The 144,179-nt window shown below is 41.1% G+C and overlaps 1 protein-coding gene and 1 non-coding gene across 2 annotated transcripts; both read right to left on the reverse strand.

The window, feature by feature from the left end:
* Positions 1-14,592: 14,592 nt before the first annotated feature.
* MTX2 (metaxin 2) lies at positions 14,593-99,583 on the reverse strand. The gene is made up of 10 exons (XM_075529519.1): positions 99,403-99,583; positions 59,858-59,905; positions 58,824-58,870; positions 37,623-37,695; positions 33,760-33,836; positions 31,557-31,649; positions 31,009-31,047; positions 30,497-30,622; positions 29,411-29,487; positions 14,593-15,048 (listed from the first exon to the last, which is right to left on the reverse strand). Exons 1-10 carry the CDS (start codon positions 99,440-99,442, stop codon positions 14,874-14,876), a joined length of 795 nt encoding a protein of 264 aa, XP_075385634.1. The 5' UTR covers positions 99,443-99,583; the 3' UTR covers positions 14,593-14,873.
* Positions 99,584-115,893: 16,310 nt separating this feature from the next.
* On the reverse strand, positions 115,894-116,024 carry LOC142425195 (small nucleolar RNA SNORA36 family). Its single transcript, XR_012779552.1, has one exon. It is a non-coding gene; the product is annotated as a small nucleolar RNA SNORA36 family (small nucleolar RNA).
* Between the last annotated feature and the right edge of the window lie 28,155 nt (positions 116,025-144,179).

Here is a 144,179-nt window from a genome sequence, read left to right on the forward strand (position 1 = left end):
ACCTTCCTCCAATCCTGATGCCGCATTCTTCGCCATGTCGTCCAGCTTCTCTGATCGCTTTCCTCGGCACACAGATGGAGTGCGGATGGAGAGAGGATTCAACCCTAAGCCACGTCTTCATAAATCCTGCTTGGAGATGGTTTGAGAAAAGGAATGAAGGAAGGAGTGTTGAAGCGAGTAATAACCCAGTAAGTAAAGTATGCGGTGAGGCCCCAGCAGAAGGAAGGAAAGAAGAGGAACGCATTTGCATCACTAGGAAACACAAGCCAAAGTAGAGCAAGAGGTAGAAAGAGGAGACCGCATTCTGGAGAGAATAGTTAGCAAAAAAAAAAGAGAGAGGGTATTGAGGATCCCGAGAACTTATGAAACCAGGAAAAAGACAATGGAAATGAAGATGAGGGGATGAATTCTAGAGATGACTTATTAAGAACAATGGACACTACTTGATAGACATGAGGGAGAAAAATTAGCCAAAGAGTATTTTATTCAATAAATATTTGCCAAGCATTTGTGCCTGACAATCTCAAAAACCTGGCAGCCTAACTGGGTGAGGGGGGGGATATGTAATGAAAAACTATAATATATACAAATGTTCTAGATTTAGCGTACAGCTGCTTGGGACCGTTGAAGGAGCAACTGGTATTAAGTGGGATGGGGAGAATACTGAAGAAACACCAGGCTTCAAAGGACGTGTCGAACCCAAGGTATTGATGGGACACTTCTTTAAATATGTTCAATGGGAGCTTAGACCTCTGTGGCTCTTACGCATCAGCACAAAAGTGATGAGTCTCAAAATAAGGAAGATGGGGTTGGGGTGGGGGGCGGGGAGGAATGCCATTGTCAGGCATTTTTATATTTGGGCCTTAGAAATATAGTATCTGACTTTAAAAGTGTTTTTCATCAAGTTTAATTATTTATTTAGATCTTTCCTGAATGCTAAATAAAGAATAATTCAATTGAATGCTTCTCTACAGACTTTCAGAAATCATCTAAACATAATGTCGAATTCCCTGACGCACCATTAATTCCATCATGTAAGGCAAACGAAAACAACTTACCTGCAAATGTTTACCTCACTTCATTTGTCAGTATAGATAGAAAATAACACGACGACAATGGCTCCTACCTGAATGAAACAAAAATGCTATTTAAGAAAATGCAAATGCTGGGCTCTCATTGACAAGAGCCGCTTGAAAGAGCAGACGGACCCTGCTGGGGCTGTGAGCTGGAGTTCATGGAGGAGGAAGACTGGGAAAGGAGGGAGGATGGCTGCACAACTCACAAAAGGCAAGCCGTGTACACCAAGCACTGTACACGTACAAACTGTCGGGTTGGAGTTTGTTTTGCTGTGTGTCATTTCAACCAAAACAATAAGATAAAATGCATTTTAAAAAGAGCAGAGGAAAATGCAAATGCATCTTTATTTTAAGGGCCGCGTAATGAAAGAAGGCAGATGCAGTTCTGCTGTTGTAAAGGAACGGAAGTCACTTCTCCAAATAAAAACAAATCATATTTCTCTTTAGAAATGTTTGTACTCCATTCGGAATGCCCTGTGAGAGAATTTATTGCTTTCCTGGGGACTCTGGAGCATTGAGGAATTGTCTCTAAAGTTCATTTATCAATTGGTCCAAATGCATGTAATGGAGCAATGACTCAGAGGCATCTGCAACACTTGCTATGTATGACTAACCCATAAAACTATTTCCGACATCAACTGGCATCAAGGACTCAATAAGTAAAGCATGTCATGTGGCATTAAGTTCACACAATAGAATGAGGGACAGCCTCGTCTGCTAGTTAATCACCAGTTATAGTTATTTGCTTGGGTTCAGAAAGAAATCCAATGTAAATACCAGACATAACATTTGAAAGTTGGCGACAAGTTATTTCCGAGTATTTGCATGTGATCCCATTAAATTGATCAGGAAATATATTTTAAGGTACACACTTAAAATCCCTAGGCTAGACCATTTGACATGTTCTAGAGGTCTGGTCATAAGAAACCTTCTCACAAATAAGCTCACCAACTGGAAAAATGAACTCAAATGGGGAAAATAGTCGAGAGGGAAAGTTTTATTTCCCTACCACCTCATAAAGCTATGGCATGGAAGGCTGCCTTGAGAGCCCATCCTGTGGGTTGCACGTTTGTGTTTTTACCGAGGCAATGCACATCAGGCAGGACATGGCTAAACATAATCCCACTGGATTTGTGCTGCAGTGGTTCTCCAAAGAACAAGCCGGTGACATCACAGCCCTGCGAACGCGTAGCCGGTGATATAAAATGGCAGTGGCCCGGTTCATATCTTAAACTGACAGACTGATGGTGATTATTGCAAGGACAATGCCCTGCATATGTCAAATGATTTGCAAATAATTTATGTCACCTTCCCCTCCATTATTGTTTTTGCAGAGGACATAAACTGTGTCACCCATATTAAACGGTCTGCAAAAAGCGCCGAGCTCAGCGCTCTCCTCTCGGAGACTGCGGGGCCATCTGCACCCAGACAAACATGCATCTGGCCGTCATTTGTCCAACATCTTACACAGTGTGAAGGTTTTTTACTTGAAATGCCAACCTGTGTGGCAGATGATGTATGTGTTTCCTCAGTCCTGTGATTACCAGGCCCGCGCCGCTGTGCAGCGCTCTCGCCTCATCAGCTCCACTGGCTGCACTCCACGGAGGGTGAAGCATTGGCAGCGAGATGGCTTCTGACACGCAGGGAGGCAGAGGCGTCTGGGGTGAATATTTGACTCCACATTTTGTCCCCAATCAGGGTCAAAGGCTGACCCCCCAGAAATTAGTGTGGGTAGAGATTTAGGACTCAAAAACAGCAATTTGAAAACCGGAATGAATCGATTTTGATAAAGGGTAGGGCGAAGGGCACCACTGCTGTCCCCTGCTTCGCTGCTATGCCAGATGCCTTAGAAAGGGCCTGGGCGGCGTTGCTTTGCAAGAGTGTCGTGTGAGGCATAGTTGTCATCTCCAGTTGTGAACAGAAAAGGTTACACCTGCAACTAGCAGGTGTCATATGTTTCAGACTTGCCATCCCCAAACCAACCCAACTCCCTGCCAGGACCCACAGAAACCCTACGGGACAGAGAACTGTCCCCTGGGGGGTTCCAAGCCTGTGAATCTGTACAGGAACAGAAGGCCCCGTTCTTCTGCCAAGGGCTGGCTGGTGAGTTTGAATTGCTTACCTTGCAACTGACCAACATGTAACCTACTAAAGCATCATGGCTCCTTAATTTGCCATTCCTAAAAAAATTGCCATTCCTACAGACTAGAGGTAAGGGTTCCCGGTGGCACGGTGGATTAAATAGTGGGCTGCTAACCACATGGTGGGCAGTTCAAGCCCATCAGCTGCTCCTTGGGAAAAACTGGAAACTTTCTGCTCCTGAAAAGATTTGCAGCTTCAGAGACCCTGTGTGGTCGGCATTGCCTCAGTGGGAGTGAGTTTGGTTTTAATTTGGCTATAGACTAAAAGCTGGGAGTATTATCAGCCCTGAACAATGGCATAAGGTGGGTGTGTACAGGTTTGCTTCAAGTTTGGGGAATATTATGTAGTAAATAGAATGAATACATATGCCGGAGCTTCAAAAGACTCTTGAAAGAATGGAATTGAAAAATAGCTTTGCATAGCCTTTTTGAAGCCCCTCCGTGTGTCTGTATCCCATTGTTAGTTGTGGCTGAGTTGACTCCACTGCATGGCAGCCCGGCCCCCATGCGCAGAGGGAAACTGCTTCACGGGGTTTCAAGGCATCCGACTTTTTTTTTTTTTGTGGTGGGAGGGTCGGGGTGGGGGGGCGGGGGAGGGTCACCAGATCCATCTTCCCAGGCAGTTCTGGTGAGCTGCAACGGTCACCCTTTCAGTGAACAGTGAAGGACTCAACTGTCTGCAGCGGCCGTGGGTCACATACACACGTGTGCATGCACGCACACAAAAGCGAGATTCTGAAACCTAATTGTCTGAACTCTGGAGATAGCAATTCTTTCTCCATTTTTTGCTAAAATAAGATCTTTCCAGAACCCAGACATTTGATTCCAGGCGAAGTGGAAGGTCTTTCTCTTAATCAGATGCTGTTTTTATCGGGGTGGGCGGGGGGAGGGGCGGAGAGAAGGAGCAAGCGGGGAGCATAAGTAAGACGTTTAAAGATGGTCCCAGCGGAGTATGCTTAGACATCAAATAGCTTTTCCAAAACCACACATTTTAACAAGTTAAGTGTAAATTCATCAGAAACATATGGCTTTATTTTCCTATAAAGTTCACATGGACATAAAATATCTCTCCATCTCTTTTTTTTTAATGAGGGGTGGATGAGTGGGGGGTTTAAAAGAAGAAAAGTGATATGTAGTTCTTGCTCAATTACCATGTTTGGATATTTTAAAAACATTCAAACATGGACTTTTAAAAAGTGCCTATTTTAATAAAGGGGAATAATTCCTCCAAATTCATTTACCCAGCAAGCATCTGTGTTCTTTCCAAAATGAAAATGTATGCTGTTTAGCACTACTTACCCTTTGGGGGTAAACTAAATTGAAGCCAGTAAGACCATCTTAGTTGTGCACAATATGACATGATTTCCAGAAACTGAACACTCCAAATTGAAAATAACAGGCAGTTAACAGAATTTCCATCAATATTTGCCACTTCTGATTACCTGTAATTCTTTCCATTAATGACAAGAGGGAAGAACATGGAAACATACATATGTTATTAATAACATTGTGGAAAGCCAGCAAGGATGGATTTTGTGAATTTATATTTGGGGAGTTCTTCAGATGTGGCCAACAGCCTCATAGGAGCTTATTCTGACAAGTTTAATTTACATATTTTAACATGGTCATTGCCATCACTCATGGCAGAGTGAAGTTCCACCATGTTTATTCCCCCAGTGGCTTTGTCCATGCCCAGTGGCTTTGTCCTCCTTAGCCAGAAGGGCACTACTGACATGGGTTTTGAAGATATTTTCTGTCAAGGACAATTTTCTATGAGCATTGTGACAATTAACTGCCTCCTGGATACATCTAGTTGGATGTCTACCTGCGTGTGGCCAAAACTGGTCCCCAAACTGTCAGCCTTACCTCAACTGACTTTTCAGTCAGCTCTGCCTATGCTGCTGCCAGGGTCAGAATTTTGACTCGACTTCTTCACTCATCATACCCAATTAGCTACAAGCCCCGTTAGCTTTTTCTCCCCAAATTGTCTTGGATCTGCTCTCCTAGTATGTTTTTTTTTTTTAAGTGACCGTCCTAATGACCTTACAACTGAATCAACGAAATGTCCTTCATGCTTGTTTCATAAGCTTGCAGCTGACCATTGGAAAGCATTCTGCATAAAAGCCACCTGATTCTTGACACCTTCTGCCCACTGAAAACACCTGGCACTTCCACTCGAATGGTTTCTACACACTCGGACTGAACTTTTCCTGCGTCTTGGTTTCAGCCACCCATACAGACAACATTCTTATTGAAAGTAGAAGCTTTGACTTTGTAGCCCCTGCAGAATCTAACAAAGGCAACATAAAAGATTCTCAATAAATATTTGCTTAGTTAAATTTATCTTGTTGAGTTTTTATCTTTGGAATTTCTATACCTTATAAGCGGAGAATCCTATCTGGGTAGCCTAACTACTTCCCATTACATGTTTAACACTTGATTTGCTCTAGTTTAAAATTTTCTGTCTTCATTTTTGATATCACATATATCATGAATACTCTTCAAGGAATAAGCATAGATAAAGTAATATTTGAAGGACCATATGAGAAATTTTCTGTTTGACTAATTCCTCTAAGAAAACTACTTGAAGTGGTCTTTCACAGAGCAGAAATGTATAACTAATCAATCGTAATTATTAAAGACAGTGAAGCTTTGACAACACATCAAAGGAAAGGGTACGAGTCCATCCTTTTATTCCCAAGTTTAAGAATCATCTTAAGAACATTTCTAACACAGCTTCAATATGATAAAGTGCAGCATGTCAATTTACCATTTCAGGATAATTCGTTTCTATTGCTTGAAAATGTAGGTGACACACTTTTCTAAGGCTTTCTGTACTTACTGAAGTGCATCTTCTAGCAAGCCACCATCCTAATCGTGGCTTATCTGGATTGATGCAATCCTTACTACACTTTCAAAGTTCTAGCACCAATTGTATGTCTGGAATAATGATCATTTCTCCTCTACCTTCCTGAATATATGATACATATTGATAATGCCAGTGTAATACCCTTGTTTACAAATTCTCTCACCTGTGTCATTTCTCGGCCTATTTCTTGGAATGATTTTTCTCATTATGAATTGTTGTTTTGTTTTTTCATCTTTGCACATCTGATACTTTTTTACTGGATACCAGACATTGTCGATGTCAAATTATTGGATGCTTGGGATGGATGTGTCCCTAAAATGTTTCAGGGCTTCATTCTGGGATAGTTATTTCATTTTATCTTCCCTAGGCTTGCTGTTAAAATCCCTGATGGCATAATGGCTATGTGTTGGGCTGCTAACCACAAAGTCAGTGGTTCAAAACCACCAGCAGCTCCGTGGGAGAAAGATGAGGCTTTCTACCACCATTGAGAATTATAGTCGAGGATAATGGCCCTGCATGGAGCTGCTAAGGTACAGAGAGGACTGTAGAGCCGAAAACAGCTTGAGACATGATGTCCCCTCGCTCAGCATACTGCGACAAAGGACAATAGAGGACATATAGTAAGGAGTGAGTCTAGTCTGACCATTCCCACAATGGGGTAAACCAAGAAGGGAACATACAGGTCAGCAACGAGAGAAAAGCCAAGGAACCAAGCCTTTGAGAAGCCCCAAAATAGACTTCAGGCTAGGAGGGGCAGTTTCCAGAACCCCCCAGGACCAGTGGACAGACCTGGAATTATATATGCTTTTTCAGGTTGTTTTGTTTTTACTAACTTTTCTTTTTGTTTGTTTGTTTTCTTTTTATTCAACCTTTTGCTTCATTTTTGCTTTGTCTCTGTTATTGTTGTTTTGGCTAACAATATGAGAAAGGCATGGGAAGCAAGCCCCAGGAGAAAGCAACAGGGGCAGTTCTAGAGGGGCTTGGGGGGAGCAGGAGATGGAGGGAAGAAGCGGTGAGCAAACAACGCCATAGACAGGGGAACAACTAGGGAATTAAAAGCAAGAACGAGGAGGACTAGAGATCCTGGTGGTGCCGGAGCAACAGCAAGCTAGCTGAGAGGAATAACTGAGGCAGAAGAAGGGCAAGTGCGATGGTGGGGCAGGAGGAAGGTAAAAGAAAATGGAGGAAAGATTTAGAAAGCAAAGCTATGATAGAGGTGTAAGCATAGGTGTGCACTTATGTAAATATATTAATTCATAAAAATAGAGGTATTAGCCTATGTACATATATTTATATGGCACTACATTGAGGAAATGGACAGACTTTGGGCCTCTAATCAAGCCCTCCCTCAATGCAAGAACACTTTGTTCTAACAACCTAGCATTCTGTGATGCTCACCTTCCCAACATGATCGCTGGAGACAAAATAGGTGCTTAAGCAAAAGTGTTAAAGAAAGCTGATGGTTCCCACCTATCAAAAGATATAGCATCTGGGGTCTTAAAGGCTTGAAGTTAAACAAGAGGCCATCTACCAGAGAAGCAACAAGCCTACATGGAAGAAACACACCAGCCTGTGTGATCATGAAATATCGACAGAATCGGGTAACAGGCACCAGAAACCCAAAACAAAATATACAAAACTATATTGTTGAGAAGGGGGTTCAGAGCAGAGACACAAGACCCATCTGTAGACAATAGGGCATCTCCTCACAGAAGGGTCACAAGGAAGGGATGAGTCAATCGGCGCAGTATAGCTCCGATGAAACACACACAATAATCCTCCGGTTCTTTGAGGATTCCTCAACCCCCACTAGCATGACCCCAGTCCTGCCATGCACTGCGGGCTAGACCAGAGTATTTACACAGTTACAGATAAGAGCTCACTACACGACACGAGGAGCTGATACTAAGGGCTCAAGTAGAAAGAAAATGTTTTGAAAATGATGATGGCGACAAATGTACAAATGTGCTTGACATAATACATGTATGTATACATTGTGATAAGAGCTCTATGAGCCCCCCCAATAAAATGTTTGTTTTTTTTTTTAAAAGGGCTCAGGACACATGGAATCCAGGTCAGCTAAACCCCTCAGGAGAAGAAATGGGAGTAGCGATACAAGGATGGTAGGGGGAAGGTGGGGTGGGGGGCAAAGGAGGAGCTGATAGCAATGATCAACACATAATTCCCCACCCACACCCTGGGAATGAAACATGGATGAAGGGAGACAGCAGTCAGTGTAAGATATAAAAACAATAATTTATAATTCATCAAGGGGTCATGAGGATGAGAGCTGCAGGAGGGAGAGAAAAAGAGGAGCTGACACCAAGGGCTCAAATAGAAAGTAAATATGTAGAAAATGATGATGGCAACATACGTACCAATGTGCTTGATACAATTGATATATGGAATGTTATAAGAGCTGTAAGAGTTCCCAATAAAGTGATTTTTTAAAAAGAATTTTAGTCTTAGAAACCAACAGGGGCAGTTCTACTCTGTCCCGTAGGGTCACTGTGGGTCAGAGCTGACTTAATAGCAATGAGTTTGGAGGGTTTGTTTGTTTGGGTTTGGATTTTAAGCTTGCTATTAAGCTTCCTTAGGCAGGTCCAAACAGCCTTTAGTCAAGCCATATGTGGCTCTCTTGGTACACACACGTGGTTCTGAAGTAAAAACAAAAATAAAACTATCAGTTCCATTTACAGGACATTATGTAAACAGTGGTGATTGCACTTGTTTGTAAAAAATATATTTATGGCTCTCGAATAATTTTTAAATTTTGAGGCACAGGACTGGCTCTTCCATCTCAAAAGTTTGCCAACCCCTGGTCTGGACCGGCGTTCCCCAAAGTGGGTGATACTGCCCCCAGGGGAGCACTGGATAGCCCCCACCCAGGGGGGCTGCAGCACAGATTCTTTCCCTTTATCCGGGATTATGGGCTGTGGTTCAAATGCTTTTAATTGCCAGGGAGCACTGATGAGTGGTTTCCTCTCTGAAACGGAGGCAGTAGGCCAAATGCATTTGAGAACCGGTGGTCTGGATGTAAATTGGGCACCACAGAGTGTCCCTGGATGGAGCAAAGGGCTTAGTGTTCATCCGTTTACTGAATGCTTGGCAATTCCCACTTGCCCAGAAGCATTCAAGAGTCATGGCTATCAGCTTTTGAACCGAGAGTCCTGATGACACAGTGTGTTAACCACAAGGTCAATAGTTTGAAACCACCAGTGGCTATGTCGGAGAAAGACTTTATACTCCCATAGAGTTTTACAGACTCTGAAACCCAGAGGGGCAGTCCCACCCTGGCCTATAGGGTCACTATATGCCAGGATTGACTGAACATTCACAGCTTTGAAACCCCTATGAAGCAGTTGTGCTCTGAAACACGTGGGCCCACCATGAGTTGTAACTGATGAGAGCTGGTTGTTTTTTCCTTTTTACAATTCGGCCCTACCATCAAGATAACACCCTTCTGAGAAATCCACTTGTCCCAAATATATCCAGAGGTTTTTGCAGGATCTGGAGGGGCATAAACCAGCTCCAGTTTCTCAGGAGCTCCCAAAATTCACCTGCGATTTTTACTCCTTTTCCAAGCCCCCTCGTTCTCTTCATATGCATGTGTTGATCAATACTCGGTTGAAAGCTTGCAGAACTGTCTCCACCAGCTCTATAAATTCTAGCCACCTTGCCTGTCTCTGATCAGGAATTCTTGGCTCCTCAGTCCAGGGGGACCACTGGCTGTTTGGGGCAGCGCCTCTCTTGCCTTGCTGCAGGCTGCAATGGCTCCCTGAGCAGCAGCTGGGGTACTGGACACACTCACTCACTTTGTCTGTCCTCTGCAGGGATCACTGTCCTGAGCCGGCCGCTGTCCCTGTTTCTCGTATTTTGTCTAGATTTTTTGGTGCTTAAGACAAGAAGATAAATCTGATTCCTATTGTGCCCGTTATGACTGAAAACAGAAGTTCCTAGATAACATTACAAAAGGTAAAAACCGCTACAGCAATCAGAACGAAACGAGCTTTTCTTGTTGGAATGGTCAGACTACACGAACAACAGAAATTAAAGTTTCTAAAATAAAACCTTAAGCAATGGTATTCAGTTCAAAGTAGGGAAAGTAAACCCAGGGACTCTTACTACACTTTATAAATTCTTTATACACAAAAAATGAGGCAGTAATTCAGTATTTTAAAGTCAATTTTCTTACTTATCTATCAAATCACTTTCATTTCTGAAGGCCACAAATACACTGTTTCAATTGTCAGAAATATTTTCTGATGTGACATTAAATTATAAATACTTTGTCCATGTTTGTCCGTGGCCAACAAACAAGAAAGAGTAACTGCATCCCAAATCTGTTGACCATCTATAATGAGAGGAAGGAAGGTGGACATAGGGGGAGAAAGACATGAAAGAAACAGAAAAATTGGCCTGAGCAAGCTGGCACGTTTTCGTTCTTCGTTTTTTAAAACATGCCTCACTTTGTATTGGTAAGACCAGATAATGAGTCGCACTTTTTCTCTGTAACAATTCATTAATCAGAGAAATGATCCTTGCTAGTGTGTAGATGTTTTACTTAATTTGGTACCTCTGCCTGCTGCCCCACTAGTGCCAAAATTACTACTTCTCACCCAGCAAGTGATAAATAACAACTTCAGCTGTGAATACTGCAAATCTTCCAACCTGACTAATATAGAAAACTTGAGCGCTACGGAACAAGCGGGTGATAATTGGCGTGGGAACTGCCGGGGCAGCCCCGCTCAGCCTACGCGGGAAGAGACCCCCAGCAAATGAAGCGTTTGCTAGCACTCCGGCTGATCCCCGGAGCCTTCATTAAACCCATCTCTGCGCCACCCGCCACTTGATGCCCGGGCTACCCGTTCTCCCTCCCCACACGAAGTTTTAAGTTATCACCAAACAAAAAGAAACCACGAACTCATTTTGCATACATTTAAATAGGGTAATAAATGAGGAACACAGAATTTTTTTTTACTGTGAATTTTAATGAACATGGAGAAGAATTTTTTATTGTGCTCATGGGGATCCTGTACATGGGCCGAGAGACAGCCATTTGACCAGAATAAAGGACGGATTCATGGTGTAAAACTCAAGAAAGCTGTGCATGGGGGTTGCATCCTTTCACTTTATTCAATCTAGCTTCTGATGAAATGATCTGAGAACTGTGCTTGGGGAATCTTTATTAACGATCTCTGAGATACAGATGGCACAAGCTTGACTGGTGAAGGCAGGACTCGAAGCACTTGCTGGTGGAAGTCAAAGACTAGAGCCTTCACTATGGCGTACAACTCAATGTAAAGAGAATCCAAATTCTCACAACTGGGCCCCCAAAAGACATCATGATAAATGGAGAAAGATTGAAACTGTCAATAATTTCATCTTGTTTGGATCTACAATCAATGTTCATGGAAGCAGCTGTCAATAAATCAAATGATGTATTACATTGGGCAGATATGCTTTATAAATTCCCTACTATCAAGTTGATTCTGACTCATAATAACCCAGTAGAACAAGACAGAATTGCCCCTGTGAGGTTTTTTTCCCCCATTATTTTATTAGGGGCTCATACAACTCTTATCACATTTGTACATTCATTGCCCTCATCATTCGCAAAACATTTGCTCTCTAGTTACGCCCCTAGCATCAGGTCCTCCCTCATTTTTTCCTTCCCTCCCCACTCCCTCCTCCCTCATGAGCCCTTGAGGAACACAGAATTCTTACCCAAGTTTTCTACCTTGTAATATTGGTCACATGGCCAACCACTTGCCACGGAGTGGATTCTGGCTCACAGGGACGCTCCGGGGCAGAGTAGAACTCAAATCTCTGCATTAAGGAAGCCTGGTGCCCTTTCCTCCCCGGAAAGCAGCTGGTGAGTTCTGACCACTGCCCACAGCAGCCAAACACCAAGGTTTGCAGATTCTCGTGCCTTTTTTATACAAGAGACTGTCCTGTCCAGCTTTTACTCCATTATTCCCTTAATGTCAAATACATGGTCTCTTCCTTGTACATCTGGCTTCTGAATCAAGTGCGTGATCTCCGGCTCAATGGAAAGATACTAAATAAGAACAATAGGAAAAAATACAATACGGGACTAAATCGATCCAAAGATCATCAGGATCCGTTTGGGTTGTGTTCGGGAAGCAGAAGGCACGATCACAGATGCGCAAGTTGCATCTGACCTTTACCGGTGGTCTCGCGCCTGAGAGCCCAGCGGTGGGCGGCGTTTCTTCAGTTCCCTGGAAGCCACTGAATATCCCTCTGTTTTACATCATGTCAGTGAACCTGCTCATTATAGCAAGAGCCGTTTTACAGGAATTTCACTGGGAAAGATTAGCCCATCCACCCTTCAGTCCTGAGCTTTCCCTTGCGGACCTCTTTTTGCTCCTAAAACTCAAAACATGGCAAAGGAACATGCTCTGAGTCCCTGGGGGATGCCAACATGACCATGGTATCAATCCAAGAGCACAGAGTTCTTTAGGGAAGTGTTAAAGATAGAAACATCACCCAGATGGGAGATAAGTCGAGAAACAATACCTTCATATTTTGCTAGTTCTCTTCAACAACATAGGTGCCAACGACTTTGTAGAACTTTTTTGACTCACCCTCCTGAGTGTGGATGTGAACGACTAACTCGTACTACCAGGTAGCTGACCCAGACACAGAATGCAAACATGGACTGGCAACAAAGTTCTGCGAGAACGCCGAATACATGGGAGCAGCATCGCTGGCTTTTCAGTGATCCTTTTCCAGTTCCTGGGACTGGACTTCTGGAACCCAATAGAAAGGGAATTCAAATCACTCTGCTGAGTGTCAAGGTCCCCATTGTCAAATGAAGGCTCGCTGTTTCGATAGGGATGCAGCTCAACACGGGAGAAACGAGCAGGCCCCCGAGTAATGCATGGACAGCTACCGTCTAGTTGATGTTGCCACGTGGCAGACCCGTGTGCAGAGCGGAGAGGGCAGGCCAGTCTCCTAAAGTGTCTGTGGGTAGGACCAAACTGCCACCCTGTCGGCTAATGGGGGAGGGCTCAGTGTCTGTGCCCCCGGGGACTCGTCCACAGATGGTCTTGAAACTCAAACCCAAACTCACTGCCATTGAGTGGATGCGGACTCCTGGTGACCCTATAGGACAGGCTGGAACTGCCCCCAGGGGCACCGAGACCCTGACTCTTTTCAGAAGTAGAAAGCCATGACTTCTTCCCTCATGGCCTCTGGTGGTTTCCAAACACTGACTACTTAACAGCCCAACTTGTAACCACTGTACTACCTTATAGATGGAGGTGCAAACGTACAAGCAAATGGAGCTTGTACAATAAAGTGAATGCGACGGTAACAATCATTATGCACAAAACAAATGTACAAAAATATGTAAATTAACCTATCACCAAAAAAGACCATTTAAAAAAACAGGCACCAGGGATCTCATTTTCATAATAATGATCCAAACCCGCTGCCACCCAGTTGCTTCAGACCCATTCCAGCAACCCCATAGGGCAGGGCAGAACTGCAGCATAGGTAGGGTTGCCACGGTTGTCAGTCTTCACGGAAGCACGCTGTCTCATCTTGCTCCCATGGGGTAGGTGGAGGTCTCAAACCACCAACCCTCTCATTAACCAAATGCTTCAGCCTTTGTTCTAACAGGGTGCCTCACGTGGTGTGGCCCAGTAGGAGATTTGTTCAGAAAACCCAGATCACTCCAAAGTACCCAAAATGTACATGGGATTTAGACTTTAGAAGAATCTAACATATGGTCAGAAAAGAAAGAAAACAACAGAATCGAACATCCTTTATATAGTAAAACCCCCAAAAACCCTTTGAAAAAATTTTAAAGACCAGAAGGAGTGGGTGAAAGTCAAGTGACACCCAACTGCCTGGATCTGAATTCTGACGCTGGGCAAATGTAAGTGATGGTCACTTCTGTGCCTCCACTTCCTCATCTATAAACTAGAAAGGCCAGGCTTCCTGGTGTCCTGATAAGAACTAAATGAGCTATAAAGTTTTGGTATGTAAAAGTACTAACACTCTAGATACTTCTGAAGATTTCTACATCTTACCAGTCAATAGTACCCCTGGTTTTATAAGGTGTAACAATATTTTCGAAAAAATATATAATCAGTAATGATTATGCAGAAATTCTCAATAGTATTTCTGTGAAAACGATACTCCCCGCCCTACCACAAAAAGATTTAAATGCCATTAAAATGTGCTCATCTCAAAAAAATAAGATCTCTGAGTATGTCGCTTAACTGTAAGTTATAGCTGCTCTGATTAAAGTCTTAAACTAATTACATTTCTATATGAAGAATGCTTTCAATATTAACAACCATAAACATTCCCATTCTCTCCGTGCAAACTGGTTAAGAACATTTCCCCCATCATCAGGGCCACAATGTACCCAGCAAACTACTCTTGGAGCACGCAGCACAAATCACCTCCTTTGGAAAGACAGGACACCAGTGAGGGGTTTTCAAAAGAAAAGAAAGTAACTGTAACATCCATATGTTTATTTAAGCTTTATTATATTTTGCATATTCATACATGTTTCCCAGTAGTCAAACAGTTCACACTATCAGGAACAACAAATCAATTGGAATAATTCATAATTACTTTAATGTGCACAGAAAGAATAGAAAGGATGCATTATTCTATTTGTCGTAAGGTTTCCAAAGTAAGCAGTATTCTTAGTTTTAAAGCTCTAATAGAATCATCTATCATAACATTCAAGTAATACATATTTCAAAAGTTCAGTTTTTAAAAAATAACTAAATTAACAAAGTAACTCTAAGATAACCTGACAGATATGCCACCTCTCCCGTGATCTTCAAAGTAATGCTGCTCAATTCTTCTACAGAAAGCAAGGAGGTTGTTATAGTTTTTCACCTTCTCAGAAAGTTCGTCATTAGTAGTAAGAATGGTATACAAATGCCCAAATACCAGGGCATCGAGTTCAGTTGGCCTAAAAGAAAAGGAGAAATGACAGTGTCGTGAACGGCATTTAACTTTTACGATAGAAAGTATAACATATCCTTAAAAAAACATGCATTCATTGATAAGAGAAAAGTCACAGAAGACTATCATCCTGACTCCACAGAATTTTAGAATTTCTATAAATGAAAGGGAAAAAACATTTTAAACAATGATTTGCTAGTTTTGTGGCTTACTTTTTAAAACAGTTTATTATTCTGAGATGGATCGAAACTAAATTAGTTGTATGATTACCAATTAAATGGGTTAAAATCACACAGATGCAATAATATTCATTCATTCATTCATTCATTTACATAGGCCTCCAAGGTGCCAGGAACTATGCTAGACGCTAGAGTCGGAAAAACAAGAAGGAAACTGTAAGGCGCGGACACAAACATAAACTCCCACAATGTAATTTAGTAAGTGTTGTAACACACGCCGAGCATGCCGCCAAGGCACTGGGGACTTCGCTGTGGTGCAAGGAGAAACAACTGATGGCCTGGATACCCAACGAACCACACATGAGCCAGCTCTACTCCCACCCAACGAACCACAACACGAGCCAGCTCTGCTCCCACCCAACGAACCACAACACGAGCCAGCTCTGCTCCCACCCAACGAACCACACGAGCCAGCTCTGCTCCCACCCAACGAACCACAACACGAGCCAGCTCTGCTCCCACCCAACGAACCACAACACGAGCCAGCTCTACTCCCACCCAACGAACCACAACACGAGCCAGCTCTGCTCCCACCCAACGAACCACAACACGAGCCAGCTCTGCTCCCACCCAAAGAACCACACGAGCCAGCTCTGCTCCCACCCAACGAACCACAACACGAGCCAGCTCTGCTCCCACCCAACGAACCACAACACGAGCCAGCTCTGCTCCCACCCAACGAACCACAACACGAGCCAGCTCTGCTCCCACCCAACGAACCACAACACGAGCCAGCTCTGCTCCCACCCAACGAACCACAACACGAGCCAGCTCTGCTCCCACCACTTCTACAGCTGAAAACACAACCAAACAGACAACAACGATGACATTTTTGTCTTTGTTCCTGTTTTCTATTATTAATGAAAAACAAATTTTATCTACCTTATTATTAATGGAGCATTACCAATCAACATTACAATAAAATAATTAGTAGTAGATTCCGAAAATGAGAACATAACACCCTAACCATGAACTAGTCATTGTTGTTAAGTCCTGTAGGGAGAATATTCTTGGGAAATATGCTAAACCTCACCCAAATGTGAAAATATGTTGAGATACCTGGGTCTGACAAAGAAAGTTACTAGATTGGAGTCAGTCAGATGAACTTTTGAATCCTAACTCTGACTGTTACTATTGGACTACTAACTGCTACTAGGTTTGTATTCTTGAACACTGTATACGAATGAACTCCTGTAGTCGCATGACTTTAAACCACTAGCTCCCAAGTCGTTACCTCCAGTCTCACAATCTCTCCTGAGCTCCAGACTTCTCCATTCCAATGTCTACAGCAGTGGCTCTCAACCTTCCTACTGCTGCGACCCTTTCATACGCCTCCTCATGTTGTGGTGGCCACCAACCATACAATTATTTTTATTACTTCATAACTGCAATTTTGCTACTGTTATGAATCATAATATAAATATCTGATATACAGGATATATTTTCATTGTTACAAATGGAAAATTAAAGCATAGTGATTAATCACAAAATAATATGTAATTAATATGGTGAAATATTTATTTCTAATGACAAATAAATGGAACAATCTTCATGCCGGGTAACAATCTTCATGCCGGGTACTTGGGCGTATCTGCATGTGGTCGGACCCGCCTGGAGATGGTGTCTCAGTTCCTAAGACCATTGGAAATATGTGTTTTTTGATGGTCTTAGGCGACCCCTATAAAAGGGTCTTTCAACCCAAAGGGGTCATGACTCACAGGTTGAGAACCGCTGGTCTACAAGCTATCTTCTCTCGAAGGCTGAATGCCGCTCAATCTGCTTGTCCCCTAGCTTTCCGAAAAAAGAGGCACCACTATCTCCCCAGCTGTTCAAACCAGGGATCTAGGAGTTACCCTAGAGTCCTCTCTTTCTCTTATGGTTTTGTATCCTATTAGGAAGTCCATTGAGACACTACTTCCCATAACATGCCCTGTAAGCCATTACTTCCCACTATCATCTCTGAGTTTAACATCAAGAACCGTTTCATCAGGGTTGCATCCCCTCACCATATGCTGAGCAAATACTCGGGGAATCTGAGTTTCATGAAGAAGAATTGGGTATCAGGATTGGAGGAAGGCTTACTAGCAACCTGCCATGTGTAGATGACACAATCTAGCTTGCTGAAAAGGGAGGAAGACTTGAAGCACTTGCTGAGGAAGATCAAGGGTTGTAGCCTTCAGTGTCAGTTATAACTCTATGTAAAACCAAACTCAGGGGGTCATTTCTCATAGCGATCCTATAGGACAGGGCAGGACTGCCGTTGGGGTTTCGCAAACTGCAACTCTTTATAGGAGTAAAAAGCCTCACACAGCAGATCTTGTGTTTAGCAGCTCAATGCATAACCACTACGCCACCAGAGCTCCCTTGGCTCAATGTGAACAAAAGCAAAAGCCTCCCAACTAGACCAATCAGGAGCATCAATCATGATAAACGGAGAAGAGATTAAAGTTGTCAAGGATTTTGTTTTGGTTGGATCCAGTCAAGAGATGGAACAATGTGTTGCACTGGGCAAATCTGCTACCCAAGATCTCTTTCAAGTATTGAAAAGCAAAGACGTTAGTTTGATGACTAAGGTGCACCTGACCCAAGCCAGCCAAGCCTTGGCATTGTCAGTCACCTCATATGCATGTGAAAGTTGGGCACCGAGTAAGGAAGAACTAACTGATGCAACTGATTATTGTGCTGACAAAGACAATCTAAAGAACCATGGACTGCCAAACAAACCAACAGATCTGTCTCGGAAGAAGTACAGTCAGAGTGTTTCTCAGAGGCCAGGATGGCAAGACTTCATCTCACCTACTTTGGACATGTCAGGAGAGACCAATCCCTGGAGAAGGGCATCATGCTTGCTCAAGAAGAGGGGCAGAAATTAGAGGAAGGCCCTCAACAAGATGGCCTGGCCCAGCGGCTGCAACAACGGGCTCAAACATAACAAGTGTGAGGATGGCACAGGTGTTGCTTCCTTCTCTTGAAGCGACGAGCCACAGAGGGCAGCTGTGAGCCAGAGCCAACCGGAGGACACCTGACAGCTTCACCATCCCTCCGATGAACTACTGAAGCAACCTCCTAATACAGGTCGCTCTGTGGATCCACCTTATTAATTTTACTGATGTTATCAGATCCTACTCCAAGTTTAAAACATTCCAATGGATTCCCATTGTACCTTGATCAAAGGGCAAAAGTCCTCACCATAACAATACAAAGTCCAAACGGCCTGGTCCCTGTCTACCTCCTTCACTCCTCCTTTCAATAAACACCTAAATTGACTGTTTCTTTCATATCAATATAAGAAGGACAAGCTGATCTTTGGGCCTTAGACAACCAGTCTTCCTTATGCCCCAAAATACATTTCCTCTGAACTTTATAGTGCTGTCTACTTCCTATTTTTCAGAAAACCAAATCAAACTAATTGCCTTTGAGTCGACTCCGACTCTCTCAAAATCAGGTTTGAAGCACACCCTAAAGAAGTCACCAGTGAGCACCCACACGTAAGCAGCCACACACTCACTCACTGTCTCGAGAGTCTAGTTCTCCACATGGAACTAAACATGATCTTTTTGCTTATTGCCTGTCTCCTAATAGAATGAAAATTTTACAAGTGAAAGGACCTTATTTGTTTCCTGTTGTGTCCCCAATATTTGGAATAAAGTCCAGCACAATATTATTAAGTCCTCAATAAATGTATTGAGTAAATGAATAAGAAGGTGATATACTTTTCACACCATCTTTTGGGTCATTGGGTCACTGTATTTCCCTCACTGTATTTCAAACTCTTTTTGAACAAACATTGTATTTATCTTCATACACTTGGTTCTAAGAAAATATCCGAGGAACCTAGTGTGCATTTGCTGAATGAATGAGATAGAAAGCACATCCTCACTAACGATGCACAGGATATTTTGTGATTCCCTGTAACATTTTCCTGAGAGATTTGTGACGTACTCGTCAAACTCAACGTGGTCATGTTAAAAGAGTAGCCAACTACATAGTTCACAGGAGCTTATGTGCCTTTGAACTAAAGAGCACCATGTTATCACAGATGGAAAATTAACAAATGGATCCCTGAAGAGCATCAAGGATGTCAAAGATGGACAGACACAGATTTACTTTGTGAGAAGCACTATAAAGCCTAACTCTTCTATAACCCTAAACTTATTTCTTAAAATGTACCTCTTACCTCACTAAGTTAGGATATCTTTTCCTAATAATCTCTGTTTAGGACAACTATCCTTTGCTTCTTGAACCAGATCCTAAAAAGGTGACCATATTCCCTGGTACAGTACAGATGGATACTCTTTATTAAGAAGGGAAGGTTGTGACTAAATTCACATACGTATATTGCTCAAATTAGAATGGTTGAAAAGTATGCCTGCACTGGCCAAAAAGTTATTTGCCACCATTTCTCTTGTTGTCCAAACATTCATGACAATAGCAAAAATCTATCAGCTATTTTGTGCTTTAACAGTGTATGTCAGACAGTGTGAACGCTGAGATGCGAGGCAAGGGTAATGCTGACTGTAGGGGTTAAGGTTGTGGGTCACTTTGGACTGGCCATGATTTTCAGTGGTTCAGTAGTATGGAATGATGCAATACGGTGGTTACAGAATGGCATAGCCATCTTCCATTTCTGTGATTTCATGTGGTCACTCTACATTTTCACTACCTCTGGCCTCTGGGACCTGACTATATTGCTAAGTGAAGAGTGGGCATACACAGTCACAAAACTGGAAAGTATTGAATAACGTATAGGAATGAGCGTACAAAACTTTCAGTGGTATTACGTAAGGCTAGCAGTTTTGTGGCAAGCTCCTCTTAAAGCATCTAATGGAAAATAAAATACATTAAATCAAGCAATATACACGTGTATACATGTATGCACACAGATGTGTGTGTGTATCATACACATGACATCTATAACTCAATGCCATCAAGTCAATTCTGACCCACAGTGACCCCTTACCACTGAGTTGTTTATTCCCCTCGTTATTGGGGTAAAATTAATAAAGTGTTGCCGTCTTAAACACTTTAGGAGTATAATTCTGTGATATTCATGCATAAAACCTTTAGTTAGTATTTTTCATGCAAAGGGGCTTCAGAAAATTTGTAGAGAAATTTCATTATCTTTTGTCTCATTTCCACAAACTCTTTGAAGCCCCTTGTTTGATCCTTACACATTTCAGCCATTGCTTCTATCTATAAATTGTGACACGAAGTACCAAGGTTATCACATTTCAACTACTATGTTAATTGATTCTGATATATAAATAACAGTTTTCCATAATTCTTTCATTGTGAAACACATACTTTGTATGGTCACGTATCTGTGAACCTTGGTGAAAACTCATACCTATGAGGGGGTACCCCCAAAAAAACCAATGCTCACTTGTTTTTATGATGTGAGGGGGATAGCGCATTTGGAGTTTGTCCTACCAGGTCAGACTGTTAAGCAAGCTTTCTATTTAGAGGTTCTGAAAAGATGGCATAATAGTGTGTGACAAAAAGGCCTGATTTGTGGCAGATGGGGGATTGGATTTGCCACCATGACAAAGCACCTACTCATGCAGCCATCTCAGTGCACAAGTTTTTTACCAAAAACACCATGCTTCTCTTGCCCCACACACCTTACTCACCTGACCTAACTCCATGCGACTTCTTTTTATTCCCGCAAATGAAGAGGGACATGAAAGAGCAGTAAAGAAAAAAAACGAAAGAGGTGCCGTCAACCATTCAAATAAGTTTGAAAAGTGTTTCCAAGAATGGAATCATAGATTTGGCAAATGTATTAAGTGTAATGGAGATTACTTTGAAGTGCATAAGGTTGTTTTGTAAAAAAAATTTAAATAGATAGCTTTGAAAAAAACCTGGACTTTAAAGGGTGCACCCCCTCGTATAAACAAAATATCGATTTACTTATGGAAAGTAAATTATACCAAATAAAGCCTGACTTGAAATTAAATAGACAAGCAACAACCGTGGAAATTCTCACCTAATATCTTCAACAGAAAGTCGAAAAACGTTATACTTCAACTAAATTGTTTAATTAAGCCAAGATCACTAAATAACTGTTTCTAATTACTTTTTTATACCATCTGAAAATAAAATATCACTTTCTACTCTCTCGTTTATTAAGTAGTCTGTAGATCACACTTTTTATTTACATAGCAACTCTCCTAAGAAGTCTATGATCTTTCATACATACTGTCTGATTTATCTTTAGAATTTTTATTAGAAAAATATTCCAGGGTGACATACAAGTAAATTTAAGCCCCAAAGAAACGTGCTGCTATCTCATCTAGCATTATTATTCTTCCCACCTACCCACCATTCTTTCACTTGAATAAGCCAAACAAACACTGTATGAAGTAGGAGTGCACGCCTAACCTTCCCATGTAAAACCTTTCTGGCACTCTCTTTTGGGGGCTCTTTTTCCATTATAAACAAATCTTTCTTTCTCTCTGATACCTTTCATATTAACAGTCTAGTTTCAAAAACATTAATTTTGTCTCACTGTTCCCAAATTTTTCTTTGTCAACACCCTATTAAATTGTCATACTATTAGATATGAAGGGACTGCAAAAAGATCTTGGAAAAAATGGAACTGAAGTACGATGGTTTTTTTCCATGAACTTTATGAAGCCCCTCGTATAATCTACATTTCCTTCCCTTCTGCACCAATCACCATTCTTTAGAGCAGTCATCAGGTTAGTAAATCAAGCCCCTTGCTTATTTCCTCTTATTTTCTGAGCCTGTGATTTCTTAATCAAATAAACTTTAGTAAAATCCTATTCCTCCCTGAAATTTCCATCTTAAGAGCCTCAGATTATTTTTCTATTTTCAAATCCTTAATATGCTCTCCCATCAGCATACAAGTCTAAATCTTAAAATCTTACATAACGGTTATGAACAGTATTTGTTAGCTCAAATCTAACTCCTCTAATTTTTCATTCAATTTAACCAATATTATGCCTCCTGTCAAGTTTCTCTCTTTTTTATTCTCCTTCATTAAACTTGTATAAAAAGATCACTTGCAGAGAAATTTAGTTTTATCATTCCACACTCACTGTATGAGAGAGAATGACGGTCCTAGGGCAGCAGTTCTCAACCTGGGGGTCGCGACCCCTTCCGGGGATGAACGACCCTTTCACAGGAGTCGCCCAATTCATAACACTAGTGAAATTAGTGATGAAGTAGCAATGAAAATAATTTTATGGTTGGGGTCACCACCGCATGAGGAACTGTATGAAAGGGTCGCAGCATGAGGAAGGTTGAGAACCACCGCCCAAGGGCCTGGGTAGGTATCCGAGCGAGCAGACCAGCAATACTCTCTGCTGTAATATTATGAAGGTTAAAAAGCCACCGTGTTACCTTTCTTTTTCCTTCTCACAGTGCGCCTTCTTTGTCTTCCTGTCCCAGTTTACATTACTGCTTCAAGATTTTCCCCTTAACTACCCTTTACACCTATTGAAGTCATTTGGTTTTTGTTTTGTTTTATTAAATCATTTTATTGGTTTTATTGGTACAACTTTATCATAATCCATACATACATCCATTGTGTCAAGCACATTTGTACATCTGTTGCCATCACCATTCTCAAAACATTTGCTTTCCACTTGAGTCATCCATATCAGCTCCTCATTTTCCCCTCCCTCCCTGCACCCCCCAGTCATTTGGTTTTTTAATATGACCTTCTCAACATGCTCAAAAGGTAAGCTAAAAAAAATTTTTTTAAGTCACTGCCATCAAGTTGATTCTGACTCACAGCAACGTTAGAGAACCGCTCAGTGCCTAGGGTCTCTCAGGCTATCAGTAATGATGGGGGGGAGGGGCAATACCCTCATCTTTCTCGGAAGGAGCAGCTGGCAGACGTGGACTGCTGACCTTGAGATTAGCAGTGCAATATGTTACCAGGCCATAGAGGATACGCAGGAAACTCATCTGCCCGAGTTCAGTATAAGTTAGAACCAAGATTAGAATTCAGAACCCTGACTTGGAAGCCTCCTGCCATACAAAAGGGCAAATCTAAAAGTATTGCTACACAATCACAGAACCCTTTCTTTTTTTTAATAAATCATTTTATTAGGGCTCATACAACTCTTATCACAATCCATACATACATCAATTGAGTAAAGCACCCTTATACATTCGTTGCCCTCGTCGTTCTCAAAATTCGCCTTCCACTTGGGTTACTGGAATCAGCTCATTTTCCTTTTTTCCCCTCCCCCTCCCTCCCTGCTCCCCCCTCCCCCAAGAAACCTTTCTTAAGAAAAAGTATTACTATGTGAGGCTCTGACTTCTCAGCATACCCGCGATCTAGGGCTATGCACTTCTGAAGGTGGCGTTTCCATGTGTCTCATCCTCCCCTAGAGGACTCTACACTCCCGCTTCAATTACACATGAAAATAGTAGTTTGGTGTTCTATTTCAATGGTGAGTTAGGGAACAAAAAAAGAATGAACAAGCACATTCTTGTGAGAGAAACAAAGAGTATTTGGCACAACCTTCCTGGGCTTTTTCTTACCAATGCTATTTCCAATTTTTAAAAAATCCTTCTCATAGTAAGTCTCCGTGATCATCCTGCGCCCTTGAGAATCTATCAAGATTACAACAGTCAGCATGGCCTGCGGCACCAGCCTCTGTCTTGAATTTAATAGGCCCGGCCATCCCCTCGCAATCATTTTGATGAGACTTTTTGTGAACACACTTAACAAGCATACGACAATGTATTACTGAGAAAACTTGTCTGCAGCCACCACTGTCTCACACACACAAGGTTAAGCATGTTTTGTTTGGGATAAACTTGTGTGCGCATCAGGGGAATCCTAATAGCAATGCTTTTTGACTTACCCTCATACCTTTACTTGAATAAGTTCTCCATTCATTAAGTGAATGCTGTCTCACAAAGTAATGACCCCACTATAGATAACAAGCAGTTGGAGTCAATTCAATGGCAGTGGTTTTATAAATAAAATAAGAAAAACTTGCCACACAGCAAAGTGACCATACAAGTTATTTTTGCTTAAATGTAGTGTAGTTACTTTTTAATATTAACTAAGTAAATAGGCAAAGTTAAAATTAAAGATTAAATCTATGCCATTCTTCCACCATAATCACTTCTTAGAGTAAAATGTGTTAATGCCTCATGTAAGATAAAATTACTTCAAAACCTACATCTCACTATAGTTTCTCAAACACCTTTGGTTCTGCACGGGTTCTAAATTTTGATTGACAAATTTGAATACAATAGTTCACTTATGAAGGAAGAAATTAACTTGATAGTGCCACTGAATTCGAAGCCAAAACCCTTAGCCTCCTTGGGTTTTAACAAAGAGAACAACAAGTTAGATCCAGTCTCCAGCCCTCCCTTGAGGGCAGCATGCATAACAAAGCCAACTTTTAAACAGAATGATGCACTTCAAACAGTAAGACACCCCTCACCCCCTCTGCTGAGCTTTTCAACTCCAAATAAGCCAGTCTAAGAAAGAAAAAAAACTGCATGGCACTACCATTTAGGTACATTCTTTGTGATTGAAACTGAACAAGTAGAAGGAATCTGAATGGCAAACCTCACTAGAAGCCTGGGGGAAGCGGTTTTACCTAGCAGAATTTCAGGAATCCTGTAACTTCTCTAACTCAGGGATCAAGAGACCCCAAATTTTAGTTGAATATCAGTTATATATATCCCATAAGTTATATACTTACCCATTACTTCTAAGTAATATTATTTAAATATTTCTAAGCTATCATAAGGCATTTTAAACCAAATTATTAAGTTCCTACTAAAAGATGCTTCTTAAGATATCAAAGTTAAAATAATATCCAGTAAACCTCTTAAAAATTATCAGCAAATCAAACTGTAAAAAACATTTTATTTAAAAAGCTGAGAAAAGCTTAGGATTTATTAATAAATAAACCACTAAAATTAAAATGCTAAATTAAGCTCATCTTAAACTGGATCACAGGGTAGCTGATTCTGATACACAAAAATTGTAAGCACACCAGCCTATGTGACCACAAGGTGTCAAAGGGATCAGGTATCAGGCATCAAAGAACAAAAAAACCATATAATTGTAAATGAGGGGGAGTGCAGAGTGGAGACTCAAAGCCCATCTGTGGCAACTGGACACCCCTTACAGAAGGGTTGCAGGGAAGAGACGAGCCAGTCAGGGTGCAGGGTAGCAATGATGAAACATAACTTTCTTCTAGTTCTTAAATGTTTTCTCACCTGACTATCATGATCCCAATTCTACCTAACAAATCTGTCTAGACCAGAGCATGTACACGGATACTGATAGCAATTGGAAACACAGGGAATCCAAGACAGATGACCCCTTCACGACCAGTGGTGGGATTGGTGATGCCTGGAGGGTAGAGGAAAGGTGGGGTACAAAGGAGGAACCGATCACAAGAATCTACATATAGCCACCTCCCTAGGGAATGGACAACAGAAAAGTGGGTGAAGGGAGACGTCGGCCAGTGTAAGACATGACAAAATAATAATTTATGAATTATGAAGGGTTCACAAGGGAGGGAGGAGGGGGGAGGAGGAGGAAAAATGAGGACCTGATATGAATGACTCAAGTGGAAAGCAAATGTTTTGAGAATGATGATGGCAACAGATGTACAAATGTGCTTGACACAATGGATAGATGTATGGATTGTGATAAGAATTGTACGAGCCCCCAATAAAATGATTTAAATTTTAAGAAATGTTTGTAAAGGAGGAAAATCCACTTTTACCTACATTAGATATTCTCTTCTGGTTTAAAGAATTGTCTGAATAAAACACAAGTTTCTCAGTTTATACACACACACATACACATACACCCTCTATACTCATTTCCATGTTTTAAAAATTCTTTATTAGGCTGTAAGAGATAAGTGAGTAACATGAGTTCACTGAGGTAAGCATAAAATAAAAAATGGAAAAGGGGCACATGGAAAAAGGTACTGTATACAACATTCCTGGAGTGAGGTCTGGGTACTATGGCAGAGACCAAACCAAATCCACGGATACATATGGTAGCCACCTAAAAAGGAGGGAGGTAAAAGGAAAAGAAATGGGTAGCGGGGGAACAGGGCACTAACCCACACAAGGGAAGGATATTGTTTATATTTCCACAGGGAAAGAGGGACCAGACTTCAACCTGGTGCTCCAAGATGTGAATGCAACATACCTGCATGAAGCAGGGAACCAGTAGAGAAGTCAGAGGGGCCGGCCCCCCATCCCAACTACTTGGACAGCCACCTCTCCCCCCAGAAGAATTTACCTCAGAGGACAGCACTGAAGTTACAGCTCAGGGAGAGGGACATGGTTGATCAGAGCACACAGGAGCAAATGAAGGGGGAGGAAGAGAGAGTGGAGCACAACCTGACCCACCAAGCCCTGAGGACGATATCCCCGCTCAGAGCAGCCAATCCACAGAGAAGACCATACAACCGGCCTACTACGAGAGAACGACATCCCTCAGTGACCCATAGTCCTAAGGGAACAACACTGAAGACACAGTGTGGGAATTGTGCCCAATCTGACCCCACCACACCGAGGCAAAACACTAAGGGTGTGTAATAGAACACCAAGGGGAGCAGAGCAAGGAAGTCCTGAGGGAGTACCAAAATTAAGACTTTGGGGTCAGGGTGTGGCACCCCAACAGACTCCACTGGAAAACACTCCTAAAGACCAACAAACAGACCTTGAACTATTTACAGGCTTTTCTTTGTGTTATTAGTTTTTTCATTTTTGTCGTTGCTTTGTTTTCTTCTGTTGCTTTGTTTTGCTCTGTCTTGTTTTGGTGCATATTATTATCTCTGCAGGTCTACTAGATAAGGTGGGCTGGATGAACAAGTGACCTAAAATCAGTGGCGAGGATGGTGTAAGAGGCCTGGTAGGGCTTGATCAAGGGCAATGTAACCGAGAAGAATTACTGAAACCCAAATGAAGGCTGAGCATGATAGTGGGACAAGAGGAAAGTAAAAGGAAATAAAGGAAAGAACTAGGAGGCAAAGGGCATTTATAGAGGTCTAAATACAGACATGTACATTTGTGAATATATTTATATATGATGATGGAGAAATAGATCTATGTGCAGATATTTATAGGTTTAGTATTAAGGTAGCAGATGGATATTGAACCTCTACTCAAGTACTCCCTCAATGTAAAAACACTTTGTTCTATTAAACTAGCATTCCATGATGCTTACCTTCCCAACATAATTGCTGAAGACAAATGTGTGCACAAGCAAATGTGGTGAAGAAAGGTGATGATACCTGGCTATCAAAAGATATAAAGACTTGAAGGTAAATAAACAGCTATCTAGCTCACAAGCAACAAAGCCCACATGGAAGAAGTACACCAGCCTGGGTGATCACGAGCTGTCAAAGGGATGAGGTATCAGGCATCAAAGAACAAAAAATCATATCGTTGTAAATGAAGGAGAGTGTGCAGTGGGGACGTAAAGGCAACTGGGCATCCCCTTACAGAAGGGTCGCGGGGAGGAGACGAGTCAGTCAGGGTGTAGTGTAGCAATGATGAAGCATACAACTTTCCTCTAGTTCTTAAATGCTTCCCCACCCCCCAAAAAAAATCATGACCCCAGTTCTACTTTACAAGTCTGGCTAGACCAGAGCATGCACACTGGTACAGATAGGAACTGGAAACACAGGCAATCCAGAACAGATGAACCCTCCAGGACCAATGATGAGAGTGGCGATACCAGGAGGGTGGAGGGAAGGTGGAGTAGAAAGGGGGAACTGATTATAAGGATCTACATATAACCCCCCTCCCTGGGGAAGGGACAACAGAAAAGTGGGTGAAGGGAAACATTGGACAGTGTAAGACATGGCAAAATAATAATAATTTATAAATTATCAAGGGTTCATGGGGGGTTGGTGAAGAGGAAGGTGAAAAAATGAGGAGCTAATACCAGGGGCTCAAGTAGAAAGCAAATGTTTTGAGAATGACGAGGGAAACAAATGGACGAATGTGCTTGACACAATGGATGGATGGATGGATGGTGATGAGTTGTACGAGCCCCCACTAAAAGACTTTTTAAAAGGATAAGGGGAAAGAAGGGGAGCACTGGACGTCCTAGAGCTAGAGAAAGTCAATGTGAACGACAGTGCCTGTGAGACAGAGAGAAGCAGACAGACTCTGGGTAATTGTGGAGGCAGAACCAACAAAACTGGACCTATTGCTGAGTTTTGTTGGCTCAGCCTTCATTAATCTTAAAAGTCGGTACCCTGTGTGACCCCTATGGCCTGGCACATAGTAGGAGCTTGGTAAATATTTATTGGATTAAACTGACCTGAATTGAATTAAGTAAAGTAGATTAGGTCAAATGAAAACAAATCAAATTAAATTGTATTGAACTATGATGTTATATTGCTGGTATTACAATGAATGAGATAAAATAAAACATTTATGAATTATTGAATGCATAATCAATGACCTGCTCTGTAAATCTTCAACCAATTCCCAATAAAAAACTTTAAAAGACAACAAAGAAATGAAACTTTAAATTACAAAAAGGTAAGTCAGTTCATAATTGAGCATGTTCACGTAGCAATGTTTATTATTTCATTTTATTAACTTTTTTTAGCCACTAAGCATTACTCTATCTGAGCACCTATGGTTAAACCAGTAGGTTCTTTATGCTTTAATAGTACTGTACAAGTCAGCATCTGGCTAATATTTCATAGTTCCATACACAGTCCCCCAAGTTACCTTTATTTGTATTTTGTCATATTATAAATGACTGATATACACTATCTACCCTTGGCAAGACAGTGGCAAGATTAACTTCTTATAACACATTAATAGACTACAACTATATAAGTAATCATTTTTATACAAGGAACAGGAAGAAACTTTGGGCTCCTAGAGACTCCCACTGTGCCTGTTTGATTACTACAAGCATACATTTCAAATAACTAAATCTTTTCATAAATATTTATTCAATAATTATAACTGAGCTTTATTTATTATCTGTTACACTTATTAGACCACATTAAAATTAATGTTAGAACCTGTTCACTTGGCTGTTCATTAATGGTCTCTTTGAGGGGAAAAAAGTAATCCTCCAGCATGAGAAAAACATCTGGAAGCTCAAGACATAAAGAGAGAGAAATTTCTTACTGCTTATTGAAGAAATACGGTTGTGTCCCCAGTCTCTGAGAAAGGGCCTGGCAGCATTGGTCTACATCTTCTAAGACCTAACATAGTCGGCAGACCACAAAGGGAAATATTTAAATGAGCAAAACAGTAAAGCATGTCTAAAACTTCATGTACAGCACATTTTATAAAACAAACATTAGTTTCCTATAATACAGTCGCAGACTAGAGGCTATGTATATAAGTAATAATTTTTATACATGAAACAGGAAGAAAAATTGAGAGCAAATTTCCTTTAAATGCAAATACATTCAAGTTATTAGATATATAAAGGTTATCATTGAGATAGCGTTTCCCTCAAAGCCCTACTCCTTGTAAAAAATGCTATCTTAACGCATCCCTTCAAATGCCTCTGCATCTATAAAAGAATGACACTGCTGCCCACCATGAGTAAAAGCATCACAAGTAGTGATGGATTTTATTGACTCCATCCCTATTCATTTGCCCAGTCCCCCTCGTGGCCAATGGCACACATCAGTGAGATGGCTGACTAGGACTAGCAAACAAGAGACATTAATTAGCTTAATGATGCTCAAACTCACAGTCTTGACAAGATACGCTTTGTTTTTTACATTTTGCTACTTTGGTAAATTTAGGACCAGAGGAAAATATATATTTTTGTTTTGTTTTAAGCCCTGCCGCTACTGATCTTTAAGATGACCATAAGAAGCACACAATATACAAGTTACACCGCAGCAGGCATACCATTACCTCATTTAAAGAAAGCATTCTAAGATGCATCTAGGGAATCTTGTCCAAATTGCTAACAGTGGCAAATTCTATATGGTCAAATTTCACACAGATGTTATATCCTTTTTACACTTTTCTGCCACAGATATACATGTATATATATTTTTCACTTTAAGCATGTGTTTTTATTACTTTAAACATGTGTGATTTTTATAAAATAAATTATACAATAACTACTTCATGTATGCAAATGTTCACCAAACATTTTGCTGATTTTAGATTATGTAGGGATTTATTTAAAGGCGTATCAACACAAGGATACTTCTGTGGAGAGTTTTGTCAACTCTAATTGGAACTGACCTGGTCCAGAGTCTTGTTACCCCAGCCGATGGCCTTCATCTTACGTTTGATTTCCCACTGTTTCTGATAGGCCAACACACGATTCAGAGGCCAAGGGTATGGAGATCCATACCTAGCGTAAGTAATCTAAAGTAAAAAGGTTTTGTTAAGAGCATGGTTCTTCTTAAAAACGAAGAGGCAGTTTACAATAAAATTCTGATGGAAATATATTTCAGAGAACACATTTAGAACAAACTGGAAAAAAATACATAGCTTGCAGTCTAAAAAATTAAAATTTTAAACCATTCGCTTTAAAAATATATAAACTTTTATGTACTTTGCAACCAGTTCTATCAAACAATGACACATAGCTTCCCTAAACTGTATGTGCAAGCAGAATTAAAGTAAGTGAAAAACTGTATCACTAATGGTATAAACCACAATGTTTCATTTATGAGCAGGGACTTGAGATTCTGAGCAAAAGTGTTTTCTCATTAAATTTTAATTAAGATAAATGCTGCGGAAGCACTCACCTCCGTGCCTGTAGCCTCGTCGCACCACTGAAGATACAGCTAGGGACAAAAGAGTAGTCACGGAACTTTGCAATACCAAGGAGAAAACAGATTTTTAAGTTATTTCCTGCACCGCTTAATTTTTATCAGCCAACTTTATAAAAGTGACGTGTGTTTGGTGATGTGTTTGTGGTTGTTTCTTCCCCTTAGCTAATAGTACTATAGGAAATCATTAAATTTAATCCTGATTCTTTATAAAAATAGTATTTGTTATTCATGTAGTAGACTTCTAAATATCACTAAGGTATTTTATAAATGACATTTAAGTAAACAGCACAATGCTGAATAAAATAGTGAGTGGGCAAGAACCACTCAGTGTAACAAATGGAAAACTTAGAACAGAAGATGTGGGAGCTTGAATACTGGACCAAATAATGTCAGAAAGCACATTAACCCTACAGTTAATTGATTATTTTCAATTTCTCAATAACTCTAAAATAATACATTTTTAAAGTATACTCCATGGGGGCTGGGAGACTACTCTTAAGCCCTGTTATCATCTGTCATACCTCTGCAGTCAACAGCATATTGTTGACTAATTCCATGTAGGCTTTCATCTCTGCTTTTTGGACTTCGTCCAGCCCATCACTAAGCGAATGGCCCTGGAGGGAATTTTAAAAAATTTAAGGGTGTCAGATAAAATACAAAAATCTTTCAGCTATCTTACTACCAAGTAATATGGCATCAATGTTTCTACTAGAAACGTGCAATGGGTTAATTTCAAAAACAATTCCTAAAACAAAATTATTTTTATGAAAGCATATTTATTATTACTACTAGTATTTATTTTTAATTTTCAAAAGACAAAGTTACATTAAAATCATTACATGAAAGAAAGGTCAGTAAGCTTTTTTAAGAGACTAACACCCTAGTAACAATGTCAAGAAAGTATGGAGCTGCTAACCTCAAGGTCATGGTTCAAAACTACCACCCGCTCCACGACAAAATGACGCGGCTATTTGCTCCTGTACAGATTTATAGCCTCAGAAATCCTCTATAAGGTCACTACTAGTCAGAATAAATTTGATGATAACCTTATTTGTAATTTTTTAATGCGAAAATATGGACATGTATTGCTTATAAAGAGGCCAATTTTTAAAATAGAGTAAGAGGTACAGGGAAGCTTTTGGAATCAATTAAACATCAATTAACAACGGTATAGTATAATAAGTGGTAGATGAACAAAACACATATCCTTTAGTTCAACCTGGTACCCTGATAAAAGTTGTTTAAAGTGCACACATTATAACATTGTAATATCACCCAATATCACTCTTTGGAATTTATCCTAAAAGAGATAATCACACAAATGTACAAATATTTATGTGTAAGAATATTTATCGGGAACTGATTACAAGGATCTACATGTGACCTCCTCCCTGGGGGATGGACAACAGAAAAGGGGTGAAGGGAGATGTCGGACAGGGAAAGATATGACAAAATAATAATTTATAAATTATCAAGGGCTCATGAGGGAGGGGGGAGCAGGAAGGGAGGGGGTAAAATTAGGAGCTGATGCCAGGGACTTACATGGAGAGCAAATGTTTTGAGAATGATGAGGGTAACTAATGTACAAATGTGCTTTACACAATTGATGTATGTAGGGATTGCGATAAGAGTTGTATGAGTCCCTAATAAAATTTTTTTAAAGAATATTTATCTTAGTACCCCTTATAACAGTAACAACAACAAAAATGACAACAACCTAAATGTCCATCAATGAGAGTTTGACAAGTAAATTATAACACATCGATATGACAAACTGCTATAGAACAATTTTAAAGGTTGATGGATAGCTATCGCTATTAATGTAGGAAAATGTCCAAGTATATAAGTTCCTAGAGGAAAATACCATTATCTTTTCACTCCATTTTCCACAAACTTTTGAAGCCCCCACATATTGATGATTTTAAAAGGCAGGCTGAGAATTAATATATGAGTCTAACTCATAGCAACACTGTAGGATGGAGCAGGAACACCGCACAGAGTTCACAAGGCTATAAATCTCCATGGCTGACTGCCTCATCTTTTGTCCATGGAATGGCTGGTGGGTTTGAACCATGAACCTTTTGATTAGCAGTCCAACAACACAGAACCGAGAGTATCACCAGGGCTCCTTAATAGTATATCTATATTTTCTAGATATGCATATAGAAGGTTCTGAGATGACAGTTCCCAAAGTTTTAATGGCAGTTGCCCTTAAAAAACTATTAAACTCTAAAAGGAATAAATGAAAGGTAGAATAATTTAAATGGACAGACTGGCACATTCAACTTTTAAATATACCCTATATCCCTTTCTCGAGTCGGTCTAGTGTTTGAAAATTTCCCAATGGATTGCAATATACTCCTATCCCAATGAGAGCAGCTGATATAATGGGAAAATAATCGATTTTGAAATTTTTAAAATAATTAATCTGACATTTTATAACATTCTAACAGTTTTCAATTACAACAAAAAATTCTCTTAAGCATAAGCTGAAAACATATCTACCATTTTGGAAAGATCAAGCTATCTCTTGCTGCCATTTACTTACACTATAGGGGGAGAGGGGTAGACAACTTATGTTTTAGAATTATTTCTCTAGTAGTTTATATTGGCATTTTATAAAAGTAGGTTGAAATCAATGTAAGTGCTAAGACATACTAAAGAATGATGAATGGTTTATTTAAGAGTCACTGTAATCAAATCCATTTAGTATTTTTTTATTACCTTGGCTTTAACAAATTGAACTATTGGGCCAAGTTCTGACACTACTTGATTTCCCACATGAATAAAAGGCACTTTACCTGTTGAGGGGAAAAAAATGCATGAAAACACTTAGTAAATTAAATTCTGTGCTAATAAAAGAAAATTAACATAAAACTGGGATACATTTTATTAATACAAATATTTCATTATGGTAAACTTTTTGAAAATTATAGTCAAATGTTGGTATGGTCTACAAATTTTAAAATACTAGTTACTATTTGTAAGTTTAATAACAATTCTCGATTTGTTCAAAGAATAAATTAAAATTTTAAAACACAATCAGAATAATTTCTTGAGTTCTTCACCTGGATATACCTAACAGATCCAATAGTCCCATTTCAGAGGTAACACTAGAAAATCACTATACAGTAATAAACACTAATTATCCCAATTACTAAACTAAGGCAGTAATTCATGACCAAAGATACTTGTCAAAGAAATGTAACTGGGTTTTCTCATCAGAGTATAGTGAATAAATCTGTTTGGAACTCCATGTAAGGACCTTCTCTTTTTCTGTCTTCCAATGCTAAAGGTCTCATTTCCATTAGGGTCACGATGTTAAGCATATACTGGGACATTAATACACTTCTTTGGCTCAAAAAAATCATGAATTAAGAGAATTAGAAATTCTTTAAGGCTAATGCTAGTTTCTGTGTTAGTTACACAAAGTAGGGCCTCAACACACATGGGAACAAGAAATATACAACGCACAAAGAACCAGTGACTTCTCCAAAGAAATGCCATGTTTTAAACAGGAGCACCTCGCTTTAATCCATACTACTCGTTGATGAGATTATCAGAGATGACGTGAACAAAATGGGCTCCACAAAGCAAGACGGACCATCCCAAGTCAGCAGACGAAACCTGCTGTCAGACCTGGTTCATATCAAGTTCACAGGAACGGCTGGCTTCGTCTTGTTCCTTTTTCAACAGATTCACTCCTCTCTGACTCGTCAGCCTGAGGTTAAGGGATGAGGTGCAGAGCACCAACAAAAGCGTCCTGGGCTTCCAAGGGATAGCAAGCATTACAAAGGGATGGCTGGGCCTTTGACAACAAGTCAGTAGATGTGCTTCAAAGGCACGTCCATGTTACCAAAGTAAGAGCATTGGGTTCTGTGGTCCTTCTTCTACCCCTACAAATCTTCTAACTGCTAATAATAATGTAAGTAGTATAGACTCTGAGATAAAACTATCTAAGAATGAGAGTGCTTCATGAATGAGCCAGCCCCAAGGATATTTGGAGATGTGACTTTTCTAGACTATTTCTCGTTTTCAAACTACAGGAGTTTTCCAAAAATTCATGGGAACACCTGAATGAAAGGAGAATAGACTTTCCCATGACCTCTCTGACACCCCCTGTAGAGAGCCACTATGAATCCGCATCGGCTGGATGGCAGGCACTCAGGTTTGGGCTTTTGGTCATTTGGTGTGCTCCAAAGAAGTATCTGCTTCCTTCCCTTTCTTAAAAATATACTGAGTATTACAGATCCTAAAGCAGAGACGTCATCTGAGCGGTCACTGTGAGCCATAGTTGACTTGATGAAAGCAAGCTTGAGGTTATTTTGGAATGCATCTCTAAATATAAAGAGATATGGAAATGAAGGCAATACATTAGAAGAAAATAATAGTGTTTTCTATCATGAACCTGACTCTAAATGAAGCTAATGTTGTATCGTTATTATTGTTAAAAATCAGGCAAGAGTCCAGTGAGACGTTTAATCTCTGGCACTAATAAAAGTTCACTCTCCCTTATCATAAAAGAAAACTGAGGAAACGCGTCACAGTTTTTCATTTTAGGCAAAATGATCATTCTAAAAATGATCTTTCTACAGAAAGCAAGAACATGTTGCCAAGCAACTCTAAATCCAAAGAAGGGGTCTTGGATGTCAGCTAATCCTTGCTCCTCCTATTACAGATGGACTCATTAAGACTTAGCCAAAACAAAACGGGGGGAAATCCCAAGGAAATAGCTAATATGTGACAAAACCACAAAATGTCAGGGTGAAAATGCCCTTAGTTTTAGCCAAGAGGGCTTTTGACTATTCCATGCTATTTTCTGCTTTAATAATCTATCAACTATACAAATAAGCAAAATTATGATGAAAGGATGTGGTAATTTCAGAATGAAAATAATTTAGATAAGGTACTAGAACAGCGGTTCTCAACCTGTAGGTCGTGTCCCCTTTGGGGATCGACCAACCCTTTCACAAGGGTCGCCTGATTTATAACAGTAGCAAAGTTACAGTTATGAAGTAGCAACGAAAATAATGTTATGGTTGGGGGGGTCACCACCACATGAGGAACTGTACTATAGGGTCGCAGCATTAGGAAGGTTGAGAACTGTACCAGAACATGCCTTTTCAGCTACAGTATATACTCAAGTATAAGTCGATCCGAGTATCAGCCAAGGTACCTAAGTTTACCACAGAAACTGCATTAAAAATGTGCTGAAAAACGTGGCTTATACACGAGTATATACGGTACATACAGGGAACTCCTATGACTGTACATATATGTCTCTGCAATATTTATATTTGTTTTTCATGAAGTCTAAAAAAAGAGCAGTGCAGTATAGTCATTTTAGGAAACAGATTTTAACTTTAGTATTAGCTACTGGACTTTGTATATGTACATACATAAACACATTACCATATGACTATACAGAGAAAAAAGATGGACAGGAAGCAATAGAATGCATATGACCACAATTCAGGAAAAGTTATAGAAATGTAGGTAAACACTGATTCACTCTGTAACTAACCTACAAAAATGTATGCATACATCGAGTCACTATGTGACTGATCTACAAAAAGCTAAAATATTGCTAATCTAGGAATTCTTTTATGGAAATGGTTGTTCACATATATATGCCATTATCTTTTTATTCTATTTTTCCACAAACTTTTTGAAGCCCCCCTCACAGATGTAGTCATATAGAAGTTTCCGTGTGTGGAGGGGGCATATTTCACAGACATTAAAAATGTTTACCTACAAAGAACAGATAGCTCCCAAAGAAGTAAAGTAACACTTCCTACCAAATGATTATATTCAAGTTACTCATAAAGAAATGGGTCTATGTGTTACTACTGCTCTATCAAAGCCATAATAATAATTCATTTCCATGATATGTAATATTTATTAAACATCTTTGGGGCACATTTTTATGCTAAAAATTATTTTAATCATATTCATTGTGAATAGTACTTTAATCTGCTAACACATAACACTGAAGAAAAGTTAACACTAACTATTAAAAATAGCAGATAAGCTAAAACTTTTAAAAGAATTATCTTAAAATCTATTAAAATAGAGCATTAGGGAAAAAGATAGGAACAAAACTTGCAGTTGTGATTTTAACTCAGGTCTATACAAGCTAATTTAATTATTCTATAACCTCTGAAGTAATTTACAGAAATGTGATGAATACTGAGTAATGTGATTAATAAGTGGGATAATATTAAAATAAATGTATCTTCATATATTATAATATACAATATAACAGAATAACTCATTAATATTAAATTTTATTTCTAAAGAGGAAACAGTCATATAACAAAGACTGGGGAAATCAGAGTTCACAGCTTTTCTTAATATTTACTATTTTAAAAATTGCTATAATATCTCAAAAACTATCTCTGGCTACAGAGTTGAAAGGATTAGACACAACCAGCCCCAAAATATCAAGTCTGCAATTGATATTTCATAAAACGAAAGGAAAATTCTTCAAAGGGTTAAAAAAAAGGGCATTTTTAATATGATAGTCTAAAATGGGCTGTCACGAAATTTATAAATGCAGAATTATAACAAAGGAAAATATCACTTACCAGAGGGAGACATGTACTCTGCATTTGACCTACAAACCACTTTGATAGGCAGGTTACACATTTGCAAAAAGGCCTGTGAACAAGAGGATTACAGTAAATCCCATGAAAGCACCGGTACAGTTCAACACAACTTTTCCTTTTTCTACACTGAAGCGTTAATACAGTACAGCACCCAGTAATCCACTGGTACAGTAACACTCATAAAGGTAAGCCAACCTAAAGGAAGGATTGGTTTTCTAAACACAAAATGCCATGTCAGTACTAAAACTTAGTATGACTTAGACACAGGTAGATTATTAAAATGTAAAGCATTTATTTACCTTTAAGAAAGAAAATGCACATTATCCACACTTCTCTTTCCTATATTAGTTGGTAAAAACTAATTACTGTATTAGGTAGGCACACTCTATGCTGCTTTCGGTGTCTGACAGATAACTGAATCCACATTTTAAAAGCTATTGTTTAATCCCACCACTCTTTCCAGGATCTTTTTTTCCCCTCTCTTGTTAAGGAAAAAACTCTCAAAACATTATTCTGCTACCTGAATGTTCTTGCCAATCTAATAATTACTCAAAATTCTAAACTGACACTTCTATGCTAATCCAGTTTTATTATTTTTACAGTGAGCATTTTAGATGCAACTTAAATATCCAACAATAAGAGAATAGGTAAAATCATGTGATAAATCCAAACCATAGAATGTTAAATAGTTGGTTGTTTTATTTTGTTTTTTTAATTATGCTTTTGAGGAAATTTTTATGAAAATGAAAAATATCCACATTATAATATAAATCATACTAATTCATTTGTAAACATTTCTAAGATACCAATGAACTCTGTGCCTAACCCATAAACCTTCTGCCTAGTCCTTTCTTCTATTTTTCATATGCTCAAAGTTTACTCACCTCATTCTTTCTGCCAGTACCACTTGGCTAAATCTTTTGCTAGGCTCACAAGATTTACACATCTTCTTTCTACAAACATATTCAACTGAGGAGGTTCTAGGCTACAGTGGCTTTAAATGTGTACAAATTAGAACACAACACTTCTACCTATTTTGAAAGTGAGAAATCTATTACAAGTGTCAAGTATAAATTAAGATAAATTAATGTATTAACAAGAATATTACTTATCCTATTCTAAGACCATTAAAATATTAAGATCATATTGTAAGATAAGCCTACTGTGACCCACTAGACCCATGACTTGCCATGCGAGGCTAAGTAGAATCATTTCCTCAGTTCTGGATTGGAAATCAATTGTGACGATAAAGGTTAAATTCTAAGAGTATTAAGCAGCGATAGATATCTTGTACAAAGAACCCCATTTACCCAAAAATCTGTGAATTCTCTTCATCAAACTTGTCTTCCCCAAACTCTAGTCTATCAGAAATGCTTTCCTGTAAGATAAACTGCACATGATTCCGATCCCTCTGGATCCTCAAACTGCTCTGTAAATGTTGGTACATGTAACTGATCGACCCAAGTGCATGTAACCACTTAGAATGTCAAAGATTTGCTTACGATTTTTTTTTTCAAACTTGTTCCCCTTCCAATCTTCCTCATTCCCAAGGCCGCACCCAGGATAAGAGTAGAGTACTTTTAACTGTCCCGGGCTGGACCAACAATACTACCTAAGAGTGTATTGTGACAGGGATTTCATTATCCAGCCCTTACCCCTTATTCTCTTTCTTTACAGCGGTGGAACCTATAAGCTATGGCTGAGCACATGACTGCCCAAAGTTAAAAACTTCATTTTGGGTTATGACCAAGGTCAAAATTCTGGTTAATTCACTCAAAATTCCGGACAACTCCTGGAAAGCTTCTTGCATAGGGTGTTACAAGCCTCTCTTTTCTCCTGCCGAGCAGAATGTGGGAAGGCCGACAGCTGCAGGCCTCCAACTGAACCGTCCAGTAGCAAGTCGGTACTCTCAATGGGAGAGCTCGAGAAGAAAGCAGCCCAGGTCCCTGATGATGACGGAGTCACCAAACCCAGATGTCCACACAGCAAAGCGTTTGCAATCTTCCTCATTTGAAATGCACCATTCAGTGACACTAATCACATCCGCCACATTGTGACACTGCCATCACCATCACATGTTTACACCTTCTCCTGAAAGAAACTCAGTTTCCCTTCAACAAGAGCTCCCTCCCACTCCATCATGCCTCTCCCCCATGGCCCTAGTGCCACTATTAAGTACCTGCCTATTGTACGCATTTCAAAGAACGCACAGTTATTTCTGACTCCGCAATCCTGTGAATTTCTGAGACTGCACTCTCCACAGGAGTAGAAAGCCTAAACTTTCTCCCTTGAGACGACGGATGGTTTAGAACTGCTGATCAAGTAGTCAGCTGCTGAACTTGTTATCCACTATGCCACCGTACTCCCTGTTATACCTACAAGGAGACCATTTAATAGGGCTCATTCAAATTTATGCACTCACCAATAAAGCCAATTGAAGAATTCTGAAACTTTTCAATCAAAAATTGGTCTAATGTGTAATCAAGATGCATTGTAGTTACTGGTGACTAGAATGAAATTTGGAAATACAGGGGAAAGACTATATAATACCACCTGATGGAATTCTGCAAGACCAACAGTTATTCCGTGCAAATACCTATCTCAACAACAAAATCAATGACTATATGCATGTGGACCTCATCAGATGGAATACACAGAAATCAAAACAAGACCACATGCTGACTACTGTTAATAAATTATGTCAAATTGAAGCAGAATAAATTAAAAACAAATCCACAAGAGCCAAAATACAATTGTATAACCACCTGAATTTAAGGCCACCTTAAAAACAGATTTGATGCACTGAACACTGATAACCAGAGACCAGAGGAGTTGTGAAATTTCATCAAGAATTACATGAAGAAAGCAAAAGGTTACTAAAAGGACAGGGGGAAAAAGGGAAAGACTAAAGTGAATATCAAAAGAGACTTGAAATTTGTTCTTCAATACAGAGTAGCTAAAGCAAATGCAACTGGACAGAAACTCTAAAGATAGCTCAAGAAGGTGAAGTAAAGTTTTATAATGAAATGTGCGAAGACCTGAAGGTAGATAAACAAAGGGAAGGACAATGCTAAGCATACCTCAAGGTGAAATAACTGAAGAAAACTTCAAGCATTCGAACCTAGAGCGGCGATATTGAAGGATTCTATGGTTTAAATACTGAATGATGCAGGAAGCACCAAAAAAAGATGAAGGGAGACTGAGCAAATCAAGAGGATCAGATCTTTGGGACCATTTAAAGGACACCAGCAAACTTCCCAGGCCACCAAAACTCTGCATATCTGGAAAGCCACCAAGTATTGGAAAGATGCCACTGTGCAGAAGCAGGGTGTGCCCTTCCAACATTACAACATCGTGGTTGCTATTTCAGAATTGAAAATAATATGTTTTACAGCCAAACTAAACTCACTGCCATCGAGTCGATTCCAACTCATAGCGACTCTACAAAACAGAGTAGAGCTGTCTGTCCCTATGAGTTTCCAAGACTGTTCACTGTTTACCGGAGCAGAAAGTCTCATCTTTCTCCCCAGGGCAGTTGATGTTTTCAAACTACTGACCTTGTGACTGACTAGCAGACCAACCAGTAACCACTCCACCACAGGCATAAAGACTAACCTAGGAGTCCGGGTGGTGCAGTCGCTAGTGTTGGGGTGCTCAGCGCAAGGTCAGCAGTTGAAAACCACCAGCCACTCAGCGAGAGAAAAAAGCAGCTCCCCTAAAAAGTAATGACAGTCTCGGAACCCCCAACCCCGCCGGGCCGGTTCTCCCATTCTTATGGTAGCCGTGAGTTAGAATTGATTCAAAGGAAGTGAGTTTGGTTATCATATATATTATGATCTATAACTGAGATAGCAACCATATTGTTATCATTATATAAAAAAAAACAAAGAAAACCATTGTCTCATCCTAATAATGACTCAGACCTCACCTAATTCCTGTTCCTCATGCAGACAATTCATTCCAAACTAATTTAAATGGCTGACAACACAACATAATTTTAATTAAAAACTTAGCAAATTCTGTCAGAATAATATTCTATATAACTATTGCCAATGTGGTAATCAGTAGCTAACACTAATAAAAGTTAAATAAAGTTTTAAATTCAGTCACACTAGCCATATTCCAAGTCCTCCACAGCTGCGTGTGACTCGTGGCTACTGCATGTAGCAGCACTGATAGAGAACGGCTCCATTGGTAAGAGTGTTCTAGTGGACAGTGTGGGTCTCTAACAGTGTTAATCACTACTTATCTTTGCAAGCAAGACAGTCATCATCCAGCTTAGGGAAACTACTAAAAAGTACCTGTAAAATCGTACCGTAGTCACACAATACCCTAAAAGTGATCAATCAAGTTTACACAATGGTGAAGCATTATATACTCCATAGTATCTCCAGTTCAGAGAGAATGTTGGGTTTATTCACTTCCTGAGCAACTCTAATTGCGAAAATGATCAGGCAAATTTATTAACACAGGAACATGAAGAACTAAAAAGCAAATAAATGAAAACCATGTTGTCGTTGGGTGTCACTGGGTCAATCCCAACTCATAGAAACCCTGTGCACAACACGATGAAGCGCTGCCCAGTCCTGCGCCACCTTCACAATCGTTGATCTTGCCGAGCCCTTGTTGTGGCAGCCCCTGCGTCAACTGTGGAAGGTCTTCGCACCGATCCTCTTTACCAGCATGAAGTCCTTCTCCAGGCACTAACCCTTCTTGATAGCACACCAACGCTCTCGAGATGCAGCCGCATTACTCTTGCTTCTGAGGAGAATGCTAACTGTACTCCTCCCAGTGTCAATTGGTTTGTTCTCTGGCACTCCGTTCTTTGTCAACACCATGACGCAAAGACATCCGTTCCCACTCGCCTTCCGCAGTCATCGTCCAGCTTTCACATGTCTGTGAGGCAACTGGAAATACCATGGCAGGGGTCAGTCATGGCTTTATCCTCAAAGTAACATTGTTGCTTTAGAAAACTGAAAACAGAGCTTGTGCAGATTAGCCTAATGCAAATACATAATTTGATTCCTGACTGCTACTTTTCTACGAGCGTGGCTTGTGGATTCAAGCAAAGCAATTTTAGTATTTTCTCCATTTATCATATTGCTTATTGGTCCAGCGGTGAGAATTTTTGTTTTATGGTGAGTTGGAACCCATACTGAAAGCTGTAGTCTTCGGTTTTCATCAGTTAAGCATTTCAAGTCCTCTTCGTTTTCAGCAAGCCAGGTTCTATCATCTCGTATTGTAAGGTGCTAATCTTGCTTAAATCCTGATTTACTCATAGGCCTCAGGTAAAGGACTTTTAAAAAGTTTGGGGGGGGGATGAAATTAAGAGGTAATTAAATTTCTGCATACACATTGCAGCCCCTTACGCAGATCAGCTTTTCATATTATTGGCTCAGCATACAAATTAAATAAGTATGCTGAAAGAACACAACCATGATGCACACGCTTCCAGATTTTAAACCATTACCAAAAAAAACACCCCACGTCCAGCTTGTTGATTCTAACTCAAGCAATTCTATAGGACAGAAAGGCTGTATTGCCCATTCTCCCACAGCAAAGTGGGGTGTCAAAAACTTCAGTACTGTGGACAGGGTCAGGCCTAAGCTGAATTCATGAGCACCATGTCAGTTCTGACCCACAGCAATCTGACGGGACAGAGTAAATCTACCCTTTTGCATTTTGAGTTCTGGACTTTGAAAATCTTTACAGAATCAGACAGACTCATCTTTCTCCCATGGCACAACTGCCGAGTTTGAACTGATGACCCTGTGGTTAGCAGAAGTCGTAGCCCACAAAACTAGGAAAGCCAAGTACTACAGAAGGGGTGAGAGAGAGAACTGAAAACATAAGGAACAGACGAAAGTCTATGTAAGTGCCAGGTAACTATGGCTCCTTCAACCTGGCAGAAGACAGGTTTATTCTACAGGGAAACCGAACCAGGCTTCTGACTTAGACACCCAAGACAGAGGACACTGGATACAGAAGATACTACACTTAAAACAGGAAAGTGAAAGTGTACACAATGACGAAAAAACCTGCAGTCCCCACCCACGCCTATCAGCAAACAAATATTGGCCACCAAATGACACTCCTCTAGGAGCTCTCTCTGAAAGACACACAAGTGTTGACTGATGGCTTAATTGGGGAGGTGGGCCAACACTCCTGTGTCTGCAAAGTTCACAAGTCAAAAGCCATCAGTTTTCATTGCCTCATTCCTAATAAAACCAGTTAGCAGAGACCAATAGACATTTGACAAAAGCTTCAATCATAAAACAAATCACAGAAAAAGGAATTCTGAAGAAATAGAGAAAGTACAGTACAGAAGACAACTTCAAAAATATATTCTAATGGTTAATATTTACTGAGTACTTCCTATGTGTCTTATACTTTCTCATTTTACACTTTCACATAAGTACAAGTAAATTTTTTTCATCCACTTAATAAGTTTGTTTTTAAAAAACAAATTCTTTCTGTAAATTGGATAAGGATTTTACATGTCACCTTATCAATTTTGTATTAAACATTTTTAAAATCATTTTATTGGGGCATATACAACTCTTAACACAATCCATATATACATCAATTGAGTAAAGCATCCTTATACATTCGTTAATTCGCCTTCCGCTTGGGTTCCTGGAATCAGCTCATTTTCATTTTGCCCTCCCTCTCCCTCCCCGCTCCCCCCTCCCTCAAGAACCCTTAATAATTTATAAATTATTATTTTATTTTATCTTACAATGCCCAGCGTCTCCCTTCACCCACTTTCCTGTTGCCCATGCCCCAGAAAGGAGGTTATATGTAGATCCCAGAGATCGGTTCTCCCTTTCTACACCCCCTTCCCTCCCGGTATCGCCACTCTAACCGCTGGTCCTGAGGGGTTCATCTGTCCTAGATTCCCTGTTTCCAGATCCCAACTGTGTCACTGTGCATCCTCTGGTCTAACTAGGTTTGCAAGGTAGAATTGGTATCATGATAGTTGGGGGGAGGAATCATTTAAGAACTAGAGAAAGGTTGTGAGTTTCATTATTGCCACACTGAGCCCTGAATGATTCATATCCTCCCCACTACCCCTCTGCAAGGGATGTCCAGTTGTCTACAGATGGGCATTGGGTCCCCATCATGCACTCCTCTCATTCACAATGATTTTCCCCCCGCCTTTGTTGCTTGAAACCTGGTCCCCTCGGCCCTTCATGATCACACATGTTGGTGTGCTGCTTCCATGTGGACTTTGTTGCTTCTGGGCTAGATGGCTGCTTGTTCATTTTCAAGCCTTTAAGTCCCCAGATGCTATGTCTCTCAATAGCCAGGCACTAATCAGCCTTCTTCACCACACTTACTTATTCACACACATTCTTCTTCAGTGTTTATGTGGTAAGGTGATCACACAATGATCGTTTTTGTTCTTTGGTGTCTGCTACCTGATCCCTTCAACACCTCGTGTTCACTTAGGCTTGTGTGCTTCTCTGTGGGCTTTGTTGCTTCCGAGCTAGGTGGCCACTTGTTTGCCTTCAAACCTTTAAGACCCTAGACGCTATATCTTTTTGATAGCTGGGCACCATCAGCTTTCTTCACATTTGCTTATGCACACGTCTGTCTTCAGCGATCATGTCGGGAAGGTGGGTATCATGGAATGACCGTTTAGCTGAGCAAGGTGCTATTGTATTGATGGAGTGCGGGCGAGGAGGCCCAATGTTCACCTGCTATCCTACTACTGAACCTATAAATATATGCACATAGGTCTATTTCCCCCATAATCATACATATATTTACACATGTATGTAGGCTATGTATGCCCTTTTCCTCCACCTCCTCCATTCCCAATAATGTACCCTGCCCTCCTCTTGGGTTTCTCTTCTCCTGCTTGTGGATTACTATCTCCTTCTTCACTCAAGTTAACATCAGTCAGCCAACTAGCCTATTGCTTCATCCGCCCTCCTCTGCCACCAGCTCCTCTCCTCCTTGGTATCTTTCAAAGACTCTTCCCTTAGGTATAAGAGTCTTTTTCTCGTTTTTGTTTTTTCTCCTTATACTATTAGTTTCATACAGTATTTGCCCTCTGTGACTCACTAATGTTAAGCTAAGTATAATGCTCTCCAGGCCCCTCCACGCCATGAGGTGCTTCACGGGTCTATCAGTGTTTTGAGCAATGCACAGTACGTGTGTGTGTGTGTGTGCGTGTGTGTGTGTTCAAACGTTTCTTTATCCTTCTTCTACTGCGGGTGGTTTCGAAGGTTCCCATCTTCTCGCTACTGTGAGCAGGGCTGCTATGAACGTGGGTGTGCATGTCTGTTCATGCTATGACGCTTACTGCTTTGGGGTATACACTCAGAGGAGGAGCTGCTGGATCTTATGGACAGAAGTGAAAATTTTGATTAAAATATCTAGGTATGAAAGGATGTACACTGGTGCAGTTAGTAATTGGAAACACACAGAATCCAGGATAGAGGAACCCCTCAGGACCAGTGCTGAGAGTGGAGATACCGGAAGGGTGGAGGGAAGGTAGGGTAGAAAGGGGAAACTGATTACAAGGAACTACCTAAAACTCCCTCCCTGGGGGACGGACAACAGGAAAGTGGGTGAAGGGAGACGTTGGACAGTGTAAGACGACAAAATAATAATAATTTATGAATTATGAAGGGTTCATGAGGGAGTAGGGCAGCGAAGGAGGGTTAAAAATGATGAGCTTATACTAAGGGCTCAAGTAGAAAGTAAATGTTTTGAGAATGATGATACCAACAAATGTGCTTGACACAATAGATTGTGATAAGTTATATGAGTGCCCAATAAAATGATTTTTTTAAAGATATCTAGGTATGATATAATAGAACAGATATGTAGACCTAGATAATGTGACTTCAGTTTATGCTTTCTCATGAATCTTATAAAGAATGTGCTTCACCAAAATAAATATAAACATATATAAATACATACATACATATGATCTAAAAAAGGCTGCTATGCAGCCAACCGAGAATGAACCATTCCAATTACAGGGAAAGGTGGTATTTTCAAGAAAAATTTAAAAATTAAGGAACTGATAAATTGGCTGATGTGTCTAATCATTGTGAAGGAGATAGCTTTACAATTAATTCTGTCACAGTATGAGAGAGAAAAAAGGAATTTATTTACCCAATAGAAAATTATTATATAAAAAATATATTCATAGTATACTGAGTCACTCATCCAAAAACAATCTTGACATGCTAATTAATGTAAACATGGAATATTAATTTATCCCCCCAAATTGACATAACTAGGGAGATCAAAAGGGAGAGAAGGCAATTGAAACACTGCAATGGATGTCAATAGATACAATTAATATTTTAAAAGGGAAAAACTTTAAATTAGAGAAAGTCTAGAAACCATCTCTGAGGATTATGTCTACTGCTATATTCCATGAAGTTTCTAAACTTTTTCTTTGGTAATTATTTCTGCTTCTTATCGTCTCGGTAATATCAGGTATCTCAATGTTTTTAACCATTTAAGAGAAATAAAATTATTTAAATTTACATGTAAAATAAAGTTAAGGCTAAGGGTCAGAAAAAACAAGAACAGTGTATTGTTTCAACCTGTACAAATTTCTGTATGATTCAAAATAGTTATTATAAATAGCACTGCAACTATTTTGATTAGAATATAAAACAGCTTAAATGCTAGAAAATGATAACTTTCTAACGAGAACAGAATGTCAAGGAAACAGCAAAGGGTCCTAGCACAGCACAGCCCTTCAAGTTATATGGGTCAAGGTTCCTGGCACACTCTTGTTTTTCAGTTCCATTTCCCACTCCACTGTCTTCTAAAACTGCCTTTTTCACAGAAACAAGTACAAGCATCCCTAATTCACAGGAAAGTAGCAAGCTCCATGGAGATTAACATTCATTATTTTATGGAACTAAATGAAGATTTGTTATTTTATAGACCCAAAGATGACTGCTTTTAAAATGTTAGAGCTAACTCCTGGTATATTCAGAGATATTTTTAAAAATCAATATCAAGAAACAGATATTGTTTAAGAAAACAGTAATAGAAATTTAACCTAAAGAAAAATAATTAGCTGTGCAGAAATCACAATTAAGAATAAAAAGCTTTAAATAAAGCAAATTTGCTACCAAAAACATGAAATGCTATTTAAGAGCATACACAAATGTGGATCACACCAGAAAATAGGACCTTTCTTATTACAACTCTGGAGTCTCTGGATGGTGCAAATGGTTAGCACCCTCAGCTGTTAACCCAAAGGCTGGTGTTCAAGCCCACTCAGAGGCACCAAGGGGACTTCTTTCAAAATAGTAGCCAGTAAAAGCCCTACCCACCACAGCTGTACTCTGACACTCGCAGTAACCACGAGTTAGAACAGACTCCTAGGGAGTTTTTCCATTTTTTTTTTCAGTAATATAACTCTCATGTGAAAACTCACACCTAAGAGCTTACCTCTGGTGTCACCAGAGCTCCTTATTCCTGGAGCACTTATTCAATCGTACATTCATCAATATCTTACAGCTGTAGAAGAAAACCAATTCCAGATAGAAACAAAAATAATAAAATAACAGAACAGAAAAAGCCATGAACTTCTCCTCTCAGAATTACCTATAAAGAGTTATCAAAAAAGTCAAAGGCACAGAGAGAATCATTCTTACAACCCAAGAAACTAATATAACACAAGTCAAGCTTGTGAGGAAAGAAAGGAAATTTCTTTTTTTTTTTCTTCAATCATTTTATTGGGCGATCATACAACTCTTACCACAATCCATCCATCCATTGTGCCAATCACATTTGTACATATGTTGCCATCATCATTCTCAAAACTTTGCTTACTACCTGAGCCCTTGGTATCAGTTCCTCATTTTATCCCCTCCCCCATTTATTAAGTTATTATTATTTTGTCATATCTTATACCATCCGACATCACCCTTCCTTCACCTACTTCTCCGCTGTCCATCCCCCAGGGAGGAGGTTATATGTAGATCACTGTAATCTGTTCCCCCTTTCTCCCTCACCTTCTCTCCACCCTCCCGGTAACGCCATTCTCACCACTGGTCCTGAGGGGTTCATCTGTCCTGGATTCCCTGTGTTTCTAGTTCCTATCTGTACCAGTGTATATCCTGGCCGGATTTGTAAGGTAACGTTGGGATCATGATGGTTGGAGGGAGGAAGCACTCAAGAACTAGAGGAAAAGTGTATGTTTCATCATTGCTACACTTCACCCTGCAGCTCTTCTGCAAGGGGATGTCCAATTTCCCTCAGATGGGCCCTTGGTTTGCCACTCCGCACTCCCCCTCATTCACAATGCTATGGTTGTTTTTTAGAAGCACACCAGCCTGTCCCAACTCAATTACTGAGGCCAAAGCGGGTGCATAAGCAAATGTGGTAAAGAAAGCTGATGGTGCATGGCTGTCGAAATATATTAGAATCTGGGGTCCTATCAGCTGGAAGATAAACAAGGGGCCATCTAACTGAGAAACAACAAAGCCCACATGGAAGAAGCACACCAGCCTGTGAGATCACAAGGCGTTGAAGGGATCAGCTATCAGGTATCAAAGACAAAAAAAAAATTCCAAGTGAGAAAAGTAACCATGACAACAGTAACAAAAGCCACCATGTTTAAAATTCTTAGGATAAGCCCAACAGTAGATGGTAGGGATATAATCCATATTCACCACATTTTAATCAGCAATAGGTAACTCAACTGAATCAGCTCCAAAAGGTTTCTATCCTCTTCTCTATGTAAAAATCAAAATGAATATGTCTTATAAATTGAATAAATAGCCATATTCCTTTTAAAAGCAACCAAGCAACAAAATAAGCATTGCCTACATGTGTGTATGTGTGTGTGTGTATGTGTGTGTGTATGTGTGTATGTGTGTGTATGTGTGTGTATGTGTGTGTGTGTGTGTAAATCATTTTAAAACTTAAAGAATTACCCAGTAAGTTTTTTTAAGAGTAGATGCTTTACATTGGTTAACATGGAATTCGGGGATTATAAAAACAGCTTCTAAATTTTAAGCTACATTAACAAAGTTATCCCAAATTCTAGTTAGAGAACAATGCCTTTTCAGATCAACCATATAAAGCTATCTACCATAGATAGCAGTCCTCAGATTTGCTTCTTTAGGAAAAACTGAATCATTTCATATTTAACTTAAAAAATATTTCATGTAAGAATTCACTAAAGTCTATTCTAAAGCACACAATGCCATTTTCAGGATGAAAATGACTGTGGTCCTTAATTTTAATTCATATCCTATTTCACCAAGACACAAAGGAAAATTTGTGATGACAAATGAAGAATTATTTTTCACCCCACTGAAAAAGGCATGTTTTAAAATTAAAACCCATGAACAAATCTATCTACAAAATAATTCATTTTTTATATCAAACAGCTGCAGACCCTGTAATTGAAATAATGTGTCTAAGGTTACAAATGAAAAGTGTTAGGTATCATTCTTGAAGTGACAGATTAAGTTCTTAATCTAGTTACGGTAATAGCCATATTTGTAGTTTAACATAAATTAAGACTGTAATTATATTTGTGACTATTTTAAACAAAATAACAAATTCCTTTGTACCTGCGAATGTAATTTATAGCAAAGCCACGTTCATTTTCCAAACCAATCTATTTCACACTGCAGAAGTACTCTGGTATAATGTAATTCTTGTTGTAGAATTTTGAAAGAGTAGATTCACTAAAAGCACAGAAGAGGTTTGAAGATAAATGAAGATGCTATTCATTCAAGGGTAATTTCATCTTAGAACTATATGAAAGATGTTTCACTCACACAGGGTAGTGTATGGCCTCAGATTTAAGTGTATTTTCAGCTCAAATATAATGCTACTAGATTGATTATGTTGATATTATATATCTAATAATGAAGAATTCTAGCCTTTTTCCATTTAAAAAATACTGCCACTTGTTTTCATCTTACTGCTATGTCTTCATTGTTCTGCTTAACAACAACAAATTTAAAGTTCCCGCTTGATATTTACTTTTTAAACAAAGAAATAGTACCCTGCACCCTCTGCCTGAAACATTAGCCTATAGTTTCTGCGAACTATAAGAGTGGATTTTTGCTATGTTAAATAGATATTTATATTAGTAAACCTTTACATTGCTTCTGTACGTTACATTAATATATTTATTTCCTTAATTACTAAAAATGACAATCCTAATAGCCACTTAAATTCTGAGTATAGCTCATTCCTGACCAGACTTTAAATGTACTATATTTAAAGTACTGTCGGGTAAGCATTGGACAAAGGTCAGCAGTTCAAACCTACTAGCAAGAGAAGGATGAAGCAAGCGCTCCTGCTCCTCGGAAACCCGCCGCGAGCGGGCTGCTCGGAGTTGACAATCGACTCAATGGAAGTAGGGTGGGTTTTTTTTCTCTCACATATACCATATCACTTCTATGTTGAGCAGTTAATATTAATATCGAGAATTTTAAAATTTTCTAAAATTGTTTTTATAAAGATCATGTCTCATGTAATTACATATTTCGTAAGATCACATTTGACACATTTAAATCATTCCATGTTATATTCATACATGACAAAATGTTCTAATGCTTCTGATATATAAAAGGTGTTAGTATAGGCTCATTAATCTGAAGAATTGGTGTCAACGAAGCACCTTCACCCTCCATGTTGCTAGTTTTCATTCATTTAGAACACTGAAAAAGGATTGTATAAGTCCTTTGGTGACTAAATTCTCTCTACCCCTTAGTTTGCCCTCTTTAATCCAGACTTTGAGCGGAAAGACAGAAGCCTCATTCTGCAAACAATGATAAAAGTGGGAGGAAGGCACACGCTTGAAAAGACTAACATTTTAGTTTGGAAACTGATTGTGGTAGCTATTGTACAACACTGCTTGATGTGACTGAACTGTGGAATGGTATGATTTCTGGATTATCTCCTAATAAAATGGTTTGGGGAAGAGAAAGACTAATATTTCACACCCCTCTGGAACTTTTAAAAAACGGTATCAATATTTTAAATGCTTTTCATAATATAGTATTCTATTAAGTCTATTATAACCTAACCATTGGTATCATCTTACTCTTATATTTATCAGGTTTAAACTGACAGTTAAAAACTGCATACCATGAACAAAACAAAACAAAAACAAAAGCGCATCCAACCAGAGTGAGAATTCACTCCCGGGAGCCCTGGGCTCTGAGTGACCAGACAGGTGCTCAGAGGCTCTTTGCATGCTCACTTTCTCAATAGAGCAACGGACCAGCAGTCCCAAAGAAAAGAGATCCCACCTCCTGCTCATCCTCAATCACTGCATTAAGATAGTATCAATTGACCACTGATTACTACGTCCACCTAAAAAGCCTCACTTGCTAAAAGGAAAAGGCAAGGGACAGCTAAAAAGTACGTATCAGATTTGACATCTTAGTATTCCTGACCCACCATTAATAAGGCTTATAAGAACACTGACTTTTTTTAAACAGTGCGATACGATTAACCAAAAGTAAATGGTTAGCTTTTAGAGATGAGGTATTTGTCCACAAAGGGTAAGGCAATATGCAATTAATCAATGGAATACGGACATTTCTCTTAACCTGAGGTTAATGTTATTCTTAAAGGAAGATTCCTTTCGCTTATCCAAATAAAACTCACTGCCATTGGGTCGATTCCAACTCAGAGAGACTTTAAATATGGTTTCCAACACTGTCAACGTTTATGGTAAACCTGTATGGGGCAGATTTTCATCTTTTTCCCAAAGAGCAGCTGGTAGGTTTGAAACACCAACCTGGTGGCTAACAGACCCACAGTAGGACTCCTTTGATAGCATATTAATCATCATCATCAATTTGAGCCACATGCAGTATTCAAATTTTATCATATTTAGATAGTCATACATAAAAGGAAATTTTTCAACTAGCTACATGCAAACTAAGGTAATCAATTCTACAACTTATTGGAAACATTGTATTTTATAGAGACGTTCACATAGGTGGTCAAAATTAGGCATCAACCCAGCACTCATTAGCATCCTTTTTAGTGCTTTCGCTTTTCAAAAGAAATGTCCCACTTATTACCAGTATGCTCCTCGCAGTAGCCCCTGATGCAGCTCAGACTGGGGTTCGGAGTGCTTACGCTCCAGCTCCGCCAGGTCCTAGTCGCGTAACTGCATCAACTGCTGAGCCTCTCACTGCCTTAATGCCGCAGCGGTAAGCGGGACTACAGGATCGACCTCTGACAGCTAAAGCACGTATGACAAGGCCTGGCACCCAGACTAAGTGAGGTGTAAGGTTTAGCTACACTACATTGGGTTTTTTTGTTGTTTTTTGTGGGATTTTTTAATCATTTTATTGGGGGCTCGTACAATTCTTATCATAATCCATACATACATCCATCGTGTCAAGAACATATGTACATTTGTTGCCATTATCATTCTCAAAACATTTGCCTTCTACTTGAGCCCTTAATATCTGCTGCTCATTTTCCCCCTCCTTTCCCACTCCCCACTACAACTATATTGTTTTTATCAACATTCTCTGTCACTCACTGCCATGGTGTCTATTTCAACTCACAGCAACCCTGTAAGACAGGGTAGAACTTCCCCAGTGGGTTTCTGGAGACTGTAACTCTTTACAGGAGTAGACAGTTCTGTCTTTCTCCCACAGAACAGCTTGGTGGTTTCCAACTGCTGACCTCTCAGCAGTCCAAAGCATAACTCACTATACCACCTGGACTCCAGCATTCTCTGCAGCATGACAATTAAAATAGTGCTTGCCCATACAGCTGTTGGGACAAGTGAATGAGTTCATAAGAATCAAATGCTCAGTACAGTGCCTAACATGAAGTAGGAATGCCACCAATGCTACTGTTTTCTGTGTATCTTTAAACAGAAAATATGTGGGCTATTTGACCTTGGGCAGGACCTCTCTGAGTTTCAATTTCCCATCATTAACATGAGACTAATCACAGCACCAAACTAGGGTTATCTCCCTTATTCACAATGATAAAGAAAGGCCAAAGAAGAATTGATGACACCTTTGAATACTGGTGTTGGCAAAGGGTATTAAATAGGCCATGGACTGTCAGAAAAATAATCAAATTCGTCTTGGAAGAAGTACAGTCAGAATGCTTCTGAAAAGCAAGGCTGGTGAGATTTCACCTAATGAAACATATCACAAAGAAAGATCAATCCCTAGAAAAGGACACAAGCTTGGTAAAGTAGGTCAGTGGAAAGAAGCGGCTACCATAATGGGTGCAAACACAGACCTGAGGGTTAAGGGTGATGCAGGACCAGGGGATGCTATGGGCAGGAACTGGCTGGCGGGCACCTAACAACAACACAGTCAGGCTGTGGTAAGGACTGCTTGAGATCCCAGCTCTCAGCCTGGTAGCTACCTGATAGTCCATATACAAGTTCTCCATCTATCAGTACATAAAAGTATTTCATGAGTATTAAATTTTGAAGACCACTTTACTTAGGACTTTATACATCAAACTACTTTCAATTACTTTTGACATTTTTAGGCATTATTATGCCTGAGGACTTCCTTTATTTGTGTTCACCCTAGTTAGGCCTATGTGTTAAAAGTCAAGAAGGTAGTAATCGTAATACTCAACATTGATGGGAAATTCTCAGTAAGCCTTTTCTAAGTGCTTTCCTAAGAGGATACATCAAAAAGTATGCCAGCAAGTTAAAAAGCATTGCCACTAAGTTCCAGTTCATTCGTGCATGGGTTTACGCCAAGAAAACGTGTTTAACCATGTCTGTCATAAGCAGATGGCTGCAGACAAATTTTCCCAATAATACACTTCTCTAAATCTTGTTAAAATCTAAGTCTTCTCTCTCTCTCTCTCTCTCTCTCTCTCTCTCTCTCTCTCTCTCTCACACACACACACACACACACACACACATACACGGTTCAATCAAAACAGTAGTGTCCAAGGAGATCTAGTGGGCCAGTCACATTTAGGCCAGAGAAGCCAGTTCAGAAAGTTTTTTACAGTAATTCCAAAAAGATAACCTGGAGGAAGGGGAGACTCCACAGGGATAATCTTAGTAGATTTTCTCAAAAGACACAACATATACAATCATGATTTGCAGCAATCTGAGGATAAGTAATCATAGAAAGGAAAACATCAAAATGTGAAGCTATTGTTTGTAAACATATCATCCACCTAGGTCTACATTTCTAAGGCAGAGTTTCCATCTCTCTAACACTTCCCCCCAGAGAATTATGCGCTCTTTGATTTAGGCCACATCAAAATAGTCATTTTGGCAACCTTCAGAACTCAAGTCGTGTTCTCTTGAACATGTTCTTGAGTCATATTCTTTGCGCTTAGGTAACAAAATAAAATCTGAAGGAGCAAGATCAGGGGTATATGGTAAATGGGGCTGGGCGTCCAGAGAAATTCTCACAGAAACAGCCCTCCCACGGTGCCCTTAAATAACGAGCAGGAGGGTGCACTGACATGATGCAAAATAGATTTCCCATCACAATTTCCCTGGCCTTTTTCTCACCGATAGCTTTCCATTTCTTAAAGCTTCTTCATAAGCCCCTCAGACTCTCCTCCTTAAGAAAATCTGCCAAGTTTACCCCTTTGTAATACCAAAAAAAAACACCACACACAGTTACTGTAACCTACTGAGAGAGCCTCTTTTCCTTGAACTGAAGTAGCCCAGCAGCAGATCCCTCAGAGGCCGCTATTTTGATAGGGCTTTCTTTTGAAGACAAGTACGTTACTGAGAATTTGTCTGCAGACGTCCACTGATGGCAGAGACACGTTGGAACCTGTATTGGCTGGAATAAACCCCTGCAGGTATGAACTGAAACCCAAGCAGCGGTGTTTCTTTCCCACTTCCCCTCATACTTATGGGAAACCCGGTTTATATTTAGGAGGCAAGAGAGAGTAGTAGCATAAAATTATCAAAGTCCTTTTCCTAATTAATATAAACTCAAGTCTTCCAAACTGCTGAAAGTACTACAGGGATGGGAAATTTTGCTTTTCTTTCTCTAAATATGACAGAATTAGAAAAAGTTCCTGGAACCCTGGTGACGCTGTGAGACAGGCGCTGGGCAACTAAGCACAACGATGTTCAAACCCACCAGTCACGCCATGGAAGAAGAGGAGGTGGTCTGCGCCCATAAAAACTTACATTACTGGAAAACATATAGAGCTCCAGTGAGCCCGAATCTACCCTGTGTTGGTGGGTTTGGTTTGTTTGTTTGTTTGTTATTTATCTGCACATATATGTTTATAAGCAAATGAAAAGGTCATGAGAAACAGAGAGCATGCTATACTAACATTTCACTATATTCAACAAACAAGATTATTTTATGAGCGGGAACACATCGCAGGTAATGCCAATATTTTTTGGATAAGAAAAGGAAAGTAAATCGAAGGAGAAATGGCCAGAGGAAAAATTGACCATATATACTCAAGTATCAGCCAAGGCACCTATTTTTACCATAAAAGCTGCATTAAAAATGTGCTGAAAAACTCGGTTTATAAACAAGTATATACAGTACTTTCCTTAAACTGAATAAATCTTCAATCAAAAAGAAAATCTTATCACTTAGTTTCAGGAGTACAATAAATAGCAAGTCTATGTGGTAAATAGAATTTAAATTTCCTGATAGCTTAACTGGCAGACTATTAAAATATCTGATATTTGGTATCTGGTATCTTCTAGAAAATATACAGTTTATGGATACCTGTCACATTGTTTTGATCAATTTTATACATCAAAAGTAAGGTCTTCCTCTGATTCTTCTAAATGGATACTGGTCTTCTATACAGAAGAAAATTACTCCATAAAGTTTATATCAGATAGCTAGAAAAGTCACATTTATAGTCATGGCTACTATCAGCTGTCAAGCCAAATAATATTGAAGAAAACCAAGAATTTTTAATATATGCTGGTTAATTTATCATCTAAGTGACATATATAGGATAACAAAAACATTGAAATGGTTAAGCAAAATGCTACATTTTAGAAGGTTCCTTTTCTGGCTTTATTTTTAATTTCAACCACAGTTTGAGATGAGAAAGTAAATTAACAGGAACCATCAACAAAATATGCACTCAGATAGAGATCAACTACGTAGCAAAAAGGGGTTTTTCTTTCCTTACAGATTATTTCAAGCATTTGTGTGTGTTTATATATATTACATATTTATATGTAGTATATTATATTTTACATTATATCTTATTATAAGTAGTTCATGAAAACAGAGAATTAAAAGAGATCATGGGATTTTTCCACAGGCCTTTGTAGCCCGTGTGTGAATGTGTGTCTGTATGTATGTGTGTTTTCGGCAATGGTATGCTGATATATCGGTTTGCACTGAGAACAAATTGAACTATCTTTTTTAGGGTTTCTCAGTTTCCACACTAATGGTGCATGGGGCTGGAAAATTATTTGCGGTGCAGGGGGTTGTTCTGCACTTTGCAGGATATTTAAGAGCATCACTGGTCTCTACACATTAGATGTCAGTAACACCCAAATGCCAACTGTCTGACTATGGAAAACGTCTCTAAATACAGCCAAATATTCCCTAGGAGATAAACCTTACCTCTTGGTAAGAACCACTGTCTATTCATACCTAAAATCGGGAGAATCACTTCAATTATACTTTGATACTATCTTTCAGTTTAGGGGTTCTTCACAGGGTGCCCCAGATGGCTGTAGGAGGGAGACCAGTAACCTTCATGAAAAAGATTGGTTTTCATTTGTGTGTGTACTAGAAAGTTTTCTATAGCTTTCGCCAGATCTGAAAGAGGTACCCCAAAAACGCCAATTTTAAAAAGGGTTAGGAAAAGTGATACAATGAAAATAATCGGTGTCTTGAAGCTGTCTTTTCAAAGATATGAAGATTTAAAGCACCACTTAATACTCAGCAACAAATTTATTTGTGTTGTCGGTTATCGGGCAAGCTTGCTTTCAGGACACCTATAAACCATTCATTCACAGACATTTCTAAGGATATACTATAGCCAGACACTGTGCTATTAATATTTCAAGGCTAAACTTAAATTCTATCTCCTTCATAAAAAGAGAAGTATTACCAGCAGAAGTATAAATACCCCAATTATTGCATATGAAGGGGATTCAAAACATTTGTGGAAAAATGGAGCTAAAAGATGAGGGTATTTTCCCACGAATTTTCAGAAGCCCTCTATTTCTGCCTATCAGAAGAAAACCCATTTCTTTCCATCTTTTCCTACCTTTCCTGGCTTAAACGAACTAAGCATGTACTAATGGCGTACTATGTTTCAGACACTGTGATTAAGCCCAGAGAATATCAACTTGAATTGCTAAAATACAGGCCTAACTTGCAGGTGCCTTGCGTGGTGCCTGCAGCACAAAGCCCACGCAGCAGTTTCTTCCTCCCTCCGTCCTCTGTCCTCGAGAAGCCCAGTCGCATCTCCAGTAAAATCCGGATCCTAACACTTCTCTTTAGCGTTCCCTTTTAGGCGTTCCATAGTACAATCCTCTTTGTGACTTAAATTCCAGCTAAGAACTCACAGCTACGTGTCTAAATAACTATATTCCATACTATAACCTACATAAACATTCTTTGGAGCAAGCATCACTAAATACCCTGTTCTTGCTACAGTACCATTTAGAGTTCAGAAGGCCACTGATCTTTTTCAATTATGTGGCTGTGATATACAACTTGAAGAGCTATTACATTCAATAAGTGTTTTGGTATAATAGACATTAATATAATCCATAAATATAAAAGGAGGGGCTATAGAAGATTTGCTTCCAAATTTACCAAAAGGATTAAGGCTAGAATGAGTAGAATGATGCATAAAACTACATCAAGAATAAATCTTTATAAATAAATTAGAAAATAACTGTGCTCATAAATGAGTCAGTACAACCCCAAATAATCAATACCATCGTACCTAGCCAAAAGCAAAACTGCTAATAAAGTATCTAGCACCGAAAAGTGATTTTTTTAATTAAATGAATAATGATGAGTTTTAGGCTTCTCTTATGTATTGACAACAATTAACTGAATGCTGCTACATAAAAATTACTTGTCGACCAAGAAGGAATGTGAATATTACAGATGATAGTAAATGACAGGGAAGCATTTAAATCTAGAGTATTGGACTTGCTGGAAGGAAAAAAATAATTATAATATCAAATGATTCAAATCACTTAGGGGTAAAAGAGCATTCCATTGTTTACATCTTTACCTGCACAGCCAGAGAAGCAGCATTATCAGAAAGCAAAATCTGCTCCTCTGTGGGAACACAATCAAAAGTCCAAGTCAATAGTGTGGCCACTAAACAAGTAGTCAAACATACCTAGGGTCTATTTACTTGTGGGAAGGGATTCTTGTGTGTTTGTTTTCTAAAGAGGGCAGAGACATTAAAAATAACAACTATGAAATCCTTTACCTATGTTTTTATACAATGACAATTTTGGTTAAGTGATCAGAGTATATACATAATAATGAAAGAGGATTACTTCCTCTAGTTAATCGTTCATCTCATTTTATCAGCACTGTGTAATGAGGATTGTTCATGTAAAAACAAATTCCCGTTCAAGTTTTCAAGAAATATTCCTCTCCTCATTAAAATTAAGTAAAACACTATCTGCTCAGAGCCCGTTAGTTAAAAGTCAAAGCATTCACAATCACATGACATCAGCGTGCAGTTACTACTGCACAGTGTGTCTAGATCTGTCACACAAAAGAAAGATGACAAGCTTGCTGCAATAAAAATTCCGTGCTTAGAAGACTGGGGCCGCGGCCTATTAGTCTTCATTACTTTGCAGTCTTCTGACAACTGTAGCAGGCTGCTGAGCCCCAAATGGGGTCCATAATGTGATCTGATGATATATGAAGAGCTGCTAAAGGGAGCCTGAACCGTCCTAGCCCATACATTTTAACAGTTCCTTTTTACGGAGAGCCCACTTTTCCATAGGACTTCAAATTTCTGCTGTCTCAGCTCGTGGTGCAGTAAATCTGCCGCCTGCGCTGGCAACCACATCATTTTACACTGCCCATAGCAGCCGATATAATGAGTCAATAATAGACTAAGGCCCTTACAGGCCATGAAGAGTTGGTTTACACTGGCAAGTTTAGATAAAGCCTCCTAGACAAATTATACAGGGGAACCCCTTCCTTATAATTTATGTGATCTTTGCAGTAAATTATATTACTGAAGGTTTTAAAAATAAATACCTTTTTATATTAGGCCATTTAAAATTGTGAATGAGCACCCACCTTTCAGTTGCTGATAGAGTGTAGCATTTTCAGGCCAGGGTTCCGCAGCTGTGGAAACAAGGCAGTGATAATTAGGCACAAAAGGCAAAAGCCTATCAATAAGCAGCCAAATTAATAATCCTGTTTTCCAAGGTTACTAATCATACTACCTCAGATTCCACAGTAACCTGTACCAGGCAACTGTTGTTTGACTTATTGTTTGGTGCTAGTTTGTTTCTTACAAGGAGGAGATGGTAGACATCTTGCACCATCAAAATTTTGAAATTTTTAATTAAACGGCCTATTTGCTATCATTCTCTTCGATTCCTTCAACATGCACCCAAGATGTTAAACATACATATTAAAAGTTACTAAATTTCCATCCATTACCCCCCAAAAAGTGAAAGTTCATGTTTTATTATAAACAAAATAAATTTTCAAATAGATGACACTGTACAAAAGAGTCAAACAGATCTATATCAGGTGTGCACCTTTCTTTATAAGATAGGAGTGTTTTAAAATAAAGAGGATTCCTTTTGTAGTCTATAACACTTCACTATCTTGACCACTCCACGTGAATAATTAAAGCAAAATAACATGATGAAATAGTAAGTGCCAACAACCTAAAATAAAGCTAGCTAACCAACTCATTTGCATCCAGTAGCTTCCAACTTGCAGTAACCTTGCAGAACGGAGTAGAACTGTGTCATGGGGCTTCTAAGGCTGTAATCTTACCCTCAGCAGGCTGCCCCTTCCTTCTCCCACAAAGCAGTGGTGGATTCAAACAGCTAACTTTCAGCTAGCAGATGAGTCCTTAACCACTGTGCCCCGGAGTTCAATGAAATAAAGCTGCTGTTGTTGCTGTTGCTATTGAGTTGGTTCTAGCTCATAACAACCCACACACAACAAATGAAACTCTTGTCAGGTATTACGCCTTCCTCAAAATTGTCATAACTGAGCCCATTATTACTAAGTTTATTTAAGCCTGAAGTCAGGCTTGACATTCACCCTTCAGTTTCTTATCTAGTTAAGACTCTAGATACCAAGCGAATATTAGTAATTTGTTAGTTATCAGAAAAAGTATGAGATTCAAATTTGTCTACAAACAGTACTTAAAAGGCAATGGCCGCACAGATAGAATATTTTTTAAAAGCACTAAACTCACTGCCATCAAGTCAATTCCAATTCATAATGATCCTGTAGTCTAGGGCAAAACTATCCCTTCTGGTTTCCAAAATTTTAAAACATTATAGGATTAAACAGCTTCATCTTTCTCCCAAGGAGCAACTGGTGGATTCAAACCCTGGACCTTGTGGTTAGCAGCTCAGTTTATATATAGCCCAAGAGAATATAATTTGTTGAATTCTCTGTAAAAACCATAAGACATAAGAATGGCCAATTCTTTTTTATTGGGGGTTTGTACAACTCTTATCACAATCCATACATCCATCCATTGGGTCAAGCACATCTGCACATTTGTTGCCATCATCATTCTCAAAACATTTGCTTTCTACTTAAGCCCTTGGTATCAGCTCCTCCTTACCCCCTCCCTCACGAACACTTGATAATTTATAAATTATAATTATTGTGTCATATCTTACACTGTCCGTCGATTCTAATACAATGACTGCCTTTGCTCTCAGCAAGAAAATAAATCAAGTATGTAAGGATTTGATAATAATTGATAATTTTGCTTACTGTGTTTACAACTAAACTAAACCTCTGTGATGTAACAATAAAACCAAAGCCCACTGCCTTCTACACAACTTGGATTCACAGCAACATTCACAAAAGCAGATAACAACGTGTGTCTCCCAAGAAGCAGCTGCGTTTAAGTTGGAACCTCTGGGTGAGTTTGAAACACTGTCCCCCTGGTTAGCCAAGCACTTAACCACGACTGCACTGCCAGGGCTCCTTGACAGAGCCACAGATGACCACCTTTGTAACGGAATTCTGGTTGTGTTTTGTTATTGTTGTTGTTTCAATTACACACATGAAACATTTCCTTCTTAAGACAGATGATTAAGACAATCTCTCCCATGGGAGGAGGCAGGCCTCCTTAATTTGCTTTGAATTACACTTCAAAATAAAGAGAAAGTCAAATTACCTTATAAATTGTAAACCTTACTTTTGTCTTGGTTGGGTTTTGGCTATACAAAATTAAATTCATACTTAAGAATAATACAAAATAATGGGCAGTACACAGTTATATATGTTGCTTATAAAATATTACATATACATGTAAAACTATTGAGTTTCAACTTATGTACCAAAGAGACTGTGAAACTGAATACTGATTCTATTTTATTGTAAAATTTCAGCAAAGTATAATTTCCGTAAGAACCCAATTAACCTGCATAATAGTTTTCAAATAAAAGTCAGGGAACTAAAAATACGCTGATACCAGCAAATTGCTCAAAAATAAGCTTTGGGGATAAACTGTATGGTCAACACACCTACACCGTTGACACATCTATACTAGAAACAATACAATGAGGCTCATTCCCTATAAAATCCTAAATCATCAAAGATTCAATTATATGATTTATATTAATCTTATCAGAGCAATAAAATTTATGAAAAATTCTAAGAATACTGAAAATAAGTTTCTTGGGGGCCCAGGGGTGTCTAACCTATCTGTGGGTTCCACACTGTGCCATGGACCAAACTCTGCAGACCTCTGGTGTTCACTGTGTGTGGAAAGAAAAGGATGTTCGATTAAATGAACTGACCATCCATTCCCTAGATATTCTGGTTAATCAAAGTTTTATTGAGCCTAATATCATCAATTATCTTAAAGTAATAGAGTACACTATTTAAATAGTCTGATAAGTTTAACTTTGGGCTAGATTTTTCTGGTTATTTACTACACTTGAGTTATAAATCTTCAAAATAATGGGAAAGTATCTACTTGGCATTAAGAATATGGTGACTATATTTAAAGCATTCTTTGATAAGCAGAAACTACTCTGTGATACTACAGTATTCTCGTGTGAACAGCAGAAGCCATGGTGGTGCTGCTGGGTCCACATGAGGGTGCGAACTGGCAAATCAGCAGCTGCCCTGGGGGAGAACTTGAGAACGTGTGCACCCATACGATGTACAGCCTTCAGGACCCTGTGTCGGGTTGCTATGAGTTGGAATCACTTGATGGCACTGGGTTAAAAAAAAAAAAACATTTTACCGGTTCCAGTCATTTCAAGATATAACCAATGAGGCCTCTGTGTGGGCATGGCACTAGGTTAAAAAAAAAAAAAGAGCAATTTACAGATTCATTATTTCATCACCACCCCTATGAATTATTACCTGACCATAAATAAGGAAACAGATAATCAGAAAGACCAATCCTAGTGCCATCAAGTGGATTCTGGCTCATGGCAACCCCTTACAGGGTTTCTGAGGCTGTTGACAGGAACAGATAGCTTCATCTTTCTACTTCCGAGCAGCTGGTGGGTTTGAACTATCAACCTTGTGGTTAGCAGTCTAACTACCCAATAAGCACCTCCACGTGCCTTAAGAATAAAGAACCAAAACCATACCAAACTCACTGCCAAGGAGTAAATTCTGGCTCAGAGGACCCTAAAAGACAGAGTGGAACTTGCCTGTGGGTTTCTGTGACTGTAACTCTTTACAAGAATAGAAAGCCTCATCTTTCTCCTGTGGAGTAGCTGGTGGTTTGGAACTGCTGGCCTTGTGGTTAGCAACCTAACTTATAACCCAGTATGCCACCAAGGCTCCATTAAAATGGAAAAAATGCCTATCAAAGTTGTTATTAAGAATCTAAAGGTAAAAAGGGGGCTAAGCATATTTCACTTGCCAAGATACAAACTATTTCAAACTCAAAAAACTATTATTGAAAACAAATTCTCAGAAAGCAGTCCTACCTACCAATGAAGGAGCAGTCGTAGCTTAGCGGCCGAATTCTCCCCTTTCAAGTGCAGACCTGGGTTTTCATTCCTGGCCAATGCACTTCATAGTGCTACCATCTATCTGTCAATAGATGTTTGTGTGTTGATATGATGCACAGATTTCAGCAGAGCTTCTAGGACAGACTAGGAAGAAAGACCTGCCAATCTGCTCCCAAAAGCCAGTCAATGAAAATCCTATGGATCACAATGACCTGATCTACGACCACTCATCGAGAGGACACAGGAACTGGCAGCATGCTGCTCCATTCTGCAGGGCGACCATGGAGCTGGGTAACCTCGGTGGAGGCAACAATAACAGCCCTGCCAGCACACAGGTTATTTGCTTCGCAAGTAGAAATAATCAGTTAAATAGGGAAGGCAATGAGATTGATGGAAACCTATATCATCCAATCATTATAGCATCTTAAAACTCTAGGGGATTTATTACAGAGTATATGTATACGAAACAGTATCTATCTATCTATCTATATGAAGCAGTATGTGTGTGTGTGTGTGTATATATATATATATATATATATATATATATATATATATATATATATATATATATATATAAAAGAAGCAGTAGAGTATGCAAGGAATGACCAAGATAGTGTGCCTCTCTTACCCATAAGCAGCACTCAGACTATACAAATATCACTGGCTGACATACATTGCCTATATAAACCACCTCAAATAATTTTTTTAAGACAAGGGGAAAGATATCATTAGTGTATCATCCAATAATCATGCCAAAGGTGAAGATTCTAAACTGAGTGGCAGGGGAACGGGTCCACAAATTGGCCATGCAGGAATCACTCTAGGAAATGGTAACTATCTTCATAAGATATGGTATATCCATATGACATGAACATTATCCTCTATATAACAAAGGATATCCTTTGTTGGATACTATGTGGAACAATGAAATGAAAAGATAATTGAATTTTTCCACAGACATTTTAAAGCCACCTTGTATTAATTTAAGCCTTTCTATGGAGAACAACCCTGGTGGTGCTGGACTGACAACCGAAAGGTTAACAATTCAAACCCACGAGCCACTCCATGGGAGAAAGATGAGGCTGTCTGCTCCTTTTAAGCTTTACAGTCTCAGAAACAGCAAAGAGGCTCATTCTGAGTCAGAACATACTCGGCCCAGTTGGTCTTATTTCCCAAGATGAAACAAATCAATACCCACCTCTTCTATGTGTAAAAATCAGATACTACCTAGCCAGCCTGCCCCATAGTGCCCATGTCTGTCTTCAAGCTGCGCGCCATATGGTTTCAACTGTGTTCCACAGGGCAGACTAATAGGCCCTTCTCCTGACCTGAGGCGACTCTTGGTAGAGAAGACCGCCATACTGTCAGCCTAAGCTGTTGATTCAATTAACTGTTTGCACCACCCAGACATGAGACAGAGAATGGGACAAACTGAAAATCTACAACATTCAAAATGCAAAATGTTTTAAAATAGTAATAAGGCATTTTCATCTTTTCTAGTTTTACTCCAGCTGACCTGAAATTATTTAGGCCACAGACTGCTAGCACAGTGAATAAAATTTCTCAATTCACCTACTGGGCCTAAGTTCAACTGCTACTACCCAAAGCACTCTGATGCAAAATGTCTTCTTTAAACTCCTTTCGGGAAGAGCTGGTCTTAAATAGATAGTGAGACTGTATGCTTCTGAGAAGGAATGTGGCAGGAAATGAGGATAAAGGGAGAACATGCATCCAATGCTGTCGGCGTGCAGGTTAGGGGTATTACCATAACCTCCTAAGTAACCAGTACGTTTGTTTGAGACCCATCAATAACAGGATGTGACTTGAGATAAAGACCAGAATCTTCAACTTGATCTATGGGATCCTACTTGGCCTTAGACATCTCTAGCTCACAAGCCTGGTCACACCTCCTCAGCCCACTCTTCATTCCAGTCGTGCTGGCCTGCATCCAGTCTATGACTGGGCCATGCTCCTTTCTGCCCAGAAAATGACTTGTATTACTTCGTCTGCTTGGAACAATTGTTTACTACCTGCAATCCTCATACCTCAACTCACACATCACTTCCCGCAGAGCCAGCTTCATGGAGGTGCGGGGGCCTTGCTTGGTTTAATAAGGCCTTGCGGTTGCAGCTTTGAAAGTCTTAATACATTCGGAACAAGGGGCCTCGCACGTTTGTTCTACAAATTACACAGCCAGGACTGTCCGTCTTCAGTGGCCTCCCTGAGCAGTTTAAACACTCCAAAACATGCCCTTTGTCAATTCTTACACATTATACACGTCTTTGTACCACTTATCACATTCACCATTTTACATCAATTCGGGTGGCTATTTGATTATCTTCTCCATTAGAACAACAAAACCAAACCTATTGCTAGAGTCAATTCTGATTTATAGCAACCCTATATAGAATTTCCAAGCCTGTAAATCGTTTGTTTTTTTCCAGCCTGTAAATCTTTACAAGAGGAGACAGACTCCTTTTTCTCCCTCAGAGTAGCTGGTGGGTTTGAATCACTGTGTTTAGCAGTTCAATGCCCAACCCACAGCGCCACCAGGGCTCCTTCTCCCAGAACACAGGCACCAAATACCCACGATCCCTGCTTGATTTTTGCTTAGGACTTTATCTCCAGCCCCTCATACATAAGAAGCCACCAGGAAATACTGGCTGAATAAACCTTCATTTTTACTATTACCATTATCATTACTGTTATCACTCTGTACCATTTAGGGTAAAAATCCAGCAGGGTAGATATGGAAAACACACAACATGACAAAAAAGGAAAACTTTTCCCAGAGAACTTCAATACTACAACAAACAACACAACTCTAGAAATATCACATGGCAGTCTAGAACCGGTTGCCAGAACCAAATTCTATATGTCTGACCCATATACCAACCCCAAATCTAAAACTGTTTCAATGAGTAATATAAGAAACATATGGTTCTCATCAGACATCACCATTGGCAGGTCTAAGTCTACTGGGAAAAGGCCTCAACCACCTGGCAAGCCATCTCACTCCCCCCTTTCCACCCCATATAGCTTGAATCCAGAGGTCATCCTGTTTGTAAACCTCAGGTCCCTGTCAATAAACTATTTGCATAAGCACAAATTCCAACGAGGATGAGAAGTCATCTGCTTAGTATTTCTTTCTGAGCTAACAGATATGTACATTACAAAGCAAACACAAAAAAGTTTTAAACAGATTTTATAAAGATCCAAATTCAAGTTCAATAGTTTGTTCTTATAACGCAAAGGATTATCTGTCCATATCCCACTCTACTTGGGAGAACATTGTTCTCAATAATTAACTACTGTTGAAATCATCTTCAATGATCAAGCAAAGAGCTGGGGGGGACTGAGCACACATGAATTAGTAAGGATGAGGATCCTTGCCTGCCTGCCCACCTATCTACCTACAAGCAGGAATTTCATCTCCAGCCAAGGTCCTAAAAATTTCCCCAAACATACTTTATATGTTCTCATCTTCATGGGACTGCTCACATGGTTCTCCAAGACCCATACTATCCCTTCACCACAGTCCAAACTCTACATCTTTCTCAAGATCAAATTTAAATGCTACCTCCATGATCAAGGTTTTTATAACTAAACAAATCTAATTTCTCCTTTATCTATACTGCCCACAGCACTTTGCACTTATGTTATATATCTCCTACACGATCCCAATGGTTTATCAGTATCTTATCTCAGTAATTTCCTAAAGTGTGAAAAATTCCTATGGTCTCAGTATTTATTAAAGATGCGGCTTCTTAATTGTTCCAAGCTGAACATGGCATTTAGAATAATATATCCAAAAAGGGAACTTAAGCTAAGCAAGATTAAAGCTGTTTGTCTAATTAACATTTAAAGCTAATATCTTTAATTATAAGAATTCCAAAGTAAAACTACCCACCTCTATCAGAAGTTAATTTTTCAGGACAAAGAAAGCACTCTGTCATTTTCATACCAAAGCAGGAACTTATTCAAATATGTTACTGACCTGCATTAGTTCACTCTTTAAAAGTAGAATTACTTCTTAATAGCAAAAGGGCCACTAAAAGTTTTATCACTTGTAAAAGAAACACTACATTGCTAATTTATAATAGAAGGTACATCTAAAACTAAAACCAGTCTCAGAGCTAGCAACCAAGCTCATATCAAATGGACATTATTAAAAGTCTTATACCCACTTAGTCTTTTACCTATAATCCAGTTTTGCCCAAACCGATATCCCAATTATTTTACATTTGTATCTCCTTTAAAACCCACTGCCATCATTGTTAATTCCAACTCATAATGACCCTCTACAGGCTTTCTCATTCAAAATTCACTGCCAAAGAGTTGATACTGACTCGCGGCAACCCTAGTCTAGGGCAAGGTGGAACTGCCCCTGTGGGTTTCCAAGATTGTAATTCTATACATGAGTAGAGAGCCCCATCTTTCTCCTATACAGGCTTCAGTAGATTGTAAATCTTCACAGAAGCAGACGTCATCTTCCCCGAGAAGGATTTGAACCACCAACCTTGCCATTAGCCATCCAACACTTATCTCACACCACCAGAGCTACTTAGTATTTCTCTTACCAGGCGTGAAAAAGCTTCTTAAAGTTTCAGTCTTTAGTAGCTATGGAATGTTTTATACTCAAATTTAAACTCAAATGAGTACTTTTAATGTTTTTAAAGGAAACTTTCTCCACTCCTATAGGCATTTATGTGACAGAATAACAAAGCACACACTTAACTTTTGAAAGTCAGAAGAGAAAATAATGTATAAATAAATGTATGAATACATGAGTTGTTTTGTTAAAGCTGTATCCCCAACCCCCCAAAATGTTCATTTCTTAATTTATTTGTCATCAAGCTATCAACTTTTTTCTTCTTATTATTATTTTTTAATAATTTTATTGGGAGCTCTTACAGATATTATAACAATCCATGATTCAATTAGATCAAGCATAATTGTGCAGTTGCTGCCACCATCATTTTTAAAACACTTTCTTCTTAAACTCTTTTATATTAGCTCCCTTTATCCCCACCCTACCCCCCAGGTATCCTTATTATTATACTAAAAACCTTTTATATTATTAGTATTTTGCTTTATCACCTAACACAGTTTCTTAAACAATTTTATTTACTATTAGTTCATTATAATTTTGAGTCAAATGACTGCTGGCCAATGACTTCACAAGGGCCTCTCAAAGGCTTTATTTATACTTACTGCATCTGTAACCTTCTGTTTAAGTGTAAAGTTGGGTATATGTCATTCTGGTGGCAGATGATCTATCTCCTTCCATTCAGGGTATTTCACAGCTTGAAAGTGCTATGACCTAACAAACAAGTCAGAATTCCAAAGGCCATCTCATGACGATCTAATCTAAGAGGACAAGACAAGGGCCATCAAAACAGGTGCCCTTTTTTTTTTTTTTGCTATGTTCTGCATTCTTAATGTACATCGTGACAACTCTGGCATATGAATGTAGGTGAAACATAATTTGTAGAATAATAGGCAACAATATTACACGGTGCTTCAGTTCTGTCATATTTCCAATCTATCAAATTGATTAATGTGATAATAACTCCACACAAACCTATCATTTGTGCACTAATGAAGTCAACCCAGTTTATCCTTAGGCAACCAGATTCCAAAAGCTCACCGATGGCCTCTTTTCAGCCCGTCCAGACCATTTAGACAGTGTGGTCTAAAAGGACTAAGAAGCATGTACAGTCTATCCCCAAATTTGGATGGCTTTGGGGCAAAGGTACAAATACAAATGCTACCAAAAAACAAAATGCTCTAAGGATATTAGGCAGCTCTTTCAGATGGAAAACTTACTGTAAGAAACAGAAGGAAATATACCACTTTGACATAACTACCATCTGCAGAGGGGCACTCATGGATAACAGCTCAGACACTGAGTTTAAAACACATCAAGCTTTAAGGCAATTATGGTATGAAAGCTTCCTTTACAGTAGGTGTGTAAGATGTTTATAGTTAAAATGAGATGATTCAAGACTTCACCAATTTGAGTGTAAAGGGCTAAGTATTATATTTAATAGCAATTCAACCTGCAGACTATTATAATTCAAAAATAATACTGCATCTCAGATAATATTGATCACAAAATGATTAAACAGTAATGTCCCATAGAGAATCATTAATGATATGACACAGGATGTGTAAGCAGGAAGTAATTCCTCCTACAAAAGGAATTTAAGATCATTCTCCTCTCGCCGAAGCAGTCAGCGGTCACAGGTCAGGCCAGAAAGTGGCTCATCTTCCAGAAGGAATATGGGAAGCGCAGCGTCATGATGCTGTAGCTGTGTAAGGCTACTTAGCGAACGTGCTTCAAGCAAGTGCAGAAACAAAGATTAAAGACTACCTCATGTTAAAATAAGGGCCCTGAAACAAGAAGGAAACATTTGAAGAAGAAAAAAGTAGACTGGAGAAGTATGAAAAACAAATACAAAGAAAAAAAAAACAAGCTCACTGCCAAGTCTATTTGGTCTCACAGCAACCCTGGAGGACAAGAGTAGGCCTGCCCCTGTGGGCTGCCAATCTTTACAGGAGTAAAAAGCCTCAGCTTTCTCCCACTGATTGGCTGGTTTCAAAATGCTGACCTGGTGGTTAGCAGCCAACTCATAAGCCACTACACTACTAGGGCTCCTCAACACTATTGACAACAGAAAGCAAAACCAGGAAGCACCGGGCTATTAACTGAAAGACCGATAGTTCAAACCCACCAGCCACTCCTTAGGAGAAAGCCCACACAGGCTGCGTTCTTAAAGATTTACAGCCTCGGGAATCCTGTGCAGCAGTTCTGTCGTATAGGGAAAGTTCCTATGGATTTATAGACGGTTAAGTCCTTCGACAAGAGTAACTCAAAAGTACTGCTACATTACAGTTCAAAGATTCAGATTTATTCCACACAAAACATGTCTAAGCATATTTCTTCGACCAGCGGAAGGCCGCAGAAAACCTTCTCGGCCTCATTAGTGGTTCCCTTTCAAAAGAGGAGTGAGTAGCTTTTGGGCTACTTTGTCTTTGTCTGCTGTCTTCCGTGAGGACTCCAGGGTCCATGAGGGCCTCCCCACGTGCCGAGGAGCGTTCTTCGCTCCCTCTCCCGACATGCCTGTGGATCTGGGATAAAAATGTGTGTGTGGATGAGAACCAACGCCCCTGGCTGCCCATAATCATCCGGAGGGCGAACGGCTCCGAGTGAGGATGCGGCAGGGGACTGTCTCCCTGGGCGAGCCGATGCCCCCAGCCAGCTCCCCCCACTGGAGCCGCCTCTGACGTGGCAGCTCGAGCCTGGACAGCAGTACCGGGACTCTGATGCCAATTACTGGTGCGTAGCGTGACCTTTGACACAAAGCGGCAAGGAGAGGCTGGTTCTCAGGAAGGTGCCAGAGGAGGACTAGCAGGAATGACCTGCTTTCTCAGTTCCGTCTCCTCTCACGCTAAAGAACCTGATTCCTGTGGGCGTTCCATCCAGATGTCTGTGCACGTTCCCGCTTTGCTGACCACTCTCAGGCTTGCTGTCACGCATCGGGTCTGGGAGGGAGTGGGTGATGGAGGATGAACCGCCCTGCCCTTCAGGCCATCCTGGGCCTGCCCTGCCTTCCCCCTACCACATCCCCCCAGTGCTGCCTGGTAGCTGGGTACCACCGGGAGGACTTCATTTACAATGACTTTCTGCAAGGTCAGCTCTGCTTGGTTTGTGTCCCGGGCAGGGTGATGGCCTTGGCCTCTCCCTCCATCCCCTTCTCCGACCGTCCCTCACAGCAACAGTGGCACCACCTGACCCAGGACTTCTGCCCATGTGTGTCCTGGCCCCAGCATGTTCTGGTACAGCTCGGGGGAGGGTCAGGAAGGAGCTGGGATGGAGAGTGTCCTGGTCAGTAGCCCCAGAGGTCACCGGGCCAGACAGGCAAGCATGTGGGCCTCAGGTTGCCCACCTGTTGCAGGGGTACAGGCTGGACACACCACATACCACAGGGGGTTGTGAGATGGCATGCAGAGTGAACACTTTGTAATGTTGATTAAATGTAAAACAGTTTTTAAAAAGAAGGGTACTTTTTGTGCCACAGATAAAAAATTACTTTGATGTCAGGACTAATATAAACATTTTAACAAAACCAAAGAGCCCAACATCCTAAACCACTGAAGTTTTACAAGTTTATGGCAGTGCTACACCACAAAAAAATAAAATAACAGTTCGGTGTTTGCTTTTAATTTAATAGTCTTACTGACATACAATTCATATCACATAATTCAATGACTTATTCATATAAAAAGTTGCACAATCATTACTAATTGATTTTACAACTTTTTCTTCATTCTTGTACTCATTAGCTCCCCATTCCCCCCAACCTCCTCTGCCATACCCTATGAAACTCTTAATCCAGTACTGTCTCCAGAGATTTACCTAACCTGAATTTCATTTGGGGAAAAAAATACACACACACACACACACACACACACACAAAAGAAATAGTAATACAAATAATAACAAAATAAAATGGGGAAAACTTCAATGAAAAAACCCAGAAAATAATAAAAAGTAGAACAAATTTAAAATGGGTCAAAAGGGAGAAAAAATGGAAAAGGTATTAAATTTTAATCTAACATTACCATTGAGTCAATTCTGACTCATCACTAACCCTATAGGACAAAGGAGAACTGCACCTTTGGTTTCCAAGATTGCAATTCTTTACAGGAGTAGAAAGACTCATCTTTCTCCCAAGGCACAGCCAGTGGTTTCAAACTGCCAGCCTTTGGTTAGCAGTCTAATGCATAACCACTATGCCACCAGGACTCCTTCTTAACCTAACTGCATCTGCGTAATGTCAACGCATGTGTCTCTCTCGTAGCAGGACTATTCACATCACTGGTCAGTGGTCAGGAGGAATCCTCCCAAGGCTTAATCCATGTAGGGACCCTGCAAATACTTTGGATTTTCACGGTCATCAATAGCCTCCTGCAAACAATGTGCTCAGAATTTAAGCTCTAACACAGTTCTCTCTTCCGGTCTTAAACTTTCTTATTTATAATTCCTGGCGCACACAGGCTGGTGTACCTCTTCAATGTGCACTTACCTGGCACCTCACTTAGATGGCTGCTTGTTTTAAGACTCGCCTTTAAGACCCCAGCCACTATTCATTGTGACAACTGGCCACCATCTGATTTCTTCACCACACTTTGCTCTAGCAGTCATATTGTCGATCTCTTTCAGAAGACCAAGCATTTTAAGGACACAATAGCTACTGACATCAGAACCCCAAGTGAGTTGAGCTTTCAACTTTAAGGAACAACTTGGCCTCAGCAAGTTTGGACTGGATGGGTGCCGAAAGGCTTGCACAAAGAAGAGCCAGCTCAGAGAGTTAATCTTTCCTTTAGTTTTCTAACCAAGTGCAAAGCTAATGAAGACAATTTATGAAACAACAACTGAGAGGGCAACCCAGAGAGAAAAGTCCAATGCTCAACAAATGTATAGACCTAGATGCTGAACATGTCGAGAACAAGAGCTTCATATTTTGATTATTTTGTTTTACAAAGGTTTTTAAGATTTAGTAGCTTTTTCTTTTTAACCTAACCCTTGTATGCTACAACATAGACCTCAAAAGCATTATGCTGGGCAAAAGAAGCCAATCCCCAAAGAAAAGACACTGTATGACTTCATTTATATAAAATGTCCAAAACAGGCAAATCTACAGAGAAAGAAAATCCTTAATTAGTGGTTGCCTCAGGCTGGGGGAAGGAGTTGGGAGTGACTGTAAAAGGAGACAGGATTTCTTTGGGAGAAGTCCCCAAATCTATAAAAAAAATACTTTTAAAATCATGTAATTGTACACAAACTTAAAGGGGTGAATATTATGGTCTATCAATTAAATCTCAACAAAGCTTGGGCAGTGAATGGAAGATTTTTAAAGACTTGGAATGCAATCATTGTATACAATGTGCATTGTTCTCAGTGCTTGACACATTTTTGCTATCTCACAACAACTTTATGAGGTAGGTACTATCATTATCATTTAAATTTTGCAATTAAAAAAAATTGTGACACAAGCCTAAGGAATTTGCCCAAAGTCACAATGCTAGTATGTGACAAGAGCCTGGATCTGAACCGAGAGTAAGCAAGCACACAACCAAGCAGAGCCAATAAATACTCTCTAGTAATAATGATAGGAATTATATATAGTCCACGCTAGTCATGCTACAGAGTGATTCTCAAGTCTTGGTGTACAATATTACATATTTCCATCAGCCCTTAATCTTAGAGACTCTGATATGTGTAGACATGAAGACCAAGAAGCTACACTTACAAAAAGCACTCCCAATAAATCTGATGCAAATGCTTATGGATAACCCACCCCCAAAAAGGGCTATCCTAGGCTCCCAAGATGCCCTTGAAATGAGATTAAGTTGTTTTCAGCTCTGATATCCATTTGCCTCAGACTACATAGTAGTGGGTATCTGTGCAGGCAAACTTTATTTAGGAAGATTTTTGTCCATCTTATTCAAGTATTTGCCAATATGGCTTAAAGCTATGTTTTAAAACATGCCTTAGTAATTTCATAGCGCTCAATAATTAGCCTTTAAGATTAATGAACTGAGGCGCACTTATTTTGGAACCAAAGTGGTTAAATGATAGCTTTTCCATTAGATGTAATCAATAATGAAAGTAAAATTAAGTTAGTAATTATGAGACTTGGAACATCAGCCAGCTAAACCTAGAGATCAATTTCAAAATGGTATTCAAGGATCAATTTCATAAAACTGACAAACTTCTGAGGGTTAACAAGGGTCACAAAAATAAATAAACTCATAATATCAACCAACCAATAACTCAGACTACAGTAAATACTAGTAAAATTAAAAACCTTCCCTTCAAATGATTATGTTTAGACTTTGGCCCATTAGAAAGATGATCCACCATTTTTCATTAATTTCCGATAGAAAGCAGGCTGACTACTTAGGGTTATGATGTACTAATAGATCAGAACCTTGTAGCAAGAACTCAAAATTAGCATTCTCCTTCTGAAAGTGATCCTTTGAGATTCCGAAGGAGGAGGAAAGCTTTCCTTGAAAACGCAGATGCGCCTGAGTACAACTGCAGAGCTACACAAGCACAGCTGGTCAAAATTAGGCAGACACTCTCTGGCCAAGACACACAGCGAAGACAAACAGCCCCACACACGTATTAGATCTCAATAATGCTAACCTCTAAGGTGCAATCGTGTAACGCTTCTCTAAACTTAATCCTGGGAAATGAAAAATAGATATTCTTCAAAGTAAGCAGTAGTTCTCGCCACTACTCTAAACCAAATACTCTGCTGTTCATTACAGACACAATGTTTAGGGGATTTTTTTAAGTTCTGAACTCACTGTTGTAAGTACTTTACATTCCCTACCTCACATTAAGCGAAGGAAGTTAAAACCTTCTCATCCCTCACTGACCCTAGCTAGCTGAAATAAGGGATCCCCTACAGAGGATGTGACTTGTCATTATACCCCCTGAAATACTGGCAGATTTCCCAAGAAGCAAAAAAAGAAAAAATAAGATAACAGCCTTTTTAACACAGAACCCCTTGAATATGAGAGCAGAGATAGAAAATCCTCAAGAGTTTTAAGTTAAATGCATTTAACTGAAAACAAACATAGGTTATTAAGCATCAACAGTGTACCGGGGACTATAATAAAACTTGCCTTACTCTCTAGGGTGTAATTTTGAGAGAATGGATGGAATAAAAGGAGAGGAGAATAATGCTCACCTACCAGACACAACTGCTGAAGACAAAGCGGGTGCATAAGCAAATGTAGTGAAGAAAGCTGATGGTGCCTGGCTATCAAAAGATATAGCATCTGGGGTCGAAGGTAAACAAGCAGCCATGTAGCTCAGAAGCAACAAAACCCACATGGAAGAAGCACACCAGCCTGTATGCTAACGATGTGCTGAAGGGATCAGTTATCAGGCATCAAAGAACAAAAAATCATATCATTGTGTGCTCACCTCCCTGATACGACAAATGGGTGCATAAGCAAATGTGGCAATGAAAGCTGATGGTGCTCGGCTATCAAAAGATATAACATCTGGGGTCTTAAAGGCTTGAAGGTAAACAAGTGGCCATCTAGCTCAGAAGCAACAAAGTCCACATGGAAGCACACCAGCCAGTGAGATCAAGAGGCGTCGAAGGGATCAGGGATCAGGTATCATCAGAACAAAACATCATATCATTGTGAATGATGGGGAGTGCGGACTAGAGACCCAAAACCCATCTGTAGGCAATTGGACACCCCCTTACAGAAGGGTCTCAGGGAGGAGATGAGCCAGTCAGGGTACAATGCAGCAACAATGAAACATACAACTTTCCTCTACTTCCTAAATGCTTCCTACCCACCCACTATCATGATCCCAATTCTACTTTACAAATCTGGCTAGACCAGAGGATGTACACTGGTACAGAGAGAAACTGGAAACACAGGGAATCCAGGACAGATGATCCCTTCAGGACCAGTGGTGAGAGTGGTAATACCAGGAGGTGGAGGGTGGGTGGGGTGGAAAGGGGGAACTGATTACAAGGATCTACATATAACCTCCTCCCTGGGAGATGGACAACAGAAAGTGGGTGAAGGGAGACGTCGGACAGTGCAAGATATGACAAAATAATAATTTATAAATTATCAAGGGTTCATGAGGGAGTGGGAAGCAGGGAAGGAGAGGAAAAAATGAGGACCTGATGCCAGGGGCTTAAGTGAAGAACAAATGTTTTGAGAATGATGAGGGCAATGAATGTACAAATGTGCTTTACAAAACTGATGTATGTATGTATGGATTGTGATAAGAGTTGTATAAGCCCCCAATAAAATGATTTTTTGTCTGATTAAAGTGAATATATGACCCAATCAAAAATGGGCACAGGAATTGAATAGACATTTCACCAAAGAGGATATTCAAATGACAGACAAACATAAGAAAAGACTTTAATGTTTTTAACCATTCAAGATATACAAATCAAAACTACAATGAGATAATACTTCATGTCCAGTAAGAAGGCTAAAAACAATTTTTAAGGTAATATCAAATGTTGAAGAGGATGTGGGAAAATTTGAATTTTTATCCATTGCTAGTGGGAACACGAATGTTCCCACTACACCGTCATTGCGGAAAAGAGTCTGACTGTCCCTCAAAAACTAGAAAGAGACCCCTGGTCATACCGCCAGGTACAGACCAAGAAATTTAAAAGGAGCAGCAATGTACACCGATGTCACACTACTCATTGCAGCACAAGTCACAAGAGCCAAACAGCGGAAACCACCTAATGTTTATCAACAGATAAATGGGTAGATGCAATGGAATCTACTACTGCTCAGCTCAAAAGTTCTGATATATGCTACAACATGGATGAATCTTGAAAACACCATACTGAGTGAAATAAGTCAATCACAAAAAGTCAAACAGTGAAGCCGAGCTATGTAGACCCCTCCCCAAAAAAATGTAATACAGAGGACAGCACTGAAGATACAGCCCGGAGCGTCTGTCCAGACGAAAGGAAGGAAGGAAGGAAGGAAGGAAGGAAGGAAGGAAGGAAGGAAGGAAGGAAGGAAGGAAGGAAGGAAGGAAGGAAGGAAGAACCTTATCATGGCCCACCAAGACCAGAGGACAACATCCCTGATCAGAGCAGCCAACGCAGAGAGGACCATAGGGTCAGCCCCACCACGAGACACCACATTCCCTCACTGACCCATAGCACTAAGGGGGACAGCACTGGAGACACTGTGCAGAAGTGGGCCTGGTCTGCCCCATGAAGTGGGGGGAAACACAAAGGAAGTACAACAGGAGGAGCAAGGGGCGCAAAGTGACAAAGTCCCCGAAGAATCCTGATAGGGGACAGGGCTTGGCACCTCATCAGACCTGACTGGAAAACACGCATAAAGGTCAGCAGACAGACCTGAAACTATCTAGCGGGGGTTTTTTGGTTTGTTTGTTGGTTAGTTGGCTTGGTTTTTCATCCTATATCTATATAAGATAGGCAGGACAAATTAACCCAAGAAAAAAACCAACAGGACCAGTGATCCCAGGGGACATGGGACAGGAGGGGGCGAGGAAGGATAGAGAGGTGCCAACAAACTCAGGGATAATATGGAAACAAAAAGAGATCTAATATTGAAGGTGAGGAGGGCATATAATGCCTGGTGGGGTGTGATCAAGTACAATGCATCGGAGGGAATTACTGAGAACCAAATGGAGAGCGAGTATGATGGTGGGACAGGAGGAAGGTGTAAGGAAATATGGTAAATATTAAGATAGCAGACAGAATTTGGGTCTTCATTCAAGGCTCCCTAAAACAGAACACTTTGTTCCGATTACCTGGTGTTTTTTAATACTCACCTTCCCAACATGATCGCTGAAGACAAAATGGGTGCATAAGCAAATGTGGTAAAGAAATCGGATGGTGCCCAGTAATCAAAAGATACAGCATCTGGGGTCTTTGTTTTTTAATACTCACCTTCCCAACATGATCGCTGAAGACAAAATGGGTGCATAAGCAAATGTGGTGAAGAAATCGGATGGTGCCCAGTAATCAAAAGATACAGCATCTGGGGTCTTAGAAAATTGAAGTCAAACAAGCGGACATCTAGCAGGGAAGCAAATAAGCCCACATGGAAGAAGGAACCATCCTGTGTGATCACGAGGTATCAATGGGATCAGGTATGAAGTATCAAAAGATCCAAAACAAACAATTATATTGATGCAAAAGAGGGGCTTTGCACACAAAGCCCATCTGTATACAACTGGACATCCCCCCACAGAAAGGTTACAAGGAAAGGACGATTCAACAAGAGTGCAGTATAGCACCAAGGAAATCATTCCTCTGGTTCCCAAATGCTTCCTCCCTGTCACTACCATGACTGTTCTACAGTACAAATCTGGGCTTCCCCAGAGTACACACATTGGTACAGATAAGAGCTCTTGACACATGGAATTCAGGACAGATAAAACCCTCAGGAACAGTAATGCAAGTAGCAATATCATGAGGATAGAGGGATGGTGGGAGCAGGTGGGGTGGAGGAGAGGGGGAACCCATCACAAGGTTAAATATATAGCCCACCAAGGGGGATGGATAACAGAAATGTGGGTGAAGGGAGACAATGGTCAGTGTAAGACACAAAATAATAATAATATATAATTGATCAAGGATTCATAACAGTGGGAGGAGACGGAAGGGAGGGGCAAAAAGAAGAGCAGAAACCAAGGGCTCAAGTAGAAAGAAAATGTTTTGGAATGTTGATGGCACCATATGTACATGTGTGCTTAATACAATTGAATGAAGGATTATTACACAATTTTTAAGAGCCCCCGCCAATGAAATGATTTTTTAAAACAAAGTCAAGAATAAGCAAATGTATAGTGAGGTAGTTAGTTTATTACTCCAACATGGCCGATAAACACATGTGGCTTCTCCTTGGGGATGTCTTGCAGCAAGTGAGCTTGCCAGCTGAATCAGGTAAGTGCTAAGGCAGCTGCCCTCTGGTGCGACCATCACAAAGCAAGAGACCAAGAACTAGAAGGGTGAGGCTCACTGAGCCATTTATCCCTCCGCCTTTCAATTAACCCCCCATGTGTTTATCAGTCAGGTTGGCACAATAAACTAACTGCGTAACTCCACTATCTCCTACTTCCTTACACAATGCCTAGGGTCATAAAATCTTGCAAACAGCCAAATACTATAGATCTCCAAACCACCTAGAGGTATAGAGGTAAAAAGGAGAGTCAGGAATCAGAAGAGGAACTAGATAGAATGTGTTTAATCAACTCCACTACAAATGTGCTTGATACAATTGATGTATGGATTGTTAAAAGAGCTGTAAGAGCCCCCAATAAAATGATTTATTTTTTTTTAAATCCACTAAGAACAATACATATCTGCCTTCCTTGCATGCATTCAGAACTAAATAGGGCTTGACTACTATTACTGAATAATTGATCAGAAATTCTACAAAAGAATTTCAAATTCTCACAGAAACTGGACAACCTCAGAAACTACTGCTCCGATACAATGTTTAAATCTTCAACTGAATGTCATCTTTAAATGAAACAATAGTTTAATTAATAGAGAAATACTACATTGAGCATTGACATCTTGTAGAGAACTATCTAGATAATAGGACGCCCTGGTAGCCTGGTGCTTAAGCATGGGTCTGCTAATCACAAGGTCAGCAGTTTGAACCACCAGCTGTTACTTGGGAGACAGATGAGGCTTCCTACTCCCGTAAAGAGCTACAGTGGACTCAAGGCAGTGAGGCTGGTTTTGATTATCTATATGGTATCAAACGATCTCTATGGGATCAAGCTATCCATATAAGATGAGATTTAAAAGGTTAGATGAGAAGGTTAGGGGGCAGGAAACAACTGTAGTGGAATCATTTGCAAAATGATAGGGAAGATGGTTGAGTAACTTGAAGAAATTAATCAATGTCACTGAGTTGTACATGTAGAAAGTGTTATAACTGATGAATGTTTTACACTATATATTATCATGCACAAAACAAATTTTTAAAATTGTAAAGTGACTACAAGCATAGATCTCAGAGCCAGACCTCCTGGGTACTCCTCCCAAGTCTACAACTTTTCTTATCAGAAGGACCTCAAGCAAGTTGCTTAACATCCAATGTGTAAAGGTTTTGAAAGAATAAAATCAGATAAATTATGTAAGTCTTGCAATTCCTGTCTCATAGAATATACTCAATAAAAAGAATACATGCAATAATTATTGATATAAATAGGTAAGAAATGTACATTAATACTATCGAAATACTTGAAGAAATAACTAAATCTACCTGAAGAAAAAATAATAAGAAGGGATAAAATATCTACTGGGTCTAAAAAAATTAAGCAGAAGTTAACAAGATAGAAGGTGAGGGACCAGAAGAGAAAATGTTAACCAAATATCTAGCACTGGTAATTTAGGGTGATGAAGGATATAAAATGCTCAGTAAAGGATTTCAGAACTAAACAACATACAACCATTCTACTACAACATACAACCATTTATATTGACATTATCTATTTCAATTCATGTATCTTGCACAAGAATGATTTCATCAAAGTCAAGAAAAATGTTGCTCATTTTTATACTCCCAATATCTAGCAGTATCTAGGTATGTATATATATATATATATAGTCTGTAGAAAAATATATCATATACACTTGAGTATAAGCCAATCCAAATATCAGCAGAGACACTTAATTTTACCACAAAAACTGCATTTAAAGTGTGTTGAAAAGTTTGGCTTATACTTGAGTATATACAGTAAAAAAATCATTTGCTACCTAAAGCCTGAAACATAACTAATGGGGGCGGGGAGGAGTTCTCGAATTCTGGAGAAGGAGCCCTGGTGGCATAGTGGTTACAAAATGGACTACTAACTACAAGGATAGCAATTCAAAGCCACCCGCTGTTCCTCAGGAAAAGAGGAGGCTTTCTACTCCCATCAAGAATAACAGTCTCAGAAACCCACAAGGGCAGTTCTACCCTGTCTACTCAGTGAGTAGAAACTGACTTGATGAGTTAGATAATTCTGGGAATGAAGTCATCAACCCAATTAATGATAACTTCTCTACAACGGGTACGAAATTCAACACTATGAAACTAGACTCACTTTCTCACCAAGTTGTTCGGTGGGTTTTAACTAGAGACAAACAGCGGAATTATCCAGGGAAACTTGAAAAATCTACTTGGCCAGGTAACTACCACCTTCTAGCTTTCTGTCTAAATAGACCTTTAGTGAAAAGCTGAAGTGTGTGTGTGTGTACATGCTGTGGGGGAGGGAGTCAATGGAATGCATACTTCACTACCTTTAGAGAGCTCTACAGATAATGGACTGTAATGTGCAATGTGATCCTTACACATTAGTCTACCCATACCCAACATCCCATTCACCCTCTATTTTAGAACCTCTATTAGGAGCTTCTAGTCCTAAGTAAAGCAGGCTCAGTTGAACTCTCTGCACCAATTATGTTACCACACTGATGGCAGATTTTTTCCCCAATGGTCACAATATCTCCTATTCCACAAGTTCTTCAATCTAGAGCCTTACCACTCTGTCATTTAGAAGTGAAATCTAACTTTCCCTCCTTTGAATCTGCACGGGCTTGTAACTCTCTGGCCCGATAGAATATGATAGAATTGGGGCTGCCTGACTGCCAATGCTAAGTCAAAAAGATGATGCAGCTTCCAACCTTGCTGGCTAGGACACTTGCCTTTGGAGACTGAGCTGCGAAGCAAAAGGTGTGACTACCATGAAGTCCCCAGACTCTGAGGAAGCCCAGGTCACATGAAAAGATCAGCAAACAACTACAGCTAAAGTTCCTAGCCAGCACCATTTGCCAGACACAAGCAAAGAATCTTTCAGGTATTTCCAGCCCTCAACCACTGTATCATCCCCAAAATTTTAGTACTCCCCAGCTAAGGGCCCAGACATCATAAAACAGAGACCAGCCATCTCTGCTGTGCTTCTATATGAATTTCTGAGCCACGGGATCCATAAACACACAAAAATGGCTGTTCTATTCCCCTATGGTGTAGAGTGATTTGCTACCCTGAAATAGTAATTTAACAGCTATATTTTTGTTCATTACTAGTAGACACAAATTTATCATTAATTAAAGATCATTAAATGTTGACTAGCCTGAAGCCTCACAGTTCTTTCCATTCATCTAAATCAATCACCAAACTGACTTCTAACCAAATTATAGTTATAAATTCCAATTCATTACTTGGGAAATAAAATTTGGCATTTCTGCCTCCCTCCAGTCAGTTTAATTTTATTAACCCATCACTATGAAATTTTACCTTTCTGAAATCTCACCCCATGTCACCTCTCTGACATCACCAGTAGGCCCTCCTTCTAGTCACAAGAATGTGGTGGTGGTGATGGTGGTGGTGATGGTGGTGGTAGAGGTGATGGTGGTGGAGGTGGTGGTGGTGGCGGTGGTGGCAGCGGGAGCAGTGGTGGTGGCAGTGGAGGTGGAAGAGGTGGAGGTGGTGGTGGCGGTGGTGGTGGCGGTGGCAGCAGTGGTGGTGGCAGTGGAGGTGGAAGAGGTGGAGGTGGTGGTGGAGGTGGTGGCGGTGGAGGTGGTGGTGGTGGTAATGGTGGTGGTAGTGGTGTGGTGGTGGTGGTGGCAGTGGTGGCAATGGAGGTGGAAGAGATGGAGGTAGTGGTGGTGGTGGAGGCGGTGTTGGCGGTGGTGGTGGTGGTGGTGGCGGTGGTAGTGGTGGTGGTGGTGTGGTGCGTCGGTTCAGACTCAGTGAGATCTTATGTACAAATGAATGAAATGCTGCTCAGTCCCGTGCCCTCCTCACAATTGTTCTTATGTTTGAACCCATTGTTGAAGCCACTGTGTCAATCCATCTTGTTGAGAGTCTTCCTCTTTTTCGTAGGCCCTCTCCTTTACCGAGCATGCTGTCCTTCTCCAGGGAACAGGCTCTCCTGACATGGTACAGTAAGTAAGATGAAGGCTGGCCACTTTGTGTTGGTTGTTAGGTGTCTAGTTGGTTCCAACTCACAATGATACACAGCACAGCAGAACACTGCCCAGTCTTGTACCGTCCTCACAATCATTGCTATGCTTGAGGCCACTGTATCAACCCATGCCTCCCTCTGAAGTCTTCCTCTTTTGCAATGAGCCCTCTCCTCTAGCAAGCATGACGTCCTATTTCAAGTAACTGTCCCTCTCCACAACATGCCCAAAGTATGAACGATAACATCTCACCACCCTTGCTTCTATGAAGCATTCTGGCTGTACTTCTTCCAAAACAGATTTATTCATTTTTTCTGGCATTTCATGGTATTTTCAATATTATCTTCCAACAACATAATTCAAATGTGTCAATTCTTCTAAGTTTTCTTTATTCATTGTCCAAGTTTCACGAGCGTATGAGGCAACTGAAAATATCACAGGGCTTGGGGCAAAAGCACATTAATCCTCAGAGTACATCTTGCTTTCTAATACTTTACGGCAGCTTTGAGCAGCAGATCTGCCCACCACAGAATATGCCATTTGATATCTTCACGGCTGCTGCCATGAGTATTTGACTGTGGATCCAGTAAAATGAAATCCTCGACACCTGCAATGTTTTCTCCATTTATCTAAATACTGCTTACTGGTACCCAATGACGACAATGGTTTACTTCTAACATTTAAAACTGCCCTGATGGCAGTTGTTACATTATTCAGGAATTGAGAAAAATGAGAAAAACAACTTAATCCTGCTGGCCAAACTCAAAACACACCATAAACTTTTTATAAAAGGCAGACCAGTAAAATCATTTGCCTATGATACAAAGAAAATCCAAATCTGTAAATAATAGCAATAGTATATATTAAATAATAATATATTTATTATATAAATAATAGCACATTTATATTCTTTAAGCTGTACTCTATGCTTTCTAAAAACACTTAAATATGAATTATTAGTTACATTACATTCCCCAAATAGATACTAAATAACAACATGATAAAATCAGTACTTGGCAAGAAGAAATTAAAGAGAAAATCTATCAAGAATAATTCACAATTTCAACTGAGGAGCAAGCAAGGATTGCCACTTAGCAAATAGTTAGCAGTAAGTAACTGATTTTAGTTCTCATCCAGTCAAACCAAAACCTCACGCTGATGAACAGTATTAGAAAAAATATGATGGTAATGGCTGGTGAAAAATAAAACAACTTTTTTCCCCTGATATTTCCTATGATATACAGCCTTTTAAAAAATTCATAAGTAAGATATTTTGAAACATCCCTTAATTTATGAGTCAAACATTTTTCTATAGCATAATGACTAATAATGAACACAATTAAGGTCAACAGAAAGCAAGATCATTTAAGTCAACTACCAATATTACTTTACAGAAATACTAGAGTAGTCTATAACAATTGATGCGTTTTATTAACATGAAGCACTCGTCAGTGCTCTAAGTTAGCCCAGGCACTACATAATGATGGGGAAATTCCACCACCACATCTAAGGCTACTGACCCACTGGGACAGATATGCACACCAAAAGCCTTTCTTAAAAAGCCAAATACGGGTTAAGTCAGGAAGAAACGTTTAGCTGAGAAGGCTCTGAGAGATAAAAGCATATAATCAGCACAGAAACATAGCTAAGTATATATGCACAATGAAATGCACTTTATGGTTTCTATCTTGCTAAAGCAGTCACATTTAATGAGAATTGCCCAGACAAAATGATTGTTTTTATGAAAAGAACCTTATTACTAACCAATCAAATTTCATTTTTATTACTGATGTGAAAAAGTTCAAAACCATGATTCATTTATAGAGCGTACAAAAATAAGAAAAGAGTTCAAGAATAGAGGCTCATTTACAAAGCAATAAAAAATTAAAGCATGCATTTCTCTTACTGGCAAGGCAAATGCTTCTCCTCAACATATAAATGTAGTTGGCTTTGCTGAAGATTACATTCTGTCTCTGAACAAAAAAATGAGATGTTTGAATTTTCAATATCTCATCTCCATTTGATATCTTCAGTTCATCTGGTAAGTGCTTACCAAGAAATTCCTAAAGTGTTTGAAAAATGTTAAGTTTGATGATGGTTTCTTTCAATTTTCACTTAAAGATAAAAGGTTTGGGCCCACATTGATAACTCAAAAATCAGGACAGAAATAAGACTGACAAATTTTACGGGCATCCATCACCAAAATCTTTTAAGTTACAAATTAAGTTACAAAGTAAAAACCATCATTTCAGAATATGAAATAACAGCAAGACATACTAGAAAATTAAAACCTAGACCACTGTTAAACTACAATCTGTTTCAGGATCAGAAAACACACCTTTCAAGTGACCTTCCCATTACACCAAAGGTTTCTACACGGTAACAAAGCACCGCCTCTTAAAATCTTGGTTTCACCCAGTGGCCAAGATAGGAATACAACATACCTGATAGAGAGGTCTGTGAGGCTGGCCCCAATCCCAACTATGTGCACACCCCACTGCTCCCCCCAACCCCGCCTCAGAAGAATGCACTTCAGAGGACCGAGTCTAATTAGAGCACATGGGAGAAAACAGAAGGGATGGAGAGGGAGGGAAGGACATGTTGGTCCACCAATCCCCGAGGATGATGTTCCTGCTCTGAGCAGACAATGCTCAGAGAGGACCATAGGGTCAGCCCCACCATGAGACACAACGTCCTTCACTAAACCACAGCACTGCAGGGGACATCATTGGAGACAGTGTGGGAATTGTGCACAATCGGACCTACCCTATCACACTGGGGCCAAACACTAACGGCATGAAACAGAGCTGCAAGGGGAGCAAAGTGATGAAATCCCCAGGGAATATCAAAAGTAGACTTTGGAGACAGAGTGTGGCACCCTATCAGGCTGGACTGGAAAACACCTATAAAGGCTAACAAACAGACCTTGAGTTATTTATAGGCCTTTCCAGTTCCTGCAGGGGTTTTCTTTTAGTTGTTGTGATTGTGTTGTTATTGTTTTGTTGGTCTGGACTTCCTTTGTTGTTTTGTTTGGCTTTGCCTGGTTTTCGCACTTCTTATGTATCTGCATGTTTATCTAGATAAGATAGGTAGGATAAATAATTTGGAGATGAAAATAATGAGATCAATGGTTGAGCGGGGAAGGAAGGGGAGGTGGGAGAAAGATAGGGGTTGGGGGACGGGGTGAGGGGGTACCCAACCCAGGGACAAGGGAAAAACAAGTGAACTAAAATCCATGGAGAGAAGGGCATAGGATGCCTAGCGAGGCTTAATCAAGGGCAATGTAGCAGCAAGGCATTACTAAACCTGAATGAAGGCTGAACATGATGGTGGGACAAGAGCAAAGCAAAAGGAAATAGATGAAAGACCCAGGAGGCAAAGGACATTTATAAATACAGGTATATATGTAAATATATATATAATTAGAGGGGAATAGAACTATGTAATCATATCTATATATTAAGAATTAAGGTAGCAGATGGACATTGGGCCTTGACTCAAGTACTCACTCAATACTAGAACACTTTGCTCTAATAATCCGGCATTCTGTGATGCTCACCTTCCCAACACAATCACTGAAGACAAAATGGGTGCATAAGCAAATGTGGTGAAGAAAGCTGATGGTGCCCGGCTATCAAAAGATATAGCATATGGGGTCTTAAAGGCTTGAAAATAAATAAGCGGCCATCTAGCTCAGAAGCAACAAAGCCCACATGGAAGAAGCAACCAGCCTGTGTGATCACAAGGTGTTGATGGGATCGGGTATCAGACATCTAAGACCCAGAACAAAAATCATACCCAATGTGAATTGGGGGCAGGGGAGAGGGCATGGAGTGGAGACCCATCTGTAGACAACTGGACATCCCATCACAGAAGGGTCACAGGGAAGAGATGAACCAGTCAGGGTTAAGCATAGCACCAATGAAAACACACAACTTTTCTCTAGTTCTTTGGTGCTTCCTCCCCCCACTATCATGACCTCAATTCTACCTTACAAATCAGATTACACCAGACATGCACACTGCTACAGTTAAGAGCCTGCAACACAGGGAACCCAGGATACATAAGCCCTTCCGGGCCAACAAGGAGAGTAGAGATACCAGGAGGACTACGGAAAGGCAGGGGAAGGGGAAATTGACCACAAGGATCAGTCTATAACCCCCTCCCAGGGGAAGGGACAACGGAAAAGTGGGTGAGGGGTGATGGAGGACAAAGATATGGAAATAATGATCTATAACTTATCAAGGGTTTGTGAGGGAGGGCGGGTGGGAGAGGGAGGGGAGAGAAATGGGGAGCTGATATCAGGGGCTCAAGTGGGAAGAGAATGCTTTGAAAATGATGATGGCGGCATATGTGCAAATGTGCTTGACATACTGGATGAATGCATGGATTCTGATAAGAGATGGAAGAGCCCCCAATAAAAGTATTTAATAAAAATAATTTAAAATTAAAATGTGCTTCACACAAACAAAAGCAAATAATACTAATAAAAAGTGAAATTATGCAATATATGGTGTTTTGTAATTGGCTTCTTTCACTAGCACAATATAGTCAGGGTTCATTTCTATTACACCATGTACTGGCACTTCATTGCCAAACAGTATTCCACTGTATAGATACACCACATATGCTTGGTCTGTTCATCGTTTGGTTGCTAAACGAGTTGTCTCCACTTTTTTGGCTATGGACAATTAAGGACAAATGAGTAGTAAACCTTCTTAAGAGGAAAAAAAAAGAATCTGGTTTCTTGCACTAGGCTGGAGGGCGCCTCACATCAGGGGATCAAATGGTCAAGGAGGGAAAGGGGGTGTCTAACATGGCAGACATGTATATCTGTGATGAGGCAGACAGTCCTATCAGAGGGAGGAAGGATACAGATGGGAAGAACGACGCAGGAGAGGGGAAATGGAGGAACACATCTGGGGGCACGCAATGGCACATCTGTTGGTAGGGAGAGGAAGGACTGACGTCCAGGTCTGGAGAAGAATGACTGAAAATGCTCTTGGGGACACTAAACAGGGAGGGCCTTCAGGGGCATGCGCCGGAAGGACCACATTGACCCAGGCTTCTGACTGCATGAGAGGGACCAGGGCAGGTGTTGCAGTGTGCTGGGACACTGAATCCTGGATCTTCAAGGAGTACAGCAGGAACTCCACTGGGTGAATTGGACTCACACCTCAGATGCATCTAGAACTTGAGGACTTAAGCCAGAAAATACAAGGTGTCTGAGGAAGCAAAAGACAGCTGTACCGATTTTGGAGAGCTGTTGGTAGGCAGACAAATAAGGTCTTGTTAACATCAATATGTTGTATTAAATAAGTATTATTCTGGCAAACCTGTAATGATCATTCTAATGTATTTGGTTTGTGTTTGTTCATATCAGGGTATATCTCAGAGGTGCTATGCAGTAGGGACTTGCCCACTTGAAGTTGTGAAATAGGTTTTACTGTTTTTTGGTAAATGAAACGGAGGATTGATGTACCTATGGGGATAGCAGATAGAACAAAGGAGTCAGGGAAGGAGTGTAGGAGGGTGGTGATAAAAGGGAGATGATGTTAAGGTACACATTGCAGTTATATCGTTGGCCAATTTGAGGATTAAGTGTGAAAGGGTGGAGTCTAGCCTGGCAATCTCATCATAGCCAATGAGACCCCTGTGTGGGCATGGCAATCTCCTGAGAATTCTGGGAAATCCTGCATTTCTTCCTTGGAGGCTGGAGACACTTCTCTCACTACTTCACTCCCTGGGAGACATTGCACTGACAAGACACATGGAACTATGCTAGTCCCCTGAGCTGGAGATGCCACATGGACCTACGCTGATGCAACCAGACCTCTGAAGTCGAAAAAGCAACAAAGAGACCCCTGCCACCACTGGATCCAAAGACTTTCTGCCCACTGGCCTGTGATCATCCTGCATTCGGCGTCATTGCATGTGTTGCCTGAGTCTGAAGAGGACTTTCAAGATTGGTACTGGGCATATGAGCTAATAGTGGGCTTACGGGCTTTGTCTGGACTGGGTTGGGATGCTTTCTTTATGTACAATTGCCCTTTATATAAAACTCTGATACACATAAGAGTGTCTATGAATTTGTTTCTCTAGTCTACCCAGACTAACACAGTACCCAAAAAGAAATAAGATGTTTGGGAACTGATTATGGGAGCAATGGTACAATTCTGCTTGATGAGCTTGAACAATGCAATGACATGACATTTGGATTAATTTCCAAGTAAGAATAAATTGAAAGATCAAACAAATAAACACATATCAAGGAATGGTTTGGGGGCTCACACTAAATCCCAGCTCCCACTTAAGAACCATTAGCTCTTACATCATGGCCCTGCTTGATACTCACTTCCAGGAAGGAAAAATGCAGGAGACGGGTGTTATAGCAAAATGTGGTGAAGAAATTAGATGGTGCCGGCTGTCAGATAAAATAGCATCTGGGGTCTTAAAGGCTTGTCTCCAAAACAGCAGCCCTCTAAGTGAGAGGTCAGTTAAGTCCACATGGAAGAAGCACACCACCATCAGTCACTGAAGGATTGTGAAACATATTATCTGAAGTTGAAGGAAGGGCTTCACATCAGATCCTAAAGTCTGAGGGTCTGGTTTGCAGAAGGCTATGGATGGCAATGGGAGACCCAGATTCACTGATGGAACTCTAGGGGAAGTAACCCTCCAGAGAACTCCCTCTATCCACAATTGAGGGGTAGGGGGAATGTGGCCACTAATCAGAGCGCATTGGTGAATTGAGCATCGAAGGTCTAAGCAGAAGCCTGATTTGAACAGTTAAAACTTGTCAGTAGATTTCCCCTAGGATGCATGCAGGGCCTGATCTGGTTACAATAAGGGTTTTTTGGGGAGGATGGGGGCACAAAAGTGGTGGCGGGGTAAAGGGTTGAAGACGTCAAGGAGTCCACATAGAAAAACAATGTTTGGAAGCTGATTGTGGAAGCAAATGTACAATTCCACTGAATATGAATGAACTATGCAATGATTTGATATATGTATTAATCCAAATATTTTTTAAAATCCGGTTTCTATCCTATTCAAAAATAAGGTATCAACATAACATAGAGCATGCTGCTGTCAACAAATTGTACTTTGCCTAGAAGTTACATACTATGTCTTTATTCTGCTTCTACTATCTGCCTCTTTAAGGTCATAATACCAAGTTCATATATGTCCTCAGCTGACGGCACTACCAAACTCACTGCCATTGAGTTGGTGCCAACTCATAGAGACCCAGTAAGACAGGGAAGAACTGCCCCTGAAGACTTCTAAGACTGTAACTCTATACACAGTGGCAGAATCTATCTTTCTCCTTATAGCACTACAGTATGAGACTATTCACATGATTCATATGAATGAACACAGATGCAAAAGTCTCCACATTATTTCATTCTCTCCTCAATATACCATGTGAGTAAGAGCAACACTTTTATATCTACCACTTCTTTGAACCCTTATGAAATGCATTTAAAGGTAGATTCTCTAGTACTTACATGAAGAAGGAATCTTAAAATTTTACAACTGACACTGTCGGGAGAGGGGAGGAACGTTTTTTCTTTTAAGCACCCCGGTTTTGATCATACTTACTTTCAAAATGCTCACTTATGGGTTCCATGGGGCACATTTTCAAAACTACTTTCCTAGACCTGACCTCAAATTAATGATCCTGGTAAAATGAAGTTATTAATACATTTAAATAATTAAGCACCCACATGTCCACAATGAAATATTCAGTCTTCTTTTTTCCATTCTTTATATAGTTTACTGAGATTCTAAATAAAGAACAGAACTGATATTGTCCTGATTTCAAAAGATTAATAAATTACAGTAAGATTAAATTAACTGAAATGCTTAAAATACATCTACTCCTCACTTATCAACAGTTACATTCTAATGACCAGGTCATTGTGCCAAATCAGTATGAGGCCAGGAAGAAAAGGACATGGAGACATCCTGGAGCCTGTGTCCTGCTGCCCCCACTGCTGTATCCCAAGCCTGACTGACTGTGCTTGAGACTCCAAGGCCGTGCCCACAGGGCTGGCGCTCAAGCAGGGACCAGCAGCTGGACTAAAGGCGCCACTGGCAGCTCTGCAGCTTAGGCAACCTGTCGGCCAAGAGTCAAGGGGGCAGTGAGGGTTGCTGCTCGAGCTCATGCCCCATCACTGCCAATCTCTCTGCAGCCCACCTGCTGTGCACCCCCCCTCCCACCCTTCCCACCCCACCCCCTACGGTAAGGAGGATCCCACGGAGATGCACGGCTGGTTTGGGTGGGTATTAGAATCTGAGGCTAAGAGCCTTGGCTAACAGCTGCTTGGAAAAAAGAAATCAGCAACCCAAGCCGTTAAGAGGTAGGCAGGCTGCTTTGGTGGCAACTCCTAAATAACCAAGTTACCCCAGGACTCTTCCCACTGTGGGACTTGGTCTCTATGGGCACTTGAATAGAGGGACCAAGAACAGAAACCTCCCCTACCCTGAGCCCCACATCCCCACCCCGGGCCTCTTCAGCCACTGGGAGACCCTCCTTGGAAAGACAACCTCAAAATTCCCTTAAGTCACCTCTTTCTCAAAAAGAATTGCCACAAAAAAAAGGATTGCCACAGGAGTTTGGATGGTGGCGATGGGGCCAACAGGGAGACTCTGGAGAGCTAGCTGCTTCAGCTGAGAACCTAACAGGCACGAGCGGCTTGCAGATCAGAACCAGACAGGAGCAAAAGGAGATTCATGAGCGAAATAGTCAGGGAGATGGTTACGACTGCTACAAATGCAAAGTGTCAGATAACAAGACCCTTGCTAAATTAGCAAGGCAGTGGTGAAATAATAAGAGAATTTGGGAAAGGTGGTGTGAAAGTAAATAAACAAAAATTTAAAGTCACTTGAGAACATTTTGTGCAGTCCAAAATGGTCGTGAAACCCCAGAAGTGAAAAGGTGACACCCTCAAAGGCTCCCTGGCCATAAGGAGAAAGGTTTGGGGACAAGTGAAAATAAAGCTACCACCCTACACGAGATGCCAACCCTGCATGGTAAAATATATTATCAGTCTTTTTTTTTTAATCGTCACCCTCTTAAATGACGTAACTGAGTCATGAAGCAGTGCCGAGGCTTGAATCCCATTCTGTCTTCCTGCAATGGTTTCCCTCCTAGTTGAATTTCTTTCTCCTCGTCTACAAAATAAATAGCACCTACCAGAATTAAAGTTTCACAATCAGCAATTACATCGACAGATTATCTAATACAGTACCTCAAAAATGGAAGCTTACTCTGATTATTAGAAACCAGCTATCTTTCAATTAAATCCTTAAGACAAAATTGTTGACAATGTCTAAAGCATGACCTCCAATGAAAAAGCCCCAGAAAGCGTACACATATGACCTATACCCAAAATCAAATTTTATAATGAAGATATACATGTCAAACATATAATCTTTAAACATTCCAGAATACTTTGTTATGAGTTATATTATTACTGTACTGTTTATAGAATTTTATATTACTGAAACAAATTATGCATTCTATTTTAAAACTGCTTTTAAAAGTCTTACAAAACATGTATCTAGCTCCACACAGGGAGCTGGAGGCAAAGCCCTCTAAAATAAAAAGACTGATGGGTATTCAGCTGAAGATAGCATTTTCAGATTTGTTGAGCGCTGTGTACCAGACCCAACATCAAGCACTTTACATGCTTTCTCATATCATCTTCAAAATAATATATCCTACTATCAGCATCCTTTTACGGATGAGGAATCTGAGGCTTAAAAAGCCCAAGGTCCTGGGGGTATGGCAGGGAAGTTGGGGGAAAATGAGGAGCTCAAAACAAGAACTGGAATGAAGAGAATATTCCAAGACGGATTGTGGCGATGATTTTACAACTCTTCTTGATGTCACTGAACTATGGGATTGAATGTGATGTGAATTAAATGCCAATAAAATTGTTGGGGCTGGCGGGGTGCCCAAGCGAAGCAACCTGGGTCTGAAGCACTGCAGAATCCATAGAAATGTGAAAGCAAGGTGAAGGAGTCAACCAACACCGTCGCAGATTTCTGCTTTTCTGCTCCTCAAAGTTCAGCCTCCCACCTCCCTGCTTGTGTGTCTACCTGGTGGCTGTGTAGGGCCTGGAGTCTGAAGACAATCCTGGCGCAGGGGTGGGCAAGTACGTTCGGCAGTCTTTCGCAGTACACCATCTTTTGGCTACAGTGACTGCTGGTACAGTGGGTAAGTGCTGGGCTGCTAACCAAAAGGTCAGTAGTTCAAACCTACCAGCCACTCCAGGGGAGAAAGACGAGATAGCCTGCTTTCCATAAAGATTGATAGCCTTGGAAACCCTGCTCCAAATCTGGTCACAAAATCCAAAGTGGGTTTTCAATCCTCCCTAGGATATAGTCACACCCTGCTGACTGTTTACAAACCATTCACACAGGGAAACTTATGTAAAACACTGGAAAACTGTCCTATTAAAAAAAAAAAACTAGTGAGAATTTAAAATACACTCTTTAATTACCCCCGCCCACCCTTTCCCCCCCAAAAAAAAACACTGCCATGGAGTCGATTCTGAGGGTTCTTGAGACTATAAATGTTTACAGGAGCAGACACACTCATCTTTTCCCCACAGAGCAAGCAGCTGGAGGGTTTGAACCACTGACCTTGAGGTTAGCAGTCCAGTGCTAACCTGGCAGTGCCAACATAACTCCAGTTGTTTTGAAAGATTTTGAATACCATTCAATATCCTTCTTTCAAGTTCTAGAGGAGCCCTGGCTCATAAGAGGGTGACCAGGAGTAGGACACTGAAGACAGAAGAACGAAGAACGAAGAAGAATAGATGTATTTGAAGTATGGTGCTGGCAAAGAATACGGAAAGTTTGTATTGAAAATCTAAGCTTCCAAAAGAACAAACAGATCGGGCCTGGAAGAACTATAGCCAGGAAGTTCCTCAGAAGCAAGGATGGCGAGAAGTCTCAGGTACTCTGGATGTTGTGGGAAGAGATGCCGCAGGTACTCTGGCCGTTGTCGGGAGACCAGCCCCTAGAGAAGGGTAGCGCGCTTGGTTAAGTATTAGGACAGCAAAAAAAGAGGGCCTTCAACAAGGTGGACTGTCACAGGTAAGTCAATTCCATACGTAGGCAATACGGTGCTTCTTCAAGTTCTATGTACTACAACATGTACTGCAACACCGGGGCGGGCGCATGACCAGGGAAGTGTCTCACTCTGCTGTAGGCAGGGTCCGTTATGGGTCAGCACCGATTCAACAGCACCGAACAAGTGACGCAATGGCTTTGTTTTTTGTTTCTTTTGTATTGGTTTTGCCACATAATTGAGTTAAAAGAACAATTCAAAATGGCCTTCCACTTTAAGAAACACCCGAGAAACCACTGAGCAGATGCACAACGTACACATACCGGCAGTCCTGAACACCTAGAGATACACCTGTGACGTATCAACTTGGCCAGACTGAACTACATTCCCTTTCTAGTATGTTTCTGGTTTGGAGGGCCGAGGCAAACTCTAGCAGGAAAGCAAGGTCGCATTTTGAAGGGTACACAGCTCCTCAAGCTTTAATCTGGATGCTGCTGTGAGGAGACTCTGCCGGAATAATTAAGCTCCCGAATCAGTTGATTTTACAATCATCACAGGGAGAGCAGTTGCAAATCCTTTAAGAGAATGCCTAACTCCCCGGCGATTTCAGACATCACGAGCAGCCGAGGCCTGCAATTGCTCTCTTCCTGCTGAATCTTCCCTTCCAGCCTGGCCGTCAACACGGAGCTTGAATTTGAACGAGCGGGGCTCCGGCCTGGGCAGAGTCTGCCAACCTTGTGGATTTTGCACTTGGGAGCCAGCCCCCACAACAGGGCAAGTCAATTTCATACATATGTAATAACGGTGCTTCAAAAAATTCAGAATTTTCATAGACTTTTGCCACAAACCTTTTGAAGCTCTATGTACTACTTTTTATATCACTCTATTTTTAATTTAGGGAAAGACAATGAGATAACTTTGTTGACCAAAATAGTGATGGCTTGCAAAAATAACTTGAAGCCTGAATCTACATGTTGCAATTTCAGATCATTTTTACTTTATCCTTCTGAGTTGTTTTTCTTCTTAGACAGTAGACACATGATTATTATTTTCAAACAATAAGTAAAGGTTTCTCATGACAAGAAAGAAAAATGGCAGCTAGATGTACAAATTTAAAGTGGCACTCTGAGCAAGCCTTCAAGGACAAACCGGAGTCAGCCCAGGACAGTGGATGTTTCAGAAGAGAGCAACAGGTGCCAACAACGGAAACTACAAACTGCTCAGAAGGGCTGGAGTTCAAAAGGAGGGCTGATAAGAAGTGAGACCGTCGAGGTACCTGGGGCTAAGTTCCAGAGCAACTAAGAGCTTCTCCAGCCCCTGGAGAAGAATATCATACGTGGTAACGTGGAAGGTCAGCAAAAAAATGAAGACCCCTCAATAAACTGAGCGGACACGTGACCACCGGTGAGGATGGCACAGGGCCAGCCAGGGGTTTATTCTGTCGGAAGACACCTGGCCGCTGCGAATCATAATCGACTCAGCGCCTAACAACAAGAAGTTGATGTGGGGTGTCTTATAGGTAAGACAGCCGACGCACGTGTTGGAACAAGGGGTATCATACCAGCGTTCTGGGGAAATAAGACAAGCAAACCACGGAGGCTCCTCAGTGGGGCAACGGTATTGGAAGGGGGCCAGGAGGGAAGCGGGGAGACCAATTCCAAGGCTACTGCGGTCATCTAATCAGGAAATTAGAGAACGCCCACACTACAGTGACAGCGGTGAAGAAAAAGAGTAAGTCCTTGTAACGTTGAGGAAGATCCAAGCAGAGGCAGCAGTACAGTGGCAAAAGTGGCCTGCCTAAACCAGGCAGTTCCAAGTTTCCAAAGTTATGACACTTCAAAAATATTACAGCTGAATATAAAATGCCTTTAAATGTTTCCAAAAGAAATAACAAACATAGTGTGCTGGCTTGCAATCACTAAGAGGAAGAATAATAAGCAAATACTATGGCCCATACACGGAAACCCAGCTCACCAAACTACAAAAACAAATTCATGATTGCTTATTGAGTCAGAAGAGAGCTGAGAGAATACGCATCTCTAGCCTCTCCAGGTTGACCTCCTCCATGAAAACCCCATCGATGAGAGAAATAGGACACAGTAAATCATGACTGGATGTAAGTCACAATGAGACGCCAAACACACAAGGGTTTCAGATAAATGATCGTTTTAGCCTTCCCCACCGTTTTTTAGTCAAAATACCATCTGTTAAGGTTTAAATATGGCAATCATTTAAATTATAGAAGTAAAACATCCACCCAATAACAATCCCAAAATTTCAGAAGCACACTTTCATCTTTCCCCAACCTCCACTGAGATCCCAGCCTTTCACTCTGAAATCACTGATCAAAATTAAATATGCTTCCTAAGTTTTATTTGCCTATATAAACCTATGTATATTTATATACCATTCAGTTAACAATAGATATCAAATATTTATAATTCTGAAATTTGTTTATTTGTATTGAATAAGATATGATTTATAGACATTTAGAAAATTTTGCTACAAATACTATAATTAATATCTTTATATTTAAGTGTTGGTTACTGCATTACTATCGAATCAACTGCTAAAAGCAGAATTCCTAAATCCAACCCAAACCAACCCAACGGCAACTCACAGCTACTGTGTACAGGGTTTCTAACGCTGTAAATCTTCCCAGGAGCATGCAGCCTCATCTTTCTCCTGCGGAGTGGCTCATGGGTTTGAACCACTGATACTGTGCTTACTGACAATACCACCGGGCTCCTCAGTCAAAGGACAGTATGGCTGTACTTTTAATAATATAGAGTAAGTTGGGGGGGGCGGGAATTAGTCATACTAAATAAATAAACTCACTGGCATGGAGTCAATTCTGACTCAAGGTGGCCCTGTACGGCCAAGTAGATCTGCCCAGTGGTTTCCAAGACTGCAACTCTTTATGGAAGCAGAAAGCCTCGTCTTTCCCCTGTGGAGCAACTATTGGTTTCAAACTACCAACTTGTCAGTGAGCAGCCCGACTCAGAGCCACTTCGCCATCCAGGCTCCTCACTAGATTAAGTTCCAAAAAAGCAGTCACACCTACAAATAGGTTAAGGGTAACTGTTTTTTTTGTGTGTGTTCTTGTCAGAACTAGAAATTATAGCCATCTTTGCCCATCTGATTAGATGAGGAAAATGCTATTTATTCTCAGTGCTGGAGAGAATCTTTTATATGCTCACCGTTCATTTGCATTTCCCTTTATGTGATTCACCTGTTCGTATCCTTTGGTACATGATTCTGTTTATTGCTTATTAATTTGCAGAAACTTCCATATAGTATTTTTTCTTATACAGAGCTTTTAAATTGTTTGTGCAATCAAAACTGCCAGATTTTCTTACAGATCCTAGATTCCGTATCTTTCTTTAGACTCCTCTACTATCCAAGATTACTAATACATGATCTATATTATCTCCTATATTTGCTTCTAATTACTTTATTACAGCTTGGTTTGGGTTTTTACTTTTTATCTTTATTTGGAATTTGTGTGTGCTGACTTAAGACTCGTCCCAATACTAGGTATTAAATTATCTATCTTTAAATGTCTACTCTTAAGAGTCAATTCTAACTCAAAGCAACCCTGTAGGAGTGAAGAGATCTGCCCTGTAGGGTTTCCAAATTCATTACAAAAGCTGCCACATCTGTCACCAAGCAGCTGGTGAATTTGAACTGCCGACCTTTCAGTTAGCAGCCAAGTGGTCCTTAGCCCATTTATGAAAACCCACCGCCATCAAAGAGATTCCTATTCATAGCAACCCTGCATATGGTTTCTGAAATTGTAAATCCCTCCAGAGATGTCTTTCTCCCAAGGAACAGCTGGTGGGCTTGGGCCAAGGTCTGTGGCCAGCACCCAATCCAGAGTCACCAGGATTCCTTTATTAGAACAATAACAAATAAAAACTCACTGCCTTCTAGTAGATGCCAACCCATAGCAGCCCTACTGGACAGGGTAGAATTGTCCTTATCAGTTTAGATCACTATAAAAAGTTGAAACAAGAATAAAATTTCTGGAAATTCTTAAACTGCACTAATGGAGTAATTCCAAACTTATCAAAAGTTTATTAGACACTCATCATTCTCTCTTTAAAAGAAATCACAAACACAGGGACACCTGTATAAAACATTTAACTATCAGCACATACCCTAAAAGGGCCAATTCTTTTTTTTCAAACTTAGCAACCTAACGTAAGTCCAATTATCTTACAATATCAACCTGGTCACTTTGGCATATGTGGTAATAATGAAGACAATCATTATTTTCGTCTGCAATCTCAAGATTATCCGTTGATCCTGTCACAAGTACCCACGAGGCACCAACTGACTGGTGCTCAGGATACAGTGGGGAAGGACAGTGTGGCCACTGCTTTCATGTGGCTAGCGATCTAGTAAAAGCTTTTCTCTCTTTTAGAAAACAATTATTTTCTAACGGTGGAATAGTTTTTAAAAAAAGAAGTGTCCACAACCTCATTACCGACCCCTCACCCTAACCAACACTTGGAACCCGTACGCAGTCTCGTTCGTTCAGCAGTGCCTCGGCTCTTCCACCAAGGTGAAACAGAACCTCAAAACGTCGATCTGTTCACATCGGACCCACTCACGCCACCAAGTTAGGGGTGCCGGCTACTTCCCGGGCCTGACGAATGGCAGTGCGGTGTTGACAGCGGACGGACGCAGGACTTCAGGCTTCCCCGACGCTCGAGAACAAGGGCGACTTCTCAGGGACGTGAGGCCGCACGACCAGGAGGGCGTCTCGCTGTCCAATCCCTGTGGCCACGCCCCCAAACTCAACTACTGCCGGGCCTCTCGCACCCCGCCCCCCCGCACAAAACGCCGCCCGGGCCAGCAGTTCGGTCCCCGCGGGGTGACGTTAGCCGAGTGCCTCCACCTCAATATTCCCTCCTGCAGAGGGGCCAGGCCTGCTCTGGCCCGGGCCCGGGGTCAGGACCGGACGCGGCACAGCTCGTGGGGGCGCTGCCCGTCCAGCCCACGCAGTTTCCCGCCGCCCCGCGCAGAGCCCGGGCCCGGGGCCACGCGCTCTACCTGCGATCTGCGAGACCAAGGCTTCCGCCGCCAGGGACATGTCGGCGAGCGGCCTCGCACGCGCAGCCCTGCGCCCACGGCCCTGCGCGGGCTCCTCCGCCAGCGAGCGCGTCCGCGACGCCGATCGGCCTGGCAGGACACCCCCGGCGGCGGCGGCGCGGCGACGGCGAGGCCCCCAAGGTTACCGCCAGGCCGGGCCAGGAACTTCCGGCGCCGCTGACAGCCGCGCGCGGGCGCTTCCGCCGGCCCCGCCCCCCGCGCCCTCCCCCCCCCCCCCCCCCCCCCGCGCTGCAGACCTGCGGGTGCCCTGCTCCCCGGCTCTCTCGGGAACCTGCGCGCTCTGCTGTGCCAAGAGCCAGGGGATCTGGTTCGAGACTCCAGAATCCAATTTAGAGGACAATCTCCCCACTCCAGGGACTGGCGGGGGGGGGGGGGGGGGTGTTCGTATTCTTAATGTGAGCAACAGACAGCAAGGAACATTTTTTAAACGCCCATAGGCCCCAGACCTCTAAAAAAACGTAGGTATTGTACTTCATTTCATCTTCTCAGGCTATTGTTACACTTATTTTATGAAAAAGGAAATACGCCTTCAGAATTTTCACCACCTGCTCAGGGTCTCAGCCCAGGCCTAGATTAATTCCCTTTCCACTGCACTATGGGGGCTATGAGTCCATGCATGTCCATTAGTGTTTCTTTCTTTCTTTGTTCAAACGTGCTTGCCACAGAAGATTTGAGCAGCACCCATGCTGGGAAACGGTTTGCCCTTAAGTTCTGTACTTCAGAAACGAAGCTCATCTTTGAGAATTAGAATCTGTCATCCACACACCTCTCACCCGGTGGGGTGGCTGGACGGGATACTAAATCCCAGAAGTGACCTTTTCTTCCATAGTAAGTTTATCTATGTATTAGTAGACAAATAAATAAAAATCAGTGTAGTATATAGCATATTTGTAGGCATAAAATATTACAAGTGAGCAGACGTCAGAAGCCACGTGGTGAGCCAAGGCCCCTCTCACTGGTGTGAAACAGTGGGTGATGTGGTTCACTATAAGCCCCAAGGTCAGATAGATCACTGAGGTTTTGCAGAAGAAACTCCATGTTCTAGGAATGGCTGCTCATGGCGGTTAGCAATCTGTGTCTCAGCCCTTTGTGTTTCCTTGTTCCCCCTAAATTTTGTTACAGTTGATTGTTCCTATTTCTGCCTCCTTAACTAGGTAGGCTTTTTAAAAGCTAAGTCTAAAATCAATATTTGGGTCCCCCTCTGCAACTAGGAATTTTGTTCAATTAAATTTATAATTTTACCCCAAACCTTGCATGGATATAAAAATAGCAAAACCTTCTGTCTGAGTCAGGTTCAGCGCTGACAAGATGTTGTAGATGGTAGAAATAGAATGGAAAAGATAAGCTTTTCTTGTTTGTACTGAGGAAATAACACTAATCACGAAGGGTCTACCTCTTAATTCCTTGAGTGATATTGACCAAGGGAAATGAGCTATTCCTTGATTTTAGTTCCTGTCTGTTCTCTCACCGTGGAGAAGTATGCATACCTGTAAAACAGAAGAAGCTCCATTGTCATTTCTAGTTCTATGACAAATTTGTTTGCCATGATTATAAAAATGCAAATATTATGTTGTACTTTTCGACAGTTTCCAAATTTTTAAGACTTCTCCATACTATAGAACCTTAGAGAATATTGAGGGTTGGGCGGGAGAAACCAAAACCAGACAAGTTCAGAGAGCAAAGGTGAGCTTCAAAGTGGGAGGGAGGAACAAGAGCCAGGGACTGGACAGATGTAAAAGACACAGAGCCAGGGGAAAGCAACATATAATAAGAGGGAGCATGGAAGAAAAAAAAAAGACTCAGGCAGGGAAAGGCATGAAGAGGTTTGTAAGAATTAAAAGCAACAGAAGTAATTACTGTTATGCACACAACTTTGCCATAGCAGTGATCTGCGAGTAGATACTTGAATAAATACTGAAGGTGAACAGATGTGGGAGGGAGTCTGATGGAAGATATTTGTATAGGTGTACGTATATATGCATATGTGTATTCACCTTTGCTGCAACTACCCTCAAGTGTGGTAGAACATATAAGGGGAGAATTTATAAAGGAATGAGTCACTGGGTCTGAGGAATTAGCACCATAGTTGCTGAGGGATACCAAGATGAGTTGACAGAGCATAGATCACAGAAACAGTGTTTTGCATTTTACTTTGAGGAGCAGGACCTGGAGTCTCAGAAGGTCATGAGCAGCCATCCAAGGTACAGCTATTGGTCAGAGGAAAGGCAAGTGGTGAAACTCAATAGACATATGGTAACAATCCAATGGACCGATGAGCCACATAAATATCAGTCTCCACAACTCTGAGACCAAAAGAACTAGATGGTGCCCAGCTACCATTGGCAACTGCTCTGAAAAGGATCACCTTAAAGGGGCCTGGAGACAAAGACAAATGTGCATCAGAACTAACAATAAATAACTAAAAGAGACCAGGCTTACTGGGCAGACAGAGTCTTGTGGGATCCTCTAAGACTCTTCTGGTTGGGAACTGAACTCATCCCCATGTTTGAATAATCAGCCATTTCAGATCCAAAGGGAAGCATTTACCCAAGGACAAGGTTCAGAGGGTTTGGAAAGAAGAAGAGATGAAAACAAGAAACAGAAGGAAGATGTAAGGTCAGCGATAAGCCAGGGTACACTGAGGGAATGGCCATGGATGCATTGAAACAAAATGTGAATGAATTGCTGAACGTAGATCTGGTTATCTGTTATATAAATCTTCACCTAATTCATAGTAAATCGTTTTCTTTTTAATTAGAGGCAAAGTAAAATGCATCCTGCTTAAGGATCCGGGTTCTGGGTTGCTATTCTGATGAGCTCTTTAGGAAAGACAGGGACCTAGGGGGCACCACCTATGCTCCATCCTTTCTTCCCGCAGCCAGGGATGCGGAATCATGAATGCCATATGGATTTGCTTTCGCCCCTGACTGACGGTTCTTTTGCTTCCCACACAGGCAAATTTAAGCTGGAACGAATCTATCATGTGGGAGGTCTTTATTACTAAAAATTAAATCCAATAAAATGCAGATGTCCTGACAGTACCCACAAACAAGCTGTCTTTGTAATAATGGCCAACTGGAGAAAATATATGTATGCATCTGTGTTAAAACAGCACAGGAGCCCTGGTGGTAGGTACAGTGGTTAAAGTGCTTGGCTGCTAACTGAAGAGTTGGCGATTCAAACCCAGCAGCCACTCCTCGGGAACAGGAAGGTGCGGTGTGTGTCCTTAACGCTTCCCCGCCTTGCAGACCCAATGGAGCAGACTGGCCGGCAGTGTGCGTCCAGACGGACCCATCAGAAGTGGCTTCAGGGTTTTATTAGAACGGCTGGGATATTTAAAACTAAAGATCTGTTGACGAGCTCTACAATTAAAGAAAATAGGAGAAAACAAGCCACTGAAATTTTTTTCAAAGAATGGGGTTATAAAATGAAAATATGAGGGAATCCATATGTTACCAAATGGATAATTTACACAATTATTTTAAATAAAATATTAATGCATTAACAACCTTGTTTGCCTCAGTACAGTCGCTTTTCTTGCAAACCCCTTCTGTTGTGGGAATATTTCATGTCCGTGCGGCATTTTCTATTGCTGTATTAGAAAACATATAGCTAGTATGATGAACCTATGCTTTACTAAGTAAATTAAAATCCTTATGTACTTTTTCTACAACTTGCTTTCCACTAACAAAATGTTAATATTTAATTATTAATCATTTCATTTTGAAACATCTGCAAGAAGAATCAAAATTATACTATTTGTTTGGTGTGATATAATAAATTCAGATCTTTTTTCCAAGTTAGTTTCCCCTCAGTTAAGGGAATTATCCAAATGTCGATTCAAATACATCGTTCTCACAGTTAAGAACACTGCTTTCACCACCTCCTGCCCTACAGCTTTTCTGTTTTTAACTCAAAAACCAAACTCACTGCCATTGAGTCATTGCTGACTCATAGCAACCCTGTAGAACAGGATAAAACTGCCCCTGTGAGCGCCCTAGATGTATCTCTTTACATTGGTACAAAGCCCCTTCTTTCTATCAAGGAGCAGCTGGCAGTTTTGAACTGCTAACCTTGCAATTAACCCAACACATAACCATTATACCACCAGGGCTCCTTCATAGTTAACAGTCTTTAATTCTTTTAAAAAGAGAAAGAAAAGATCTATGGACAATTTAAACAATCTATGAGGTTTCTAAAGCTCTTTTACAGGATATAATATTGTAACAGTCTTTTGTCTTTATATCTCCCCGGTTCCACCTCTGCTCCTAGCCACCTACACTTTTTTCGTTCCTAAGAAGTCATAACCAGTCCAGGAGTTTTTGTGTTGTTACATTTTTCTTGCTTTCCGATCCGGTTCTTGTATCGCTTTGGGCTAGCAAATAAACTAAATAAACTACCGGCAGTGTTAACCACACATTAGGAAGGATTTTCATTGTTGGTTCAAGTGGGCCAAACCAACTGAACTAGCCATGGCGACCCAAGTGTGTTCGAGTAGAGCCGGACGCCCTGGAGCTTCCAGTGGCTGGTTTTCCGGAGTGGGGCCCGGGGCCTTCTGAAGCTCCTCCGGTTACACGTCCTGACATTTTGGTTATTACCAGAGTACGTAGCCATGTGCACGATCAGAGTGGGCCTGGGTCCTTCAAATATGAACTGATCTTCAGAGGAGATTAAAACACTAAATTTATACAATAGTCTGCTACCTTGGGTCTATGTGTTGCCTGACTTGTATTCGTTTATTTTCATTTCTAATTTTTTAAATTTTGTGTTTGAATTTAGTTTCCATTTTTAACAATAACGTTTATTGTGCTTTTGTTGAAGGTTTCCACAGAAGTTTAGGTTCCTGATCAACATTCCTATACAAGCTTGCCCTGGCAAAGGGATCCTGAGACTTGGCCCATTTGCCTCGCTAACTGTTGGGAGCTGAATTGTTTACCTGTATCTTCTAGGGGTGCTCTTTACTGGCAGTGGTGTTTTCTGTGGGGGGGGTGGCACTGCACTCTTGGAATTTTTCTGGCTGCCAGTCACAAGGTTACAAATAAGCAAATTTCAGTGTATTGCCTCATGGAGGTAGAAAAGAAATGAGGTGGCCCCAGATAAGGAGAAGAGCCTCAGACCAGGACCTTAGAGTGGCCCTCTGTCCCTCTTCACCTCCCAGCTCTGCTTAGCTTTATTCTTCTGTAATGAAAACAACCTTCTCCCAGGTGGCAGGAGAAATAATACTAACAAGCTCAACAATTCCACGTCCTCCCTGTGCGACAGCCCTGAAAGACCGGAGACTTACTCTCTTCCAACTTCCCAGGGAAAAGCTGCACTCGACCTTGCCTGATCTTCTCACCTGTGGGTCCCTGGATTAATTACTTGTCCGAGTGAATGGGTTCAAGAGCTGACCATCTCGGGATAGTAGAGGGACAGGGGAGGCTGTTACATGACAACAGAAAATGAGGGGAATATGCTAGGCAGTTAAAACGATAGTATCACAAGCCACAATAATCACTGAGAGTGCTATCACAATATGGCTACCATTTGTTCTAAAACTAGACACGGCATTTAAACTCTTTATATTTTCCATTTCCATAAAATGATTTTAAAGTGCAACAACAGCTTAACTTTACTGGAGAGAGTAAAACTCAGAGATTGGGTTAACTAAAAAGAAGCAGAGCAGAGGATAGCTCCATCAGAATTATTATATTTATGTAACAATTTCTACTTTTCCGTGAATGTGCACTAACAACTCTAAATCACTATAGAAGTACATTTATAGGGCTTTTCCAAAACAAAGCAAAATACACACTCGACTGTCTCATTCCTTGGTGTATAGACTAGCTTTCCACTTCTGAATAACAAAGATATGCATGCCCTTTCTGAGGCTATAAATAATTTGTATAAAGTCCCTGTAGCAGCATAAAAAGCATGAGTGATGCCATGTTAAATAAAACCCAGCAAAATATAAAACATATTTTATTTTATTCCAAAAACTACACACTGCCATTGAGTCTATTCCAACTCAGAGAGACCCTGTAGCAAAGGGTAGAACTGCCTCTGTGAGTTTCCGAGATTGTTACTCCGTATGAGAGTGGAAAACCCCCTCTTTTTCTGGAGGAGCGGCTGATGGTTTCAAACTGCTCACCTTGCAGTTTGTAGCCCAATGCTTAACCTCTGTGCCACTAGGGCTCCTACAACTCTATGACAGCACATGATAAGAAAAAACAAAACGGGAGTTCTCACCTTTACAATTATCAAGGGGTGGATTTTATTTTCCTTTAGCTACCTTCTCGATGTTATGTAACATTCTTATGCCACTTTTGTAATTTAGAGGGGGAAATCTGTTTATTATTCTGCGTAAGCCTTTTTAAAACGTGACTGCTAAAGATTAAATTGTGCCTGCCATAAGTACATTGAAGTCCTGGGCCTCTGGGCGTGATCCTGTTTAGAAGCAGACCAAGGTCTGGGTGGTCTGGGTACTTTTGTGTTCATAAGGTCAAAGTGTGAGTCCTAAGCCTGTAACTTTCGAGTTGTAACCAGAGCACAATAGCCAGAGGCACCCACTGAGGGAAGGTGGACCTGAAGGAACTCCCAGGCTGCTAACAAGGCAGGACCGTTTTGGCATGGGAGTTAGATAGACTTCCAACCTCCAAACTGTAAGGCAATACATTTCTGTTCTTTAAAGACCCCCATGAGCCTACCTTAAACTACCTCCATGTTGTTTAGCAGAGATTCACTCTTCTGGAAAGACAGGGAGGAGACAGGACTGACAGAATGGCCTCAAAATACATGACTGTTTGGCTGTATGTCCTTATTGAAGACTTGATAGAATGGGCAGGACATACCTTAAAAAGTGACTCTTATTGTTTGCTGCAGGATGATGCATTCAACAGGGAAAATCTGGTAAACTTTGTAGGCCAATATCTCCCTAAACAGTTTGCCTCCAGAGTTCCTGAAACATTGTCACTATCCTTTAAAAAGGTTTAAAGTTTATAAGATAAAATACAAAAAAATTGGACGGAGCTTCAACCAAATGTCAAACCATCATCGAAAACAAGAGCTTCTACCATGTGTGTGTCACAAAGAGCTGATGGGTATCAGGCAGCAAGAACCGGAATGAAGTCTAGAGCACTTGGAGTTATTCTGAGGAAGAGGCTCCAAGGATGAAGAAACTTGCACCTCTGATGGGAAGCTGGCACCTAGAAGGTTGTGCCAAGAAATGTGGCTGTCACTGTTTTTCTTTGCCTTCTTTTCCAATAAAAAATCTATATTACAGCTTGAGATTCCTTCACTCATTCATTCACTCATCGGGAAATTACTAGACCTCGTTTTATAACATCGCACACCCATCTGGACCCTGGGCATAATACAGTGACCAAAATTCAATGATTGATCTCCAAGAGTTTTTAAGGCAGTCAGCAAATAGGCCTTTCCAAAGCACTGTCGCGTGTGCCGTCAAAGACTGTCGGGACAGTTCCGTAGTGAAGATTTCACCAAAAACTCTGTTTCCAAACTCAGGTGCAATATTATCCAGGAAACTTCTCCACAACTCTGGAGTATAAATAGAATGTCCTTGCCAGGGTATCATATGTCTTTCTGAAGTCTAGCTACCCAAAAAATAATTCTTCAGAGTTAATTGTAGGTTTATTGTAGTGCACCTCAAATTAATTGATACTTTCATTAAGAACATACTTTCTTATAAACCATATCAGTGGGTGCCCACCTTTTTCCTGACATAACCACTGAAGACAGACATGTGCATAAGCAAATGTGGTGAAGAAAGCTAATGGTGCTCGGCTATCAAAAAAATATAGCAGCTGGGGTCTTAAAGGCTTGAAGATAAACAAGTGGCCATCTAGCTGAGAAGCATCAAAGCCCACCTAGAAGAAGTAAACCAGCCTGTCTGACCACAAGGTGCAGAAGGGACCAGTTATCAGACATCAAAGAACTAAAAATCATATCAATGGGTGCCCACCTCCCTGATACGATCAATGAAGACAAACGTGTGTATAAGCAAATGTGGTGAAGAAAGCTGATGGTGCCCAGCTATCAAAAGATATAGCATCTGGGGTCTTTAAGGCTCAAAGATAAACAAGTAGCCATGTAACTCAGAAGCAAAAAAGCCCACATGGAAGAAACACACCAGCCTGTGTGACCACGAGCTGTCAAAGGGATCAGGTATCAAGCATCAAGGAACAAAAAATCATATCATTGAAAATGTGGTTGAGTGCAGAATGGAGACCCAAAGCCCAATGGTAGCCAACTGGACACCCCTTACTGAAGGGTTGTGGGGAGGAGATGAATCAGGCAGGGTGCAGGGTAGCAACGATGAAACATATAACTTTCCTCTAGTTCTTAAATACTTCCTCCCCCGCCACTATCATGATCCCAATTCTACCTTACAAATCTGGCTAGACCAGAGGATGTACATAGGCACAGATAGCAACTGGAAACACTGGGAATCCAAGACAGAGGACTCCTCCAGGACCAGTGGTGAGGATGGCGATGCCTGTAGGGTGGAGAGAATGTGGGGTAGAAAGGGGGAACTGATTACAAGAATCTACGTATAGCCTCCTCCCTAGGGGAGGGACAGCAGAGAAGAAGGTGGGGGGAGACGTCGGACAGTGTAATATATGACAAAATAATCATAATTTATGAATGATGAAGGATTCACGAGGTAAGGGGGAGTGGGGAGGGAGGGGGAAAATGAGCAGCAGATATTAAGGGCTGAAGTAGAAGGCAAATGTTTTGAGAACGATTATGGCAACAAATGTACATATGTTTTGACACGTTGGATGTATGTATGGATTGTGATAAAAATTGTACGAGCCCCCAATAAAATGATTTTTTTTAAAGAATATACTTTCTCACCACAACCTGATCAGACAGGGCTGCTAAGCCTAAAATGTTTTCCAGTATCCCACTCTTTTTCTAAATGTTTACTTCACTTAGCTGAGCAAAATGAGCCAGCCGATATAACTGTGTCCGTCTAAGTTGCACACACGTAAGGCAACTATGGAAACAAAGCATCTCAGTGTCTTAAAATGAAATGAACCCATGAGTGGTGTGCTCCCTTAAAGAATCTGCTAAATGAAAGCAAACCGCCTACAGTCTCCCAAAAGCAAAGACGAGAAGCAAAGAAAGTCAGATAACCGAGATAAATGGGAACAGTGCAAACAGAATGGAAACAATAAGATGCCAGCACACGGGGAAATTTGTAGGCCAAGTCACAGAACAATCCGTATCAAAAACATTAACTGGGAACCTAATTGGTTTGAATTAAAACACAATAAAATACTCTCAAAAATTGAAGTCAAAGTGAACAAATATGATACCTAATTAACAATTTTGATAATAACAAATTTTCTTTGGGATCTAACTATAAAAAGGTCATATGAGCAGACTGTATAGTCATCCTTCAGTAATTGCAAGAAATTGGTTCTATGGCCCTATGGATACCCAAGTCCACAGATGCTCAAGCTTCTAATTTAAAATGATGCAGTGTTTACGTATAACCTATGCACATCCTCCCAGATACTTTAAACCTTCTTTAGATAACGTATGTTACCTAATAGAATGTAATTACCATTTTACTCTCCTTCTTAGTCTCTAAGGAATTATTTTGACCACTCAATTGCTTTTCACCACCCAAATGAGTTGAAAACCAAACTGACATCATTTGGCATCAAGTCAGTGCTGCGTTATAGCAACCCCTTTGGCCAAAGTAGAACTGCAGCTGTGAGTTTCCAAGACTATCGCTCTTTATGGGAGTAGAAAGCCTTGCCTTTCTCCCATAGAGCTGCTGGGGATTTTGACCAGCTGACCTTGCAAATCTCAGCCCAATGATTAATCATTACGCCACCAGGGTTCCTGAGCCCCCAAACGTTTCTTGATCCGTGGTTGGAGGCCCAGGGGTGTAGTAGTTACGTTTTGGACTGTGATCCTCATGGTCAGCAGTTTGAAACCACTAGAAGATCCTCAGGAAGAAGCGACTGTGCTTCCTATACCTGTCAGCACTTACAGTCTCGGAAACCTGCAGGGTCGCTGCAAGTCAGCATTGACTCAATGGCAGTGAGTGACATAGTTGGTTGAATCCACGGATACAGAACCTGTGAATATGAAGGGTCTACATAGTTTTATTAGAATAAACTAAAAATATACCTTTCAACTTTCTTTTTATCCCCACTACCTATTGAAGATGCAGCAGTACACTGACAGGGAACTGCCAGAAGTTCAGGCTGGATTCACAAGAAGATATGGAACATGGGATATCATTGCTGATGTCAGATGGCTCTTGGCTCAAAGCACAGAATGTCAGAAAGATATTTACTTGTGCTTCAATGACTACGTAAAAGTATCAGATTATGTGGACCATAGTAAACTGTGGATAACTGTGGCAGTAACATAATCAACTGTCAACCTGTGAAGGGCTGGGGTCTCGCCTGTCGATAAGGTTATAGCCAATGAAGCTTCTGTGAGGGCATGACCTTCTGAGGATTCTGGAAACTCCTATCTTTGTTCCTGGAGGCAGAACACATTCACTCCCTGCAAGACATTCTTGTTGACAAGCCACATTGAGCTACGCTGATAGAGCCAGAGCCCTGAAACGGGAGGAGCCACGTGGAGACCCACTCCAGTGCTAAGATACTTCCACCACCACTGGATCCACAAGACTTTCTACCCACGGGCCTGTGATCTTCCTGCATTTGGCACCATTACTTGTGTTGTGTGAGTCTGAAGAGGTCATATGGTCTAATATCAGACTTATGGACTTGATCCAGACTGGGCTAGGATGTTTTCTCAATGTACATTTGCTCTTTTATATAAAACTCTTTCTCACACACATATGAGTGTCTATGAATTTGTTTCTCTAGTCAACCCTGACTAACACATTACGGTACCAGGAGTGGGGTACTAGAGAAACAAATCATGAAGATGAAGAGTGGATGCTTGTTTGACCTCCGCTTCATGGTAGTTCTTCTTTGGCTAGCCAGAGGTCAGATATGGCCTTGCAGTACACTGGGTTGTTTTCTGGAAAGAACATGGGAGGTTAACATTTTGATTATTTTGTTTGGTTCTTGTCTTTGGTTATTCCCGTTTGAAATGGTGAAAATGAATATGATTAATGTATATTTTGAGCTCAGGGGGCGAAATCACCCCCCTTGAATCTCTCAGAGAGCATGCTGCTTAGTGAAAATAGCTGACAGGAAAAAAAATTAAATTAAAAAAAAGAAAATAGCTGACAGACGTCAAAATGATTGACAGAAAGCCTGGCCCTGGTTTGATGCAGTCAGAGGCCGAAAGCCATACTTCCTATCAATGGACTAGTTTAGATAAGGATTAAGATAAGGTTAGAGAATTTGATTGTTTTAAGAAATGAGTTTAGGATCTGGCTGTACTAGGTTTATACTGTTTTCTTCTGCCTATTGTTATTGATATAATGATTGATAGAAATGATTATTGGGAAGTAGAAATAGAGAGTTTGTAAGACTACTTGGTTGAGCCATTAAATTGGAATTTAAATGGGTTAGGACACACCTGCAAAGAAGGTTCTAAAAGGAAAAGCCCCACCCAGTGTCTTGAGTACTCAGGGCATTCAAAGGTGAAGAGACTTGAAGAAAGAAAAGGGAACTATGGATTTTTGAATTTTGAACTAGTGGGTTTTTCTAGAAGCTGAAAATATTAAAGCCATAAAGAAACTCTTCTCTCTAGGACTGAACATTAAAGGGAGCCTGTGGACAGGCTGAAATGTTTGCTAGGTGACCACCTCAATCCACTTGTTGAGTGGAAGTGAGAAAAATCCAGCAATAAAAAGATAGGTTCAGTCTGGCCACTGATACCCATAGACCTGGTTCACAGGAACTAGAGGAGAAGACAAGAGCGGGTTGACTGGTCTGAAGTTCATGACCTAACACAAGGGGGTTAGGGTTGTTGAGAATTTGTGATGGGGCCCATGATCTAAAGGCAAGGCAGCTAATGGGCACCCTGGTGAGGCTAAATGAGGCAGTCCACATTAAGTTGCCCAGAACCCAACTAGATGAAGAGAAGATTTTTTTGCCTGTGAACTGGTGCATATTGCTGCTCACTTTATGGATGGCCTGTCCTGATTTGACTTTACTTATGGATGGTGATTTTACAAGGTTCCAACTAAAATGAATATTCTTCACATCAAAGAACATGATTTTCTCCTCAGAACAATGGATTAATATAAGTGAGCAATATAGAAATTGGATAGCCAAAATTGGGTGAATAAAGGCATGAAGTAGCTGACTTACAAACTTTCATAGGTGGGGGGATATGTGCATAAGATTATAGAATTATGGTCTAGGTGTTCACATAAGTATAGAATATTGTTTTGTTTACTTATAGACAATTATGTTTAAATGAGGATGGCACATATTGAATTGAATGCCTTTTAGTTTTATCCTGTTAGGTACAGATATGATTTTATTATCGTTTTGTTAAAAATTATGTATAGCTTAAGAGTTGGTAAGAGTGTCAACTTGACAAGGGGTGGTCTGTGACAGTTACATAATCTATCCATTTGTGAAGTGGTGGGGTCTAACCCGTCAATCCAGTCACATCCAATGAGGCCTCTGTGTCAGCATGGCCTTCTGAGGATTCTGGGAACTCTGTCTTCTTCCCTGAAAGGGGGACAAACTCATTCTCTGCTTGACATTCCTGTTGACAAACCACATGGAGCTATACTGATGCAGCCAGATCCTTGGAGCTGGAGAGGCCATGTGGAGACCCACGCCAGTGCTGAGATGCTTTCACCACCACTGGATCCACAAGACATTCCACCCACTGGCCTGGGATCTTCCTGCATTTGGCGTCATTGCATAGCTGCATGGGTCTAAAGATGAATTTATGGATTGATATTGACATATAGAGTAATATCAGACTAATGGACTTGATCTGGAATTTATGGACTAGTGTCAATGTATGGGGTAATATCAGTCTTATGGACTTGATCTGGACTGACTTGGGATGTTTTCTTAATGTACAACTGCTCTTTGATATAAAGTTCTTTCTTACACCCATGTGAGTATCTATAAGTTTGTTTCTCTAGTCGACCCAGACTAGCATACTAAGCTTGAAAAGACTGGGAATTCCCAAACACTTCATTGGGTTGATTCAGAACTTATAGATCAAAAAGTAAAAGAACTTATAGATGGATCAAGAGGCAATTGTGCAAATAGAACAAGGGAATAGTGCATGATTTAAAATCAGGAAAGGTGTGCCTCAGGGTTGTATCCTCTCACCACCCTTGTTCAATCCACATGGTGAGAAAATCATCAGAGACGTTGGATTCTATGAATAAGAGTGTGGCCACGTGACTGGAGGAAGGCTTATTAACAACCTCCAATAGTCAGATGGCCCTACTTTGCTTGGTGACAGTGAGAAGGACTTGAAGCACGAGCTGATGGAGATCTAGGATTGTGGCCGTCAATATGGACTACAACTCAATGTAAGGAAGACCAACATCCTCACAAGTGAACCAGTAAGTAACATCGTGATAAATGGAGAAAAGATTGAAGTTGTCAAGGATTTTGTCTTGCTTGGATCCACAATTAATGCTCACGGAAACAGCGGATAAGAGATCCAAAGGCGTATTGCATTAAGTAAATCTGCTACACAAGAACTCTTTCGAGTATTGAAGAGCAAGTATATTACTTTGAAGATTAAGGTACACATGGCACAAGCCATGGTGTTCTCCATTGCACCATATGCATGTGAACGTTGGACGTAGAATAAGGAAGATCGTAGAAGAATCCGTGCATTTGAACTCTGGCGCTGGAGAAGAAGATTGAAAGCACCATGGACTGCTCAAAGGATAAACCGATCTGCAACAGAATGAGAAAGGCCAGAGAGCTCCGTAGAGGCCGGGATGACAAGACTTCGTCTGACATACTTTGGACATATTGTTAGGAGAGATTAGTCCCTGGAGAAGGACATCATGTTTGGTAAAGTGGAGGGACCGTGAAACAGAGCAAGGCCCTGGATGAGATGGATGGACACAGTGACCGTGCCAGTGGGCTTAATCATAGGAACAATTGTGCGGATGGCATGGGACCACGCAATGTTTCTTTCTTTTTTGCGTAGTCACTGTGGGTCAGAGCTGATGCAATGGTACCTATCAAAAGCAACCTACTGAAGAGGGTTCTGGGAGCAGAGTGGTTTATGAGTTGTCTGTACTGTTTGCAGTTCAAAGCCACCAGTCAATCTGCAGGGAAAAGATAAAGTTGTCTGTTCCCATAAAGATTTATAGTTTTGCAAACCCTAAGTAGGAGTTCTACTTTGTCCTACAGGATCGCTATGAGTCAGAATTAACTAGGTTCTAGTGGTTTGAGTTTTGGTGTTGATCATGTTGAAGTGGTGATTAAGAGCAAAATAAGCAGATATTCTTTGTAGCCTTATATTGGTACATGTATGAACTTCACAATCTCTCAGATGCACAGCGTGGCAATTTTTTCCCATAGATAAAATAAAAACATCTCACCATACAACTCTTCAAAATTACCCAAAGTAACTATTTTAAGTTGTAGGTCTATTTAAGTAGCCATATGAAATACTTGATATCTTGGCTGCCTCCTTTAAAGACCAACAATAGCAGTCTCCCAGAAAACACTTCCTCCCAATCACAGGTAAGGTTCCTATTTTTCCTTAAGAACATTTTCTTTAAAGTAAGTAAATAAATATTCCGTTCTTCTTTGTTGTTCCGAGTCATTCACATGAACCCATATGGATTCTAGCTAGACCTTCTGTTTAAGTTTGTCTGTATTTCAATTCCAAGTTTCTTCTCAGTTCTAAGCAACATTTATAATACTAACAGTGCTAAATATTCCAAGTCTTCAAAAGTTAAAGTGCATGTAGCATTCCAAGTACATGAAACCCAAAAATATTGCCAGTGAGTCGATTCCAATGCATAGTGACCTATGGGGCAGAGGAGAGCTGTCTCACAGCGTGTCCAAGGCAGCACCCTAATAGGGATCCAATACGTCAGAATCCACTCATAGCAAGGAGCTTCTTCTGAGAACCTGTGTGGAAGCACACTGACGTATCACTCTCCTGTCGAGCAATTGGTGGGTTCAAACACCAACCTTTATAATCAATAGCCAAGCATTTAAGCACTGCACTGCTAAGGCTCTTCACCAAAGTACATCATTTGCATCTGGTTTAGATGCAACGTATATTCGCTGCACCTTAACCAGAATCTAAGTCTGCAATATTGAAAACTCAAGAAGGCCTTTCACTAGCTTAGGAAGAAATAAGAGAATTTAACTTGGTAAAGAACCATAGAAAATAAAGGAAATTTTCAATGAGATGGATTGATACAAAGGTCACAACAATGGGCTCAGATGAACCAAAGATAGGACAGATGGGGGAATATTTCATTCCATTTTTATTCATGGTTCTCCACGAGTTAGAGCCAACCCTGGTAACACTGTTGGGTAAGCGTTGGGCTGCTAACCACAAGACTGATGTTTCAACCCCACCAGTCTCTCTGACAGAGAAAAAGGAAGCTTTCTGCTCCCATCAAGATTTGCAAAGTAGGTTTATTTGTTTAACAACAGCAAAATGTAACTAACTTCAGTGGCAGACACGCAAAGTATCTCAGTCTCTTAAAAGGAAATGAAGGCAAAATGATCAAAAATGATACCAAAGAATATAAATTCCAAATATTAAAAATAAATTTACTCATATTAATAACGCTTGAATATCATATAAGTAATCTGTAGATTCTTCTTACAATAAACTAAATAATCTCAAATTAGTATTTTTCTAATGGAAACTTTTATTTTCAATATTCATTATATTCATTAATTAGAATTCTACTGTAAGAAAGTGTTCTCCCTCCTTCCTCATTCAGTTACAAAGGGTAGTAGTGAGTTTATGGAATATTCCATTATCTTTTTATTTCACTTATCCAAGAACTTTTTGAAACCCAGTTGCATTTATTTATATCACTATGGATTCTATAAGTTATAACCCAAATTTATCATTTTTTATCAAATTTATCATTATTTCCCAAGATTAGGAAGAGACAAGAGAATTTATTTCCTCCACACAATTTTCTTATTAAGTTGACTGTCATTCAAGTTGGCTGCTATGTCCTCTCAAATCTAGTTTATTCTTTTCCGATTTTTAATTTTGTGAAAATTTAGGTGGCTCCACAGTTTCCCATTCAAAGGCATTGATTCTTCTCCGGTCTTCTTTATGCAGTGTCCGACTTTCCCATGCACATGACGTGCTTGCAAACCCCTTGGCCTGGCCAGGCCCACCCTGTCCTCAAAGTGACAGTCCTGCTCTTCAGCACTTTAAGGAGATCTGATGCAGTAGATTTTCCCAGTGCCATGCATGGTGTGATTTCTTGACTGCTGCTTCCATGAGCATGGATTATGGATCCAAGCAAGATAGAATTCCTTTTTTTTTAATTAAAAAAGATGTAGTCTGAGAACAAAGTGAATAGAATAATATTTTCTACCCAGTCATTTTTCCAAGCCTGTTTTAATGTCCCAAAGTTTAATTCGCAGAACAGGGAAGCTGCCCTGAACTAAACTCAACATTTGGAAAGGATGGAACTCTTTACTTCAGTCTCTTCTCCGGTTGGCACCAATGTTACCTATTGGTCTAGTTGGGAGAAATTTGGTTTCCTTTACATTGAATCGCAATCCATACTGAAGCCTACAGTCTTTGAACTTAATCAGCAAGTGTTTCAAGTCCTCCTTGCTTTAGGCAAGCAAAATTGTGTTACCTGCATATCACAGGTGGTTAAGAAGGCTTCCTCCAATCTTCATGCCCCATTCTTCTTCATTTAGTACAGCTTCTCAGATTGTTTGCTCAGCAGACAGGTTGAATAAGTACAGTGAAAGAATACAATCCTGACACCCACCTTTTCTGATTTGAAACCATGTCGTCCTTCCTCGTTCTGTTCCAACTACGGCCTCTCGCTCTGGGTGCAGATTCCACATGAGTACTGCGAAGTGTTTTTGAATCCCCACTCTTCCCCATGCTGTCCATAGTTTGATAGATAATCCACCAGACCAATGTCTTTGCATGGTCAGTAAACACAAGTAACCCTCTCTGTCATTCTCTGCTTTCAGCCAAGCTCCATCTAACCTGAGTAATGACATCTTTTGTTCCACATCCTCCTCTGAATATACCTTAAATTTCTAGCAACTCCGTGTTGATGCATGTGTACACCCATTGTTGAATGATCTTCATCAAAATTCTGCTTACAGCTCTCTTCCTGTCTCTGGCCCTCCGGGAGCAGCAGGCATCGGTGTAGACATGGCCAAGTTCGAGAACCACTCCACCGACAACAGTCTTGGAAATGGCACAGAAACGCATCAAGAAACCCCAGTCACAACAATACGAAATCTCTTTAGGAGGTGGACCCCAAGTTCCTGAGGCACATACGCTTTCCCAAGAAGCACAAGAAGAGCCTGAAGACAATACAAGTCAACTACGCCAAGCCAGCAGTTGCTCACACCCAGGCTATCGAGGCTCTTGTGAAGAAGCCCAGGGAGGTCAAGGCTAAGATCACAACGGGTTTCAACCGTCAGCTCAGCGACTGGCCTACATGGCACACCCCAAGCTTGGCAAGCGGGCTTGGGTAATATTGCCAAGGCTCTGAGACTCTGCCAGCCTAAGACCAAGGCACAAAGCAAGGTCAACGCTTCGGTCAAGGCCTGGACTCCCACTCAAGCTCCAAAAAGAGCGCAGGCTCCCACAAAATAAAGTCTGAGGTGGAGAGGGACTGGTGTGAGCCATGGGCTGCTGTCTCTGTGGTGCTGCTGTCCTCCTGTGATGTTTGTACAAACAAGCCCAGGCAGCGCTTTTAAATATATATATTTTTTACTTACATATGATATCAGTGATATAGTGATATTGTTTGATAATTTCCACGTTCCGCTGATTCACCTTTCCGTGGAGTTGATACCAAAATGAATCTCTTCCAGCCGGTTTGGCCAGGTAGCTGTCTTCCAAGTTTCTTGGTGTACTGTAGCTAATTGAGTGCTTCCAGTGCTTCATCAGCTTGTTGGACCTTGTCCACTGGTATCCCATCAGTTCCTAGAGGCTTGTTTTTGCTAATGTCTGCAGTTCATCTTGGGCTTCTTCCTTCGGAACTATAAGATCTTGAGCATGTGCTACCCCTTAAAATGGTTGAAAGTTGACCAGTTCGCTATGGTCCAGCGACTCTGAATTTCTGCCATCTTCTTTCGATGCTTCGTGCATTGTTCATTATTCTGCCCACAGACTTTTTCCATATCACAACTCAAGGCTTACCTTTTTCCAATTTGATAAGTGCTGAATGTGTCTTTCCTTTTGGCCTTCTAGTTTTAGGTCTTTTCACAGTTCATTATCATTCTTTACTTTGTCCTCTTGGGCTGACATTGAATTTTTCCCTTCAGCTATTTCTCCCATTTGCTTTAGCTGCTCTATGTTCAAGAGCAAGTTTCAGAGTGCTTGTGACATCTGCTTTAATCTTTTCTTTCATTCCTGACTTTTTCATGACCTTTTGCTTGCTTCATGCATGATGTTCTCTATGTCATCCCACAACTTGTCAGGTCTTCTGTCATTAGTACTCAAGGATTCAAATAGATTCTTGAGAGACTCTCCGTGATTTCTTTCCATGACAGAGTGGATTTGGGTATTCCATCTGGAAAAGCCCCTGGGAGCAGTCACTGTCTATATTGCTGAAAAAAAGTTATTTGCACTGAAAATGCATGTCTTACCATGTATGATGAAATATGTGCATACATTAAGGAGCCGAGGTACCACAGTGGAGCACACATTGAGCTGCTAAATGCAAGGTCAGCAATTGACAATCACCTGCTGCCCTGATAGAGAAAGCTCGGGCTTTCTACTCCCATGAAGACTTGCAGCCTCAGAAACCCTTGAGAGTAGTAGTTAGTTCACTCTGTTCTAGAGGGCCACTGTGAGCCTGAATCTACTCAAAGGCAGTGGATTTTTTATGTTTTTTTATTATACATCAATATACATTAGTGTGTGCATATACACACATCTATATTTATTTCTATACCTAGTCAGCTATATGTATGAGGTCTTAAAAGTTTCTGGGGGAAAAGTAATGAACTTTTTTTTCCCATTTTTCATGAATTCATACTGAAAACTGCGATTTCAATCCAACACCACAAAACTCAATCTAGCTCTGCTCCTTTTCCTTATTTGTAACTTCTCTCTCTGACAGTGAGAACCCCAACTCTCATAAGCCACAATACATTTCTTATTTCTTCAACAGTCGTATCCACAGAAAGTACTTTCAAAATTGCAAACCCATGTCCCCAGGAGAAGCAAGTTTACTAACCATCTGTGGTAGTTCCATAATCTGGTGTCAATTTGGGACTTGAGAGGATTAAGAGTGAAGGGGTGGAGTCCAGTCTGTCAATCGGGTCATAGCCAGTGAGGCCTCTGTGTGGGCACGGCCTTCTCCTGAGAATTCTGGGAACTCTGGTATTTCCTCCTTAGAGGCAAGAAATAGACTCTCTCTCTCTCAGCTCACTCCCTGGGAGACATTGCAGCTGACAAGACACATGGAACTACCTAGTGCCCTGAGCTGGAGAAGCCGCATGGACCTACCCTGATGTAGACAGACCTCTGAAGCCAGAGAAGCCATGTAGAGACCCCTGTCAGCACTGAGATGCTTACAATGCCAGCCACTAGATCCAAAGACTTTCTACCACTGTGATCGCCCTGCATTCAGCATCTTTGCATGTGTTTCATGAGTCTGAAGAGGACTTTATTTATTGATATCAGACAAATGGGCTAATATTGGACTTACGGGCTTGGAATGGACTGGGTGGAATGCTTTCTTAATATACAATTACCCTTTATATAAAACTCTCTCTTATACACCTATGAGTTTCTATGGATTTGTTCCTCTAGTCTACCCAGACTAACACACCATTATACAATATTTCTGACCAGGGCTAGTTTTTATTCGTTTCTTTTGTCACTGGCCTTACAGCGCACAGTGAAAATACTATTTCCCGAGATTGGTTGGGTTAGTTCTCTCCTCCGCCCCTTCAGTGTGGTGATGGTGTCCATTTAATACAGTCAAGCTCATTTCTTGCCTTTCATATTCCATTTTGGTTTCTCCTCGCAGCCTGGCTGGTTTGAATTGCCTATTCGTTTGAGGTGGATGTGTAACGATATATACATAACGCATCAAACAACCAAAGCCAGACCGAAAGACAGACTTCAAGAAGAGCCCCTCTGCCGACCTCCCTACTACCTGCCCATTCTCCGTTTCATCTCCTTTCCTCCGCTGAACAGGTACAGCTCTGCTTTCTGCGGTGCCTTTCCTTTCGGCAGGAAGCAGCTTACCTTCTGCAGTGCTTGTCTTTTCTCACAGTTTTGTTTTTCACTGTTATCCCGACCATTCTTGCATGGTTGCTTATCCACATGAACTTTAGTACCAACTCAGCTCCATAAAAGCGCTATTGGCATTTTTATTGGCATTGCATTAAGTCTAAAGATTAATTTAGGGTGGATTGACATCTTTATAATGTTGACATTCTTATCCAAGAATAAAGACTCCTTTTCAATTTGTGTGTGTATGTATCCTTTTAAATTTCTACAGACAGATTTGCATATTTATTATCAAGTTTATTCCTGATATTTAATATTTTTATTGCTATTAAAATGGGATTTTTCTCTTCCTTTTATGGACCCTAACTGGTTGTTGCTTATGTATATAATGGCTATTAATTTTTGGCATGTTATGCTATATTTTAAATGTCAAAAAATAATACTGTGGTGAACCTTTGTGCTGAAAGGGAACACCAACAATGCTGCCATTCCCGATCCCCAAAACTCAAACACTCACTGCCATTGAGCGGATGCTGACCCTGCAGGACAGCAAAGAACTTCCCCCGTGAGTTTCCCTTTCCGAAACCATAACTCTTTTCAGGAGGAGAAAGCCCCATCTTTCTCCCAAGGAGCAGTTGGTGGTTTCAAACTGCTGGCCTTGCAGTTAGCGACCCAAGAGGCAACCATACAGCCACCAGGGTTCCTAAAATTGAGCGCCATCGTTTCTCCCAAATTAGGCTCTATAAGACAGTCTGCAGCCCTGACACTACAAGGTTAGCTGTGGGTGGCTCCCTTCCCCAAGGTTTTTGTCAGTGAAGAAAAGAGGTAAATGGTCTTTTAAAGTGATACCATTATTTCTAAAACTGCATTTTCCCACCGGAAAGACAAAATCACAGCCAAAGTGACCAGTCCTTGGGGAAGCCAGGGAAGGAGGCCTTTTGTGGGAAAAAGAAGTGTAGACATGTTGAATCTGAGGTGGCAACAGAATATAAAATGAAATTCTTCTGGGATATGTGGGGATACAAAACTAGGGATGTCAGGAAGTTGGGCTTTTTCAACCCACACATGGGTGATGATGGAAACCAGAAAGTGGAATGTGACCTCTAAGGGTCTGGGGAAAAAAATCCCCAAACTCAAGGTCATGGAATTTATCCTGCCTCAGAGCAACCCCGCAGGAGGAGTCAGACTGCGGCTGGAGAGCAGCCAAGCGGGAATGCCCGTCAACGGGAAACTCTGGGGAAGACTCCGGGAGTTGTAACGAAAATGAGGCCTAAGGAACTGTCACTTTAACAAAGCGTCTCCAGACTCTATACCCATTCTCTTTTTTTAATCATTTTATGGGAGGCTTATACAATTCTTATCACAATCCATCCATCCATCGTGTCAAGCACATATGTACATTTGTTGCCATCATCATTCTCAAAACACTTCCTTTCTACTTGAGCCCTTGGTATAGACCCATTCTTAACACCCCTTCAGGACAGGGTAGAACTGTGCATTTCCAAGACTGTAGACTCTTTACAGGAGTAGAAACCTGTGCTTTCTCCCAAAGGGTTGGTGGTTTCAAACTGCTGAACTTGGGGGATTGTAACCAATGCTTAACCCCTACACCACCAGGCCTCCTGAGGACATGCCATTCAATGGAGATGATGCCAGTGTTTCCCTACATGTGGTCCCCAACATTTTAGTTCCTTCAGGATGATAGTATTTTTATTTTTAATGTGGTACAGGAAAAGACGAAGTTTGGATACACTGAGTCAACAAAGTTAAACTAGTTTCTTCACTGCAGGACTTCTCTGAGGGATCCACATGGCCAAATAAGTTGTGTGTTTCCACCAGAGATCCAAGTGGACTTTTTTCCCAAAAGGATTTCTTAGAGCCTAGGTGCTTGAAACTCATTTTGGAAATTGTAGAACATCCGGCAAACCAGTTTTCCTTAGCCTCCTCTCTACCCTCCCAAGTCAAACACAGAATCTAGGATTTTCATTTTCATTCGACAGAAAACAGCGTTTTCTAACTCTATGCCCTTGTGCCATTTTCCCAGCACAGCCTGAGCTGAACAGCGTGCTGACAATTCTGAGCAGGAGAGCATGGGAGAAAGAGGGCGGAGGGAAAGGTGGGGCTCTGTTGGGGGGCAGGGAAAAGAAGGAAGAGCCACCCGAGTCAAGAGGTCCAGGACTATGTGAAAACTCAAATGCAACCTGACAGCTTCAGTTCCCAAGGTGTCTCCGCCAGGAAGGTCAGAAAGGTCCCGTGGTCCTCAGAAGTAGACCCCAAACCCTAAAAGTAGGGCAGTTGCCGGCTGTTTGCAGAAGGGAAGAGCCGACCAGGGCCTTTCCAGCGGAAACAGGCAACAGGGCAGGCAGTTAAGACGCGCACGGTTACTGAGCTCCTATTTCTCAAACAGAAAATGGGCCAGACCCCAAGTCAGTGCGAGAAAACTCAAAATGAAATCTGCCTACCAACAACCAAAAAACATTTTTAATCACTCCTCAAAAAGCACTTTCTTTATTAGCAAAGAAAAGGTGCACTTTTCAATGAGGACTTTGAAAGAAATTTAAATGATAGTGGAATCCAGGTAGCAAACGGTTGGGTGGATTTATCATCAATCTATTCACGGAGCTGTAACATTCTTTTAGATAGAAGTCAGCGTGTGATATTTCGCGTGGTATCTTGTAGTCGGCTGGAAGTTCAGGGGGATGACAAGCACTTTCTTCCCGATACTCATGCAGGGTTCTTCACCTGAAGGTATTGCACAGCCTAGACATAAGTGCATATATGATATAGTCCAATGGGGCAAGGCATGCTTCATGGAATGTCACCTACTTTTAGCTCCTTAATTTGCTCAAGTTCGGAGTCAGTCCTAGCAGGAGGGTTATTCTGAGTGATATCCAGGACAACTAGAGTTACCCTGAACTAGGTCTTCCCCACTATGATCTCCTTCCTGCATGCCTAATCAGCATCTTTTATGCAATCATCCCCGACATTTTTGTAACCCATCTCCTCTCCTAGGATACCTTGGAAATCAAGCCCTCCTGATTAGAGTCTTGCTCATCAGTTGAGTCCTCAGCTGCTGCTCCTCACCTCCCACCACCCCCACCTCTGCACTCACCTGGCTTGCAACTGGACATTAATCTTTCAGTCACTGGTCGTCCCCCACTTGACTTCACTTATCATCCATTGGTAAACATTCCCACCATCATGCTTCACCCACAGCACCCAACATTTCTAATATCAGCATTAATAGAATAAGATCAATGTTCATAACAGCTCCTTGGATATTATTAGTTGGGTTACTGACCACTCCCAGCCCCCATCCTAGCCCTACTTGTACCATTTTCACTTGCAGGTTGCCCAGAAAGAGCGCTCAAAACACCGGTTCTTTTCTTGAATTCTTTATTGCTTATTGGAAGGCTATAAAAATAAATCACAAGTTTTATAATGTCTGACCAGTAATTTCATTAATTTAGTACTTGAAGATCTAATCATGCTGCTTATTGGATCTGTTGACTCTCATTCATAGTCAATTATTCCTCTGTGTGTTTTAAAATTTCGATATGTTCAACTTGCGCTAGAAAATCCTATGTAACTGGGGTTTAGGGCATGTCTTCCTAGGAAGGCTTTGCATTTGCTTCTGACAAGCACTATGAAGGTATGATCCATCTAGTGTAGACTGGTTGATTTCTCACTTTGGGGGAGAAGGCTTCTTGGACTTCTCTAACAGGTGTAAATTCACTGCACCCTAGTGGTGTAGTGGTTACGAATTGGGCTGCTAACCATAAAGTCAACAGTTCAAAACCACCAGCCAGGTCCGAGGAAGGAAAAAGAGTTACAGTCTTGAGTTGTTAGATCCCGCTCTATACCTTCCTTACCTACTTGTCCCATTATGCTGTCTCCAAGATGATTCACAAGCTAGCAGTCAGGCAAATACTTCAATGGGCTTCATGAGTCCCAGAGAATATACCCCAAACCCAAATGTCCCAAGAAGAATGGAGGAGACTTGGTGTTCAACATAACCGAGGCTGGGAACATGACATGATTCCTGAGACGGAACCGCATATTTTCCTCCTTAGACAACCGCTTCCAAAAGAGCAACAAAAAATGAAGACTACATAGGGATTTCCAATTAAATCTTTTTCAAGTTTAATGTTCATGTGTATATATGGTGTCATGTTCAGTGAATACTTGTAAATTATACAGATCATCCACCATATGAGCTGTATTCTTCACAGCAACACAGCTCAGTTACATGTAACTGCAAATAGATTCTTATACGATGTTTCCGGCATAATTCAGTTTAGTCAGTGTTTTAGAGGATAGGTGAATTGTCTGTTGGACTTTTACCTGTTGTGTTTATAATAAAGGGTCTGTGTTCCATTTATTACTATTTGGGAGGAGGGAGAAGTTACAGTCCTGAAACTCACAGGGATACCTCTACCCTGCCCTAGAGGGTCGCTTTGAGGTGGTCCTAACTCAATAGCAGCGTTTTTTGTCTGTTTTGTTGTTTGTTTGTTTGTTTGTTTGTAGGATTGTGGTTATGAACCCTAAGAGGATACTATCTTCACGCCATCTAGAGAACAAGTGAAAACCGTCAAGCTTTCTTGTTAAGTTCCTGTATTGGAAGGCAGAGTTTTGCTAGTCATTTGCTAGTCACCAGGAGCCTGGTGGTGCAGTGATTATGCCTTGCGCTGTGATCTGCATGAGTCGCAGGTCAAAGCCACCAGCAGCTCCACAAGAGAAAGATTGGGATTTCTACTCCCATAAACCGTTACAGTTTAGGAAACTCACAGGGGGCTCGCTATGGGTCAGCCTTGACTCGATAGCTGTGAGTTTGGTTCCTTGAAGTTGGCCCGTCCCTGAAGGATTCTACCTTTTCAAGGTTCTAGCATTCTGTGAGGGTCTAACTTGAGACAGGTTCAAAGCTTCTTGTGTTCTTACATAAGATAATAAAATCCAAGACTATTCTCTCCAGGGGAGCAATCACATCAGCTTCCATCATTCCATTTTGGCTTGCAATTCCCATTGGGGGAGTGATGGGAAGAGAGAATCATCAGCATCGGCTGATTCCTGTGAGACCCAGGTCTGACTCCTTCTCTCTCCAAACTTCTCTTTGACCAATTTTGATGCCACTTGTCCCCCAACCGCATTCTCTACTTTTCTGCTGAATTTGATAATCCAGTGAAATGACATACAGACCTCACAGACAATATTTGTGACTGTGGAATTTGTGTTTAAAGGATTAGAAATTATTCAGATCTACTTGCTGCACGTGACCTCGAACACTCACCCCGGTAAAACCTGGCTAAGAGCTTACGGGGTATGTGGCGAAGGAAAATGCCCACTGAGAAGAGAGAAGAGAATGCCCCAAAGTTGCTCAACAGACTTGAAAACAATCTCACAGTAGACGGTGATGGTCGATGAAAGATGCGCAAGAGAGAGCAACCGTTGTGGGGCCCAGACATCGCCCAGGGAAGATGCAGTGTGAGGTGAATGAAGAAGAAGGTGATGATGACAGGAAAATAAGGGACTGATATTGAGAGGAATAAAAAAAACCTTCTAGACCAGCATGGACAGTACTCAGTACGGATGAACCCCAGGTAGAGAAAAAACTGAAGACAAACTGAGAAAAAGAGAAAGGGGAAACAAAGCAGTGAAAGGCTGAGCCTGACAGACTCTGGAAACGTCACCATAACGGAGGGGGCGGGGAGGTGTTTGATAAAAACCTCTGCCTGGATTCCAGCTTCCACCCACTGACACGATGTATTTTACCTTTATTGAGTCTCTTCCTTTGAGTCAAACCTCATAGAACTCAAGTTCACCTGGAGAACAGGAATAAACAGTTTTAATTGGAGGGGCTTTATTATCCAGGTGCGTTCCGATGTCATCTGTCAAGTATTCGTCTCATTGTGATAATTTGTTCTTGCAACTTCATAAGGAGAGTCAGTAAGTGCCTACGTACCGACAAATCTGAGATCATTCACATTGACCCGCAACGATTATGCAAACACAACTGTAAAAGATAATGTCCTTGGCTCTTAGGAAGTGTGCTTGTTTGAAGTTTAAGTTTTGTTGAATTCAGAATTAAAATTATTTTGGTGTGTTAAAAAAAAAAAGAAAAGAAAAATGATTCAGGATACAGTTCTTCTATCAGAACAACCTCTTCTCAACCTTGCCAAGCAGGCCTCTCTGCTCCTTGGCCCCTTGGGCCCCAGACTGTGTCCTATCAGGCAAGGCTTATAAAATGCTTTAGATCCTCCAGTAAGTGCCCAGAGGCGCCCCACTCCGTCAGAAAGCCTAGGGCAGAAGCAGTTCAGCTCTCTCACTTCATGAGTCAGCAAACCTAGCTCCACAAAGTGTCAGAAGACAAGCACTCTGTCAGCAAGCCTCTTGCCCACAGGCACCCAGCTCTCTTGCTCTGTGCATGAGAGAGCCCACTCTGCCTCCCAGTCTCCCATGGCTTCAGCCTCTGCTGCCCTACTTCTCTGCCCCTGCTTCTTGCTCTCTCTTTTTCCCCAGTGTTCCAGCTCTCTATTTTTCTGGGTCTTGGAGGTTCTCAACACAGGGATCCTAGATCCAGAGGACAGGATCCACTCTTTTTTATTTTTTAATCATTTCATTGGGAGCTCTTACAGATATCATAATATTCCATGGTTCAATCACATCAAGCAGTGTTGTACAATTGATACCACACTCAGTTTTAAAACATTTTCTTCCTTCCTGCACTCCTTTGATATCTCCTCCCCTTTATTCCCCCCCCCCCCTCCCGTGACCATCCACTTTTGGCTCTTCTTTCTTGGTAGTAGGGAGGTCCCTTCTGTCTGCCTCTGGGATGTTTCATTTTAAACCCAGAGGGATGGCAATCCTCTTGTTAGGGTTCCAGCCACCCTATCTTGCATAGAGCCCCATAACATCATTTCAGGAGGGTCACAAGTCTAGAGTGAGAAAGATCATATCAAAGTGACCCATTACACTGAGAGATGTTTTTGTTTTATATGGAATTTCTCAGGGTTTTCTAGTGGGAGAGTTTTTCAGATCATTTTAACTAGAACGGAAGGAGAAGTGTCAGTGTGCCTTTTAAATAAGCCAGTATATATCACTATAATTACAAACTAGTTAATATATTTTAAGTATATTTTAAAAAAGTATAACCAGAAAACAAAGTCACTGCCATTGAGCCAATTCTGACTCACAGTGACCCTATAGGACAGGGTAGAACTAGCCTGTGGGTTTCTGACTCTATCACTTTTTACGGGAGTAGAAAGCTCTTTCTCCCACAGACAGGTTGGTGGTTTTGAACTGCTGATCTGGCTGTGAGCAGCCTAACTTGTAACTGCTATGCCACCAGTATGCTCACGGAAGATAACTGACCTGACTAATGAAGGCGTTTCAGGAAGTATTTTACTGTAGTTTCTGTCTTCGCTGTGTATCAGAAGACCTACACCGTAACTTCCGCTGTGGGAAAGAGTAAAGTACTATTCATTTCCTACTATCTCTTCCCAAGTCTTTATATGCCCACTATCATTCTTGTTTAAGCCATTATCTCATATCAAAACTTCTGAAATAGACCCTTAATTGACTTTCCTGTGTCCAGTCTCTCCTGACTCCAAGTCGTTCCACAGGGAAACCACTATATTAATCTTTGTAAAATGCTGCCCTCATGGTAGCATGCTTTCTGCGTATCTTCTGAGAGTTCTCTATGCAAATGACTACTCACTCTCCCCCATTCTCATTTTATTTGTTCGTAATTTCCCTCTCATTTAGAAGGCCCTTCTGCTTCCCTCTCTCTGCCTTTCCAGCTCCCACCCATCCTTAAAGACCCTGCATTGATCTTCCATCTGGAAGTATTTCCTCTCCTCCCTCACTGGAAGCAATTTGGGCCTCTTTAGTATCTCGTATGTGAAATATTCATATTGCATTTATCATATGGAATACATGTAATCACTAATTTACAAAGAGGTTTGCATTACAAAAACACATCTGTAATTAGCTGCTTAAAATTCTGAGTGCAATTTCCCTTAGAAGTCAGATTATAAATGCTGGTTATATTTTTAAGCTAGATGACAAAATCTATTCAGCCCTTAATGAAACGGAACTAAAGTAGTAATAATACCTCTTAAGAATGTGGGGCCAAAACATACAACTTTCCTCTAGCTCTTTGGTGCTTCCTTCCCCCCACTATCATGACCTCAATTCTACCTTACAAATCGGATTAGACTAGAAAAGGCACACGACTACAGATAAGAGCCCAGAACACGGAGAATCTGGGATGGATAAGCCGCTCAGGGACAACAAGGAGAATCGAGATACCGAAAGGATTGGGGGAAGGTGGGGGGATGAATAACGGGAAAGTGAGTAAGGGGTGACAGAGGACAATGTAAGATATGGCAAAAAATAATCTATAACTTATCAAGGGTTCATGAGGGAGGGTAGGTGGGGTAGGGAGGGGGAAGAAATGCAGAGCTGATATCGGGCTCAAGTGGGAAGAGAATGCTTTGAAAATGATGATGGCGGCATATGTGCAAACGTGCTTGACACACTGGAGGAATATATGGATTGTGATAAGAGATGAAAGAGCCCCCAATAAAAGTATTTTGTGTGTGTGTGGGTGTGTGTGGTGGTGGTGTTTGTTTGTTTTTTTTAACAATTTATTGGGGCTCATACAATTCTTATCACAGTTCATACATATACATACATCAATTGTATAAAGCACATCTGTACAGTCTTTGCCCTAATCATTTTTTCTCCTCTTTTCTTTTTTTACATTTTATTAGGGACTCATACAACTCTTATCACAATCCATACATACACATACATCAATTGTATAAAGCACATCCATACATTCCCTGTCCCAATCATTCTCAAGGCATTTGCTCTCCACTTAAGCCCCTTGCATCAGGTCCTCTTTTTTTTTCCCCTCCCCTTTCCCCCCCCCTCCCAATAAAAGTATTTTTATAAAAAGAAAGAAAGAAGAAAAATGTGGGATCAAACTTTAAGCTGTCCAGGAAAGAGGGAACTGCTGGACATTTTTGACAAAGAAATAATTCGTGTTTAATGTATGAACTATTTATTGGACAATTCCTGAACTCCAGGGCTGTGCCTGGTCCTAGAGGGGACCTAGGAGGGACGCATGCTTGGCCTCGGGGCAGACCTTGCCTCCCTGTTGTTGTGTTGTCCGGCACGGAGTTGATTCCAACTCACATTGACCCGATAGGATGGCATAGAACTTCCCCACCGGGTTTGCTAAGCTAGAATCTCTATGGGAGCAATTCTTTCAGACCTTTTCGCCGACAGAATCGCTGGTTGTTGGATCCACCAACCTGTTAGTTAGCAGGCAGAACCTTCGCCACTGCACGACCAGCTCTCCCTGACCCCTTCTTGGATGTAATCCTCTCCACCTCAGCAGGCCTTTCTCCTAAGCTCTGTAGTTGATGACACAATGACTGCGTGCTGGAAGCAGTGCCATTCAATAAACTAAGAATTTCCAGAGGGAGAAAAATGGATTTTGCTTGCCGTGTTTGGGTGACTGTTTTGTTGTTGTTGTTGTTGTTGTTTGTTTGTTTGGTGATGGTGGTAGCAGTGGAACTGGTGTCTATTTTGTTTTATTTTTTTCCCAGGGAGACCAGATGGTGTGTTGGGGAGAGTAGATTATAAACTGGAGCAGGGACGTAAAAGTGGGCATGCTGGTGGGACACCAGACAGAGTCCTGCAGAGGAAATACCGTGCGAGCCTTGTGGGGAGAATGAGAACCTGGACCTCGCCTGAGATTTGGGGGTCATCGGTATACCAAGGTTAACGGTTCTCACCATAGGTGTGAACAAGGTCATTTTTGTAAGTATGGGATACTCGAAAGATTTTTTTTTTACACTGACTGTATAGCTTTGTATTTTGTTTTGCTCTGTTTTTGTTTGTTTGTTTGTTTGTTTCCTTAAGGGAATTTTGTAACAGTAACTGGTTTGCTCCCTAAAGGCAGACACTTTTCCAATTCAACTTTACACCCCCATAAAGACTTGCATACTATGCAGATTCAATAAATATTTGTCAATTGTTCCACTGTGTCAATGTTAGATTCTGAGACACATCAATAATTTCCCTAGGGTTAATAAAAGTAATTGTAAACAGTTGAGCAGTCTGATGTACCACAGGCTGACTAAATATAGCAATAATAGCTACCACATTCGTTAAAATAACAGCTAAACTGCTGTATACAATTTGGCATTAAAGACTAATTAAATAATAATGCAATTCTTTCCAGCCAAGCTGGCTTACTCCTTGTTCTGGCATCGGCCTTGAATGTTGCTGCTCCCATGCCTCTACCGAGTCCTTTTATCCCGCCTAGCTAGACCACGTGGTCCCTTCCAAGAGTCTTCTATACGTTGCTAACTTCTTCCAAGTCCCACGCCCTCAGGTCCCATCTGTGAAGGCCTTCCTGAACACTACAGCCCTAGATGATCATGCCTACCTCTCCTGGCCCCTCATCTTTGTACATATTGCTGTTTTCTTTCTTCTTCTTCTTTTTTCAATCTATATTAACTATCTCCCTAAACATATTGAAAGAGATTCTTTGAAACCTCCTAGTATGCTCCTGATCTGGCACCATATGGTAATCATAACTCTTTGATACTGATGCTGATTAAAGGACTTTCTTGTTATTGTCAGCCGCCATCGACTGGGTCCCTCAGTCATGGTGACCCTGTGCACAACAGAGCAAAGCATCATCCAGGCCTGTGCCATCTTTTCATTGGTTGATTTTGGAAATTGGTGGTCAAGCCAATTTGTCTCAGGCTAGAATAACTGCTGAAATCATAAACACTGAATATGTCATAGATTGTTAAAGTGTGTGGGGAGGTGGGGGGGACTTTGAAACGTCACCATAGTACTTAGCAGATAATGCTCACATGTCCTCCAATGGACTATATAAGCTAATCAGAGTCTCCCAATTAGAAGTATCCAGACAACTACAAAAATGAGGTCTCTGATGGTGAACTCAGACAGAAGAACTGGACCAATCCCACTGGCGTGGATGTAAAGAATTAACTGTGTCTATCTTCGCCTATCCCACCAAATATGTGTCAACTTGAGTAATATGTATTGTCCTCCACTTTGTGGTCTGATGTAATTATCTAACGTGTTACAAATCCTAACCTTTGTGATGTTCATCTTAATCTAATCTTCTCACAAAATTAGAGATAGTTGTGTTAATGAGGTAGAATACAACTACAGGATTAGGTCGACTCTTGAGTCAATCTCTTTTTAACTATAAAGAGATTAAATAAGTGAGCAGAGATCAGAGGGACCTCTTTACCACGAAGAAAGAGCTGGTAATGGAATGCTTCCTCTGGACCGGGCTCTGTGTGTGGCGACTCTCTAAGATGCAGGGGCAGGTGGATGTCAAACCACATGAAGAATTCTAGGGACGTCAAAGGAGACAAAGACCTTCCCACAGAGCCGGGAGAGAAGCCCTTCCACGGGAGCCAGCGTCCTGCACTTGGACTCTCGGCCTCCTAAACTCTGAGAGAATGCCTGGTTGTTGACGCGCCGGCTGTGATGCTGCTGTTGCAGGAGCTCTGGATAACGGAGGCACTCGCCTTCTTCATGAAAACTAGCACGCAGTCCCAAAGAGCTGGGTTTCTTTTTCCAGGGTCCTACCACCAGTTCATGGTGAAGTCTAGAAGCCTAATTTATTGATCCCTACCTAATACAAGGAGGTCCCTGTGTGGTACAGTTAAGTACTTAAGTTCTAACTGAAAGTTCTCAAGTCAACCCCACTCAGAGTCACCTTGGCTCTGCTCCTGAATGGGGTCCTTGTGGGACCCTTCGGTGCTGCTCCCATGGGGTCACCATGAGCTGGAATGTTAGTTGCCCGGCACTAGCAACTTTGTGAGAGAGAGACAGAAAGATGGATGTTCTCCTCCCATAAACAGCTACCGTCACAGAAACCCTCGGGGTAGGACTGCCTCGTCCCACAGGGTCGCCTTTGAGTCAGCGTTGACTCAGTGGCAGTGAATGAGCGTGAGCTTGTGGCACGATGCCAAGACACTTGAAGACCGATGCCTCGGCTGCATTCCCTACATAAAGGACACACGGACTCGACGGCTCCCCATCCCTGATTTCAATGATGATATTTTTAGCTCAAAATTGATTGAGGAATTGAGCTAGGGAGTGACTTGATAGCAAGTATCCTTTGAATTCAAACCCAAAACCAAACTCAGCCACGGAGTCGCTGCCCACTCACGGTGACCCTGCAGGACGGGGTAGAACAGCCCCGAGGGGCTCGTCTTTCTGTGAATGAGAAGCTGGTGGGTTTGAACTGCTTGACCTGTCGGTTAGCAGTCCTGCAAGGGACCCACGACACCACCCGGGCTCCTACAAACCAGGCCCAAATAGCGGCTCTTCCACCCAATAACACCGGACTGGGTTCCAAGTGGAGAAAAGTAGGGGAGCCCCTCCGAAAGGACACTGGTTCCCATCATTCTGTCTGTGCTTCCCACTCCTCCCCACCAGGGCAAAGAGGCGAGGCATGACCAAATCCCTCCCTCTCCAAATATTTTTATAGTGCAGGTATCTTTGATAATATTAAATTATCATGTATCTCCATCCTGTTTTCAACGTTCTAGATCAAGTCCAGATCGCCTTGAAATGCGGGAGGCTTTAAAATGTAGTATGCTATGACCCAATCCACACCTCAAAAAGAGGGTGTATTAGGGAATTATGCATCTTAAATGCCCTCACATCCTCTCGGCATCTCAGAACTAAGAATCATCAATGCCCACAACTCAGAGGTTTATTTATGACAGGGCTATCGTGTGTTTTAAGGGTTTGGAGGGCGCCACCTGACCACCAGCTCAATACCACTTTGCCCCGTGTACTTTCAGGGGTGGCCAGTCCCTGCAGAAGGGCATTGTCCTTGGTACAGCACCGGGCAGCAAAAGAGAGGAAGGTCCTCCGTGAGATGGAGTCACACAGGGACTGCCACCACAGGCTCTCCTGTAACAGCACATGTGAGGACGGCCCCGGGCCAGGCAGTGTTTCCTTCTGCTGTGCTGAGACCTGCAGGCCCGTAACAACAACAACAACAACAACAACAACCTCAGTAAGAGAAACAAGGCAGAGACTAGAGGACACGTTTTCCTGCTCTTTCCCTTCCCCCATGTTTTAAACTAACAATAAAAAAGAAATACGAAATTTACTTTATGGAAAATTTATTCAGCCTCGCTATTGTTGTATCTCCAGAGACTACATTTCCATTTGGAAAAACACCATGATGTTCAAATGTGCATACTCTCCTCAGCTGACGTATCATAGATACTACACAATAACATCTGGGAATATTAAACTTTGCCTTTACTGGCAACCCAATTGGCATCTTCAATTGACAGTGCAGATGTTTTATACTGATGTGTTTTGGAAATATTTGAAGTATTCTCAAGACAGTATTCTGAGGTTTCTGCAGTGGTTCTCTGGAGTCTTTTGAAGTTCTCTATACAATAGGATGCATGCATAGATTTTTCCAAAACATGCTTTGGCGGGCGGGGGGTGGGGGTGGGGGGGTAGGAAAGTTCAAGTTGGCACTGCACAAAACTTCCCTGCATGGTTTCTACCTAATTCCATTTTGCACTATGAATTTGGCAGTCGATGTGCCTGAGGACACCATTCCAATGAAAGTTTTCCTGTCCAGACTGCTATGTGGAATCTAAATCATTTTCAGTGCTTGTATTCATAAAATGCTCCTATTTCTAGAGTAGAGATATGAAATGTTCATTGCACTCTGAGCACATGACATCTCGGCTGGGCATCTTGCACAGGATGACACCCCCCCATGGAAACCCTCGCCTGTGTGTGCGGGACGGCCGATGGGGGCCTCCCATGGCGCTGAGTCCCTGGCCAGTGTGCTCGCCCGTGAACGCTGCCCTTTTGTTCAGAGCCTTGGCCACTTCTGGTGGCGCTTGCTCCTGTTTGCTCCACTCGCTCCTCAACTGGAGCACAGTTTGGCCTTTGTTTACCCGGAGCTGCCTCTGCCGTTGATTGCCTCTGCCAGGTCACCTGACTCAAATGTGCTGCTTCCGAACGTTTTTAAAGCAGAATTTCTCATCTCAGAGTGGAGAGAGAAGTCGCCAGTCCAGAGGCTTCAGGAACACTGACGTTGGGATAGAATTCGTATGTATGTTGCTTACTGTGTAGTGTGGGAGAACTGTCTCTTCCTCTCTGTTTTTCTCCTGCTAAATAAAGAAAGCAATACCTTCCTGATTTAGGCTGAAAAACCCCAAAACAAAGCCCATTGCCATCAAGCCTCTTCCAACTCTTCATGATCTTATATGTTTCTAAAATTGTGAATCTTTACAGGAGCAAGTGGTCTCAGCTTCCTCTCACAGTGAGTGATGGGTTTGAACCACCAACCTTCTGGTTAGCGGTCCAATGCTTACCCAATAGCACCGCCAGTGTTCTGAGTAGGCTTCAGTGAATGCTAAATGAGAAGACGTGTATAGATACTTTCCACAATGCCAGACCCCGTTAGGTGATAACTGCCGTTCTCTGCACTCACTCGGATTGTCGTTGTTTTGGGGTGCGATCGAGGCAGTTCCAACTCCTAGCCAACCGACATGCAACAGAGCAAAACACTGCCCAGACCGATGCCATCCCCACAATTGTTCTTACGTGTGAGCCCTTTGATGCACTCCCTGTGTCAATCCGTTGATTGATTCCACGTTTTCTTTGCCCCTCTACTTCACCAAGCACAATGTCCTTCTCCAGAGACTAGTCTCTCCTGACAATAAGTCCAAAGTACATGTGATAATTCTCGCCATCTTGGCCTCTAAGGAGCATTCTGGCTGTACTTCTTCCAAGACAGATCTATTTGTTCTTTTGGCAGTCCATGGTATTTAACAATATTCTTTGCTGGCACCACAATTCAAATGCATTGATTCTTCTTTGATCTTCCTTAGTCAATATCTAACTTTGTGTTTGGATAGAATAAAAATGCTATTAATTAAAAATAGAGAGAACTGAGAAGGTGGTATATAAGGTAGAGGGAAGCTGAAAAGCCATGTTTGGATAGGTTAACTTTGAAATGGTCAGATGCTTAGTAGAGCCCCAAGCAAAGGTGATAAGGAATCAGTTGGAACTCATGTAAGAGTCCAGGTAATGACTGGAGTCATCGTCTATGGCATTTAAAGCCATGGAACTCAATGAGACTGTGTAGAAAATAAGTGGAGACAGAAATAAGAGGAGACCAGGGACTGAGCCCTGAAGCACTCCAACATCTCAGACAGCAAGATGTCAGAGGGCCTGGGAAGGAAAGGCAGACAAAGAGGGGAAAGGCAAGCTGCATGGTGATCTAGAAGACAAGCATTTCAAGGAAGAGGGCCATCGGCCATCAAAGGGATCGGAGTACGATGAGGCCTGAGAAGCGCGGCTTTGGAAATGTGGATGTGGGTGGTTTTCGTGTGTTCGGGGCATGAAAGTGGATCCCGAAGAGAATTAAGGAGACAAGCCAAAGATGGCTGGCATGAACAACTAAGCTAAGGTTAATTCTGAAGTAAAGGTGGCAACTGAAAGGACAGAGAAAGTCAAGAGAAGTTTCGAGGATGGAGAAATAACAGCATAATTGCATGCCGAGAGAAATGATATGGTAGAGAGTGGAAATGATGATGCTCAAGAGGAGAGTTACCAGAGCAACATCTTAGAGTTGAGAGGGTGCGACACCAGTGCACACATGAAAGGAGGGGTCTTGCTGTGAACATGGGTAGTTCATCCACCGTCATGTGAGGATAGTCTACCTGCACAGTGACTCTAGTCCATGTGGGCGTAGGACTGTGAGAGCGAGGGAAGGTCTCTTCTGGCTGCTGCAAGTGTCTTGGTGAAGCAAAGTCGTCAACTAAGAGTGGAGTGGCAAGAACCTAGTCAAGGTTGGAGGAATGGGCAGCAGAGACAATACAGTCATTTAGAACAGCGCCACACAACGTGTGGTCTGCAGGCTAGCACCTTTTTGAAAACGCTCTGCAATCTAGCCACTCAAAGATAAGTACAAAAACTAATAGTAAATGCCAAGAAACAAAATTCAGAAGTCAGAAAGGAGTAGGAAAGATGGGCAAATAGAAACAGGGAACGGGGGAGGAAGCAGGAAAATCCCTATCTTTCTCCCTTCGAGGCTCAGGAAGAAAGGCTAGATTTGACAAGCAGAGTATGGCCACTGGGGAGCATTCAAGAACCACTTGGTGTTGGCGACCATGAATGTAGAGTGAACACAGGCAACGTAGTTGGTTTTTTCTAGTGTTTTCCTTTCTCTCCCCCCACTCTAATTCTACAGTTCGGATGAATTTTTATTGACTGCAGAGTTAAATTTAAGCGAGGTTTTATTTTTTCCAGGTGAGTACCCTGAAGAGAGAAGGTTAGAGGGGATTTGGAAAGTAGTAAAGGATCAATTACAAAGAGTTACTGTCTAATCGGTCAAAGCTCATCGTATACTCGAGATGCTTGCATTCCTTTGCATGTAAATTTTATACGAAAAAAGAAAACTACAAAGGAATATTGATTTAATTTAGTGCTTCCTGGGGACATTGTTGGTTACACACAGGGCTGCTAACTGCAAGATCAGCAGTTCGAAACCCCTAGCTTCTCCGAGTAGAAAGATGAGGCTTTCTTCCCTTATAAGCAGTCACTGTTCTGCTCCGTCCCACAGGGTTGCTATGAGTCAGAATCGACTCAACGCAATGGCAGTGAATGGGAAGTATCCCCCAAGGTTTTGTCAGTTTTGAGTTAATATTTTTCAAGCAACTGGAAGAATATGAAAAGTAAATAAAATATGTGGTATCAAATCTGGCAATGTCAAGGAAACAGAGAGCTTTTAATATTTCAAGAAATCAAATATGTTATTTATTATTAAAGAAATTAGCGAACTGGGAGAGCTTCCTGTAGCACTAGTAAAATTAAAAATAAAATGTCCCTCATAGAAACATCTTTCCAGAACAATTCTTCCATTCACGTGTGCTTGTCACTCCTCTCTTTCCTCTTTGTCAACTCAGTGGATAGCTACCTTGATTTCCTGAATACATGTTCATTAAGAAAGTACCGTGAAAGCGTTTATAAACACCAACTGCAACAAGTTTCTTCCGCACCGCCCAAGGAAAGCCGAACAGATATACAAACACAGCTGTAAATCCGCTTGGCTGTCAGAAGCAAAGGAAAAGAAGAAGGATTGTGCAGGAAGTAAAGGAGTCGATGAGACAAATTAAAGGAAATAAAGAATTCTGGTGTGGATTGAACTGACAAGCTCAAGAACAAAATGATAAAGACCTTTAATCACATCAGAAAGTCTATAAAACTGTGTAAGTACAAGGACTAGAAAATGTTAATAATAAACCTTTTCCTATTACATAAGAGACGAAATGAACTGCCAGAGCTTCAGAAAGGTCAGATCTATCATATATTGTATCTGTAGTGAATGCCCATACTGAAAACTAATTGAAAGTCTAATGAAGAATTTCCTTTGCTAAGAAGGAACAACCTTTTAATGAGCTGGATGATTTAAAATATGAATGACTCTTGGACCCCTGAGAACATGCCAGAGCTCGCCTGATGTAGGATGGGATGCAAGCCATGCCAGCAAAAGCCACGCTGGGTCAGACAACAGTTCAGCAACTGGTGAGTGTGACCTGAGACCAGGCAAATCGCCGGCTAGACTAAGCGAGCCACAGGGACTCATCGACCCCTCCCTGCAGGAGCGAGAACGGTCCCTGTGGGTTTCCATGGTTGCGAGGCTTTTCAAAAGCAAGAAACCTCATCTTTCTCCAGTGCTAGGTTCAAACTGCTGACCTTGTGGTCGCTATGAATCAGACTCAGCTTGATGGTGTGTGTGTGTGTGTGTGTGTGTGTGTGTGTGTGTGTGTACTAAGCCAAGTTAGCAGAACCACCCAGACTCAGTCCCTCTGTCAAGAATAGCCCTGATTAAGTGAGAGCAAGGGCAAAGTCTAGAGATTGGTGATGAGGCTCCTGCAATACTCCATGCTGACAGCACCTGAACCACAGGTGAACATTAACATGACAAACAGGGAATCAACCAGGCTCCAAGCCTGTGCCTTGTGAGGTGATGTAGTGGAGGGTACACAGCACCACGGGTGAAGACGTCTCCTCTCCCAAAAAGAGCCTGCTCTGATGGAGCATCCATATCTGACTACCACTGTACAGGAAATGCAGTGTGTACAGAAACATGATTACAATCTGGGAACATCTTGACAAAATCCAGACTGTGAACAACTCTCTAGAATTAAGTTACCGGTTTTCTTCAACAAGAAAAAAACAAAAAGGGATTATCTGTAAACTGCAAGACAGCCCCTAATAAAATGTTTAAAAAAAAAACTGCAAGACAGTCTGTAGACAAATCAGCTGTGTTTAAAAAAAAAACCTTTATGGGAAAATTTGAACATTGACAATATTAAGGGGTTAGTGGGGAGTTGATTTTTCTCAGATGGGATAATGGCATTCTGGTCACTTTTTTGAGTGTGGAAAGACATACTGAAATATTTACAGATGAAAAAATATGATGTCTGGGACCTGCTTCAAAATAATACAGTTTGGAGATAGGGAAGGAATAAATGAAACAAGATGGAAAACCGGCTGATGATTGTTGAAGCTCATTGATGGGTATAGGAGAATTTAATATACATACATTTATGGTGTTAGAATTTTTCCATTTTGACATTCTAAAACACTTTTAAAATGTTGCTTAAGGTATGGAAGAATATTATTTGTATACAACCTATGATTGAAACAGGATCGTGGAGGCTGCTTGAATTAGTTTACTGGGGCTGACATTAACAGTACTAGAAACTGGGTGGTTTAAAGCAACAAAAATGTATTCTCTCCTAGTTCTAGAGGCTCAAAGTCTGAAAGCAAGTCATTGGCAGGGCCATGCTCTCTCTGAGGTCCAGTGAGGAAGCTGTTCCATGACTTTTGACTTCGTTTCTGGTGTTAGCAGGCATCCCGGGTGCTAACTGGGCTTGCAGACACATGAGCCACTCTCTGCCAGCATCGGATAGCATTCTCCCTGTGTGCCTAAGCATCTCGCCTCCTGTTCTTAGAAGGACACCATAAATCATGTATAGGGTCCACTCTGAACCTGGCTGCAGCTGCAAAGACCCTATCTCCCAACATGGTCAGATTCACAGATACCAAGGGTAAGAATTTTGACATATTTTGGAGGGAGACACAATTCAATCTGTATAGCACAGCTGTTCTTCATGATTGACAATTAAGTCCTAATATTGTTACAGTCCCTCCTTTCTTTACAATTCCTTTCTTCTCCCTGCCATTGGGTCGATTCTGACTCATAGAGATGCTGTAATACAGAGTAGAGCTGCCCTGGGGTGGGGTGGGGGGGTGTTGCGTGCCTGTAACTCTTAACAACAGCAGAAAGCCTCATCTTTATTGCAAAGAGCAGGTAGTGGTTTCAAAATGGTGACCTTGTGATTAGCAGCTGAATGTGCAACTCACTATGCCACCAGGGTAGCCACTCCAGTAACAATATAAAGGCAAAGATCTTCCAAACCAAAGAGTGAGTCGATTTGAATCAACTCAAGAATTAAATGAAAGGTGGCTGACAGGGAGAGAAAAGGGATTTGGGGAGTAAATAATGAAGGCAGGAGAGGGGAGGGAGCACTAGAACTGGTTGTGATTGCGCAACTCATTTTAAAGGTGATTTAATCATCATTGGGGCGGAGGTGGTGGTGATGGGCTAAAATTGATGTGGCAATGATTTTACAATTCTCCTTGATATGATTGAACTATTGTATGATATGTAAATTATAAGCAAACGAAACTGTTGAGAAAAATAATTAAAGGAAAGCATGCTGGAGACAGGTGTATCTTTTAGTACGTACTCACCAAATAACTGCCTTGTTATAAATTAACTTGATATTTTCATTATTAAAATAAAATAAAAGACGGCAAGCTCCCAAAATCCTTCCATGAAGCTAGTATGGCTCTGATACCAAAACCGGGCAAGGATCCCAGGAGAATCGAGAACTAATATCCCTAATGAACATCAATACAAAAATCCTTAACAAAATACTGGCCAACAGAATACAAAAGTATATAAAACAAGTAATTCACCATGACCAAGTGGGATTCATACCAGGGATGCAGGGATGGTTCAACATATGAAAGACCATTAGTATTATTTGCCACATTGACATGAAAAACTACAAGAACCACATGATAATATCAATAGATGCAGAAAAAGCATTCGACAACATCCAACACCAATTCCTGTTTAAGGCACTTGAGAAGATAGGAATGGAAGGAAAATTCCTCAAGACAATATAAGCTATATATGAAAAACCAACATCCAATATAGTAGTCAATGGAGAAAAGACTAACACAATCCCACTGAAAAGGGGGACCAGACAAGGATGCCCCCTATCCCCAAAGAAAAGACATTAAAGATATTCATCTGGTGAAGGAAGAGGTGAAAATATTGTTATTTGCAGATGATATGATTTTATACATGGAACATCCCAAAAGCTCCACAAGGGGTGTACTGGAAGCAATAGAGGAATATGACAGAGTGGCAGGATACAAGATCAACAAACAGAAGTCCATCGAACTGTTATACACATTGAATAAGACTACAGAAGAGGAGATCAAAAAGGTAGTACCCTTCGCAATAGCCAAGCACAAATTGAAATATCTAGGGATATACCTGACTAAAAGAACAAAAGATCTATATGAGGAAAACTATACAACACTATTACAGGAAACCAAGAGTTACCTCAACAAATGGAAGAATATCCCATGCTCATGGATTGGAAGACTCAATATAGTAAAGATGTCAGCTCTGTCCAAGGCACTATATAAGTATAATGCAATCCTGATACAATTACCTTCATCTTTCTTCAAAGAAATGGAAAAACTGATTACCAACTTCATGTGGAGAGGGAAGAAGCCCAGAATTAGAAGAGAACTCCTCAAGAAGAAGGACAATGTAGGAAGTGAGCCTTGGAAGCAAAAGCAGTTAACTGGCTAAGACATCTTCATCCTGGACTGACCACCAAACAAGAAAACTGAGAATCTGAAAAACGAGGCTGACCAAGGCATGTATTCCTCAGTCCTTCAATTAACACCACCTGTGTTTCTTGGCCAGTTTGGGATGAGAAGCTAACAATCTCAGTGAGCATACCTTGTTGTGAAAAACAGGAAGATACATAAAGCTTCATTGTTCAATGTAATTAGTACGCACAGGAACCTATGGGATACAAGTTTTCCCATATCCTAATGATTATGGGAAATGATGATGCTTGTTGACCACAGCAATAGCAATTTCTGGGGATACTCTTGAAATGAGAAACGCAACTCTGGGTGAGGTGATGCAGAAGGGCAGCTTGGAAAATGCAGAATTCACTGTTTTCCTTCACATTCAAGCAAGTTGAGGAGGTAAGAGTTGAGCTGGGAGAAGTAGAATTGTATGAGGCCATATTTACTTGATGCACTTAAAGCTCCAAGATGATTCTCTCTTCCTTTATATTCATGAATCTTCTGGAGATGAATTCGGAGGTGAGATATGTGAAACTACTTGAAGCATCATTAAATGGATGTAAAAGCAATTTCTCATGGAGAAGTTGCAGTGAAAAATCTATCTTTCCTGACAAAGTGTTTTGATTCAAGTCATGTATCCTCACCTGGCAATATTGTGGCTGGAGAAATATGTGGAACTCAAGGAAGTAATATGGCTAAAAACATGATTGAAATGAGGTTCTCACAGCTACCTGAGTGTGTTAGAGTGGGGACTTACAGAAAAAAATCCACAGAAACTCATGTATAAAAAAGAATTTTAATTACAGTTTCAGTGCACATCAAGAAAACATCCCTGCCCAGAGCTCCCCAAGATCACAATTCCTATATTATAGAAATTGTATGTGCACCAACAATTCACAAAATCTTCTACCATCTCACAAAAGAGACAAATGAGGCCAACTGTAGGGGAAAGCTAAGTGAGTGAAAGTAAATCATCTCAGGACTCATGGGAGTTTCACATGGCTGCACAGCTCCCAATGATGTATCAGGATAGGTCTATGTGGCTTCTGCTCAGAGGTGTCTTGCAGAAAGTGAGCCTGGGAAGCAAAAGCAGTTAACTGGCTAAGGCATCTTCACCCTGGACTGACGTTCACAAAGCAAGAGACCCGAGAACTTGAAAAGTGAGTCTGACCAAGACATGAACCACTCCGCCCTTCAATTAAGCCCACCTGTGTTTATTGGCCAGTTTGGGATGATAAGCTAACTGCATCAGTGAGCAAACCTTGTTGTGAAAACAAAGATACATAAAGCTCCGTTGTTTAATGTAATCAGGTAGCCAACTAAAAAGGAAGTGGGGAAAGAAAAAAAATAAATGGGTAGCGGGGGCACATGGCACTAACCCACCCAAGGGGAGGGTATTGCTCATATCTCCACAGGTAAAGAGGGACCAGACTTAAACCCAGTGCTCCAAGATGTGAATGCAACATGCCGGCATGGAGTAGGGAACCAGTGGAGAGGTCTGAGGGGCCGGCCCCAATCCCAACTCTGTGGACACCTGCCCCTTCCCCCAAAGAATTTATTTCAGAGGACAGCACTGCACTTGCAACCCCGGGAGAGGGTCATGTCTGATCAGAGCACACGGGAGCAAATGAAGGAGGAGGAAGAGAGAGTGGAACACATCCGGGCCCACCACGCCTTGAGGACGATATTCCCACTCAGAGCAGCCAATCCACAGAGAAGACCACATGGCCAGCCCCACTATGAGACACGACATCCCTCACTGACTCATAGCCCTACAGGGGACAACACTGGAGACACAGTGTGGGAATTCCGCCTGATTTGATCCCACCACACCAAGGCAAAACACCAAGGGCATAGAATAGAACAGCAAGGGCAACAGAGCAACGAAGTCCCCAGGGAATACCAAAAATAGACTTTGGGCCCAGGGCTTGGTGTCCCAACAGACTCTACTGGAAAACACTCCTAAAGGCCAACATACAGTCCTTGAACTAACTACAAGCTTTTCTTTCTTGTTGTGTTTCTTTTTTTTTTTTTTTGTCATTGGCTTGTTGTTGTTATTTTGTTTTCTTTTGTTGCTTGGTTTTGCTCTGTCTTGTTTTTGTGCATGTTATTATCTCCGCAAGTCTGTCTAAATAAGATAGACTGGATGAACAATCTGGAGGAGAAAACAATGGGACCGACAGTTCTGGGGGACATGGAAGAGGGGGAGATGGGGGGAAAGGAAGTGGTGATAACAAGCTCAGGGACAAGGGAAAACAAGCGATCTAAATCGGTGGTGAGGAGGGTGTGGGAGACCTGGCAGGGGGTGACCAAGGGTAATGTAACCGAGAGGAATTACTGGAACCCAAATGAAGGCTGAACATGATAGTGGGACAAGAGGAAAGTCAAAGCAAATAGAGGAAAGAGCTAGGAGGCAAAGGGCATTTATAGAGGTCTAAATACAGGCATGTACATATGTAAATAAACTTATATATGATGATGGGGAAATAGATCTATGTGCATATATTATTAGGTTTAGTATTAAGGTAGCACATGGACATTGGGCCTCCAATCAAGTACTCCCTCAATGCAAGAATACTTTGTTCTATTAAACTGGCATTCCATGATGCTAACCTTCCCAACACAATCGCTGAAGACAAAGTGGGTACATAAGGAAATGTGGTGAAGAAAGCTGATGGTGCCTGGCTATCAAAAGATATAGTGTCTGGGGTCTTAAAGGCTTGAAGTTAACAAGCGACCATCTAGCTCAGAAGCAACAAAGCCCACATGGAAGAAGCACACCAGCCTGTGCGATCAGGAGGTGTCGAAGGGATCGGGTATCAGGCATCATCAGAACAAAAAAATCATATCATTGTGAATGAGGGATATTGCAGAGTGGGGACCCAAGACACATCTATGGGCCACTGGACATTCCCTTACAGAAGGGTCGTGGGGAGGAGACAAACCAGTCAGGGTGTTGTGTAGCAATGATGTAACATACAACTTTTCTCTAGTTCTTAAATGCTTCCTCACCCCCCACTATCATGATTCCAATTTTACCTTACAACTCTGGATAGACCAGAGGATGCACACTTGTACAGATTGGAACTGGAAACATAGGGATTCTAGAGTGGATGATCCCTTCAGGACCAGTGGTGTGAGTGGCGATACCAGGAGGATGGAGGGAAGGTGGTGTGGAAAGGGAGAACCAATTACAAGGATCTACAATAACCTCCTCCCTGGGGATGGACAACAGAAAAGTGGGTGAAGGGAGACGTCTGGCAGTGTAAGATATGATAAAATAATAATAATTTATAAATGATCAAGGGCTCATGAGGGAGGGGATGGGGAGACAGAGGGAAAAATGAGGAGCTGATGCCAGGGGCTTA

This window comes from Tenrec ecaudatus, chromosome 13 (genome assembly GCF_050624435.1).
Source record: "Tenrec ecaudatus isolate mTenEca1 chromosome 13, mTenEca1.hap1, whole genome shotgun sequence".
NCBI classification, from domain to species: domain Eukaryota; kingdom Metazoa; phylum Chordata; class Mammalia; order Afrosoricida; family Tenrecidae; genus Tenrec; species Tenrec ecaudatus.

Excerpts from the sequence above, each read along its gene's own strand:
- MTX2 (XM_075529519.1), bottom strand. The coding sequence starts at position 99,442 with ATGTCCCTGGCGGCGGAAGCCTTGGTCTCGCAGATCGCAG. Across the intron at positions 37,696-58,823 it reads CTGCTTCTCTGGCTGTGCAG|GCCTTTTTGCAAATGTGTAA; the intron begins GTAAAGATGTAA and ends TCTTGTTCACAG. Across the intron at positions 30,623-31,008 it reads ACGAGGCTACAGGCACGGAG|ATTACTTACGCTAGGTATGG; the intron begins GTGAGTGCTTCC and ends TTTTTACTTTAG.